Here is a 109,838-nt window from a genome sequence, read left to right as displayed (position 1 = left end):
GATTCTAAGTCTCAGTCAATCCAATGCAAAATCTTATAACACCCATGCATAGAGAATAGCCAAACTAATTGTTGTAGGAATTGCCAAAAGCATCACTCGGACCAACCAGCCTAGAACCTTCTCACATGGCTAGATCACCAACTCCTACAGTCTCCCTAAGTATTCAATAAAGATCACTTGACTCCACCAAGCCTCTTCCAACTCTGCTCGGTCCCTGTTAATTAAGTCCCCGAAGTTGGAGTCAATGTTCCCACTTGACTCTATCGAAATTTAGCAGCACGGCAAAACCACGTTATGGCTCCGGCGAAACGATATCCCACACGGTCAAGCAAACTTGAACTCTACAAAGAATCACACTGCATGATTCCACGGATACAAATTTAAAACTGGATGAGTAAATAGTTGTAACTCTGCAAACACAGTTGTCTCTAAGCACCTACTCTAAGTCATCAATGGCGTCCTCTTGATCTCTCAAGAGAATTGTATCCTCAACTCTCCTTCCCAGGTCTCTCAGCCATACCATCACTCTGACTGCCACCTCAGTCTCCCGCTTCTACAACACCAATGTCGTTAATCAATACGAAGACTTCGACGGTCGTGAACTCGCCTCTCCGATTTCTTCTCAGGTACTTGTATAATCCGTGTTTCAATATTTTTGTTCTACGTTTTCTCATTATCTTCTTGAAACATTCTCAACTTTCTCTCTTTGTCTTCATCTCTCTTTTTTATTTTATTTTTTGGTTCTCATGCTTTCTCATTACCTTCTCTGAAACCTGAAAAATTCCCACAAAACACTTTGCTCATAATCACAACAATCTCTCTCTCTTTGCAAATTCAATCTGAACACTTGTTTCTTCTTTAACAACACCAGACAACTTTCCTCTACTTCATTCTTTCTTTCTCTGATCGCCAAAATCGGCCATGAATCTTCAAAAAAGCCTGATCAATACTTTACATCGCTTTACCCAATATCACACTCCTACTACTACCCAAATCTCCTTGGATTCATTCGGCTTTGCTACACAGGCATAAAAGGATGAGCTGAGCGACGGTATTTTTTAACTCGGACTATTCTTGTGCAAACGGTTATCTCCTACTCCACTTAGAACACTGCCCAAGAACCCAAAATAAAAAAATAAAAAAAAAATGAAAGAAAACCACCTCCAAATCTCTTTCCCTATCCGTCAATAATGTCAAAATTCCCCCAAAAAACTTGCCAATAACAATTCTGAATCCTCCCCAGAAATCACCAAATTCCTCTCAAAAACCTCAGGAATTATTGGAAAACAAAACTTTGTGGAAAAAACAGAGGAAATTCGTAAAACCCATCTGGCCTCCTTAAAAAACAAATATCAAAACTCCCAAAGAGTCACTCAAAAAACTTCAACATCCTTTGGAACTAAAAAAGAATCAAAGAAAGAGCAAAAGAATACGAACTTTACCAAAGAAATCTCAGGGAAACACGTCTGGGAAATTTGCGGCTGTAGAAAGTTTTTCAAAAAAAAACTTTCTTTCAAAGCAAAAGGAAACAAAGGAAAGAAAAAGGATTTCAAATCTTCAAAGGCTAAAACACCTTTTTATGCCATTTAATGCACCTTGTTCCCAAAATGCCACATGTCAAAATTTTTGGAGAGGTAAGCTTTCTATTCCACCTCCTACACAATAAGATTTTGATATTCCTTAGAAGCTTTATTTGGAATTCTTTGATTTTCTTTTCACTTGCTGAATTGAGTCAATGTCCCCTACCAAGTGGGCATTAATTAAGCAACACAAGAATATTCATCTCAATTGGCTTTGAAAGTCTCACTCGACCTACCGAGTGGATTTAGGCAAAGACCTATTCCTCTAAGACATTTTCATGCTATTATTTCCATTCAATCTCATGCTTTCAATGCAAATAAGCCCCATTCGGCCAAACTTGTCCTGTTCGATACTTCGCAACTTCATTCGGCTGCTTGCATCTCCATCCAACCAAACACCTTCGTTCGGCCTCATGCATCTCTATCCAGCCAAACACCTTCATTCGGCTCTTTGTTTCTCCATTCAGCCTATTGTTCAACACATGCATCCCAGGCATAGTATATCTTTCTCTATTTGACTTATTATTTTTTTGGTTTATTATATACGCAGGCCATGAATCACTTCTCCATTTAGCCATGAGTTTGTTTGGCTTATTACTTCTCCATTTAACATATTCTTGATTTGGTCTACTCTTACATATGCATGCCATTACTTCTCTTATTCAATTTATGGTGGATAACTGTACACCATGCGAGATACCATATGAAGTTGTTTTGAATCGTCTACTGTGATCACCTTAAATTGGCCCTGCCCGATTTATCGATTTACGCCTTCGGGTCGGTCCTGCCTGATTTATCAATTTACACCTTCAGATCGGCCCTCCCCAATTCACGATTTACACCTTCGGATTGACCTTACTCGAGCCACGGATTTATACTTTCGGATCGACCCTACTCGATCCACGATCTACACCTTCGGTCGGCTCTGCCCGGTTCATGAAACTACACATTCAGTTGGCCATACCGAGTGAAGGGTTCTTACACTTCAAATCGACAAGTCATTGACCCAATCCACACAATGGTCCATCCGACCTAACGAGCTGCTATCACTAATCTACTCAGTCTGCACTCATTCGATTAAATCCACTCTCTAAGCTAAATACTCTTTAACTTAAAGAGTGGGGAGCTAACTGTTACAACCAAAAATCGTCTTGGGCTTGACAAGACCCAATAACGAAATAAACATGACACGGCCCAAGGCCTCTGCCCAATCCCGATTGGGCCTACGCTTAAAATCACCTTGTGAACTGCCCACTTTATGAGTTAGGCTATCCTACAAGTTAAGTTGAATTGGGTTTCAGCTCATTAGCCTACAACAGTCCATAAATAGGAAATCAGAGTCATATTCTATTTCCTCTTCTGCTAAGATTTTGAACCTTACTTAAACTAGTAAACTTAATCTGATAAGGTCAAGAAATCATATTTCTTTCTTGATAGGGATTATCTCCCAAAAAAGATGACTCAATGTCCTACTAGGATTCTAACCCCTTTGGTTCACTATAAAAATAAAGGTTTGCCCTCTCATTAGGGATGCAATCTCCCACAGTCAATCTACACTACTCAAAACCATCTATTTGCTCCTAAAGTTCTTGCTCCCAAGAACTCGACGCCTCCGCCGTAATCCTAGCTTTCGACAAGACGCCTGGTAATTCTTCTTCTCCTTAATTCTTATTAAATCTCTTTCAGCCTTGCTGACTTGAGCGTCGGAGTGCCTACAGCAAACACCACCCTAGTGTTTTCTAGAAGCTTCACGCTTGCCCTTTTATGTGTGCAGGTCTAGCGGATTGTCAGTGACCTCAACCTCACGAGATCAGACCCTATTTTCATGACGGTAGATTTTTTGCATCTACAAAAATCAAGTTAAATTTACAAAATATAAAGAAGATTTTTTTTTTTTTTTTAAATTTCAACACTTTATATAAATTCAAATAGAGTTTATGAAATAAGCTCAAATTTTGAACTTAAAATAAGAATGTTCAAAATTTCAAAACCTTTACCCGTAAAGTAGATCGAACCGGAATCCTTTAAAAAAACATACCATTTAAAAACCATGCGACTAACAATTTACTAAAAGAAACACATTTTTAACGTAACTAATTATAATTTTAGTTAATAGTTTTGACTTTTGACCAACGTCGTTAAAATTAGGGAAAATTTTTATAGTATTTGAAGCAACATATGGAGACTATAGAGGGCAGCCAGTTGAGGATTTGCCGGTGATGAGAATGGAGGACGAAGAGGGAAGGAAAGATTTGTAAACTTTTAGGGTGCGTTTGGTTTATTATTTTGGATAGGATTTTGGGAATAATATTGGGTAGTTGAATAGGGGAGTATTGCAAGGTAAAATTTAAAAATTTATAAAAAAAACCCCCTAGGTTTGCTAATTTAACTAAACACCCCAATATATAAAATTTTTGTAAAATGACAAAAACACCCCCACCACCCGCAGTGCCAGATTACGGCTACCACTGCCAGAATCTGGCCGAAAAATTATGTTACGACATAGACCGGTCGGATATGTGTCGTAACGTGTCAATATGGCCTTTTCCGTCCAGATCCACCACGGATCTGGCCGAAAAAGGCCAGATGTGGCCGTCAACGGAAGCAAAAGTCCATCTTTGGCTGTCAGCGACGACCAAAGATATGGCCGTCGTTGTCGATCAACGATGGCCATTTCTAGCCATTTCTGGTCAAATCCACCCGAAAAGGCCATATCGGTGACTTATCGGCCTTTTCTGGTTGTGGTGTAGGCCGTTGTAATAGATTCCAGCTACCACCGATGGTGGTTGCCAGAATCTGGCAAGTATGGGTTTAGGGGGTGTTTTTGTTACTTTTTAAACTTTTTTCTGGGAGTATTTAATGAAATTAATAAACTTAATGGGTCTAAAAGTAGTTAAAAAATACAATAATATTTCTCAAATAATGTGCTAAATAATATTTGGGGAATAAGATTGGGAATATAGAATATGGAACCAAACGCACCATTAGATATCTCTCATTGTATTTTATTTCCAATACTGTTCATCAACTTCTGACTTTATTTTTTAACAATTTTCATTTTAATGTTTAGGTAAAAAGTATTTAAGAATGGTAGTGTTTCTATGAATGAATTAATTAAAACAACAAAGAAACATAACTACTTTAAAAAATATGTTTTCTGAAAAATTATATAATTTATTAATTCTTGCAATTAATTTAATTTATTTAACTTCTTTCAAATTCTTGAAAATTTCATAATGCATTGCATATTACATAATGAAATTTCATGATGAAAAATCAGTGAATATTCTTTAAAAATACTTTCCGCTACAAAATTCATCAACAAAAATCTCCTCTTATTGCATGACTCTTAAAAATGCATTGAAAGCACTTAAAAATATCATGTCATTTTTATTTCTTTTCTTAATATATATAAATATAGTGTTAAAAATAATTCTCATATTGAATATGAATTGAGATATAGGAGAAAACCAAATTTCGACATTTTCTAGTTAATGAAAACGTTCATCATAACAGTGCAAACATATGTCTGGAGCCATGCAAAAATTTGTAGATTTTTCAAGTAAATAAATCCGAAACATAATGCTCAAGTTGTAAATCCGTCGAGTATGCATAATATGTATGGAAGGATAGAGGAATAAAAAATCAAATTCTTAGATTTCATTTGACAAAGATGATGAAAATGTTAAATCTAAAATAATATCATGTATCACTGATTAATTTGTTTAATAAATTTAAAAAAAAATATTAAATTTCACCTTTTTAACATTAAATTCCATTGATTTTGTTTTAGTTCTCATCTTATTTTTTGTCCATCAATTTTTTTTTTTTTTGTGGAATTATACCTAAATTGCCCTTATACAATTTACTTTAATACCTAAAACTTAACAACGGGATAAATTCTATTATTTTTTATACATCAAAGGGATTTTTGTTATTATATTATACTTTAGGAGAATTAACGTCATTAACTCTATAAACACACATAGATGAATATTATTTCAAATAATTTGAAATGCAAGTATAGATCATATTTATTATTTCATTAGAGACCCTATTTATTTTTATGTTTTCATTTTTGTAAAATAAATATAGCGTGGTTTTTTGCAAACAAATCATTTTTACAATATAATTTCGTGTTTAATGGATTCAAGAAATAGATAAATATAATTACTTTCAGAAAATTTGTCGTAAAAATAAGAAAAAAAATTGTTTTCTAACTTATATAATTGACATCTCCAAAGGTTTGGCCTAGTGGGAGGAAGCACATTCAGCTTTAGTAATGTCTTCTAAGTTCAGGTCTCCATTGTGATAGCCAATTTTGAGTTGATTTTTTTCAATATATTAAAAGGTTCATGTAAAGAAAACAAAATTCCTTCAGTTTTTTAATTAATTAATTCTTCAGAGTAATTTTAATTTATTTAACTTCTTAAAAACATTAATAAGCTTTTTTTTTTTTTTAGTGATCGGGGGTATATGGGTTAGCTTGCGCGTACCTTAACTAATTTCCTGAGGCTCTGAAGTAAACGATCGGGTAAACCCCCTCAATAGTCATTCCTATTAATACTTGGGGGCTCGAACTCAGGGACCCATATTAGACCCTTTTGCTCCTTTATCATTAGATTACTCAGTGATGATTTATATATATTTGTTACATATATATATATGTTACTTCTAGAAATAAAAAAATATATATAATAGTAATTACATCAAATGAATTTTTTCTCTCTATATTAATTAAATGGCTCATACTAAATAACATATGAGCCATTTAATTAAATAAAGGAAAATATGTTATTCAATAATATCATCACTTATTTAAATAACGTTACTCTCTCTAATTAAAAATATAAAAAAAAAGTTCACATAACTTTTATTTTTTGTTAAAAAAAAATCCTATAATTTATCATGAAAAAGAAAATCAAAACAAATCTCCAAATATCATAAAATTATCTCCTCTCTCTTATTACATAAATATTGCATGCCACATACTAATGGTGTGTAAAGGAATTTATTATGACAAAATTATTGGGTGCGTTTGGCTTATTGTTTTTATCCATATTCTAGATCTTATTCTTCAAATGTTGTTTGGCACGTTATTCCCAAAATATTAGTCTATTTTTTTAATTACTTTTAAACCCTATAAGTTTATTAATTTTATTAAATAACCCCTAGAAAAAAGTTTAAAAACTAACAAAAACACCCCCATCCGCCAATACTTGCCAGATTCCGGCAACCACTACCGGTGGTAGCCGGAATCTATCAAAACAGTCACAACACCACCGGAAATTGCCTGTAATGGCTAGATCTGGCCTTTTCCGGCTAGATCCGTGGTGGATAAGGCCGGAAAAGACCATATCGATCGAATACAGTCCAGATCTGACAGGTATGTGTGGCCATTTCCATTTTCCGATCAGATTCCGGCGGTGGTGGCCGGAATCTGGCACTGCAGGTGGTAAGGGTGTTTTTGTCATTTTACAATATTTTAATATATTAGGGTATTTATTAAATTAGCAAACCTTGGGGGTTTTTTCATAAATTTTTAAATTTTATCTCGTAATACTCCCCTATCCAATACTATCCCCAAAATCCTACCCAAAATAATAAATCAAACGCACCCATTGTTATTTCTTTCTTATATATTCATATTTTGGTGTATATTTTACAAACTATACAACTTTCATGCCGAAACCTATACCCAAAGTAATTGTTGGTAATATTACATTGATTTGTGTATACACATAAAACATCTAAAAAACAATTTTGATGTTAGGAAAAATATTAAATATGAATTTAAGATATCGGAGAAAATTAAAACTTGTTAGAAAAAAAATATGAAATGGCGGCTGAAAACTCCACAGCAAAGGTTGAATTAGAGCATAAACCGTGGTTACGGTGATCTTGAGATCGCACCCAGAATCTATTGTTTTTAATATATATTTTTCAGATATTACTGTTGATTTCCGGGTATGTTATTAACTAATCATTTTCATGTAATAATTTTATGTTTAATGAATTCAGCAAATTACGAATATAGTTTTGAGTTTATTTATTTATTTTTTGCAATATCTTAAGAGATTCATTTAAAGAAAAGAAAATATCTTTTAACTATTTTTAATTAATTCTTGCAAGTAATTTTAATATGTTTAACTAATTAAAAATATTAATAGATTTTATTTGGATCATACAAAAAATGTTTGATTATATTTAAGTTATGAAAATATTATAGAATAAACATCTAAAATGTTTAATCATATCTCTTTTGGATGTAAAAAATATTTTATTTTAATATTACAAGATTTGAATAAAAATACATTTTTAACATAACTAATTCTAGTTTTAGTTAATAGTTTTGACTTGCGTCCGTTAAAATTATTTCAAGCACATATTTTTTGTATTACTTTCAAGAAATTAAATGAAAATATAATATAGTAATAACAGTTAAATTTTTTTACTGTTTTCTTGAAAACAGTTAAAAGAATTTATTTTTGTAAACACCATTATATTATCAATAATGCTAGGGACAACAAAAATTTTACACCAAAAATGTGTATCGGCCTACGTGTAACACGCATCTGATTTGTTTAACAATTTTTTTCTAGTAAACGGCCGTCCATCAAATTTGGACGGCCATTCACTCACATGGACGAGTGTCCATATACAAGGAACGGGCGTCCCCATTTAAAGGACGCCCGTCCATAAATAAAATATAAAAAAAAAACTTTGGGGACAGTCGTCCATAAATTATGGACGCCTGTCTATACTTTAAAAAAAAAAAAAAAAAAAACGTTTGGACGCCCGTCCATTATTTTGGTTTCTATATATACTGCACATATTTTCTTGAAGGGACAAATACAAGCACAGGTTTTCCACTCTTGGCATGTTGGACAATTGCAGTATATATGGGTTTTGTCATGGCTTGCATCATTGCATCAAAATTTGATATATCCACTCCCTGAATATGTATTTCCAGAGGCACAAGACGAACCCCAGGAGGAAAATTGAAAAGGCCATGAGAGGGATATATCCAATTTTGCTCTAGAAAGCTTGGACACATCACTGCTGAGCACGTCAGAATCCATGGCAGCAGATTTCTTCACACTGGGGAGCTCTGAGCTTAAACCAGATACAACTTGCAAGCCTAGCTTCCTGCACTTGGCATCATCAGGATTTTGGCTAGTACCCGAAAGATGAGCACCTTCAGTTCTTATAATTTCTTGTACAACAAAACACACCCTAGTGTTTTCTAGAAGCTTCACGCTTGCCCTTTATGTGTGCAGGTCTAGCGGATTGTCAGTGACCTCAACTCACGGATCAGACCCTATTTTCATGACGGTAGATTTTTTGCATCTACAAAAACAAGTTAAATTTACAAAATATAAAGAAGTTTTTTTTTTTTTAAATTTCAACACTTTATATAAATCAAATAGAGTTTATGAAATAAGCTCAAATAGAACTAAAATGAATTAAAATTTCAAAACCTTTACCGTAAAGTAGATCGAACGGAATCCTTTAAAAAAAACCATTTAAAAACCTGCGACTAACAAATTTACAAAGAAACACATTTTTAACGTAAATTATAATTTTAGTTAATAGTTTTGACTTTTGACCAACGTGTTAAAATTAGGGAAATTTTTATAGTATTTGAAGCAACATATGGGAATATAGAGGGCAGCCAGTTGAGGATTGCCGGTGATGAGAATGGAGGAAGAAGAGGAAGGAAAGTTTGTAAACTTTAGGTGCGTTTGGTTTATATTTGGATAGGATTTGGGAATAATATGGGTGTGAATAGGGGAGTATTGCAAGGTAAAATTTAAAAATTTATAAAAAAAACCCCCTAGGTTTGCTAATTTAACTAAACACCCCAATATATAAATTTTTGTAAAAGACAAAACACCCCCACCACCGAGTGCCAGATTACGGCACCACTGCCAGAATCTGGCCGAAAAAATATGTTACGACATAGACGGTCGGATATGTGTCGTAACGTGTAATATGGCCTTTTCCGTCCAGATCACAGGATCTGGCCGAAAAAGGCCAGATGTGGCCGTCAACGGAAGCAAAAGTCCATCTTTGGCTGTCAGCGAGACCAAAGATATGGCCGTCGTTTCGATCAACGATGGCCATTCTAGCTTTTGGTCAAATCCACCCGAAAAGGCACATCGGTGACTTACGGCCTTTTCTGGTTGTGGTGTAGGCGTGTTGATGTAAGTTCAGCTACCACGATGGTGGTTGCCGAATCTGGCAAGTATGGGTTTAGGGGGTGTTTTGTTACTTTTTAAATTTTTTCTGGGAGTAATTAATGAAATTAAAACTTAATGGGTCTAAAAGTAGGTAAAAAATACAATAATATTTCTCAAATAATGTGGCAAAAATATTGGGGAATAAGATTGGGAATATAGAATAGGAACCAAACGCACATTAGATATCTCTCATTGTATTTTATTTCCAATACTGTTCATCAACTTCTGACTTTATTTTTTAACAATTTTCATTTAAGTTTTAATGTTAGGTAAAAAGTATTTAAGAATGGTAGTGGTTCATGAATGATAATAAAACAACAAAGAAACATAACTACTTTAAAAAATATGTTTTCTGAAAAATTATTAATTTATTAATTCTTGCAATTAATTAATTTATTTAACTCTTTCAAATTCTTGAAAATTCATAATGCATTGCAATTACAAATGAAATTTCATGATGAAAAACAGTGAATATTCTTTAAAAATACTTTCCGCTACAAAATTCATCAACAAAAATCTCCTCTTATTGCATGACTCTTAAAAAGCATTGAAAGCACTTAAAAATATCATGTCATTTTTATTCTTTTCTTATATAATATAAATATAGTGTTAAAAATAATTTCATATGAATATGAATTGAGATATAGGAGAAAACCAAATTCGACATTTTCTAGTTAATGAAAACGTTCATCATAACAGTGCAAACAATGTCTGGAGCCATGCAAAAATTTGTAGATTTTTCAAGTAAAAATCCGAAACATAATGTCAAGTTGTAAATCCGTCGAGTATGCAATATATGTATGGAAGGATAAGGAAAAAAAAATCAAATTCTTAGATTTCATTGACAAAGATGATGAAAATGGTAAATCTAAAATAATATCATGTATCACTGATTAATTTGTTTAATAAATTTAAAAAAAAATATTAAATTTTACCTTTTTAACATTAAATTTCATGATTTTGTTAGTTCTCATTCATTTTTTGTCCATCAAATTTTTTGTGGATTATACCTAAATTGCCCTTATAAAATTTACTTTAATACCTAAAACTTAACAACGGGATAAATTCTATTATTTTTTATACATCAAAGGGATTTTTGTTATTATATTATATTTAGGAGAATAAGTCATTAACTCTATAACACACATAGATGATATTATTTCAAATAATTGAATGCAAGTATAGATCATATTTATTATTTATTAGAGACCATTTATTTTTATGTTTTATTTTGTAAAATAAATATAGCGTGGTTTTTTACAAACAAATCATTTTTACAATATAATTCTGTTTAATGGATTCAAGAAATAGATAAATTAATTACTTTCAGAAAATTGTCTAAAAATAAGAAAAAAAATTGTTTTCTAACTATAATTGACATCTCCAAAGGTTTGGCCTAGTGGGAGGAAGCACATTCAGCTTTAGTAATGTCTTCTAAGTTCAGGTCTCCATTGTTATAGCCAATTTTGAGTTGATTTTTTCATAATAAAAGGTTCATGTAAAGAAAACAAAATTCCTTCAGTTTTTTATTAATTAATTCTTCAAGTAATTTTAATTTATTAAATTCTTAAAAAATTAATAAGTTTTTTTTTTTAGTGATCGGGGGTATATGGGTTGAGATGGCAAGGGCCGATATTTCGAATACCCGGCCGGCCGAAATGATGGGCTTTACCGAGGTTGGTGGGCTTGGGCCTGGGCTTGATTTTAAGGCCGACCTGGGTATGGCGGGCATGGGTATATCTTTAGGCCGGCCCCAAAAATTTTAGTATAATTTTACTAATTTACCCTTATATATATTTAATACAATATTACCTATATATATTATATATCCATTTTTCTCAAACCCTAACCTCAATTTTCATCCCATATGAAGATTTAACATGTTTAAAATTACCTTAAATGAGTTATATGGGTTGGTTCAACTTATAAAAGTGGATTTCACCATAACATATTATGCACAGCTGAAAAGGTAGTATAATCAAATATATGGAATTTTAATTGCTCACTATTGCTAAATTATTACGGAATAGCTTCAATTATATTTAAAAACATTTCTAAAATAAAAATATAAAAAAAATTGAAATTTATTAATATTTAAAAATAAACATTATTAAAAAAGGCGGGCTGGGCCGGGCCTGCGGTTATAAAAAACACCGTCGGGCTGGGCTTGGGCTTTGCCTATCATAACGTAACGGGCTGGGCCGGGCTTGGGCCTGTGTATGAGGTCGGGCTTGGGCCTAGGCAAGGAGTACCAGTCCCGGCCCGCCCATTGCCATCACTATATATGGTTAGCTTACGCGTACTTTAACTAATTTTCTGAGGCTTTGCAGTAAACAATCGGGTAAATCCCCTCAATAGTCATCCTATAATACTCGGGGGTCGAACTCAAAGACCCATATTGGACCCTTTTGCTCCTTATCATTAGATAATCAATGATGATTAATATATATATAATTGTTACTTCTAGAAATAAAAAAATATAATAATAGTAATTAATCAAATGAATTTTTTCTCTCATATAAGACATTTTCATGCTATTATTTCCATTCAATCTCATGCTTTCAATGCAAATAAGCCCCATTCGGCCAAACTTGTCCTGTTCGATACTTCGCAACTTCATTCGGCTGCTTGCATCTCCATCCAACCAAACACCTTCGTTCGGCCTCATGCATCTCTATCCAGCCAAACACCTTCATTCGGCTCTTTGTTTCTCCATTCAGCCTATTGTTCAACACATGCATCCCAGGCATAGTATATCTTTCTCTATTTGACTTATTATTTTTTTGGTTTATTATATACGCAGGCCATGAATCACTTCTCCATTTAGCCATGAGTTTGTTTGGCTTATTACTTCTCCATTTAACATATTCTTGATTTGGTCTACTCTTACATATGCATACCATTACTTCTCTTATTCAATTTATGGTGGATAACTGTACACCATGCGAGATACCATATGAAGTTGTTTTGAATCGTCTACTGTGATCACCTTAAATTGGCCCTGCCCGATTTATCGATTTACGCCTTCGGGTCGGTCCTGCCTGATTTATCAATTTACACCTTCAGATCGGCCCTCCCCAATTCACGATTTACACCTTCGGATTGACCTTACTCGAGCCACGGATTTATACTTTCGGATCGACCCTACTCGATCCACGATCTACACCTTCGGTCGGCTCTGCCCGGTTCATGAAACTACACATTCAGTTGGCCATACCGAGTGAAGGGTTCTTACACTTCAAATCGACAAGTCATTGACCCAATCCACACAATGGTCCATCCGACCTAACGAGCTGCTATCACTAATCTACTCAGTCTGCACTCATTCGATTAAATCCACTCTCTAAGCTAAATACTCTTTAACTTAAAGAGTGGGGAGCTAACTGTTACAACCAAAAATCGTCTTGGGCTTGACAAGACCCAATAACGAAATAAACATGACACGGCCCAAGGCCTCTGCCCAATCCCGATTGGGCCTACGCTTAAAATCACCTTGTGAACTGCCCACTTTATGAGTTGGGCTATCCTACAAGTTAAGTTGAATTGGGTTTCAGCTCATTAGCCTACAACAGTCCATAAATAGGAAATCAGAGTCATATTCTATTTCCTCTTCTGCTAAGATTTTGAACCTTACTTAAACTAGTAAACTTAATCTGATAAGGTCAAGAAATCATATTTCTTTCTTGATAGGGATTATCTCCCAAAAAAGATGACTCAATGTCCTACTAGGATTCTAACCCCTTTGGTTCACTATAAAAATAAAGGTTTGCCCTCTCATTAGGGATGCAATCTCCCACAGTCAATCTACACTACTCAAAACCATCTATTTGCTCCTAAAGTTCTTGCTCCCAAGAACTCGACGCCTCCGCCGTAATCCTAGCTTTCGACAAGACGCCTGGTAATTCTTCTTCTCCTTAATTCTTATTAAATCTCTTTCAGCCTTGCTGACTTGAGCGTCGGAGTGGCATACAGCCAAACACACCCTAGGTGTTTTTAGAAGCTTCACGCTTGCCCCTTTATGTGGTGCAGGTCTAGGCGGATGTCAGTGACCTCACACTACACGAGATCAGACCTATTTTCCATGACGGCTAGATTTTTGCATCTACAAAATCAAGTTAAATTTACAAAATATAAAGAAGATTTTTTTTTTTTTTTAAATTTCAAACATTTATATAAATTCAAAGTAGAGTTATGAAATAAGCTCAAATTTGAACTTAAAATAAGAATGTTCAAATTTCAAAACCTTTACCCGTAAAGTAGATCGAACGGAATTTTAAAAAAACATCCCATTTAAAAACCATGCGACTAACAATTTACTAAAGAACACACATTTTTAACGTAACTAATTATAATTTTAGTAATGTTTTGGACTTTGACCAACGTCGTTAAAATTAGGGAAAATTTTATTAGTATTTGAAGCAAACATATGGAGATATAGAGGGCAGCCAGTTGAGATTTGCCGGTTTGTGATGAGAATGAGGACGAAGAGGGAAGGAAAAGATTGTAAACTTTTAGGGTGCGTTTGGTTTTATTTTGGATAGGATTTTGGGAATAATATTGGGTAGTTGAATAGGGGAGTATGCAAGGTAAAATTTAAAAATTTATAAAAAAAACCCCTAGGTTTTGCTAATTAACTAAACACCCCAATATATAAAATTTTTGTAAATGACAAAAAACACCCCACCACCCGCAGTGCCAGATTACGGCTACCATGCCAGAATCTGGCCGAAAAATTATGTTACGACATAGACCGGTCGGATATGTGTCGTAACGTGTCAATATGGCCTTTTCCGTCCAGATCCACCACGGATCTGGCCGAAAAAAAGGCCAGATGTGGCCGTCAACGGAAGCAAAAGTCATCTTTGGATGTCAGCGACGACCAAAGATATGGCCGTCGTTGTCGATCAACGATGGCCATTCTAGCCATTCTGGTCAAATCCACCGAAAAGGCCCATATCGGGACTTATCGCCTTTTCTGGTTGTGGTGTGTAGGGCCGTTGTAATAGATTCCAGACACCGATGGTGGTTGCCAGAATCTGGCAAGTATGGGTTTAGGGGGTGTTTTTGTACTTTTAAACTTTTTTTGGGAGTATTTAATGAAATTATAAACTAATGGGTCTAAAAGTAGTTAAAAAAATACAATATATTCTCAAATAATGTGCTAAACAATATTTGGGAATAAGATGGGGAATATAGAATATGGAACCAAACGCACCATTAGATATTCTCATTGTATTTTATTTCAATACTGTTCATAACTTCTGACTTATTTTTAACAATTTTCATTTTAATGTTTAATGTATAGGTAAAAAGTATTTAAGAATGGTAGTGTTTCCATGAATGAATTAATTAACAAACAAAGAAACATAACTACTTTAAAAAATATGTTTTCTGAAAAATTATATAATTTTAATTCTTGCAATTAATTAATTTATTTAACTTCTTTCAAATTTCTTGAAAATTTCATAATGCATTGCAGATACATAATGAAATTTCATGATGAAAAATCAGTGAATATTCTTAAAAATACTTTCCGCTACAAAATCATCAACAAATCTCCTCTTATTGCATGACTCTTAAAAAAGCATTGAAGCACTTAAAATATCATGTCATTTTTATTTCTTTCTATATATATAAATATAGTGTTAAAAATAATTCTCATATGAATATGAATTGAGATATAGGAGAAAACCAAATTCCGACATTTTCTAGTTAATGAAAACGTTCATCATAACAGTGCAAACATATGTCTGGAGCCATGCAAAAATTTGTAGATTTTCAAGTAAATAAATCCGAAAACATAATGCTCAAGTTGTAAATCCGTCGAGTATGCCTAATATGTATGGAAGGATAGAGGATAAAAAATCAAATTCTTAGATTTCATTTGACAAAGATGATGAAAATGGTAAATCTAAAATAATATCATGTATCACTGATAATTGTTTAATAAATTTAAAAAAAAATAGTAAATTTTACCTTTTAACATTAAATTTCAATTGATTTTGCTTTAGTTCTCATCTCATTTTTTGTCCATCAAATTTTTTTGTGGGATTATACCTAAATTGCCTTATAAATTTCTTTAATACCTAAAATTAACAACGGGATAAATTCTATTATTTTTTATACATAAAAGGGATTTTTGTTATAATTTACTTAGGAGAATTAAGTCTGTAAACTCTATGAAACACATAGATGAATATTATTTCAAATAATTTGAAATGCAAGTATAGATCATATTTATTATTCATTAGAGACACTATTTTTATGTTTTAATTTTTGTAAAAATAATATAGCGTGGTTTTTTTACAAAACAAATCATTTTACAATATAATTTCATGTTTAATGGATTCAAGAAATAGATAAATATAATACTTTCAGAAAATGTCATAAAAATGAAGAAAAAAAATTGTTTTCTAACTTATATAATTGACATCTAAAGGTTGCCTAGTGGGAGGAAGCTCATTCAGCTTAGTAATGTCTTCTAAGTTCAGGTCTCCATTGTATAGCCAATTTTGAGTGATTTTTTCAATATATGAAAAGGTTCATGTAAAGAAAACAAAATTCCTTCAGTTTTTTAATTAATTAATTCTTCAAGTAATTTTAATTTATTTAACTTCTTAAAAAAATTATAAGTTTTTTTTTTTAAGTGATCGGGGGTATATGGGTAGAGATGGCAATGGGCCCGTATTTTTCGAGACCCGGCCGCCGAAAGAGTGGGCTTTACCGAGGTTGGTGGGCTGGGCCTGGGCTTGATTTTAAGGCCGACCGGGTACTGTGGCCGGGCATGGGTATATCTTTAGGCCCGGCCCCAAAAATTTTAGTATAATTTTACTAATTTACCATTTCTACTAATATTTAATTACAAGTATTCCTACTATATATATATATCCATTTTCTCAAACCCTAACCTCAATTTTCATCCATATTGAAGATTTTAACATGTTAAAATTACCTTTAAATGAGTTATATGGGTTGGGTTCAACTTATAAAAGTGGATTTCACCATAAAAATTATGCACAGCTGAAAAGTAGTATAATCAAATATTATGAAATTTTAATTGCCATGTATTGCTAAATTATTTACGGAAATAGCTTCAATTAATATTTAAAAACTATTTCAAAATAAAATATAAAAAAAATTGAAATTATTAATATTTAAAAATAAAACATTATTAAAAAAGGGGGCTTGGGCGGGCCTGCGGTTATAAAAAACCGTCGGGCTGGGCTTGGGCTTGGCCTATCTACGTAACGGGCTCGGGCGGGCTTGGGCCTGTGTCATGAGGTCGGGCTTGGGCCTAGGCCAAGGAGTAACCAGTCCCGGCCCGGCCATTGCCATCACTATATAGGGGTAGCTTACGCGTACTTTAACTAATTTTTGAGGCTTTGAAGTAAACAATCGGGTAAATCCCTCAATAGTCATTCCTATTAATACTGGGGGCTCGAACTCAAAGACACCATATTGGACCCTTTTGCTCCTTTATCATTAGATTACTCAATGGATTAATATATATATATTGTTACTTCTAGAAATAAAAAAATATATAATAGTAATTACATCAAATGAATTTTTTCTCTCTAATTAATAAATGGCTCATACTAAATAACATATGAGCCATTTAATTAAATAAAGGAAAATATGTTATTCAATAATATCACTTATTAAATAACGTTACTCTCTCTAATTAAAAATATAAAAAAAAAGTTCACATAACTTTTATTTTTTGTTTAAAAAAATCCTATAATTTATCATGAAAAAGAAAATCAAAACAAATCTCCAAATATCATAAAATTACTCCTCTCTCTTATTACATAAATATTGCATGCCACATATAATGGTGTGTAAAGGAATTTATTATGACAAAATTATTGGGTGCGTTTGGCTTATTGTTTTTATCCATATTCTAGATCTTATTTTCAATGTTGTTGGCACTTATTCCCAAAATATTAGTCTATTTTTTTATACTTTTAAACCCTATAAGTTTATTAATTTATTAAATAACCCTAGAAAAAAGTTTAAAAAACTAACAAAAAACACCCCCATCCGCCAATACTTGCCAGATTCCGGCAACCACTCCGGTGGTAGCCGGAATCTATCAAAACAGTCACACACCACGGAAATGGCCTGTAATGGCTAGATTGGCCTTTTCGGCTAGATACGTGGTGGATAAGGCCGGAAAAGACCATATCGATCGAATACAGTCCAGATCTGACAGGTATGTGTGGCCATTTCCATTTCGATCAGATTCCGGCGGTGGTGGCCGGAATCTGGCACTGCAGGTGGTAAGGGTGTTTTTGTCATTTTACAATATTTTAATATATTAGGGTATTATTAAATTAGCAAACCTGGGGGTTTTTTCTAAATTTTTAAATTTTATCTCGTAATACTCCCTATCCAATACTATCCCCAAAATCCTACCCAAAATAATAATCAAACGCATCCCATGTTATTTTCTTCTATATTTCATATTTGGTGTATATTTTGCACAAACTATACAACTTTCATGCCAAAATTATACCCAAAGTAATTGTGGTAATATACATTGATTTGTGATACACATAAAAAATCTAAAAAAAATTTGATGTTAGGAAAAATATTAAATATGAATTTAAGATATCGGAGAAAATTAAAACTTGTTAGAAAAAAAATATGAAATGGCGGCTGAAAACTCCACAGCAAAGGTTGAATTAGAGATAAACCGTGGTACGGTGATCTTGAGATCGCACCCAAATCTTGTGTTTAAATATTATTTTCAGATATTACTGTTGATTTTCGGTATGTTATTAACTAATATTTTCATGTAATAATTTTATGTTTAATGAATTCAACAAATTACGAATATAGTTTGAGTTTATTATTTTTTTTGCAATATCTAAGAGATTCATTTAAAGAAAAAAATTTTTTACTATTTTTAATTAATTCTTGCAAGTAATTTTAATATGTTTAACTAATTAAAAATATTAATAGATTTTATTTGATCATACAAAAAATGTTTGATTATATTTAAGTTATGAAAAATTATAGAAACAAACATCTAAAATGTTTATCATATCTCTTTTGGATGTAAAAATATTTTATTTAATATTACAGATTTGAATAAAAAACATTTTTAACATAACTAATTCTAGTTTTAGTTAATAGTTTTGCTTGCGTCCGTAAATTATTCAAGCACATATTTTTTGTATTACTTTCACGAAATTAAATGAAAATATAATATGTAGTAATAACAGTTAAATTTTTTACTGTTTCTTGAAAACAGTTAAAGAATTTATTTGTAAACACCATTATATCAATAATGTAGGGACAACAAAAATTTTACACCAAAAATGTGTATCGGCCTACGTGTAACACGCATCTGATTTGTTAACAATAATTTTTTTAGTAAACGGCCGTCCACAATTTGGACGGCCATTCACTCACATGGACGAGTGTCCATATCAAGGAAAGGGCGTCCAATTAAAGGACGCCCGTCCATAAATAAAATATAAAAAAAAAAACTTGGGGACAGCGTCCATAAATTATGGACACCTGTCTATTATACTTTAAAAAAAAAAAAAAAAAACGTTGGACGCCCGTCCATTATTTTGGTTTCTAATATACTGCACATATTTTCTTGAAGGGCAAATACAAGCACAGGTTTTCCACTCTTGGCATGTTGGACAATTGCAGTTATATGGGTTTGTCATGGTGGCATCTTGCATCAAAATTTGATATATCACTCCTGAATATGTATTTCCAGAGGCACAAGACACACCCAAGAAGGAAAATTGAAAAGGCCATGAGAGGGATATATCCAATTTTGCTCTAGAAAGCTTGGACACATCACTGCTGAGCACGTCAGAATCTATGGCAGCAGATTTCTTCACACTGAGAGCTTGAGCTTAAACCAGATACAACTTGCAAGCCTAGCTTCCTGCACTTGGCATCATCAGGATTTTGGCTAGTACCGAAAGATGAGCACCTTCAGTTCTTATAATTTTGTACAACAAAATGCTCAGACGAAGAAAATAACATGAGAACCAGGAGTTGGGGAATGAAGAGAAGAAGACGATTTTTTTTTTTTTTTAAGTATGACGCGTCCATCTAAGGCGCGTCCAACCCTTTTTTTTTTTTAAGTATGGACATGTCCAAACATAAGGACGGTCGTCCAAAGTTTTTATTTTTTTTATTTTCATATTTATTATGGACAAGGTCCTTAAACGGGGACGCCCGTCCCTTGTATATGGACGCCCGCATATAATATGAACAGACACATGTGAGTGAACGGCCGTCCAAATTTGATGGACGGCGTTCACTAGAAAAAAATTGTTAAACAAATCATATGCATGTTACACGTAGGTCGGTACATTTTTGGTGTAAAATTTTCGGTGTCCCTAGCTTATTGTTATATTATTGGCATGTTGGGAGATAAAAAATGATCACAAGAGAGAATTTTAAATTCAAGGATTATATTAATTTAAAATGGATGATTTAATATTTTCAATAATTGTTTCTATAATATGAAAAATAAAAATTTGGTATTGGGTAGGTTAAGTCTTGGCCAATTCTTTTCGTAGAAGAATTACGGGAATGATCAGTATTGCCCATTTTAAATTAATTAATTTGATATATAAGTAAAAGATGTCTGTATGATGCACATATATATTTTTAGTTAATTTGTGAATGGTTTTAAATAATAAAGAACGGGTAGAGCATAGAGTTGTAATGAAGTTTAATTAAATTTAAGAACTTCATTACTCCTCCGAAAAAATGAAGATTTTATTCATTATATATTTTATTACCTGGATCTTTATAACATCCATATCTGACTATATAGTTTAAATTTATCAAAATAATTAGATATGCTGAATCATATTAGATATATAGTCTTGATAAATAATTTTTCTTTCTCTTCCACTTCTATTCTTAAGAAGGTATGGGCTGTAACTGTCATCTTACAGTTTATGGGCCTATGGTTATAACTTGGGCTTGGACCGTTCAATTTTGAGCCCAATACCCAACACCACCCACACACACACACACAATATATATATATATATTGCACCGACATATAGTCTCACAATCTTTTATTTATTCTTACAACCCCAAATCGTAACGTGAGAGTTGAGTTGACATGTACCGTCAGCTTTCACCACATTCAAGACACTAAATGATTTGACTAAATACAAACAGTCGTTATTTAGGGACGCGATTGTTCTTTCATAAGGAGTAATTTTTCTTATGAAAGAATAACATTTTTATGGATGAAATGATGTTTTTATAAAGGAACAATCGTTTATTTATAAGGAATGACAATTTATGAAGGAATGATTGATCTTATAAATGAACGATCATTTCTTGCGAATAGAATAACCAATCTTTATGAATGAATAATCGTTTGTCTTTAAGGAACGATCGATCTCTCTAAAGAATGACCATCATGTTTAGTTAAAGTGTCAGGTGATGTGGTAGTGTCAACTTTATGTCACGTAAGGTTGTAAGAGAGGTTATGAGATTGGTGTAAATATAGTATTTTTGATTTGGTATTTATGGGAGGTGGATGTGTGAGGAGGTGTATAAAATCAATCCATTTTTTTTTTTTTTATTTTATAACCAACCCAAACCGAGAAGAGCTAAAGGATTCTATCATCCTAGCCCTCTTATTTTGCTTTTCGTTTGCAGTCCTACTAGTTATTTTATTGTAAACACCAATAAAATTATATCCTAAAATAACGTAGCGTAATACGTCTTCCCATTTTAAAATATTTTGCTAAAAGAAAAAAAAATGATTTATTGATAACCTTTACAGTAAGTAAATTATTTTAATAAAATTTTAAATTAAGTCTACACCGATATATCAAATACATATTGTAGTTAAGAGATCACAGGGGTAGCATTGATATTAAAGACAAATTTAAGGAGAAAAGGAGAGTTAAAAACCTAAAGGGTAATATAAAATATAAGATCGGGGGTCTTTATATTTCCAAGCAAAAACACTTGCAAAAAATCCACTGTTTCACAGTAAGCGCTTCTCGATCTTTCTTCTTCCTCATTTGATCTACGATTCGTCTGTTTCCACCGTTTTCGTTGAAAATTCTACTAGAACAACTAGAGATTTTCATCTGCAAGCGACAATCGGGCTGATATTTATCTCCCGAAAGAACTGAAAAAGAATTTCTGTAGAAGCCGCAGCGGAGGCAATGGAGAAACCTCGAACAAAGAAGATGCTCCTGTGGTTTTTCTCGACCGCACCTCTCGAGCAAGGGAAAAAAGGTAAGTTTCATATAATTTCTTCTTCCTTGCTTATTTATGGTAATGCGAAACTACGACGCTGTAACGGTAGTGTTCCGGGATCCGAGGCTGGATATTTTTTTTTAAAAGATAAGTTACTGTACCGGAAGAGAGAGTTTGGGACGGTTGATTCCCTACATTGCTAGGTGGTAAAGTTACCGGGAAACATAATGCAGGACTATATTTTTCATAAATTTTTTTTTTTTCAAAAAGAGATAAATTGGTGCTGTAGCATTCTTATGTGCAAATTTAGGATACAGTGGTAGCGTTACCGGATGAATTGTTATTTTTGGTAGTTGTTGCACTTGTAATGAAAAGTTACTATGTGATAAGAAATAAAATCTGATAATCTAAATGGAGGTACATTTTCATTTCTTGAACAAATAGTCTTATATCACTTTTAATTTGTAACATTTACGTGTAGTTTAAACATTTAACAATGGCAATCATGTTCCCAGTGTGTAATTTATGTGAGTTACATGTGATGAAAGCTGTGCCAGTGTGCCTGCGTTGTAGTGGTAAAAAACAAGTTATTGTATTGATGTAATACTTGAGTGGGAATTGGAAGAGCTAAAATGTATGGTTTTGCAGGATGACAAGTTGCTCGATGAGGAAAATGAAGAGGATGAGCTGTTTTGGAATCAGGATGCTCTTAAGGAGGTGTAGATTATGCATTATTCAAAGCATTCTCATTCGAATTTGAAATCTGTTCTTTTATTTCGTGGATAAGAAAGTCTGCCACTAATCTTTCTTATGAATAGTTTAATTGAGTGTCACCATTTGTATTTTCTTTGCATTCATTTTCTGTAGTGCTTTTGCAACTTTTTTCATTGGTAGATCATGATGATCTGGTTCAGAAAATTAAGCAACAAAATGATATTGCTGTTAACAAGTTGATTGCTATAATGAACATGGTTGGAGTGTGTTTGGAGTGCTTCTCTAGAAGAAGCTTTCAAGTAAAATTGTTTATAATAAAGCAGTTAAAAGGAGATTTTGGCAAAGCACTTACTGAGTGATTTTGATAAAATTCTTTAATTGCATTCTAGCAAAATAAGTGCTTTCTACCAAAGTAATTACCAAGAGCACTCAAGTGCTTTTTAAATCCCAAAAAAGGGTTTTGCTTGTTTAAGTCAATATCATAAATAGACATAAAAGCTTGGACTATTTGATTTTGAAATTGTTTCGCACTTTGTCAAAAAAGCACTCACCTTAATTTCGTTTACTTGATTCTTATGATCTATGTATGAAGGAACAAAAAAAAGCTTTACTATGACGCACTAATTTATAATTAGTGTTATTGTATTTATTTATTTATTTTTTGCAGGAAGAGAATGATGATAATTATGGGAGGAGGACAGAGGTTGCTGATGAGTTTGATAGTGACTTTGATGAAGACGTGAGTGTGTTCTGTTATACGAGACATTCATCTGTTTTGGGTGTGTGCTTTTTACAGATAATGTATTTTTTGTCCTACACTATTAGAGTACCTTTATTATCTGATTTGACTCACACTTGCGGTGTTAGGAACCTGAGCCAGATGAAGAAGGAGAAAATGATGCAGGAAAGGTATAGCTCTCTTTGCAGCAGTAAAGATCTTAAATTCAATTTTTTTATTTTTTATTTTTTTAACCATTTGCAAATGTTGAGTTTTCTTCTAGGGTGCGGCCAAAGAAACGGTAATATTTCCTGGAAAAACTCTGGCTAAGAAGAAAAGAAAAAAGAAGAGAAAGTCCTTTCAAAATTAGATAGTTCTCCTGAGGAATCAAAAAAACTCAACAGTCCACCCCCTGAAAATCAAATTCCCTGATGATACCGAAGGTGAGAGAACTATCAGAAAATCTACAAGAACTGCTGTGATTGTTAGGCAAGCTGGAGAGATGCCATACGTGCAGCTTTGCAAGCAACAATGAAGGTCAGTTTGGGGTGTTGGAGGCTTATTTCTTTTAGAAGGGATAAATTCCTTGCTTTACACACATTGCTGGAATGTTAAGGGAAAATCAAGTTGGCTTATTGTAGGATCAATTTTGGTTATTAATTAATTTCAGTTAGGTATGGGCTGTAAACCAGGGCATGCTACCTGAAGGCCCAAATCCTGGAATATTCTAGGTGTCTAGATGATTCTTTTTGTTTTGGTTGATACCAAAAATTATTTAATTTTCTATTGTTCACTAAGTTACACTAGGGGTTATCCCTTAACAAAACCTTGATAGCAGTACTGTTATTATCCCAAAAGGTTGCAGAACTTGACCTCTTGTTGAAACAAGGTTATACCACTCAGTTCATCTTGGGGTTAGGTTCTGTTGCTTACATTAAGGTCTCTTGTAAGTTACATTATAAGGCCCTGATTTCTTTAGTGTTCTACAATTAGGTTCTAGTGCTGCGTTTGTCTATCTAAAACACTAGGAAGAGACTCTCTGTACACAATGTTGTCAGGGTTTGTAATTTGTGATCCTGAAGTTGAGTATAATATTTATCCAGTCTTTTTATCTTTTCTATTTTAGCAATAAAAAGGAAAAAGGAAGGAGAGGAGAAGAGGATGACCCAAGAAGAGATGCTTCTGGAAGCAGCTCAAACAGGTTAGGCTATAGCAGTACATGGTGTATAATATCATCCCAGAATTTCTGGAAAGTCATTAATATATATAAGTTGGACAATTTCCTTATATGAGCTCAACTTTAGTGGTGTGAACTGTAATTTTGTAGAGATCATGAATGAGGAACTTGAACGTGTTTAGCGGGAGGAAGAAGTTAAGAAAAGAGCAATAGTGCACAAAGCTGTCTATAGTGGCCCACAGATACGGTATTTTTCAAAAATGGTAAGCATTCTCTGATTTGTTTTGATCTGAGTTCCACTAGAAAGTCATCTCCAGTTATAGATTGTACACCGTTGTTAATATGAAAGCGTTTTATGCTTATATAAATTTCTCGCACAGGTTATTCATATCTGGATTTCAGTAAAGGCGGTCCTTTCAGTCAGAGATTCAACCACATCTATTCTGTAAGTTCACCATATCTAAGGTGGTTGCAAGCTAATATTTTTTTGGTAAAAATGCTGGTGTGGCATCCACTGAAAATGTGCAACTGTCAACATTCCTGCAGAGCTTGTAACTGCAAATGACTCCATTTTCTTTATTATGCTTTTTTATCTCAATTATTCAATTATGTGGCTTCTGAAGTTGCTGTAATATACAGACCCCGCATGAATTTATGATTCCCCTCCACAGGGTTGCAGCTTCTATGACGGCCTGTAGTGAATAATCATTGTAGATTTTTAAGTGGATAGAAACTGCAATAGCTGTAAAGTGCCCATTTTATTTACAAATCTGGCTTTAATATTCAATTTAATTTTCCAGGCTCTCTTTGTGCGCATTGAATGCTTACCAAAATAAAATGTAAAAAATCACATTCTCGCTAACCTTGTTTTACTCATGGAAACCAAATGCATAGATTTCTGAAGTTCTACTGTTAACGTTCCCTGATCAACACTTTAGTTTGCAAAAGGAGAGCTTGGAATGGCTCACTGGAATTTTTTATTTTTTGTTTTCCAAATGGTTTTGTGAAATGTAGTTGCCTATAATTTGAATTTCATAGCTGATGTTCTTGGTGCAGTGATGATTTACTTGATCATTTAGTAAGTGCATGCTCTTGATTTTGTTCTTTGATATCTCTTTCAGATCCAGAGAAGGCTGTCTGTGCAGTGACCGGATGCCTGCCAAGTAAGAGTATATGGCATTTGTCTTAAAACCTTGCAGGCAACTATGAAATGCATGTTTTGGAATTGAAATCAAGATTTTAGCAGTTGGTTTGTGGTGTACGTTCTGTTTGATTCTCAGCCTATGGAACTTCTTTTGTAGTTACCTTTAATTTAGTAGAAATAAGTTTTGAAATAGAATTCTTGTGGGGCATAACAATTAATCTCGTTGAGAATAATGATTATAAACTAACTTCTTTGAATTGTGTTAGGATAAATGGAAGAGGATTTATAATGTTGGAGTTACTAGTTTCTCTGGAATAATTTCCTTTGGCTTTGTTTGTTTCACAAAAAGTAACTTCCTAGAACTTATTTAATGCGATGTTTGCAATGGGACAAGAACAATTACTATTTTACTGGTTAATAGAAAACTAAGCAACATTCAATACTTGTGTTACTAGGAACCATTTAGTCATTTTCTTGCCAATTAAACAAGCTGGTTAAGCCCTTAAAAGAATTTGAATTTTGTCTCTTTGAATGATTTTAGCTGATAAAGTTTCCTAGTTCCCTATTTCTCATATGTTTGTGTGGTGTTTTAGAGGTTCTTGGTCTATCTACTTAGAATGGACTTTGCTAATGATATTGTTGCCTAATTGGCATTCATAATCACAGGTATCGTGATCCAAAGACAGGGCTAACTTATGCGACCAAGAAGCTTTTAAAATCATACGAGAACGGTATGTGTGGCCCCTCAATTTTTAGAAGTTGGTTTGACGAATATAATAAATGTAATCTCTTGGGATAATATAAATTTTCAAAGGACCTGAATCAAAATTTTGACGTTTAATAAAGTTGGGAAGCTTTGTGCCAGGGGAGTGGGATGGGTGGGTTGTGTTGAAATATTGTAGGAACTTTTTATTTTAACAAAATAGGGGATATACATTTTTTCTTTTTAAATAAATTTCTTGGGCTATTATAAAATTAATTTTGATTATTTTATACTACAGTTATTGGGGCTAGGATATATATCCCCTTCCTTTTATGAGAATAGAAATAATGAATTAAAATATTTTTGGTTTGTGTTAGTCCTTATGTTTAAAGGTGGACATATCTTACATCCATTGAGATTTGTTCCTGAAAGCACAAAGATCTGTTGTGCAAATTTTCAGCTGCTAATTGCACTTTGTCCAACCTTTTTTTTGGCCTAAATCTTGTTCTGGTTTCTTATCTAATGCCATCATGCGTTTACAAGGGGAAATGGAACCAAAATTGATGTTGATTTGTAAAACAATTCAAAGATCTAGAGTGATGCGCTTCGCTATTATAACCTTTTTTCCCCTCATTTAGTTTTTAATTGATCCTTTTTTTCTTAACTTGTTTGTTGGGTAATTTTGCAGTTCTGTGGATGAAAATAGTGGTGTTCCAAAGGAAATGGATATGGGAACCTTGTTTGATTCACTTTCTGAGAAAGATTCTGTGCCTAGGCAAAGAAGATCACAAATTCCAAATAAAAGGGAAATATTGTATTCCCGGCACTTGGCGCGTTTTCGCAGATTTCCAGCTCTTGAAATTGAAATTTCAGATTAATTGACATGGTAACTTGAAATTATCCTCCGTAGCATAATCTTCTTTTATTTATTATAGAAATGCTGACTTTTTTATGGGCTTGAAGTCCTCCCAACCTTCCCAGTGGTTGGACATCTTTGAAGTACCCGTCTTCGAAAGACTTTAGAAGTAAAGAAGGATTACTTGTTGATGCTTTTGTTATAAGCAACTTCTTAGGTGTTGAAAATGAATTTGGTCCTTTATCACTATCATGTGATCTCAAAATTCTTTTGATGATGCAAGCAATATGCATCAGCTGTGATCGGTGAAATGTATAGATATTGTCGATGCAGTAAATATATAGCATTTAAACGCCTGTATTTCCTACTATAGTAAAGATCTTGTTGAGAAACACAAAAGAAAGGAAGGGCACAACATTGTTGAAATGGATATGAAATCTAGTTATTTCTGTTAATCCCTGGGGCAACATGATAGAAATGTGGAGTTTCCTCGAATCAGCTTCTGGGTTTTAAGTTCTTATTCACCTGTGAGGAATTTCCTCTATAAGGTTCTTGTTTAGTAGCATTGACATTATGTGATTCCGACTCTCCAACTCTGGTTCTAGCTTTTCTTAATTTTAATTTGTTTATATCATGATCTTGTTAGTTGCTAAAATTGAAGTGTTCATTTTCTTATGATGTTACTTTTTCTGTGAGCAGGGGCCTAAAAAGATTCTAAACACCATCTGCCGAGGGTAACATAATACAAATCTATGATGAATACCTCTACACAAGCGTTTTGAGTTTGTGAAGGTACGACTTCTGAAGTATACATATAAAAGCCAGTGATATTACTCATTAAGTGATGATATACTGATATTACAATAACAAATCGCGATGCAGGGAATACGGCATCAGTGTTCTAACACAAGTTGATGAATGACGATCATAAGTTTGCAAGATCAATTCAAATAGGCTATAGTACACATATAGCCTTTTCTGGCAGGACGCAGCGCACGAGTGTCTATTGTTTATTGGTAATGTAAATGTAGTTCCAACATATAATTCTGGCCTCGACTAAATTTTGGTTTTGTTTGTACTCAATGCATGGCATGTTCATAAAATTTGATGATCCTAATATCAGCTCATTGTTCATATAGATAAGATTATTTTGAAAGTGTCCTTTAGAAAGAATCCATTTATTTCCTTAAGCTTTCTGGTGATTTTGGATTAAGAGCCTGTATGGTTGTTTATCTTGGCTGAAAGACCTTATTTTAAGCTATAAGTACTTTTGAAATTAAAAATGCTTATAGGATTTTAAATAAGCGATTTTTTAGCTAATGGGAGAAGCTCAAATTTTGAGGTTTCCTTATAAGTTCTTTCTGAGTTTATTTGAAGTGTTGAAATTTCAAAATTATCTTTATTATATTTTATAAATTTATTTGGTTCATTCTTATCCGTTAAAGGCATTGTTTTAAAACCTAGATCGAGGGGCAACCTGTTTTGCTGCCAGGTTATGGGTCAATTGGTCTAACCGATTGGATTGATGACGTCAGCGACAATTTTATTTTTAAATAATTATATATTAATCTTTAAAATTTTAAGACATTACAAAAATTTCCCTAAAGTTCAAATTAGTCCATAAAATTTTTATTTATTTCAAAATGCCCTGAAAATTACAATTAATTCCTAAACTTTTGACAGATATTCAAAACACTCTTATAAAATTACAAAGTAACCCTTATCATTTTGAAGTATTACAAAAACCCTCCTAAGACCTAAACCGGACCAGAGAAACTATTGGGTCTTGGCCCGGCCGGTTAACCTCTGTTTTAAAAATCGGACTGGCCCGGCCGGCCGGTCCAGTCCGATTTTTAAAACAGAGGTTAAAGATCGTTTTAGCAAATTAATACTAAAAAGCTTCTTTATATTTTATAACTAAATCTTATAAAAGCTCTATATTTATAAATTTTAATAAGTTTTTCAGTAAATTAATAATGAATTTAACATTATTGGTAATGTTTAAAATAAGTTTGATGAGAGTAGATGTATAGGATTTTAATGCAACCTACAAATAACTGAACAAACTTCAATACTAATTACTTGATGGCAAAGGCCTAAAGCCACTGGCAGTGGCGTCCATAGAGCAAATAATCAGTTCTTCTATATATCATTTTAATTTTAGATTCTGAAATTATTCAATATTTATATTATTTTTAAATAGGTTAATCTAGTTCGCGTTCAAAAGAGAGAGTAGTTTCTAACCCCAAGTTTAGAGAGTTTTTGTTTTTCATGAGGGTTTTAATACTTTTCAAAAATCGTTAGATATTTATATAACATATAAAATTAATATTTTCTTAAAAGAAAACTTATATTAAATGATTTTTTATTATATATGGGTTGAGAAATAATCCATTTGCAATAATATCTCAACAAATAACTATATTTAAAATAGAGTAAACAATTTTTTTCCCACCCAAGGTTTGCCCACCTAATGTTTATATTTCATTAATACGTAAAATATACTTCATTTTCTCAGTTGGTGTTTGCCAAGTTACCAAGAGCTAGTGTAAGAGAAATTTTATAGATTGGAGGTTAATGGATCGAATGATGGTGACCGATTAATTATTTGTCATCGGAATCAGTCAAAAATAAGTTAAGAATAAGAACCCTTAGCTTTGCGATGGCTAACGATTGACGAAAAATCAAGTGTCGAAGTGAGAAAAGTTTATTAGAGAGGAGAATAGAGGTTCAAATGGTAGTGGAGAGAATTTTCATTGTCGTAATCGGTCGAAATCGACTTTGGATAGTAACAAAATATTAACTTTAGATAATAAAATTGTATTTTGAAACTTTTTGGGTGAAAAATAGTCATTAAGTCTGGGAAAAAGTCGTTTACTCTTTAAAAATAGGCTGAACATCTTACGTATATCCAAGGTTTGCCGAAATGACAAGTTGGTACCTAAAAGGTTTTGAAATGACAAATAGGTACCTTCCGTCATGTTATGTTAGTGATTTTCGTTTGATAATAGTGAAAAGACCAGAATGCCCTTGAAAGTTTGATATTTTAGTTTTTTATAAATTTAAAAATTTCTAAAAAACCACATAGGTTTGCTAATTTGACTAAATACCCCAATATATAAAAATTTTAAAAAATAACAAAAACACCCCTGCCACCCGCAGTGCTAGATTCCGGCCACCACCACCGGAATCTGGCCGGAATATTGCGTTATGACATAGACCCGTCGGATCTGTGTCGTAACGCGTAGATCTGGCATTTTTCGGCAAGATGCGTGGCTTATCTGGCCGAAAAAGGCCAGATCTACGGCCAGATTTGGCCGGAAGAGGCCAGACGTAGATCTGGCCTTTTCAGGCCAGATCGACGCGTTATGACACAGATCTAACGGGTCTGTATCGTAACGTAATATTCAGGCCAGATTCCGACGGTGGTGGCCAGAATCTGGCACTGAGGTGGCGGGGGTGTTTTTGTTATTTTTCAAAATTTTTATATATTGGGGTATTAAGTCAAATTAGCAAACCTAGGGGGGTTTTTTAGAAATTTTTAAATTTATAAAAAACTAAAATATCAAACTTTCAAGGACATTCTAGTCTTTTCACTATTATCAAACGAAAATCACTAACAAAACATGACGGAAGGTACCTATTTATTATTTTAAAACCTTTTAGGTACCAACTTGTTATTTCAAAAAACCTTAGATAAGTGTAAGTCGTTCGGCCTTAAAAATATTATTATCCGTCAAATCAAAATATGTTTTCTAATTAAAATTCCAAAGTGACAGTTTGGTCCAAAGGATGCTGAAACGGATTTTTAAGTTAAAAAAATACTATTTTTATCTGATAGTTGTTGAAATCTTGAAAAATAACTATTTACCCTAATTCTTGGACTATTTATTATAATTTTCCTTTTTTTTTTTTTTTTTTTGTGTCCGAGCAGCTTTCTTGCATCTCAATTAAACTTTCAGAGTTCTAAAATTAACAGTTAGGTAAATACCTTTGATGACTATCCTTATTAGCAGCATAAGTGGATGAAATTTATGTATTTGTGTTTTTTTAATACTATTTAAAAAATAAATAATACACCTTATAGTGTACTCAATTTTTTAAAAAATATAAAAAAATATTTTTCGTTCTTTTAAAAATTAAAAACAGTCAAAAAGCAAGAAATGAGCACCCAACTGAAATATGAAAACTGGTGTACAACATTCCGTTCCATTACGATCATAATAAATCCAAATCGTGACAACACCCGAAAAATCGGCCTACCACTCTCCGAATAATCGCTACTTTCTTCACGGTAATCAGCCGTCACCAAAGCCGCCATCAGCCATGGCCTGTGCAAGCTTCTCCAAGCTGAACGCGCCGTGGTCTCCGCCAATCGACCAACACTCCTCCGCTAAACGCCTCGTTTCGTCCTCGTCAACTCGCCTTGTCTCCGTCCCGACCCGCGCCGTCAGTTCTCTTCGTCATATTACTTGATTTTTGGATTCTTTAGCTCGTATCGTTTAAATTGTACTTCGCTTGTTTGCTGTGTTGTTTAAAAAAAAAAAAATTGAGTTTTTATTATTATTTAATTGTTTATTATAATTTTAACTGCTTAAATTAGTGTTGAATTGGTGAAATTAAATGTTAGATTTGGTTAGATTTTGACTTTAAATCATGGCAATGCAGTTGATATAGATGAAGAATTAAGAGTTTTTGGCCACTTTAATTTAATTTTTTCAATTACAAACAGTTTATTTATCTTAATTCAATGATATATATAAAATTGAGTCAATTAAAGTTTAGCGTGTACATTGGTAGCTCTAAATTTTCGTAAATAGTTGGTTTCAGATTATGTGTTGTTAAAATTTGAAGTTTTAATAGTTTGATTGTACGTCTTGCTATTATTGAAAGTGGGTGTTCTTTGTTTATTGGATTTGTTGTGCAAGTGATTTGCTTTTTATCGTTGTAAGTGATGGATTGGATCTATCATCTACGTCGAGAAGAAACATTTCGAGAAATGGAATGTTTGAAACTGATTTTGGAAGATGGGGTTGTGCTTATTGAAGTGTGTAAATGCAAGTTCAAGCTCATATTACTTGTATGTGTTGTCAGTATTGTGCTAAACTGCTGCTGGGTTTCTTTCTTGCTGGGTGTAGAAAATCGTTGGATCACCTGGTCGTGGTATTCTTGCTAGTGATGAATCACATGCAACCTGTGGGAAGAATTTGTCATCAATCGGATTGGACAACAGTGAGACCAATAGACAGGCTTACAGGCAATTTTTGCTTCTTGTATAGTGAAAGTTTCTTAAGTCAACCATCTATAAACCTACCAAGTCGGTGTTCTGTAGCAATATATTCTATTATATCTGTGCTTTGAATTTTTCTCTTTTTGGATTTCGTGTAAGCAATGTCTGGATGATTCCACAAGTTTTTTGCATTGTGAGATTCTTGCTTAATGTTATTTGGTGATTTTTAGAACCTAATTTTACTGTAGACCATACAATGTTTAGGCCAAATGAATGTTGATAAGTTTTCTATTTTTTTTTTTTTTAGGTATACTATGATAGATTCTATTTATGATTTATACTCACAGACAATGATTAAGTGAAATTCTGTTATTAGCAGGTCACTTACTTGCATGATCTCAGCAAACCTTCTTCTCAAGCACTTGCGTATCTAAGTTCTTATTCAACTTGTAAAAGAATTGGCATTGCTGGGGCATCGTATCTATGCAGTCCTGCTCAAAAGAGAAATCTGGTGGGGAAAACGTTTTGCACGGTTGGAGTAAGCAAATATGGTGAAAATGTTGCAGAATATCAATCTCATTCACATGCCACAGAAGATAAGGTTGGAGTGTTACTTCTGAATCTTGGAGGACCAGAGACACTTCACGATGTTCAACCATTTTTGTTTAATTTATTTGCAGATCCGGTATGCCTGCTCTATCTTTCTCAGATTGTCCCTCCTTTCCTTTATTCTTATAATTATTATCTCTTTTCATAATTGTATCTTTAAAATATTAGTTTTATTCCAATTGTTTTTATTCTTGATACAGGACATCATACGTCTTCCCAGGTTGTTTCGATTTCTTCAGTGGCCCTTGGCAAAATTAATTTCTGTGCTACGAGCTCCCAAAAGTAAAGAAGGATATGCTTCCATAGGAGGTGGCTCACCTTTGCGGAAAATAACAAACGAGCAGGTTGAATATGTCCTGTTTTTTGTGATACTGTTTATGTTTTGGGTATATGTGTTCATTGCTTTGGTCTACTTTCTTCTTCTTCTTTTTCTAAATTTTTTATTAGAAAATTTGTGCTCTGTTTTTCTTTTTTAGTCCCTCAATTTTGTCTGTAATATTGTGTACTTGTATTTTGAATAACTTGTTGCAGGCACATGCGCTTAAAATGGCTTTGGAAGCAAAAAATTTACCTGTCAATGTCTATGTTGGAATGAGGTATTGGTACCCTTTCACAGAAGAGGCAGTGCAGCAGGTAGGTTTTTAATGTTTTCACTTTAGTAACATGGGATACTTTTAGCCTCACATTGAACTGCCATGGGCCTATGAGCTCTTTTCCTTTTGTTTTGTTAAATGTGATCTTATGAACGAGTTTTTAAAATCTCCTGAAAATAATTAATAAATAAAAAAAAGAAAAGAAAAGAGAAAGAGCAAGAGATAGATTGCTATTTTTTCATTTTTTTGCTTCTTTGTGGTGTTTATTTGATTAAATTACTTTAATTCCAGTGTCCAAACGCATTATTCTGGCACATTATGTTTTAATGGCAAATTATTGTAAGAATGACTCCTATCTTAAAACTCCAGTGTCCAAACGCATTATTCTGGCACATTATGTTTTAATGGCTAATTATTGTAAGAATGACTCCTATCTTAAAACTCCAGTGTCCAAACGCATTATTCTGGCACATTATGTTTTAATGGCTAATTTATGAGAAGAATGACTCGTATCTTAAAACTTGTTGGAGTCCATATAGTTAAAAAATTTAGCTACATTTGACAGATTAAGAGAGACAGAATTACAAGGCTCGTTGTGTTGCCGCTTTATCCACAGTTCTCTATCTCTACAACTGGGTCAAGCATTCGTGTTCTCGAGAGAATATTTAGGTGCTTTTTTTTTCAGTATATTCTTTAATTTCTTGTCTGTAGTAAATCAATTTTGTATATCATAAACCATTTCTGAGTGAGAATAACTTGTCAGGGAAGATGCATATCTATCAAGGATGCCTGTTTCCATCATACGGTCCTGGTATCAACGAGAAGGTTACATTAAGTCTATGGCTGACTTGATTCAGAAAGAGTTGGAGAAATTCTCAAACCCTGAGGAGGTGCATTTAATTACTGGAGTCTCTTCTTCTATATGGTTCTTTTGAAGAACAAAATCAGTATATATATTCAAATTTGACTTGCCTGGGTTATGGTCATTTTACAAGATGAGCTCTCTACAACTTGTCTTTGACTTCTATATGCGGAACTACAGGTAATGATATTCTTCAGTGCCCACGGGGTACCAGTCAGTTATGTTGAGAATGCTGGTGATCCATACAAAGATCAGATGGAGGAGTGCATCTACCTAATCATGCAGAACTTGAAAGACAGAGGAGTTGGCAATGATCATACTCTGGCATACCAGGTTCGACTGTGAAACCCAATTTCATAAGTTTTAGCTTCCATCTTTCTTGTCTTCCCTCAATTATGAGTACTGTCTGCAGCTGCTGTCTACCAACGTTGTCCATCAGCGATTTTTGTTTTCCCCTTATCATTAGGTTGCGCACTATAATGTTTGGTTGGTTAAATTTTAGGAATTTTCATTTCTTTCCCCTTCTTTTCTTTTGTAGAGTCGAGTTGGACCGGTACAATGGCTGAAGCCCTACACTGATGAAGTTCTTGTTGAGCTAGGCCAGAAAGGTGTTAAGAGTCTCCTGGCGGTTCCAGTCAGGTGCATGACCAGTTACCAAAATAGCAAATTTTTTTTAATATATTTAAAAAAAATAATACACCTTATAGTGTACTCAATTTTTAAAAAATAAAAAAAAATATTTTTCGTTCTTTTAAAAATTAAAAACAGTCAAAAAGCAAGAAATGAGCACCCAACTGAATATGAAAACTGGTGTACAACATTCCTTCCATTCCGATCATAATAAATCCAAATCGTGACAACACCCGAAAAATCGGCCTACCACTCTCCGAATAATCGCTACTTTCTTCACGTAATCAGCCGTCACCAAAGCCGCCATCAGCCATGGCCTGTGCAAGCTCCTCCAAGCTGAACGCGCCGTGGTCTCCGCCAATCGACCACACTCCTCCGCTAAACGCCTCGTTTCGTCCTCGTCAACTCGCCTTGTCTCCGTCCCGACCCGCGCCGTCAGTCTCCTCATCATTACTTGATTTTTGGATTCTTTAGCTCGTATCGTTTAAATTTACTTCGCTTGTTTGCTGTGTTGTTTAAAAAAAAAAAAATTGAGTTTTTATTATTATTTAATTGTTTATATATTTAACTGCTTAAATTAGTGTTGAATTGGTGAAATTAAATGTTAGATTTGGTTAGATTTTGACTTTAAATCATGGCAATGCAGTTGTATAGATGAAAATTAAGAGTTTTTGGCCACTTTAATTTAATTTTTTCAATTACAAACAGTTTATTTATCTTATTTCAATGATATATATAAATTGAGTCAATTAAAGTTTAGCGTGTACATTGGTAGCTCTAAATTTTCGTAAATAGTTGGTTTCAGATTATGTGCTGTTAAAATTTGAAGTTTTAATGTTTGATTGTACGTCTTGCTATTATTGAGTGGGTGTTCTTTGTTTATTGGATTTGTTGTGCAAGTGATTTGCTTTTTCGTTGTAAGTGATGATGGATCTATCATCTACGTCGAGAAGAAACATTTCGAGAAATGGAATGTTTGAAACTGATTTTGGAAGATGGGGTTGTGCTTATTGAAGTGTAAATGCAAGTTCAACTCATATTACTTGTATGTGTTGTCAGTATTGTGCTAAACTGCTGCTGGTTTCTTTCTTGCTGGGTGTAGAAAATCGTTGGATCACCTGGTCGTGGTATTCTTGCTAGTGATGAATCACATGCAACCTGTGGGAAGATTTGTCATCAATCGGATTGGACAACAGTAAGACCAATAGACAGCTTACAGGCAATTTTTGCTTCTTGTATAGTGAAAGTTTCTTAAGTCAACCATCTAAAACCTACCAAGTCGGTGTTCTGTAGCAATATATTCTATTATATCTGTGCTTTGAATTTTTCTCTTTTGGATTTCTGTAGCATGTTCTGGATATTCCACAAGTTTTTTGCATTGTGAGATTCTTGCTTAATGTTATTTGGTGATTTTTAGAACCTTTGTCATCGGAATCAGTCAAAAATAAGTTAAGAATAAGAACCCTTAGCTTTGCGATGGCTAACGATTGACGAAAAATCAAGTGTCGAAGTGAGAAAAGTTTATTAGAGAGGAGAATAGAGGTTCAAATGGTAGTGGAGAGAATTTTCATTGTCGTAATCGGCCAAAATCGACTTTGGATAGTAACAAAATATTAACTTTGGATAATAAAATTGTATTTTGAAACTTTTTGGGTGAAAAAGAGTCATTAAGGCTGGGAAAAAGTCGTTTACTCTTTAAAAATAGGCCGAACGACTTACGCATACCCAAGGTTTGCCGAAACGAGAAGTTGGTACCTAAAAGGTTTTAAAATGACAAATAGGTACCTTCCGTCATGTTATGTTAGTGATTTTCGTTTGATAATAGTGAAAAGACTAGAATACCCTTGAAAGTTTGATATTTTAGTTTTTTATAAATTTAAAAATTTATAAAAACCACCTAGGTTTGCTAATTTGACTAAATACCCCAATATATAAAAATTTTAAAAAATAACAAAAACACTCTTGCCACCCGCAGTGCCAGATTCCGGTCACTACCACCCGAATCTGGCCGGAATATTGTGTTATGACACAGACCCGTCGGATCTGTGTCGTAACGCGTAGATCTGGCATTTTCCGGCAAGATGCGTGGCTTATCTGGCCGGAAAAGGCTCGACTCGTCGAATTTGTGTCGTAATGTGTCGATCTGGCATTTTTCAGCCAGATCTACGGCCAGATCTGGCCGGAAGAGGCCAGACATAGATCTGGCCAGATCGATGCGTTACGACATAGATCCGACGGGTCTGTGTCGTAACATAATATTCCGACCAGATTCCGGCGGTGGTGGCCAGAATCTGGCACTGTGGTGGCAGGGGTATTTTTGTTATTTTTCAAAATTTTTATATATTAGGGTATTTAGTCAAATTAGCAAACCTAGGGGGTTTTTAGAAATTTTTAAATTTATGAAAAACTAAAATATCAAACTTTCAAGGACATTCTAGTCTTTTCACTATTATCAAACGAAAATCACTAACAAAATATGACGGAAGGTACCTATTTATCGTTTCAAAACTTTTTAAGTACCAACTTATCATTTTAGAAAACCTTAGATATGTGTAAGTCGTTCGGCCTTAAAAATATTATTATCCATCAAATCAAAATACGTTTTCTAATTAAAATTCCAAAGTGACATTTTGGTCCAAAGGATGCTGAAACGGATTTTTAAGTTAAAAAATACTATTTTTATCTAATAGTTGTTGAAATCTTGAAAAATAACTATTTACTCTAATTCTTGGACTATTTATTATAATTTTCCTTATTTTTTTTTTTTTTTGTGTCCGAGCGGCTTTCTTACATCTCAATTAAACTTTCAGAATTCTAAAGTTAACAGTTAGGTAAATTCTTTCGATGACTATCCTTATTAGCAGCCTAAATAGATCAAATTTATGTATCCGTGTTTTGGAATAGTATTAAAAAAATAAAAATACACCTTATAGTGTACTCAATTTTTTAAAAAATATAAAAAAATATTTTTCGTTCTTTTAAAAATTAAAAACAGTCAAAAAGCAAGAAATGACACCAACTGAATATGAAAACTGGTGTACAACATTCCTTCCATTACGATCATAATAAATCCAAATCGGGACAACACCCGAAAACGGCCTACCACTCTCCGAATAATCGCTACTTTCACCGTAATCAGCCGTCACCAAGCCGCATCACATGGCCTGTGCAAGCTTCTCCAAGCTGAACGCGCCGTGGTCTCCGCCAATCGACCAACACTCCTCCGCAAACGCCTCGTTTCGTCCTCGTCAACTCGCCTTGTCTCCGTCCCGACCCGCGCCGTCAGTTCTCCTCTCATATTACTTGATTTTTGGATTCTTTAGCTCGTATCGTTAAATTGTACTTCGCTTGTGCTGTGTTGTTTAAAAAAAAAAAAATTGAGTTTTTATTATTATTTAATTGTTATTATAATTTTAACTGCTTAAATTAGTGTTGAATTGGTGAAATTAAATGTTAGATTTGGTTAGATTTTGACTTTAAATCATGGCAATGCAGTGATATAGATGAAGAATTAAGAGTTTTTGGCCACTTTAATTTAATTTTTCAATTACAAACAGTTATTTATCTTAATTCAATGATATATATAAAATTGAGTCAATTAAAGTTTAGCGTGTACATTGGTAGCTCTAAATTTTCGTAAATAGTTGGTTTCAGATTATGTGTGTTAAAATTTGAAGTTAATAGTTTGATTGTACGTCTTGCTATTATTGAAAGTGGGTGTTCTTTGTTATTGGATTTGTGTGCAAGTGATTTGCTTTTTCGTTGTAAGTGATGAATGGATCTATCATCTACGTCGAGAAGAAACATTTCGAGAAATGGAAGTTTTGAAACTGATTTTGGAAGATGGGGTTGTGCTTATTGAAGTGTGTAAATGCAAGTTCAGCTCATATTATTGTATGTGTTGTCAGTATGTGTGAAACTGCTGCGGGTTTCTTTCTTGCTGGGTGTAGAAAATCGTTGGATCACCTGGTCGTGGTATTCTGTAGTGATGAATCACATGCAACCTGTGGGAAGAATATGTCATCAATCGGATTGGACAACAGTAGACCAAAGACAGGCTTACAGGCAATTTTTGCTTTTGTATGTGAAAGTTTCTTAAGTCAACCACTATAAAACCTACCAGTCGGTGTTTGTAGCAATATATTCTATTATATCTGTGCTTTGAATTTTTCTTTTTTGGATTTCGTGTAAGCAATGTCTGGATGATTCCACAAGTTTTTTTGCATTGTGAGATTCTTGCTTAATGTTATTTGGTGTTTTAGAACCTAATTTTACTGTAGACCTACAATGTTAGGCAAATGAATGTGTATAGTTTTCTATTTTTTTTTTTTTTAGGTATACTATGATAGATTCTATTTAGATTTATACTCACAGACAATGATTAAGTGAAATTCTGTTATTAGCAGGTCACTTACTTGCAGATCTCAGCAAACCTTCTTCTCAAGCACTTGGCGATCTAAGTTCTTATTCAACTTGTAAAAGAATTGGCATTGCTGGGGCATCGTATCTATGCAGTCCTGCTCAAAAGAGAAATCTGGTGGGGGAAAACGTTTTGCACGGTTGAGTAAGCAAATATGGTGAAAATGTTGCAGAATCAATCTCATTCACATGCCACAGAAGATAAGGTTGGAGTGTTACTTCGAATCTTGGAGGACCAGAGACACTTCACGAGTTCAACCATTTTTGTTTAATTTATTTGCAGATCCGGTATGCCTGTTCTCTATCTTCTAGATTGTCCCTCCTTTCTTATTTCTTATAATTATTATCTCTTTCATAATTGTATCTTTAAATTTTTTATTCAATTGTTTTTATTCTTGATACGGACATCATACGTCTTCCCAGGTTGTTTCGATTTCTCAGTGGCCCTTGGCAAAATTAATTTCTGTGCTACGAGCTCCCAAAAGTAAAGAAGGATATGCTTCCATAGGAGGTGGCTCACCTTTGCGGAAATAACAAACGAGCAGGTTGAATATGTCCTGTTTTTTGTGATACTGTTTATGTTTGGGTATATATGTTCATTGCTTTGGTCTACTTTCTTCTTCTTTTTCTAAATTTTTTATTAGAAAATTTGTGTCTGTTTTTCTTTTTTAGTCCCTCAATTTTGTCTGTAATATTGTGTATTGTATTTTGAATAACTTGTTGCAGGCACATGCGCTTAAAATGGTTTGGAAGCAAAAAATTACCTGTCAATGTCTATGTTGGATGAGGTATTGGTACCTTTCACAGAAGAGGCAGTGCAGCAGGTAGGTTTTAATGTTTTCACTTTAGTAACATGGGATACTTTTTGCCTCACATTGAACTGCCATGGCCTATGAGCTCTTCTTTTGTTTTGTTAAATGTGATTTTGAAGAGTTTTTAAAATCTCCTGAAAATAATTAATAAAAAAAAAAGAAAAGAAAAGAGAAAAGCAGAGATAGTTGCTATTTTTTCATTTTTTGCTTCTTTGTGGTGTTATTTGATTAAATTACTTTAATTCCAGTGTCCAAACGCATTATTCTGGCACATATGTTTTAATGGCAATTATTGTAAGAATGACTCCTATCTTAAAACTCCAGTGTCCAAACGCATTATTCGGCACATTGTTTTAATGGCTAATTATGAGAAGAATGACCGTATCTTAAACTTGTTGGAGTCCATATAGTTAAAAAATTTAGCTACATTTGACAGATTAAGAGAGACAGAATTACAAGGCTCGTTGTGTTGCGCTTTATCCACAGTTCTCTATCTCTACAACTGGGTCAAGCATTCGTGTTCTCGAGAGAATATTAGGTGCTTTTTTTTCAGTATATTCTTTAATTTCTTGTCTGTAGTAAATCAATTTTGTATATCATAAAACCATTTCTGAGTGAGATAACTTGTCAGGGAAGATGCATATCTATCAAGGATGCCTGTTTCCATCATACGTCCTGGTATCAACGAGAAGGTTACATTAAGTCTATGGCTGACTTGATTCAGAAAGAGTTGGAGAAATTCTCAAACCCTGAGGAGGTGCATTTAATTACTGGAGTCTCTTCTTCTATATGGTTCTTTGAAGAACAAAATAGTATATATATTCAAATTTGACTTGCCTGGGTTATGGTCATTTTACAAGATGAGCTCTCTACAACTTGTCTTTGACTTCTATATGCGGAACTACAGGTAATGATATTCTTCAGTGCCCAGGGGTACCAGTCAGTTATGTTGAGAATGCTGGTGATCCATACAAAGATCAGATGGAGGAGTGCATCTACCTAATCATGCAGAACTTGAAAGACAGAGGAGTTGGCATGATCATACTCTGGCATACCAGGTTCGAGTGTGAAACCCAATTTCATAAGTTTTAGTTCCATCTTTCTTGTCTTCCCTCAATTATGAGTACGTCTGCAGCTGCTGTCTACCAACGTTGTCCATCACCGATTTTTGTTTTCCCCTTATCATTAGGTTGCGCAATAATGTTTGGTTGGTTAAATTTTAGGAATTTCATCTTTCCCCTTCTTTTCTTTGTAGAGTCGAGTTGGACCGGTACAATGGCTGAAGCCCTACACTGATGAAGTTCTTGTTGAGCTAGCCAGAAAGGTGTTAGAGCCTCCTGGCGGTTCCAGTCAGGTGCATGACCAGTTACCAAAATAGCAAATTTATGTGTTGACAGAGCACTAAATTTGTAATATACAGACTTAAATTAATTGAGTCTCCGCTGCAGCTTTGTGAGTGAACACATAGAAACGCTTGAAGAGATGACATGGGTATAGGGAGTTGGCTCTTGAATCTGGCATTCAAAACTGGGGACGTGTACCGCCCTGAACTGCACCTCTTCCTTCATCACGGATCTGGCAGATGCAGTACTAGAACTACCTGCAGCAACCGCTATATCTCCTCAAGGAAGATTCCGATGAAGATGACAATGACTTCGTGAGATATGCTATCAAAATGTTCTTCGGTTCTGTCTTAGCATTCGTTTTGCTGTTGTCACCAAAAATGATTCTTGTATTCAGAATAATCTCTTTAAAGGCGATTAAGGTAGTATGACACCGGATTTCTAAGGGTACAATAATAGCTGAGTCTCAAAAAAAAGTTCAAACACGATAACGTAGTTTGATGAAATATCGAGACATACCAGGATTTTTATTATACATGAGATGGGGAGTACTTTTATTTTATTTTTTTTGCCTCTTGTTGTAATTAGGAATAGGTCTGACAACCCAGTTCTAATTTAGTCTGATGTGTTGGTGATGGATACATGGAAGTAATCAATACAGGCACATTTGTGCTTCTTGGTCTTTTTTTTGTTTTTGTTTTTTAAACGGGAGAACGACTTATAACTACCAAGATTTATCGTAACGACAAAGTTGGTACCAAAAGGTTTTGAATGACAAATAGATACTTTCCGTCATGTTCTGTTAGTGATTTCTGTTATTACTGTTTATTAATAGTGAAAAGAAAATACCCTTAAAAGTTTGCATTTTAGTTTTTTATAAATTAAAAATTTTGAAAAACCCCCTAAGTTTACAAATTTCACTAAAAACCCCAATATATAAAATAACAAAACACCCCCCACCGGCAAGTGCAGATTCGGCCACCACCGCCGGAATTGGCCGGAAAGTTGCGTTACGACACAGACCGTCGGATCGTGTAGTAACGCGTCGATTGGCCTTTTCCGGCCAGATCCGTGGTGATCTGGCGGAAAAGGCTAGATCTACGGCTAGATCTGGCGTCGACGCCGCAAAACCCATTGCGGCGTCGATGGCCAGATCTGGCAGTAGATCTGGCCTTTTCCGGCCAGATCAGCCCGGATCTGGCGGGAAAGGCCAGATCTGGCTGCTGCTTCGACGCCCGATCTAGCCTTTTCCGGCCAGATTCGTGGCGGATCTGGCCTGAAAAGGCCACATCGGCACTTTACGACAAAGATCCGATGGGGATTTGTGTCGTAATGCAGTTTTCCGGCCAGATTCCCGCGATGGTGGCGGAATCTGGCATTGGGGTGGTGGGGGGTGTTTTGTCATTTAAAAACTTTTATATATGGGGGTGTTAATTAAATTGCAAACCTAGGGGGTTTTTTAGAAATTTTTAAATTTATAAAAAACAAAAATTGAAACTTTGAAGGGCATTTTAGTCTTTTCACTATTATAACAAAACTCACTAACAGAATATGACGGAAGGTACTTATTGTCGTTTCAAAACCTTTTGGGTATCAACTTATCATTACAGTAAACTTTGGGTATGTACAAGTCGTTCGCCCTTTTTAACATATCTTAGAGTCTTTTTAAGATTATTTATGGAGTACGTTACTGAATCGTATGATGTAAACCTTAAATAATTAAGAGGAAGGTTAACGATAATTTTCAAACTATAGAGGGGTTTAGTGAGATTTACAATGAAAGGGGATATTTGCAATATTCTAAATTATATAGCCGACAATTTACCTTTTGTTTATTACCAAAACACCCCACAATGTCTTTTCTCTTCCAAACTACATAAAACCCGCGTCTCCAGCAACTCTCCCTTTCTCTCTCTCTCCCTTTTATAACTTAAAACCCTAACCGATATCCTTTACAGTGACTCAGTGACTCGGTGACATAGTTTCGTGTCGCTTTTGATGCTATTACATCATGGGAATCCCGCAATTCTACAAGGGCTGTCGAGTAGGTATCGCAGTGCGTGCGGAATGCCAAGGAAGATCGTCCCCTTATAATCAACGGCGTAGGTGCCCCGTGAATATTACGCCCCTAACCCTAACGGCTTCGAGTTCGACAATCTCTATGTCGACGTGAACGGCATTATTCATCCCTGTTTCGATCCTGAAGATATGGTACTTTACTAAAAATGCAAATATTTTGATGATATATAATAAATTTATACTTTGTGCAGCAGTGTTTCCGTCCTGATGAATTTTTTGATGAATGTGAATTATTAGGAGAACTAATTGTTTTTACTCAATAATGTTAGATTGTATAACTTTTGAAGAAGAGGAGTATTGGGATAATTTGTTTATTAAGGGCTTGCGTCGTGGTAAGGTTACATAAATACAAAAATTTGATGATGTTATGCAAAATTTCAGTTCTGAAGCAGGGTTGGTAATACATGAGGAAGTTTGGATATTGGCCGAAGATGAGATTATGGGGGAAACTACATTATGTTAGGCTTCAGATAGTGTATGAATAAGACTTGAAGATTTGGGATAATTTATTTTATTAGGGGTTTGGGGTTATAGATTTTAGGGTATACTGCTTTTATAGATTTTGGATGTGGAAGCTAGTATACTTTCTGTTTCTTATAAAATAAATGGATTTCTACTGTCCTTCTGATCCTCTCAGTCTCCATTTAACACATGTAGAAGAGATGAAGGATGCATATCTTTTCTCTGTGTGGAAGCTAGTATACTTTCTGTTTCTTATAAAATAAATGGATTTCTACTGTCCTCCTGATCCTCTCAGTCTCCATTTAACACATGTAGAAGAGATGAAGGATGCATATCTTTTCTCTGTTGTTCTGTAAGGGGAGAGAGCATGAGAAATAGAGTGGAAAAGAGAATGTTTTTAGCACTTCTCTGTGTGAAAATTGTTGTAAAGTTTTACCGGCATTATGACCCTTACGAAAATTTTCATGAAGCTGCAACTGCATTGACCCTTGTGAAAGTTGTTGTCAGTAAGCTCTGAGAAGTTCTGAGTTATCGAACCTTATGAAAATTGTCTTTGAGCTTCCATATATTGTCATAAAGCTTGGAGCTTCTGAATGAGACGGGCTTGTTTGTATTTACATGAACTTTCATGGTCGTATTTTTCTTTTTAATTTAATGGAAATTTGTTATTTTTTGTTGTAGTGTGATGCGAAGATTGTGTTGTTAATTCTTTGTATAATTTTAGTACTAGGGAAACTATGTAGAGGTGATTAATTTTGCTGTTGAATTTAAAGAAAAAAATGTATAGGCTGTGTTGAAATTTTACATTTTGCTTATCCTATTTCACATGATTTTCTTATCCTTTTTTATTTATTTATTTTTTTCTCTCTATCTCTTGCAGCCAGCTCCGACAACATATGAGGAGGTATTTGAGGCAGTTTTCAAGTACATTGATAAGATATTCTCCATAATTAGGCCTCGGAAGCTTCTTTTCTTGGCAGTTGGTAAGGGCACTCTTTTGATTACTATAAAGTTATTTTAAAGGAAAACTTTAGATGTCTCTCAGTGTGTTTATGTTTTTTTATACATGGTAGCATAAGCGAAGTGTTGTGTTTTTTTATTTTTTATTTTATTATTTTTTTAAAGGTATGAAAGGGTTTTGGTTCTTGTTCTTGGGTAGCATATAATTGGATAGGAGGTTCAGGGGGAATATTCTAGCTCATTCATTAGTCTTGGGGTGATAGTTCTTTGGCTTAGGTTCTTCTAGTGCACTGAAATACCAACTCTTCAAGAAACTGATCTTTTGCTTACCTTATTTCATAATGATGGTACCTGATACGGCACAAAAGTTTCATTTATACGAGTGATTATTGAATAGAATATAACTCAGTGCTGTCTTGTTATTATTCTTTTTACATCAACTAGATTCATCTTTATGGTTTCTTCATCCTTTTTTTGTTTGGTGATCACTCTGACAAACAAGGATGTTACATCCACTTAGTCTCTGTATCTTTTATATTATTGGAAAGGAAAAAGGATTTCATCTAAAAGATGAAACAAGAGGTAAAGAGCAAAAACGGAAGAGGAGGGGAAAAAAAAATTATGCGGAAAATTGATAGGAAATACCTCTAAAGATGTTTCTCACTTTCTGTTCCCTCTCTTTCGAATGGAATTAAAAACAAGATATGTGTTCTGGGTATTGATTCTAAAACTATAACTATTCTAACCGAATTCACATTAATAATAGTAGGGGCTCAATAATATTAGCATGACATCATTCTTGTTGTGGAAGGCCGTTTCGAAACATGGAGGTAGTTGTATTTCTTGGGTTTTTCCCGTTTGTTATACATGTCTTTGGGTTTAAGTTTACTCTGTTCTCAAAGCCAGGCTTTGACGGGATGCTGTGTTTTGGCTTTTTATTTTTATTTTTTTTTTTCCTTGGGGGTGAGGGGGTATGGCTAGGAGAATACAAAATTTTTAAAAAGTTAATGAGAGATGAGGATGATTTTCTATTGGATAGATATTAATTTAGGCTTCTTTTTGGTCTTCATTTTCAGAAAAGTTTTTGGATACTTCTTTTTCTTCACTTTAAGAGATTGGAATTCTGTATTGGTTTAAGTTTATGCTTATTTGTGTGTTTTTACTTTTTTTTTTTTTTTTATTATATTATATTCATTGTGGAGTACTAGTTTTCCCTATTTTGTATATTTGCTTACTATTATATTTTAGTTTTTATGCTTACAAAAAAAAAAAAAAAAAAAAAAAAAAACAAATTCCATTTGCATTGTTAATATTTTAGAGAAAGTGCTTTTGTTTTTCTGCTGAAACCAAAATATTATGAAGGATTTCCTTCAGAGAATTTGAAATTTAATTTTCCTAGAAGTCAAACAGAGTCTTAGGAGTAGTGAGCCTTGGAAGTTCCATACTATTTGGGAAATTTTGTATGTGATTTTATTCTTAAAATGTTTTTCTTTTATGCAGTGGCGTTATGATGTTGTATCTTTTTTCTTCCTCTTTTATTTTTTTTTATTTTTTTTCAGAATTACCATTGTTTTAAACTTCATTTTCATGTCATCTATTATCCACTTCTAGTCACAATACATTTTTAAGCCTCCTCCTAAAAGTAAAATAATGATAATAGCAATAAGGGTGAAGAATTTAGGTTACTGGGAGATCTTGGTTGCTTGAGAAGATGCTTTGAAATGTTTATCGCTGAAGATACTGCATGATTCTTACATCTCTACCTTCAATTCAAGTTTTGGTATCAATCCTATGCAGATGGTGTGGCACCACGAGCTAAGATGAATCAACAACGGTCAAGGCGTTTCAGAACTGCTAAAGAGGCAGCTGATGAGGTACTCATAACTTCTGTGAATGTTCTTGGTCCTGTTGAGGTTTCAAATCTATTTTTCTTATAGAATAATGGTTTGATTATTCTTAGGCCTTAAGGGCAGAGGGGAATGCAGGAGAAATATCATCTCTACCGGAGCAATCTAAGAAATTGGACCCAAATGTAATAACACCTGGTACTGAATTCATGGATTTATTATCATCAGCTCTTCATTATTACATACACTTGAGGATGAATGAAGATTTGGGGTGGAAGGGAATAAAGGTAAGGATGATAGTTCTAGGCATGAATTTCATCTATCTCTCCCTCCCTGTTTCAGAATTAACTTGTATTGTGTGAATATGGATCTCTTAGGTTATTCTGTCTGATGCTTGTGTACCTGGTGAGGGGGAGCACAAAATCATGTCTTACATTCGCCTGCAGAGGAACTTGCCAGGTTATGATCCAAACACTCGGCATTGTCTATATGGATTGGTAAATGCCTCTGCGTATCTAGGTTTTAAAAGCAAGTTCCAATGCTAACTGTGACTGGTCTTTTAATCTTGAATGAATGTTATCTGTTGTTTTAGGATTCTGATCTGATCATGCTTGCATTGACTACCCATGAAGTCCATTTCACTATTTTGAGAGAGGTTTGTCTAATCACGCCTAATGGTTTAAAAAAGTTGACCTGCTTTCACGCAGTCGTAATATTTTAATAAGAAAAAACGTGTTCCATTTGATGTTTTCATTTGAAACTTGTCCCATGAAGTTCAGAGTAGGCTCTAACAATGGTTCAAAGCAAAAGAAAGCATTTAGGAGGAAGCAGGAACAGTTGAGAAAGAAAGTTAAAGCATCTGGCAATTTAGAAGCGTATATCCTGGGACAGAAATTTCAGGTAACTGTCTAATTATTGTTCTTTTATATTGATTACTCAAATGGTTTCTCTCGCACATAAATCCTGACTTTCTTCATTGCGATAAACTCAACGAAATGAAATACCCAAGCAAAATAGTTATACTAAGTTCCTCTCTATTTGTTTGGGTTCTAAAGACTATTGTATCAGAGTGTAAAATCATCTATTGGATGTAATACTATGTTCTTCTAATAATACATTTGATGTCAAGTATATATCTATTAGAATCTTACTTTTCGTGTTTGTGTATTTAAGGAAATGATATATACAACGTTTTTGGAGTAGGTTCTCCTTGAATTTTCTTCCTTGTGCTTGCAGTGGTGTGTTCTGAGCAAAAATGATAGGGAGAGAATTAACCATCTTTCTCTTTACTGTCCTTAGGCTATCTTTTTCTTTACTGTCCTTAGGCTCTAAAGTTGTGTTGCCTATTTTTTAAGCAAAGCGGAAGTGGTTTGATCCAGATCTTGTGTTTCCCTATTCCTGGAGGATTTTTGTGCCTTTGGTGTAGGCAAAAACACTAAGGATATGGAGATATTCAGTATTGGAAGTTATTTTGGGTGATTTGGATGTAAAAAAACATCTTTGAGAACGTCATAGATGAAAACTTCACAGAAGACGAGATACTTATTTGGTGGGCTAGAATTCGTGTGCTTGCAATTTTATTGGTTTTTGTAGCTAAAGAATTTCTGGATTATTCTTTTTTTTGTCATTCTGGTAATTAGTAGGTGGCTTTGGGGGCCGAATCATGTATAGATAATATTCTGTAGAGAAACTTTTTCCACTAATTTGTAAATCTTCTGATGGACCACTAGTTTATTGTGCTATTTACTAGCCTCTTCTTGATAGAAATATAATTTTTTTCTTTCAAAAAAATAAAAATAAAAATAAAGAAACACGTTGAGTGAGGTTATGCTTCACGAGAACAAAACTGAAGTCTCTGTCTTTCATCCTATTTTGAAAGCAGGAGTTGCTTTACTAATCTAAAATTTAGACATACCTGAATAAAGAATATTTTGACATTTTTATTGGATTTTGTTTATCAGTGTTTAAGCCTAACATATTTTTCACCATAAACAAACTACTTTAAAAATTAGTCGTGCAAAATATGATCTGGATTGGGGAAAAGAAGATTGGGACTAAGTTGCGTTGATTATATTTTTCACCATTGCATGTTCTAGTTTAAGTATCCAGGAATGTATAAGATAAGTTGATATTTATTTCAATAGTTTGTGATGAGACTTAATTGAGTTGAGTATATTTATCATCTTTACAAGTTCTAGTTTCTGATAGTGAGGAATGTATAGAAGTCTTTTTTGACTGAAGTAAAGATGCATCTGTATATTATCTTTATTTCAGTTAATAAATTGAAATCCATGACAATTGATATTTAATCCATACTTAAGAAACACTAATTTATTGGCATAGATTCATGTCATAGGCTGCCAAGGCGTATTATTCCATCCATATCAGGATTGATTTGTCAAGATTAATGCTTTAGAGTAAAGCACCTCTAATGTTGTGGTTTCGGAAATTTGCGTTTTCTGTTTAAACTAATGCAGTCTATACTTGTGCTGCAAAGCCTTGATAATATCTTCTTTATTTTTGTAATGATTGTACTATATGCTTATAGTCAATATTCTTCTCTGCTGTTTTGTGCGACAGTTTTTCAACATATGGACTCTGAGGGAGTATTTAGCACTTGACTTGAGAATACTGAATCAGAAATTAACTATGGAAGCAGACCTGGAGCGTCTGATTGATGATTTTGTCTTCATGTGTTTGTTTGTTGGAAATGACTTCCTACCTGGAATACCTTCCCTGGACATATCTAAGGTTTTAACTATGAGATTCCTATTTTAATTGCCTTATTTTCAGTCTAGCTCAAGATGTTGAATTTTATTTTGTTCCATACTGTCAACATGAGGAATGATTATGGTTACCAGCCACAGTTTTATTTCTAGTTGTCGATACCTATAATTAATATACACGGAACACTGCCTACCAGTCACACTTCTATTTTTACTTACCTGATTCCTATGCGAAGGTATGCAGAGCACTGCAGTTTTCTGATATTTAATGATTCATTCTGAAAAACAAATTGAAGCTTGTAAGCATGTTAAAATATAACTAATTCATTTTATCTGGTGGCTCTCTAATATTCCTTCGCAAAGTGAAATCTGAGACGGATCTGTGTAATTGGTGGAGTACATTAGTTTACAAAGCAACATGTTGTTTTGTGTTTCTCTTCTGTGATTATTTCTGGGGACATTGTATGTATGGTACTTGATTCCATGTGTGATTTATTTATTTATTAATTTTTGACAGGGAGCTATTAGTGAACTCCTAAGCATTTACATAAAGGGATTTGTTGAAAGGGGAGGCTACCTAACCGATTCATTTAAGGTAAATAACTTGTGATTTTTTGTTTTATCATATGGTGTAGCTCTAGTGTCTGGGAACTCAGTCAACATTCTCTTATTGGCAGAGTGCATGTATTTCTCATTGAATTAAAACATGCCACTTAACTAATTTTTTATTCATTTTTCTTTACTGTAACATGCTGAAACAATTTTTCATCTTTTAGTTTTTGTTTCTTTTTCGCTAAGCAACAAAGAATTCTATTGAATGAGATTATAAAATGTTCAAATAGGTGGCTAGCTGTCCACCTGCGGATAAAAATATATCCTGTAACCGACCTATGTATCTAGGTATAAAAACTGAAATATGTACATTTGGACCTCTTTGGTCAATCAATATGTTTATCTCTACTTACAATAGTGTATACCAACTATGCAAGTTTTCTGTTAATTTATTTATTTATTTTTTGTTTCAATCTGTTTTGAGTTTAGCTATGCTTTATTGCTTGTTGACTTCTGGTGCAGTCTTTTCTTTCTTCCTTTGAACTTCTTCATCTTCCATTATTTAAAAAAAATAAAAAAATTCTTGCACCACCTTCAACCTAAACCATGTAGTTTATTTTCTTGGCTTTGTTTATAATATTTAACTTCTCTTATGTTGTCCTTGATTGGTGCTACCTTTATCTTTCTAGAGCTATTTCTAGTTCAGTTCTGTTCTTTATTCTCCTGCCTCTTTCGCATCTAAGCTTTTGGTTTAACCTTCTGATCTGATTTCAGATCTCTTGAAATTCAACACTATACTAAATACTCAGATTTTTGTTGCTAATTGTTTAAAGGTTTACTATAGTTCAGATGTTTCTTATTAAGAAAAGGAAAAAACAAAGCAGCTGGGAATTGTTGAACTTGGTTGCAGAATTTACGGATGGTGGCTGAAAAGGAATAATTAGCTTATGGTTATGAATTATTGATGGCCTAAAGTATAGTAGAAATTGGATTTGATGAGCAAAAGGTTTTGCATAGAATTTGTTGGATTGGCCTAATAGAACCCGAAGCACTGCTTCAAGGCTTTGAAAACTAGTCTCATATGTTAAAACTCAACATAGCTTCAATGGTTGGTGCTGAGGAACCTAAGACTCAATTTATGGTTCATTGTCTTTGTATGTTATACCTAGGAAGTCTTGAAGTATTTAACCAGGAAATTATGGTGGATGGAGGTAGTAAGAGAACTAGGTACATGACTTTCTGAACTTCTTCCATTGATTTTCTGGTTGATGTGTTTTGTTGGACATGAGGGAGAGAACGGTGGAGGATGAGATGGGGAGGAAGATTTTACACGTCAGTTAGAGGTCATTGTTGCTGTTATGAGGATGATCATATCATTCACGAGTGAAAGTGAGAATCAAAGGAGATGAGATATTTATAAGAAAAGTCTGAGTTGTTTTATAACTTGGGGGTACTTTCCTGAGATAGCCACATCTTGTGGATAAATTATAAGAATTTGAAAAAAACAATGTAATTATTTTTCTATAACCGGCTGTAAAAGGGAGTGTTTTGTTTTATCCTATAGAACTCTTTATTTAAGGAGAGATATTTTGTTTGGATAGAAAGAGTAGATCCTTGATGAGTTTCTGAAGGAGGGGAACAGCTTCCCAGGTTATTGAAGATCCCTTAATTTTACTAAAATAATTGTTCATATGTGGAAGAATTATGTTATTCTATCATCCTCATGTCGTTGTGTGTTTGCCTGTTTAATGGTCTAAGAGGCTCAAATTTTCTTTACTTGAATCTTTTGTAATGTTAAGCAAATATGTATTTTTTTTGCGTATTTTATTTATTACATGCTATTTTTGTTTAATGTATAGGTAGATTTGAAACGTGTGAAGCACTTTCTTGAGGCTGTTAATCATGAAATCATCTTCATTAAATGTGGCAAAACTTTTGGTGGCAAAACACGTGCCAGAAAAAAACGTCACATGGTATCCCTTTCTGACTAAATGTTGTCTTGGATATTCTACTATATGTAATGTTTCAAGATTTGGTTTTCATTTGGATACCGTAAACCGTTCTGTATAGTTAGGGGGTTTGTTTTTTGTCTTATGTAATTATGGTGAGAAGTCTGAGGCTAAAACTGAAGATTGCCTTGAGGGACTATGTTGTAATTATTGTTCTGTTAGCTTTATAGTGTTCTCTAATTTCTTACTTTGCAAAGCCTTGATAATATCTCCTTTATTTTTGTAATGATTGTACATATGCTTATAGTCAATATTCTTCTCTGCTGTTTTGTGCGACAGTTTTTCAACATATGGACTCTGAGGGAGTATTTGCACTTGACTTGAGAATACTGAATCAGGAATTAACTATGGAAGCAGACCTGGAGCGTCTGATTGATGATTTTGTCTTCATGTGTTTGTTTGTTGGAAATGACTTCCTACCTGGAACCTTCCCTCATATCTAAGGTTTTAACTATGAGATTCCTATTTAATTGCCTTATTTTCAGTCTAGCTCAAGATGTTGAACTTTATTTATTCCATACTGTCAACATGAGAATGATTATCGTTACCAGCCACAGTTTTATTTCTATGTTGTCGATACCTATAATTATATATACGGAACACTGCCTACCAGTCACACTTCTATTTTTACTTACCTGATTCCTATGCGAAGGTATGCAGAGCACTGCAGTTTTCTGCTATAACCCATCCATAAAGTTGAAGAGTGATTTTTTGTCGGACATCCCAGGAATCTCTAGTATCAAGTCGGTGAAGTCCTTGATGTAATCACAGATTGTCCCTGTTTGCTTGATCCTTCGCAAGCGAGCTCTTGCCTCATCCTCGGCATTTTCCGGGTAAAACTGCCGCCTAAGCTCTTTCTTAAAATCATTAAAGGTAGAGATAGTACAGATACCTTTTTCAATGTCTCCTTCTCTTCTCCTCCACCATAGCCTTGCGGTATCTGTAAGGTAGAGGACTGCAGTTTCAATCCTTGAGCTTTCCTCCGTGACGCCTACGGCCCCAAAGTACTTGTCAAGTCCCCAGAAGAAGTTATCAACCTTTTGTGCCTTGCGTGAGCCACCAAAGCTTTTAGGCCTTGGTATGTCAATTCGTTGGCTTTCAACGACGTTGTTGCTGGTCCTTGCAACCATGGCGTGCTTGCATCGCGCTAAATCAGCTTGCACCTTGTCTAGGCGAACAAGGGTACTGTTGACTTCGGTTTGGAACACATGACGGGTTTTGGCAAGTTCCCCTTCGAACTCCTCACGGATTTTCCCCATTTCTGCCCTTAACGACTCCTCCATTTGAAGCAACATGGCTTTCGCAACAGTGTGAGTTTCAGACACCTCCGTCTCTAGCTCATCCACCAGATGATCTAGCTCATCCGACTGCGCGCTCACCCTTTCTTCTATACGAGATAGGCGTGAGTCAAAACTGGAAATAAAGTTTTTGGACTTACCTCTCTGCCTTGAGGGGTTGGGTTTGGGGTCGACTTTCTCTGAGTGACCACGTTCTTCGGAAGCCTCCATCTCAACCGTCTTGGATCCCTTTGTTGAAGCGACAATGTCTTTCACCATTGAATAAAAACCGAGGTTATGCTAACCGAGGCTCTGATACCACTTGTCACACACTTAATTTCTTGCTAAGTTCGTGCGGCCTTAACTCGTTAGAAATGAGTTAAGCAGCCTAACGCTCACACAAACTCACAGGCTCAAAGTATACAAATGAGAGAGAAGTTTAGAGAAAATATAAACTCTGTATTGAGGGAATTCAAGTTATGAAATTTACAAAGGAGGGGTGGCCTATTTATAGACTAAACCCCCTCAAAGAAATGACTACATACATTGAATACTTAGTCCTTAAGTAAACTTATCCCTAAGTAAACATTAGGTGGCAACCTTAGGTGGATGGATAAACATTATCCTTTAAGTTTCTTTGCTACTAAGTTTACTTAACTATGAAATATACTCAGCCACTAAGCAACGTGCAGCCCACTTGAGTCACCAAGCAAGTTGGTCGTGACATTAGGCTCTAAAGTTGTGTTGCCTATTTTTTAAGCAAAGCGGAAGTGGTTTGATCCAGATCTTGTGTTTCCCTATTCCTAGAGGATTTTTGTGCCTTTGGTGTAGGCAAAAACACTAAGGATATGGAGATATTCAGTATTGGAAGTTATTTTGGGTGATTTGGATGTAAAAAAACATCTTTGAGAACGTCATAGATGAAAACTTCACAGAAGACGAGATACTTATTTGGTGGGCTAGAATTCGTGTGCTTGCAATTTTATTGGTTTTTGTAGCTAAAGAATTTCTGGATTATTCTTTTTTTTGTCATTCTGGTAATTAGTAGGTGGCTTTGGGGGCCGAATCATGTATAGATAATATTTTGTAGAGAAACATTTTCCACTAATTTGTAAATCTTCTGATGGACCACTAGTTTATCGTGCTATTTACTAGCCTCTTCTTGATAGAAATATAATTTTTTTCTTTCAAAAAAATAAAAATAAAAATAAAGAAACACGTTGAGTGAGGTTATGCTTCACGAGAACAAAACTGAAGTCTCTGTCTTTCATCCTATTTTGAAAGCAGGAGTTGCTTTACTAATCTAAAATTTAGACATACCTGAATAAAGAATATTTTGACATTTTTATTGGATTTTGTTTATCAGTGTTTAAGCCTAACATATTTTTCACCATAAACAAACTACTTTAAAAATTAGTCGTGCAAAATATGATCTGGATTGGGGAAAAGAAGATTGGGACTAAGTTGCGTTGATTATATTTTTCACCATTGCATGTTCTAGTTTAAGTATCCAGGAATGTATAAGATAAGTTGATATTTATTTCAATAGTTTGTGATGAGACTTAATTGAGTTGAGTATATTTATCATCTTTACAAGTTCTAGTTTCTGATAGTGAGGAATGTATAGAAGTCTTTTTTGACTGAAGTAAAGATGCATCTGTATATTATCTTTATTTCAGTTAATAAATTGAAATCCATGACAATTGATATTTAATCCATACTTAAGAAACACTAATTTATTGGCATAGATTCATGTCATAGGCTGCCAAGGCGTATTATTCCATCCATATCAGGATTGATTTGTCAAGATTAATGCTTTAGAGTAAAGCACCTCTAATGTTGTGGTTTCGGAAATTTGCGTTTTCTGTTTAAACTAATGCAGTCTATACTTGTGCTGCAAAGCCTTGATAATATCTTCTTTATTTTTGTAATGATTGTACTATATGCTTATAGTCAATATTCTTCTCTGCTGTTTTGTGCGACAGTTTTTCAACATATGGACTCTGAGGGAGTATTTAGCACTTGACTTGAGAATACTGAATCAGAAATTAACTATGGAAGCAGACCTGGAGCGTCTGATTGATGATTTTGTCTTCATGTGTTTGTTTGTTGGAAATGACTTCCTACCTGGAATACCTTCCCTGGACATATCTAAGGTTTTAACTATGAGATTCCTATTTTAATTGCCTTATTTTCAGTCTAGCTCAAGATGTTGAATTTTATTTTGTTCCATACTGTCAACATGAGGAATGATTATGGTTACCAGCCACAGTTTTATTTCTAGTTGTCGATACCTATAATTAATATACACGGAACACTGCCTACCAGTCACACTTCTATTTTTACTTACCTGATTCCTATGCGAAGGTATGCAGAGCACTGCAGTTTTCTGATATTTAATGATTCATTCTGAAAAACAAATTGAAGCTTGTAAGCATGTTAAAATATAACTAATTCATTTTATCTGGTGGCTCTCTAATATTCCTTCGCAAAGTGAAATCTGAGACGGATCTGTGTAATTGGTGGAGTACATTAGTTTACAAAGCAACATGTTGTTTTGTGTTTCTCTTCTGTGATTATTTCTGGGGACATTGTATGTATGGTACTTGATTCCATGTGTGATTTATTTATTTATTAATTTTTGACAGGGAGCTATTAGTGAACTCCTAAGCATTTACATAAAGGGATTTGTTGAAAGGGGAGGCTACCTAACCGATTCATTTAAGGTAAATAACTTGTGATTTTTTGTTTTATCATATGGTGTAGCTCTAGTGTCTGGGAACTCAGTCAACATTCTCTTATTGGCAGAGTGCATGTATTTCTCATTGAATTAAAACATGCCACTTAACTAATTTTTTATTCATTTTTCTTTACTGTAACATGCTGAAACAATTTTTCATCTTTTAGTTTTTGTTTCTTTTTCGCTAAGCAACAAAGAATTCTATTGAATGAGATTATAAAATGTTCAAATAGGTGGCTAGCTGTCCACCTGCGGATAAAAATATATCCTGTAACCGACCTATGTATCTAGGTATAAAAACTGAAATATGTACATTTGGACCTCTTTGGTCAATCAATATGTTTATCTCTACTTACAATAGTGTATACCAACTATGCAAGTTTTCTGTTAATTTATTTATTTATTTTTTGTTTCAATCTGTTTTGAGTTTAGCTATGCTTTATTGCTTGTTGACTTCTGGTGCAGTCTTTTCTTTCTTCCTTTGAACTTCTTCATCTTCCATTATTTAAAAAAAATAAAAAAATTCTTGCACCACCTTCAACCTAAACCATGTAGTTTATTTTCTTGGCTTTGTTTATAATATTTAACTTCTCTTATGTTGTCCTTGATTGGTGCTACCTTTATCTTTCTAGAGCTATTTCTAGTTCAGTTCTGTTCTTTATTCTCCTGCCTCTTTCGCATCTAAGCTTTTGGTTTAACCTTCTGATCTGATTTCAGATCTCTTGAAATTCAACACTATACTAAATACTCAGATTTTTGTTGCTAATTGTTTAAAGGTTTACTATAGTTCAGATGTTTCTTATTAAGAAAAGGAAAAAACAAAGCAGCTGGGAATTGTTGAACTTGGTTGCAGAATTTACGGATGGTGGCTGAAAAGGAATAATTAGCTTATGGTTATGAATTATTGATGGCCTAAAGTATAGTAGAAATTGGATTTGATGAGCAAAAGGTTTTGCATAGAATTTGTTGGATTGGCCTAATAGAACCCGAAGCACTGCTTCAAGGCTTTGAAAACTAGTCTCATATGTTAAAACTCAACATAGCTTCAATGGTTGGTGCTGAGGAACCTAAGACTCAATTTATGGTTCATTGTCTTTGTATGTTATACCTAGGAAGTCTTGAAGTATTTAACCAGGAAATTATGGTGGATGGAGGTAGTAAGAGAACTAGGTACATGACTTTCTGAACTTCTTCCATTGATTTTCTGGTTGATGTGTTTTGTTGGACATGAGGGAGAGAACGGTGGAGGATGAGATGGGGAGGAAGATTTTACACGTCAGTTAGAGGTCATTGTTGCTGTTATGAGGATGATCATATCATTCACGAGTGAAAGTGAGAATCAAAGGAGATGAGATATTTATAAGAAAAGTCTGAGTTGTTTTATAACTTGGGGGTACTTTCCTGAGATAGCCACATCTTGTGGATAAATTATAAGAATTTGAAAAAAACAATGTAATTATTTTTCTATAACCGGCTGTAAAAGGGAGTGTTTTGTTTTATCCTATAGAACTCTTTATTTAAGGAGAGATATTTTGTTTGGATAGAAAGAGTAGATCCTTGATGAGTTTCTGAAGGAGGGGAACAGCTTCCCAGGTTATTGAAGATCCCTTAATTTTACTAAAATAATTGTTCATATGTGGAAGAATTATGTTATTCTATCATCCTCATGTCGTTGTGTGTTTGCCTGTTTAATGGTCTAAGAGGCTCAAATTTTCTTTACTTGAATCTTTTGTAATGTTAAGCAAATATGTATTTTTTTTGCGTATTTTATTTATTACATGCTATTTTTGTTTAATGTATAGGTAGATTTGAAACGTGTGAAGCACTTTCTTGAGGCTGTTAATCATGAAATCATCTTCATTAAATGTGGCAAAACTTGTGGTGGCAAAACACGTGCCAGAAAAAAACTTCACATGGTATCCCTTTCTGACTAAATGTTGTCTTGGATATTCTACTATATGTAATGTTTCAAGATTTGGTTTTCATTTGGATACCGTAAACCGTTCTGTATAGTTAGGGGGTTTGTTTTTTGTCTTATGTAATTATGGTGAGAAGTCTGAGGCTAAAACTGAATATTGCCTTGAGGGACTATGTTGTAATTATTGTTCTGTTAGCTTTATAGTGTTCTCTAATTTCTTACTTTACTTTCTTGTTACTGAAGGGAAAAGCAGAAATTGATTTGAAGAGAAACTATTATAATCAGAAGTTTGGGGCTAAAAGTAAAGATGACCGGGAGAGAATTCGGACAGATGCGGTGAGAGACTATGTTGTAATTGTTGTTCTTTTAGCTTTATAGTGTGCATAAATGCTTCTTTGCTGATTCCAAGTGAGTGGCTTAGTGGTAAAAGCCCTGGGTTAATTTAGATGTTAAAGGTTCAAATCCCCTTTGGGCCCACCTACTCGAGATATTATCCCATTGTTAGGCGTGGAAGTAGCCCCCTGTTTAGAATTCAGTGTGCATACATGGAAGGTTGAGGGAATTCTGTATGTCAACAAAAGGGGGAAACATTTTGCTGTTTTTCTCTTCTATGCTCTTTCTACATTTTGATTTCATTAGTTCGAAATATTGAGATCAATGTTGCTCATGTTCGAATCTGATTGGGGAAATAAGCATTAGCTTTGTCTATGTTCTTACCATGATCATCTTAAACTTATGTAGTTTCTAAGAGTGCTTTTATTTTCTTGTTTTTCCTTCTGTTACCTGGATAATATCATTTTTACTACTTACTCTTCTGCTGTGAATCCATCCTCGGGTTGGTTCCCTCTTAAAATTTCATTAATTTAATCTATATTTTCGTTTGTGATTTCAAATATTCACTCCTATAATTTTTTTAGGTCTTTAAATATACAGAAGGGGTTTGTTGGATCATGCGTTATTACTACGAAGGAGTGTGCTCATGGCAGTGGTATGTGCTACATTTTCCTCTTTTATCATAAATTTAGTTACTCTTTTTTCTATACTTTGCTCATTTTCTACAATGTGGTGGCTTTAGTTAGGTTGAGCTGTCTGTTCAATTAGAAATGAACTTTGATTTATTTATTTAAAAAAGGACAAAATCTGAAGTGTAATTAATTGATTTGATTGGAGTTTTTTATTTTGTTACAAAAAAAAGTAAAAGTGAAAAAATAGGACAAAAACAGTAAAATCAATTTTCAGATTATTTGCCTATATGTTCAGCATCTTGGTGCTTCACTGGCATAGCTCCTCGTTAGGCAGGGCTTGAGATATGTCCTTATCATGCTAGCATAATACCACCAATGTCACATGTCCTTATTATGCTGGCTTACTGTGTTCAAATTTGAAACAGCTCCATTAGATGTTTCTCTGTGCATCGTAGATGTTAAGGTGGGGATACACCAGTACTTTGGTCAATCATCGAGTTCAAGCAAAGAACTCATAGACTAATTATATACCTAGAATAATAGTTCACTGGGAAGGTATTTTGAATATCAATTTGATACTCAAAGTTTGAAAACCATGTACCGTATTATGCTCTAACCACCTGGATTGAAAAAAAAAAAAAAAATGGATTGCTCCCAAGTCCTTTTGATCCTCGTGAGTGAGATTCAGATATGTGGGTACTGAAATATACTTGATGGTTGTGTGTTTGCGCTGTTAGTTTCTTATTATTTTTTTAACACTAGTCATCAGTCTTCATGAGTGCCAAACTGTCAATAGCAATTTACAACCCCCTAACCTGCTTGCACAGCAGAATTTGCAAATTAGAGAACTGAAAAACTAATAATATGGTTGTACGTTTATGGTAAATTATTAAGACAATAGAAGGTGTGGAGTTGTATTTATATATGTTGATGCATGATGTATTTACCAATATAATGCCTATGGTGGCAGTATTGAATCATTGCTTTACAACAAGAGAACCACGAGGAATAAGAGAGAAGAGTCGTTATTGTGTGTTATATCTATTTTTTAGTGGTCTTGTGCTCTTTGACAAATTCACAACATTGAATATTAGAAAATTTGTGGCATATGATATTCCAAGCAGATGGTTTAAGAGGATTTGATTCCCTGACTTGGTTGAAACCAAGGTCTTAACCAGTTAGTCCACATAAACCAGGATTAGTGTGGCATGAAAAAGATTTGGATCTTTACAAAAAAAATGGCCAACTCCATATCTAGAATCTAACAAAAACAAAGTTTCCAATATAACAAGAGAGAACCAAATCATGCAATTAAACTAATAACCTTCTAGTTTATATTTATGAAGAATATAGAAGTATCTTGAAACTCTCTTTTCATTGATGCTTGATTTGGTAGTTTGAAGAATGACATGGAGAAGGTTTCTGTGCCTCATGCGTATGTGCTACGAAAATTTTGCTTTCCAGAATGGAGAAAACTAGTTCTTGATAATATAAGGAAATTTATACTTGATTAGAGCAATGTACATACCGTATTTTCAAAATTGGTCATTATGGATATATCATATTTGTTTTAAGTTTCATAACAATGGCCTTACGTCATACTGTTTCACAGGATGCTGACTTGATCTTTAATTATCTCAATGTATTAATGTGCAGGTTTTATCCTTATCATTATGCACCGCGTGCTTCAGATTTTTATGATATTGATAAATTTGAATTTCACTTCTCAATTGGGAAACCCTTCAAGCCGTTTGATCAACTAATGGGTGTATTGCCTGCTGCAAGGTTTCCAATATAACTTATCCATCTCTTTTGGTTATTTATTTATATACTAGGACTGCACAATCAGGTTGCATACAGTTCACATGTGATGTGCATCTGGTGCCTTAAGCCCAATTCCTAAGCTCATCTGGCCGGTTCAAATCATTGTTTTAAGACCCGGACCGGAGGGCAAACCGTTTTACTGTCCGGTCACGGTTCAATCGGTCCAACCGGTTGGACCGGTGACATCAGCAATATTTTTTTTTAAAAAATTCAATATTAACCCCTTAAATTTTAATATACAAAAATTTCCCTAAAAAAGTTCAAATTGGTCCCTAAAATTTTATTTATTCCAAACAATACCCCAATAAATTACCAATTAATCCCTAAACTTTGATATATCTTCAAAATACCCCTATAAAATTACAAAGTAACCCTCATACTTTTAAAATATTTTAAAAACCCCCCTGAGACCTAAACCGGACCGAGAAGCTACCGGTTCACGGTCCAACCGTCCGACCGGCCGGTCCGGTCCGGTTTTTAAAACAGAGTTCCAAATTCACCCAAACCAGTCGGATTTCAACTCAAGCTGAAACAACTTTGGGTTGGGTTTGTGTTAGGTAAGCCCAAATAGCAGTTTTATTCTTTTGGAAGATTGGTTTTATGTATATTTGGGCTTGGCAAAGATTAAAATTTTGTTTTTATCAAGCCCAAGGGTGGATTGAATTTTATGACCCTTGGAAAGTTAAGGCGCGTTTGGCTAAGTATTTTTATTCATATTTTGCCGGATTTTACAGATAGTGTTTGTTTTATTATTTACAATCTTGTCCTGATAATTCAATCCTGACAAATTTTTTTTTTTTTGATCGTTACAGTTTGTTTTTTCACTCATCTTCACTGCTTCACCATTTCACTTTCTCAGTATCCTCACTACATCTTCACTACTTCACCATTTCACTTTCTCATTATCCATCCCAGCTTTGAGCTTCAGCTCAGTTGGCATTACCGTTTTCAGTGCTTGACTTTTCTCAGTATCCATCACCACCATTTTAGTTTTTGATAATCCATTACCAAGTTCAGTGCTCACTTCCCAGTTTGCATTACCACCATTTCACTTTCTAGTATCTAGTACTAGCTTCAGTGCTTCACTCTCACTGTGAACCCGCAATGCCCTCTGTCACAAACCACATCCTAACCCAACGTGAACCCACCGTCAACCCCAAATCCCTCACACACAAACCCACCGTGAACCCCCCTCAGATCCCCAACCGTGAACCCACCGTGACCCGATGTGTCACACCAAACCCACCATGACTCGATCTGTCCACACACAACCCCCTGTGACCCGATTTGTCACACACAACCCACTGTGCCTCGATCTGATCCTACAACCGCATGATGACCCGATCTATCTCAAACGCACCCACGTGACCCGATCAATCGCAAACGCACCCACTGTGACCCGATCTATCGCAAACCCACCCACCATGACCCAATCGGTCCAACACAACCCACCGTGACCCGATCTGATCCTTAGAACCCCACCGTGACTCGATCTCACACACCCCCCCGGCGACCCCGATCTAGCGCAAATGCACCCATGGTGACCCATCTACGCAAACGCACCCACCGTGACCCGATCTGTTGTAAACCCCACACCCCGAGCACACACGCACCCACCGTGACGCATCTACCGCAAACCAACCCACCCCGATCACACACAAACCCATTGTCCACGTGACCCGATCTGCGCAAACTCACACCCTGATCTGGATCAAACCCACCTCAGATCTGTGTAAAAGGGAGCTATTTTGCGTTTTTTCTTTGTTTGGCATGAATGGATTGTGAATGGCAATGGATGGGTTTTTGTTTTATTTCTCGTGGGGCACACACATGGATGGTTTTGTTTTATTTGGTTGTTTTAATTGGGTTTTTGTTTTAATTGAGTTTTTATTTTATTCAGCAATTGACACAGAATTGTTTTAATTGGGTTTTTATTTTATTCGGCAATTGGTACAGAATTGTTTTAATTGGTTTTTTGTTTTGTTTATAGCTTTTTAATCTCGTGACACACATGGATCCCTTTAATTGTATTTGATGTTTTTCTGACTCAGAGAAGGGAAAGAGACCACGAAGTATCCAAATCAAGTTTTTAAGTTCTGTTACCTATTTGTTTCAAGACACTGAGACGCTATTTTTTTTCATTTTTTTATTGGAAATAATTGTATTAATACTGTTTTTTTCTTTTCATTAATCCTTTTAATTTGGACTTTAATGCGTTTTGTAATTGGTTGACTCAAATATTTTATTCCGATTTCACTAATTGATTTATTTGTTCTGTAGATTCGATATCGCTCTTTAATCTAACCAGAAATTACGCACATATGCACAATGTCAGCATAATTTTTCTTGACGTCACGGATGATTATTATTGCAACAGAGGAGAAAGTTTCGACCTTTTTCTAGACTTGGAGTTCGTCATACACTTGTTGGTCTACATTGTCTGTATCTTCCCCTACATTGACATCTTCAGCGTGTTAGATCGACAGTTATAATTTTATATGTGTTTAGTTATTACGTTAACATGTGAGTATTATATTCTGTAATGTGTGGGTGATTCGTATGGTGCCCCAATGTTAGTTGTCCCTTATCGTACTGTCCTTAGATGAGTGATTCTTGGCCTGGTCCGCTGAGATGACCCACAAATTTCTAGTCTTGTTACTGAGCGAGCCAAAACTTTGCACTACTACAATGAAAACACTGATTATCAGAAATGTTGGACGACATATCATCACTGGTTGGTAGAGACTCAACGTGACACAATTATCCTCTAAGTTCTTTTGCCTGCGAAAGGTTATCAAGCATGGCGAAATTGCTGCAACACACGAGGTTCGGGTGGGATTAGGAGTCACAAATCCAACGTGTCCCGTTGAGGTTTGGCGAATATGTCAAGGTAAATTTTCATATTTTTTAACTATTATTATTCAACGACACCGTAATATACGCATTTTTTTTGGACTGCTAATATTAATATATATCTTTGAACTTACCTAGCAAAACCCACTGGCGCAACACTTTTACCACAAGGACTTCCTCACAAGGAACTTTATGAAATAATTTTGAGAAGCAAACTGCCACTGGAAGATATGCATACACATCTACATCCCAACCGGTGGAGACCTCCAGTTATTCCAATCCCAGCGCGTTCCCCTGGATGATAAGACTTTGAACCTGATCCTGATCGGACGACAGGGAAAAACGGTCAAACACATCTGGCCATGGAAGAGTGAGAAATAGGAGGCACAGAAGGGGTCGGACATTCAATTGCAGATGCCATTTTTAGCTTGACAGACGAGCTTGCGGAGAAGCGAACTATGGGATCGAGGGCTAGCAATCGTAGTGCAATGAGAGGGAAGAAGAGAACACCAGTGCTCCATGTGATCCTTTTTCCATGAGCAATTGTTTGACATCATGACGGCCATGCAAGTACCGACACATTTACCTACCGGTTGTCATGTACTTAGAAAATCCAGGTGGCGGGAGATATTTGTGAAACTCCCACTGAGGAAAATGCTAACTGGATTTATAAAAACTTCCCAATAATAAGTAGATGACACTATATTTCATAAGTGTTTGGCAACAATTTTGTTGCGTCAGTGGGCAGTTGTCATTACATTACAATTTATAACGCTACGTTGAACTTATTTATGTATATTACATGTGTAAACACCGTTTTCGATTGTCATTACAATTAAATATTGATTGTTATTTTTGCTAAGTAGTACAACAATTGTTAATTGTTGATAATTGTTGATAAATGTTTTGCAAATATGCTTTAAATGCGTCGGCTGGCCGACAGGAAAAGACTACGTGCTACAATGGAAGGGACGAAAAAGAAATACTGACAGATATAGCCGTTGCACTCTACGGTGTTCCGCGTTAGAAGCAAGTGTGGCGTTCACTACACATACATCCGTATTAACTGGTCATCAGTACATGTTGGAAGTACTCATGGTCATCATGACAGGATCTATGACAAGTGTTACATGGACAAAGACTGTTTTCATTGTTATGTGAAATTTTATCCGATCAAGGCAAATTGCAACCAACTAGGAGGACAGTTTGGAAGAACAAGTTATGATATTCTACAATCGTTGGAAAAAAACGAGACAATAAGAACGATGATGGAGGATTTCCACATTCGGGTGAGATGATTTCTAGACATGTTACCGTAGTTTGCGATGCTATATGTGAGTTGAAGACAGAGTTTATCAACCACCTGACTCAATGATGTTCCATGGGAAATATCAGCCAACAGAAATATTACCCTTTCTTTAAGGTACTGGTTCATTATGTTTGCTATTAGTAAATAGTTAAGTTAATTGTGTCATAATGTTTTTAGTAGGTTAATATTAGTAAAATTCAATTTTCAGAAGACTGTATTGGAGCCATGGATGCACACATGTATACACTTCGGTTCCACGTGAATTTGCCGATAGGTACCGGAATCGCAAAGGATCGATGTCACAAAATGTAATAGCTGTATGCGACTTTAACATGATGTTCACTTATGTCGTTCTGGATGGGAAGGATCTGCGCATGATTCAAGAGTTTTAAATTCAATTATTGAAAGACGGTTCCGTATTCTAAATGAATGACAATTACCCGTTGGACAAACAAGGGGATTGTTATGGCATGTTGTGTACTTCATATTTATAAGAATGTCAATATGGACGACCGTATCTTCGAACAAACCAATAGTAGTACGGGTAATGAGCAAGTATATTGTGATCGTCAAAACGGGGCAGAAAATGGCCGAAATGAAGGACCGAGTCACCGCAACAAGGTATTATAGACAACATGACAACTGTACGGGGATAACATAACGAATGCACTGTGGGCAGCACAGTGGACCATGTCATAGTTGTTAATGGAGTATACGTGTAATAATGATTGTAAGGGTTGATAATTAGTATTTTTGTCAAATATGTATTAATGTGATGTTTTTAAACAGTTGGATTAGTACTTGAAATTAATATGAGTTTTTGTTTTTTAATATATACGGGTAACAAAATTACAAATAAAATATTTAGTATTATTAAAATGTAACTTGATAAATTATATATATAATAATACATTATATTAACAAAATGTAATAAAATATTATATTAATAAATCATTTATAAACAAATATATTAATCAAATATTCAATACAAATATCAAGGTCAAAATACTCTACCAAACATATATTCTGAAAATCTTATTCTCGTAATCATAACCCTATCCAACTATCCAATACTATCCCCAAAATCTTATCCAAAATAATAAACCAAACGCACCCTAAAATTCCACTAAGGTAATCTATCCACGATAATATTATATCCCATAGATTTTCTTACTACCAATGGTTGTAGGGTTTGAAGTAGTTTCCAAGTTTTAAAATTTGATGCACAGGTAAGCGAGGTTTAGGGATTTTCCTTATATCAAGAAAGAAAATTCTTGTAATTTTTAATGAACATGAGCAAACCTGGCGGGTTCAGGTTGGCCAGTTCAGCAAGATGCCTCACCGTTACTCTTGTGAGGTAATCATTCGTAGAAAAGAAGAAAAGAAAAAGAAAATATTTTTTGTAAGTAGGCAAAATTTTGGATGCTTTTTGGTGCATGTAAAAAATATTTATCTATTCTACCAATTATATAACTGGTAGATGTGCACTCAGCCTGGGATATGAGAGGTGGCCTTTCATGCAAGTAAGAGACATGAATAACTGTTAATATTAACCTATCCACAGCTGCATATTTCTTTTGCTATAATTAACAAAATTTTTGTGTCTCCATGAATGAACAGATTCATCTGCCTTTCTGATAAATCTGTGTGGCCTGTGGAGATACACTCACCAATTGAGGGTATGAAGATGATCGCAAAAAATGGAGTCCTGTAAGTTCTCTTCTATAATTATTATGCGTTACATAACACAGCGTGCATTAGTTGACAGTAGCTCTTACATTTTTGCTTCTCCAGATCTGTCTTCTACAATAATCTTCCGTTTCACTCTCATATTCCACGGCCACTGCCAGGAGCAATTTTGTTTGAGGAGGTAAATAATGTCATTTGTCCCCTCTGATTTTTACTTTGGAGACATGAAAAGAACACTTCTGCTAATTTATTTGATTGTGGACTACTGTTAGATATTCTTCCATCTCTTCTCATTGTTTTGTGATTTTCTTGGTAGAAAATACTGAAGTGAACATGAATGGTTTGCAAACGTGTTTGAGGGAACGTAGAAGCAAGGTGGGGTAGACAATTTTTTTATGAGTTACTATCTTTGTAAGAAAAAAAAAGCCAAAGAAAGAAAAAATGAAAAAAAAAAAAATTTGTAGAAAAATGGGAAGTAGCTGGGGAGAAGAATTTGAAACGAGGTACGTACATTACATGAGGGTTTGTGCTAATGTTGGAAGGAAGAGTTCAATTAATGTGAAAGGGTAGAGGGTGAATGAAAAGGGAAGCAAGGAGGAGATTGTTCATGGTCATTTGCTGTCATTACAAGAAAAATGCCTTGCGGCATCTAGCAAAATTAGACGCAGAAAGTAAAATTTAGACGCTAAAGCATATTTCGCGTCTAAATTCTGTATTCGCCACGTAGTTGTGGAATCGCGGTCGTAGAAAGTATGCGCGTCTAAATTTTCGGTTAGATGTGGAAAGTTTGATTTTAGCGACTAGCAAATTAGTCGCTAATTGCTGGTTAAAATAGTCCCTCCGCTTAGACGTTAATTGTTCAAGGGTAATTTGGTAAAATAGTATCGCAACTAATCAATTAGTTGCAAAATATACCTTTTAGTGTTAATAATTTGTCGCAAATGCCACAAAAATTAGACGCTAAACGTGTAAGGGTAATTTTGTAAAAGGTTTTCGCAACTATTTTATTAGTTGACGAATGTATCTTTTGGTGACCAAAATTTGCTGGTTAATTGTAATACTTTTAGACGCTGAATGTAGAATCTAAAAGGTTTTCGCGACTATTTTATTAGTGGCCGAATGTATCTTTTGGTAACCAAAATTTAGTGGTTAATTATAGTCATTTTAGACGTTGAATGTGGAATCCAAAAGGTTTTCGTGACTATTTTATTAGTGGACGAATATATCTTTTGGTGACCAAAATTTAGTGGTTAATTCTAATTATTTTAGACGCTGAATGTGAAATCCAAAAGGTTTTCATGACTATTTTATTAGTGGACGAATGTATCTTTTGGTAACCAAAATTTAGTGGTTAATTCTAATAATTTTAGGAGCTGAATATGAAATCCAAAAGGTTTTTGCGACTATTTTATTAGTAGACGAATGTATCTTTTGGTGATCGAAATTTGGTTGTTAATTTTAATCACTTCAGATTCTGAATGTGGAATGCAATTATGCTAAATTACTTTTTGCTACTAAATTGGAAAATCTTTTTTTTTTTTTTTTTTTTTAGAAAATAATTAGTGAAAAAAGCATTTCGTATTGACCTCTAGTTTATGCATTCAACATCAACAAAATAATTGACAGAATATAAAAATCTTATCACTAACATCAAATATCATATTTTCATACATATATATATTTATATATATAGTCCGTACATGGATTTTTATGCATGATGAGCAATAAAAATCCAAAATGCACCATCACGTGTGTATAACAACAAAAAAAAAAGCATGCACCCACATTTTCCCCACTAGCTATCTATCTGTGCATAACTAACAAAAAAATGCCCACCCCATGTACACCATCTAACAGATCTATGCAAACAATCCTAAAAAGATGGTCCTACCCCCATGTCAAAATATCTACTGCCCATGCAACAAAAAACTAACCATCAATATTGTTAGCATCTCAAGTGTCACCAGTTGAGGTTTTTGAAATAGTTGTAGCTGATGAGGACGAGTCTTCATCAGTTGGAGATGGCAATGGCTGTTGAGTTGGAGATTTATCAGATTGTTGTAGTTCAAGGGCTATAGTTAGCTGCTTCATCATCTTCAACATGACCACCATCTAGAAACTTCTCCATGAAACTCTCAACATTTGAAACCACTTCCTGATGGGTTAGATACTAATATAAGTCATCAGATGAGAAGATCAAAAATTGATATCTTGGGCAGAGTCTAAATTGATGAAGAGAAGGCGTGCAGGATATGTATGGAGCAGTTCCAATATACTCATTTCGAAACATTTCCAATAATGAATCGTTCAACTTGGGCTACGCCAAGATGCCATGATATCATTGGGCAAGTTTTTAAAACACACCATTGGATAAAACAATCACTGGGAACTTCATCAATTGAAAAAATGAAACATAAGTGTAATGCTCAAGTGTGGTTTTGTAAGAGCAAGAATGCATAAATGAGTGAAGCATTAGTGGTGTGTTGTCGTAGGCAACCAAGATTAAAACCTAAAAACACATGTAGTAGTGTGAGTCAGGGTCATTCCCATAGAGAGTGTCTAGCCGAATTTTATGTTATGTGAACAAGGCTAAGCGGGGTTTTAGTAAAACAAAAACAATTTCAGAAAACGCAATTCAAACTAAATTATTGAAATCAATCAAAATGACAAAACTTGGTCTAAGTCAACATCCACCATCGGAATCGTACAACTGATCATTGATGCAAATATAAATCAATTCGTACCTTGAGTATTCACCGTTGGAACTATTTTCCTATCTCTCTTTAGTTGTAATTAATTAGGAAACAAGCGATCTAATTAATCTTACCACTAAACAACCCTAGACAGGCACTAAAGATTTAATCTAGTGGCAGCCTTAAGAACTAGAGAGATCGATAAAGCTAAATAACACAAACTCAAGCGGTTGTATTTAATTTAGTCGAGTGTTCTTCGTAAGATTACTAATTTCTGACGTAGCAAATTATTAACCCTAATTGCTTCACAAGTTGGAGGAATCAAACAATTACAGATTTGATATCTAACTTAGCAATAGATTGCAACAACTAATAAACTAGTAGGTCTCCTAGTAATTAAATGCAACAATCATGACAATAAGCATAGAAGAACATCCAATACTCAAACACGAAAATTGAATACTAAAAAAATAGATTAGATCTCACAGTTTATTGATTCCGAGGCCTCCGTTTCCTTCGACCAAGTTATAAAAGTTTTAGCCCCTTATGGCCATAATCAAAACTCAAAAGAGAAAATTCTAGAGAAGAGAAAAAGAGGCGTGGTCTGTGTCAAACCCTAATCTGATCTCCCCCTCTCAATATCCAATTTGAATTTTAATTCTCCTCAATCTCCTAAAAATATAAAATCCTAAAATAACCTTTATCCTAATCTGAGTAATTGAAAATAAAATAAAGTCTTAATACAAAATAGGAAAGTGGTGTTTCCAGCTGTAATTTGCGTGCAACAGGTCTTCAAAACTTCTTGTAATAATCTGCCTATTTGAATTGCATGACAAGGCGGAATGTTCCAGAACGTCGGCAGTACAGGTGCGTCAAATTCAAGCCCGATTACAACCTTGATGCAGTGAGTATCTCTCCAAACTCAAAACATGAAAGTTGCATATATCTTTCTTAGCGTTCCACAACATTTTGAATCATCTCAATCGGAGCTTGGATGAGAGAGTTATGCCCAGATTACGAAACAATGTCGAAACTGTCCAAATTCACTTAATTAATTCCATTTTGCAATTAACACCTCCATTTGCATCCTAAATCAAAATAGAATAAAATGAGTACATTTAGGCAGCAAATAGGTATAAAAGACTAGACATTAAGGAGGGGTAAATATGACATTTTGCATTCTCATCAATTAGCAAAATCAGTAATGATATTCTTGTGGTTTGTTAGAGCAAGGACACATATATTGAAACATTAAAAAAATAAGTTCAATAATGATATTCGGTTGGCTCACATGACACAGCATACAACATAAATGATATTTTTATGCACTTATAAAGGTGACCTGCAACTTGAATCATTTCCAATGCTATATACATCATTTCCTCTATCACAACACTTTTTAAAGATATCCAAAATTAACAACATTTTAATTTATACACTGCATTATATATAACAATATAATAATTTATCATTAGTCAATCATGCAACTAGCACTAAACTTGCTATAACTTTAACTATTCTAATTAAACAAAAACATTTCAGTTAATGCTGATAAGATTAGCTAATTACAATAGTAATAATAAAAAGCAAAAATCTATGCTAATTAGTAGTTACATAATGTCTCACCCTTGTCTTTCAATATCTTTTTGAGCTGGTTATTGCAAGATTCACAGCATAGTCTCACCTTCAGATCAATTATACACTGAACAACAGATTATAAAATCATAGTAAGTCATAAAAATGTCATCTAATCAAGGAAGGCTCAGTAAACATGCATGACTAAGACTCACAACTCTGAAACACATGTAAAATATTAAGTCTCTTACATTTTGTTAAACATTCCTTTCCATTCTTTTGCAAACCATTACCTTAGCATAATGTTACAACCATGATAAAGACCTAATGATCAGAGGTAGTGACTGGATTCTACATTAGTGGAGAGTGGTTTGAAAAATGAGCCTATGGAGTTTGATTGTATATTTGTTTTTTTTCTTACTTTGCCTATGAAAGCTATGCATAAAATCATCCGAGTTTATGGATGAATGGTTTGTGAATGATTATGAGAGAGTCAATAAAAAAAGTGCAGTTGAAATTTGCTTATTCTTTATATTTACATGTTGTTAATTATTTGATTTGTTCACATTGACATAATTTTTGAGACGATTATATGCATGGATCCTAAAGTGTTTGTTTGAGTCTTTAGTTTTGAGTCTAGGTGAGGTTAGGTTTGGATGTTTGTGGGTATCATCGTTGGAAACCCTCACGAGACTACAACTCGTCCAACTAGGACCACCTAGGGGTTTAAAGGCTTTTTGCATATGCTAAATGCAACCATGACAATCTACGGAAGTGATTTAGGATAGTTTAGATATAGATTTTATTTTTGCTTTTGTTTTAAAGCTAAAAGACTATTCTATCACTTAGCTTGCTAGGGACTAGTAAGAAGTTGGTTGGGGGTTGTGATAAGAGCTTAAAAATACACATTTACTTATGGTTTATGGGGATTATTTGTGAGAAATTAGACTGAATTTGGTAAAGTTGCTTGATATTTTCATAATTGTCTTTTATGGGATCACGAGTGTGTTTGAGTGTTTTTCAAGTTATTAGTGCTGAATGTTACACTTGAATGAAGATTCATATCAACAACAGAATGAGTGACAAGTAGAAACAAACGGATCGAGAATCGGAGTTGAATTGAAGAAGTTATGGAGCTTTGAAGTAAAGAGGAGATTCTAGATTACGCTCCACTTTAAGCATTCTTTGTTTCGATAATATCTCAAGTTATAGACCTTGGATCAAGATGATTATTTGACTGTTAGAAAGTTAATTTAAAGGGCTACATTTCATATGTTTACCACTTCTCCAAATTCCATCGTTATCATGCTAAAAAATCATCATCTCTAGAGTACTAAGGAATGATGTGAGATTTGGACTAAAGAAGAAGAGTTATCATTGTGCCGCAACACTATGCCACATCACACTTTGTTCAGAATCGACCGTGCCGTAGCACAGTGTTGGGGCATAGTCACAATAGTTAGGAATTTTTCTTCCGTTTTTTATTAGGAAAATAGTGATAAGAGTCCTAAACTAAATAGAATTAAGGAAAATAAAACCCTAACCCTTGTGGGATATAAATAGAAGTCTTTTAGCATTATTTTAAAGATTTCTTTGGGGGAAGAATTAGAGGAGGCTAACGCAAGAGAAGATCAAGGTGACATAATTTCTGAAGCTTGTGATTGGCAATATAGAGAAGTCTTCTTAGTTCTTTCTTGAACTCATGTTTCTTATTTCAATAAAGATGATTGTTTCTTTCATGTTGATTATGAATTAAATTTATTCTCCAGGGCTAAGATGTAGCCCAATCTCTTGATTATGTGTTGATTTATGCTTGTTAATTTTTATTAATATTTTTTCCTAAGTTTTACTATTATACGTAAAGCTTTTGATTTTTAAGGGCCCAATAATTGAATAAACTAACGGACTAAGTTGAAATCGAGAGATGATACTTAGTTGGTCTACAGTAGTAAAACTATAGGTTGAGCGAAAGCTAGAGACAGGTTACCGCAACTTGTGAGGTTTTGATAAACTCTATAGAGCATAATGATCTTCAATTGCTTAAGTTTGATTAGAGATAATTCGGGCTAGTAATTAGGAGTTAATTCGATAATTGTTCGAGAGAAATTTATTGGAAATTTAACGAGTTTGACCTTTAAGAAGAGCTTAATGAAATTAGAATAAGTGATCAATACATATGAATAGGAGTTCATGTAAAATCTATGCCCTAGGTCTATTCATCTTCTTTTAACCCAAAGATTTATTTTAATTATTGATAATCCTAGGATTATATTGTTTTATCTAGGTTTTTTTTGGCCGGATTTTGGATACTTCTTATGTTGTTTTTGCCTGAATTGCAACTTAATTTCATATGTTTTATGTTTCAGGCCAAAACATGCACTTAAAGCAAATAAAGAGCGGAATTGAGTTCTTGGACCTAAAAGCAAGCGAATCTCAGGTTTCGGAGAAATTCTGACGCGGATTTGAAGCATTATGAAGCTTGTTCCTATTGGAGAGCACCAAAGATTGAAGATTCAAGCAAAGAAGCAAGCGAAGGACAATTCTGTAATTTCAAGAATGGTTCAGAACAGTTCACCGCAGCGATAAACTCTCGGGAATTTGTTGTCGTGGCGAAGTTTATTCTTCGCTGTGGCGAAGTCTACAAGTTCCAGTTTTTATTAAAATGCACAGTTTTAATTTAGGAAAGTTTTAGGTTTTTTGGAACGACTATATAAGAAAAGCTTAGCCATTTTAGATGGGAGTTCGACATTTTGGGAGAAATGAGAGAAGATTTGAGGTTGATTTGAGATTGAACTCTTTGGGATTCATCAAATAGGGAAGATTTTTGTTCTCTTTCTTTATTCCAACATGTTGAATGCTATGTTGACTATTTTTATTTCGATTTGTGTTAATTTCATTATGAACTAACTCACTTTGGGTTAGGGTTTTGATGTAATTGGGATTCCTATGTTTAATCAATGAATTAGTGTTGTTCTACATTCTATTGCATGGATTGTATGATTACTCTTGTTTATATTGAAATTATCTGTTGAACATGATGAGATTGAGAAATGAATCATGTATGAGCTTCTTAGGGTAATCACCATTGTTGTATTGAACGCTAGAAATAGGTTTGAGAATCAATAAAATCAATTTAGGATTCCATTAGCTTAACGAACTTGAATCTATTAATCTTCAAATTGTTGGGTGTGGAAGCTTAATAGGGAAAAGTAGGAAAACATAGCCTGAGAAGGTATGTTTTACACATTAGGGAGTTCGATTTATAATCCGTGCATCTGAGTGTAGAGGTAGCATAATTCGTAGATTAATTCATAAAATCCTAGTAAAGTCAAAACCTTAACCATTTGCTTTAATTGATATTTTCTCTCGAATTAGTTTTACTGTCATTAATTAGCCTTTTAAGTATGTAGTAAATTTTGTTTTCATTTTAGCTTAAATTCTCCCGCCAATCCAAACATTTTTCGGTTTCTCCAACTTGATAAACAACTAGGAAAATCAGTGCTTAACAACAATCCTTATGGGAACGATACTTTATTTATCACTTTATTACTTTTTGCAACTAGTGCCCTTGCTATACATTGCATGTTGTAGTTACAACGCAACAAGTTTTTGATTTATAGAAAACAGACTTTGCCACGGTGAAGTTCTTCGTTCAATTTGCAAAACCCAGTTGATGCCGCGGCGAAGAAAATTTCTTGCTACGGCAAAAAATTCCAGGGAATACAACGCCTTGGCGAAGAATGAACTTCGCCACGGCAAAGTTTGGAACTTTTCAAATCCAATTTTGTGCAAAGTGTACATCGCTGCAGCAAAAACTGGAAATTTTCGCTTTTTCGCCATAATTCGATCATTCACCTGAAACACCCAAAAACAAACGAAATTAAATTGATTCTAAATTATAAAACAACTAACAAATTCAAAACAACAGACAAACAAACAAACAACTAAGAACACTTGGGTTGCCTCCCAAGAAGCGCTTGTTTATAGTTGGAAGCTCTACTTTCTCAAGTCATCACTCCGGGATATCAAGTTGGACGGGTAACAACTTGCAACTCATCGCCCCATCAATGTATGGCTTCAACCGCTGTCCATTGACCTTAAATGTGCCCTTTTCTTCATGAGAAACCTCCCCTGCCCCGTATGGGTAGACTTTTGTAACTATGAAGGGTCCGGACCATCTAGACTTAAGTTTTCCAAGGAAAAGCCCGAGTCTAGAGTTATACAATAAAACCTTCTAACCCACTTCAAAGTTCTTCTTCGTGATATGCTTATCATGCCATATCTTGGTCTTTTCTTTGTAAATCCAGGCATTCTCATATGCTTTATGACGAAACTCGTCAAGTTCATTCAATTTCAGCATCTTTTCCTCCCCAGCAGCTCATAAATCCATGTTTAGCTGCTTTACTGACCAATATACCTTATGCTCGAGTTCCACTGGCAAGTGACATGCTTTCCCATATACCAACCTAAATGGAGACATACCAATTGGAGTCTTGAATGCAGTGCGGTATGCCCATAATGCATTATCTAACTTCCGTGGCCAATCCTTCCTGGACGCATTATTTGTCTTCTCTAAAATTCTTTTCAACTCTCTATTCGACAGTTCCACTTGCCTGTTGGTCTGAGGATGGTATGGTGTGGCCACTCTTGTTTCACTCCATATTTTCCCAACTGAGCATCAAATTGCCTATTGCAAAAATGCGATCCTCCATCATTGATGATTGCCCGTGGTACCCCAAATCTTGAGAAAATGTTCTTTCTCACAAAGTTAACCGCCCCCTGGCATCATTGGATGGCAGTGCAATTATTCTCTTTTTAGTTCTCTTTTTAATTCCAATTCTTAATTTTATTTTATTTAGGTTTTCCTTGATACAATTTGGATTGATCAAATAGTAATAGGATAGTTTAAATTGGTAGTTGATAATAGTAATTCCCTTGGGTTTATATCCGTATTTATACACTTTATTACTTGAATGATTTCGTACACTTGCGAAAATCTACAACATGGGTCACATTATAATGGTGTACCTTTCATCTTCATGAGTCATTTTCTTTGGCTTTTCACTTTCGTCTTCTATTGTAGTTAATGAATGCATCTTTTCTTTTTCCTGTAAAGATGAAACTGATTGAATTGGTGTAAAAGAACTTGTATACATTCTGTGAAATCCTGAAACTCTTACTCCGCCAATGGTATTGTTACAAATATTTTAGTTAAAACACATTGTAACTTGTTGGATGTAGTTTCTGATTTTTAATGAGTGAAAGTACAAGAAATACAGAACATGACTGAAACTCTGTGAAAGAACAGAGAGGACAGCAGAGGATCAGAGGATATATGGGTCTATAACTTAATTTTTTATTTAGTTCCAAATCCAGAAATAATTTCCTATACATGTAATTTCCTTTAGTTTGAATTAATCTTAAAATATTTCTTTCTTCTTTTTGTTCTGTGTTTTTGCTTGGTGTTTTTATTCCGACAATTGATGTTATCCCCTTTGACAAGTTCATGGATATCATGATTATAATATCGGTAATGTTGTCCAATCAAAATAATAAAACTGAACCAGCCAATACTTTTCCTAGTCTACGTGATGCGTTGGGGACTCAAGATGGCTTCACCTCCAGAGTTTAAGTCAATGAAAATTGAGTAAAATACAACGCCCACAATAAGAATTATGAAGAAGTCATTTTCAAGAGTAATCTCACACTTTGGTGAATAGCTTTCAACATACGCAATTGAAATTGAATGCTCTACCTTTTTTTTTTTTTATAATACATTTGAAGTTGAAAGTGAATCATGGTAGTGACATTCCAGTTGAATAATATCCAGAGATCTGCTAACAGACATGAACATGCTTGAGGAAATTGGACACAGATTCTATAATTAATAGTGTTCATTGTTTTACCTCTTCATTACAAATTGATTATACAATGATGTATAATTGCTTCTGGCAAGAAACCAAACTGGGAATCATGGAGATGATAAAGCAATATTTGGTCTCTGCATTTCTTGGCATAGTAGCTTTTACAGCTCTGGTTTATGCCCAGAATCAATCAGGTTTTTATACCTCCAATTTTAAATATTCTTAACTCCATACATGCAATAAGCTTATCTGTTAATTTATCTTTTTGTTTATCTTCTGTCAGGTTTTATTAGCATAGATTGTGGAATACCTGAAAATAATATTGGCTATATTGATGAGATAACAGGTATAAATTACTCTTCAGATGCAGGCTTCACAGAGAGTGGTATAAGCTATAATATATCATCTGAATACAAAACTTCCACCCTCGAGAAACAATTTTTAAGTGTTAGAAGCTTCCCTGAGGAAACAAGAAATTGTTACACCCTAAAACCTGAAGGTGGCTACGATAAGTTTCTGATCAGAGCAAGATTCATGTATGGAAATTATGATGGGCAAGGCATTGTGCCAAGTTTTTAAGCATTTCTTATTCTGATGGGTGGGATTCAGTGGTATTCGAAAATGCATCTTCGATTATTACCAAGGAGATCATCCACATGTCTCAGAGAATTATATACATGTCTGTCTTCTAAAACATTGGCTCTGGAACACCTTTCATTTCAGCATTAGAATTAAGGCCATTGATAAATTCTAGTTATGTACGAAATCAGAATCATTACTACTCGTGGGGCGGTGGGATATCGGTTCAACATCCATCAGTAGTCAGGTAATAATTTAGAATCACCTAAATTTAATCTCTATGTTGATCTAATCTGTGTTACTAACTGAAAGTGTGTATTACATTTACAGTATAAAAAAGATGCTTATGATCGCATATGGTTACCCCTCAACTACATCAACTACGAACCAGTAAGTAACTCGGTCACTTTCAACCAGACTAATTATCAACTCCCATCTGAAATCATGAGGCCTGCTGTTATTCCCACAAATGATGCCAATTCTCTGCAAATTTATGCGCTACTTAATGGTCCGAAAGTTCAATATCAGGTGTATTGCCATTTTTTAGATGTTGAAGTCAAAGAAGGTAACCAAAGCAGAGAGATGAACATCTTTGCGAATGAAAGCTCTGGTATGGACCTTTTATTCCCAATTCCTCCTACACAACAACAGTAGTTATTGATGATCCCTCGATTGAAAAGAAAATTGTTGCTCAATCAACAAAACCGAGAATTCAACTCAACCGCCCATTCTCAACGCTTTTGAGATATATACTACAAAAGAATTCCACAATTGTTAGCTGATCACAAATGGTACGTTTCAAACTTCTTATTTTTTAGATTATTCACGTTACTTGATCAGTGTTTACTGCAATGTAACAAATTATTAGTTGATGCAATCCTGAAGATACAATATATTGGAGTGAAAAGAAATTGGCAAGGATCCATGTGCCCCTAAAGCTTATTGTGGCAAGGTCTTAATTGCAGCAACAATGAATATAAACCACCAAGGATCATATCCCTGTAAGTTTACACAGAAGCTAGAAGCCTACTCTTCAATGTTGATGATCGCTGCTGTTAATGAATGGCTTACTTATAGGGACTTATCACTAAGTGGAATAGCCGGAGATAGATCCATGGATATCGAATCTCACATCATGAAAATTTTGTGAGCTTCTCTCTTATAACATTATCCTGAGCTATTAGTGATAGGAGCTAATAAGCTAAATTAATTCAATCCATGGCAGGGACTTATCAGACAACAGTTTGACGGGACCTGCCTGATTTTCTATCATTTACCATTCTTGACAGTGCTGTAAGTTACTCATAAATAATCATGTCAGAAAGTAGAGTTTCATGGTTAAAGGCGCCAAAGATTGTCTTTACTGTCCATTCGCAGAAACCTGAGTAGAAACAAACTCAAAGGTTCAGTTCCAGCCAGACCATGGAGAAATGGACAAGTTTTCTGTCACTAAGGTTAGCTTTGTGGTCCAAGTTAATATCTATTCTACAAGGTTTTATCATTTCAAGTCTATGCTGTTTAATCTTCTGTTGATTCTAGTGTCGACGGGAATCCAGATCTTTACATTCCAAGTTCACATAAAAAGAGAACAAGTTTATTTTTCCAGTAGCAGCAGCAGTTGTTTCAATTTCCGTCCTCTCAACTGCAATAGCTATTTTGTGGAGCTTTAAAGAAGAAAACGAGGTACTAACACCATTTTTCTTTTTCAAGAAAAAACTATGACAATATCATTTCGTTGATAAAATATAACAAAAAGTCATCCCCTGAACAGTTTTCTCATCCCTATCTTGATTTTCCTTTCTTTTTTTCTCAATCAAATCAGAATCCTTAACAGTACTCTTTACTATTAGCAATCAAATTAAATTTTGAAAATTTTCCGATACAGAAGACAAATGGTGGTTATCATTGATTATAGTAGGAGCAGCTCTACTGGTTCCCCTGTTCTGCTACTTATGCTGTTATGATGGAGAGTACGCAAGGCAAAAGGTAATAGCTTGGAACAAATAAATATATTGCAAATTATCAATCATGATTATTAGAATCTTTTTTCATGTACTAATTTAGTGAGAACATAAAGACCAAGAGGACTATTGCGTGAATTTGGAGACAATTTGTCACCTTCATCACAGACGGCAAACGAATAACAGAAGACAAAATCGCAATATCAAGCATGACCTCAATATTTTAAGTTTCAAACCATCGCTGCTGCTACAAACAATTTCTCTACTACAAATGTGCTTGGGAAGGGCGGTTTTGGTGCAGTTTACAAGGTACGACTTTGCAACTATTTAATTGAAAGGAGTTGTATAATGATCAATTGTCATAGAGTTGTGATTTCAGGGGATATTACTTGACGGGCAAGAAATAGCAATAAAGAGACTCTCAAAAAGTTCTAACCAAGGAGTAGAAGAGTTCCAGAATGAAGCAAAGCTTATTGCAAAACTCCAGCATACTAATCTTGTTAGACTTTTAGGATGTTCTCTGCAGGCAGAGGAAAGGATTTTAATCTATGAGTACATGCCAAATAAAAGCTTGGATTTCTTCATTTTCGGTAAGCCATTTCAGCATATGATGAATTTGCAACACGAGTTTCTCACTTATCAACTACTCAATTTTGATTTGTTGCTTTGTGGCAGATTCTCATAGAAAGAAACTGTTAAACTGGAAGACACGATTCAACATAATTGAAGGAATAGCTCAAGGACTTATTTATCTACACAAATACTCAAGATTAAGAGTAATTCACAGAGACTTGAAAGCTAGCAACATTTTATTAGATGATCAAATGAATCCAAAAATATCTGATTTTGGTATGGCCAGAATCTTTGGGGTGAATGAATCTATAGCAAATACAAATAGAATTGTTGGGACATAGTAAGTATATGCTAAATTTTCTATCAATAGAAAAGGATTATATATCTTTTTAAATGGTTTATTAACCGGAGTTTGATTTTTACAGTGGCTATATGTCTCCGGAGTATGCCATGAATGGCATTGTGTCAATTAAAACTGATGTATATAGTTTTGGAGTTTTAGTACTGGAAATTGTGAGTGGCAAGAAGAACAGTGGCTGCTATCACACAGAACATCCACTCAATCTTGTAGGATATGTAAGTTCTCAATCAAATTGTGTACTTTTCACAAATGTATGGAATCTAACCTTGAATATCTTGTGCTTCAGGCATGGCAGCTGTGGAATGAAGGTAAAGGCTTGGAGCTGATGGATCCAACAATGGATGAATCTTGCTCTCCTGATGAAGCACTTAGATGCCTACATGTGGGTCTCCTGTGCGTACAAGACCAAGCAATTGAAAGACCCACAATGCCCAAAGTTATTTCCATGCTCACAAATGAAGCAATCCCTCTACCTGCACCAAAGCAACCAGCATTTTATATCAATGACACTACTGAAGAGTCATAAAATCCTGGAAAAAAGGTAGAAGATTGTTCCATAAACACTGTAACAGTCTCAGTAATGGAAGCTAGATAAACATACTAGTAATCTACTTGGTTATTGAGACCACTACAGTGGGAAAGAGGTAAAAAGAAAATTGCTTTAAACAATTTAATACTCCATTAAATTGTGAAATGGGCAATCTAATGTATATAATCTATTGAGTGAACTATGTAAAACTCTACTTTTACAGGCTATAAACCTGAGATGTTAAAACAATAAAAAGTCTTTTATCTTTTTATAATTTGACAAGTTCATGGCAATTATTAGATCTGTTTCGTTTTCATAAGAAAATGTTTCTACTCCAAAATTTAAAGAAGAAAAAAAAAAGATAATGGGCCTGCAGACATACTTGGGCAGCCAGGAAATTGCACTACTTCATAAGCGATCGAAGAGCTTAAAATGATGTTTGTCTGAGCTTATAAGCTGACAAAACTTTAAAATTAAACTGATCTGTTTATTTATAACTTTTGAGGGTTTATAAGCTGAGATTATAAGCCAAAAAAAAAAAGTTGGGGGCAAATTTTTTTTTTTTTTTTAAGCTTATAAGTATTCTGCTTATAAGCTACTTTAACTATCACCACATTATCCCTTTTTTATTTTAAAATTCTATCCTATACCGTTATTTTTAGATTTGTTCATTATATTTGTTCATTAGTTTATTTTGTATAAAAAATCTAAAAACTATTGATATAAATTTTTAATAAAATATTTGTATATAAAGCATTTGTTTATTTAATGTTAAAATTAAATTATATTGTAATATGATCGAAATATATTTTGATAATATTATAGTAAAAAATTAAGTGAATATAATTTATTATTTATTAAAATAATCTTGTAGTCTTTTTACTCATTTTAATAATAAAATGTATTTATAAGACACATTTTACCAGACGTGTCAACTACTTATCAGTTACTTATAAGTATTTTAACCAAACACACGTAACTGCTTAAATTTCAAATACTTATAAACTAAAATTAGCTTATAAGTACTAACTGCTTATAATCTAATTTTCATAAGCTTAGCCAAACAGACTTTTAGTTTGTTTCACTGAAGTGGTTGAGGCACTTCAAACTTTGAATTCATTAATTTAAATAAAAGTTCAATAATTGTGGTAGTCCTTAGTTAATTAATAAAAAATGCGAAGCTTAGTCAAACCAAAGTGGATAAATTATCTTAAGAAGTGCTTTAATCTTGCATTAAACAATCACTAACCCTTTTAGACGTTAGCATATTTTTTTTTATTTTTCTATTATATATTGAGCTTAACTATTGTATAGATCGGAGGCCAAAAAAGACATATATATGTCAACTCCCTCTAACTCTTTATACTTGATACGAAAATTCACACCAACCAAAAAGATCTGATTGACCTTGGCAGAATCAGAACAAATGTGTGCGTGGCTTAATGAAAATCAGCAATGCAATGTAAAAGTGCAGTAAAATAAGAACACAAACAAATTTTTTAAGTGGTTCAGCAAGTTGAGACTTAAGCCTACGCCCACTATTCTCTTATTACTTTGAGAGCTTACAAAAAAATATGTAAGTGCCTACACAAATATACTATCCCCTCTCTCATAGTTTGAAGGGGTATTTATAGAAGTTTTTGGTAAAGGAAAGAGAGACAAATTTGGGATTGCAATCAAACTTGGTATGCAATCCTGTGATTTTAGTGATAGAGCGCTAAGATCATGCTGCCAGTGATGTTGAACTTATCTCTTCTGAAGTATCAAAGATTAAAGGTTATCCTTGATTTGTCGAACAACTATTAAGATTGTTCACTACGACGAGCTTTAGTTGAGTTGAGCTTACTTTGGATCGCGCTAATTCTAGGTCAAGCCTGATTCTGAGTCGAACTATAACTCTGCGAGCTTCTAGGATCTCCAAGCTTTTTGACAAAGTCAAACACAACATTTGTCCCCCAAGTGTTCAGAGGTTGTGTCGAGCTTCGAAAACTGAAGTTACTTGATTTGCTGCTTAGACTGAGTTCCTTTGTCGATTTAGCTTGCACATAGGTCGTTGAGTTTTGTTTGAGCTTCATCATGCAACCTTAACTTCACTCGACGTGAGTAAGACTTAGCTTCTTATGTAATGTTGTCAAATTCAAAATTTGAAATGAAAGGCACAAGGGTAATTTTCGAGCTGGCATGTAGCATTAAATGCTGCTGACTTTTGTAATTACTTTTTGTCATATTTGCGCCATTATAGTTGGCCACGTGTGGAACTAAAGCGATGTACTTTGCTACTCGTAGAGTTGAGGCGACATGCACTAGCGATTATGATTGCTCAATCTGACGGTTGATCGCCCTTCACTGATTGTCGCCATATGTAACCATTGGACGGCCAAGATAGCTCGGCAAATGGAGGGTTGAGATTCATCGCTAATCGATTCCCGCCGTTTTGGCTTCCCGCTTGACACTATAAAACAAGTTGTTTGCCCTCCTTTCATCCTCACTTGCAACAATTGAGAGCACTCAGCAGTTATTTTCTTCTTTGTTTTCTCCAGCACTTGGGCCTTCCTTTCATGGCGACTTTTTGACGAACCTCTCTGTCACGAACATACCAGTAAGTGTTTTTACACTTGTTCTTTTTAGTTTTGTTTGAATCTTTTACTATTGGGGCAGGCATTGCCATGGCCAAGTTAGTATTTACGGTTCAAACCCTCTAACTAGTGTTTTAGGAGCATTTAGACCAGCGGCCGCCGAAATCCTTCACTAGAAAATAACTAGAATGTTTGATTTTTATGTGAGTTTAGCTAGCAATGTAACATTTTAATTTGTTGTTTGAAAAGTAAGAAATGTGAGGTTTACTTGGAAATAAAGTTAATGTTTTTGTTGTAAATGCTAGGAAAATTACCATCTCTGTTAGTGTTTATTTGAATGTAGTGAATTGGTGTGGCTCGTTTTTATTAATGGATGAAAAGTTAGAACAAAGAATTGAAACCTTGACTATATGTTGTAAATTATCTAGGAAAAAGGAAATTCAATTGTATTTTTTTATTTGGATAATTCTCTGAATATTTTCTTAATTAATGTGTAGTGATTATGGAAGCATATGCTTCAGGAATGAAAACACTCTTATTCTCAAGCATAAATAAACACCTATTGCTTAAATTATCTTGAAATGGGTACACCTCAAAGAGATAAGTTCAAGATTCCAAAACTAGGCCTTGGTTTGGAGAGGCTCTCACTATCTATAGCCTGAAACCTTCCATAAAAGTGGGCCAAATAGTCAAGCAATAACAACTATGTTTGGGCCTTGGTATTCTTTGAATTGGGCAGGACTTTATATGAAAAGCACAAGGGTAATGGTGGTGATGGAAATATATTTGGTTTCATGAGCACCAACGCATTGTCTATAGTAGATAGCAGTAATGTCATGGGAACAAGAACCCAAAGGGCACAATTGCTTACCAATCGGTTGTCAAATGTTAAGAACGAGAATTTATAGTTTCATATAACCCAAGGTTAGTAATTCATTGATTTCCTTACATTGGGCTCTTGCAGGGTGAATATTCTATTGCCTCTTTATGGCCGTTGTGTTGGGTACTTATCAGGTTTCTTAATAGGTTTCATTGGGTTCTTGTTGGTATTGACATGAAGATGTTAAATGTGTACTATCTTGATCCCTTGATGGGAGACCCCTGCATGAATTAATGTTTTCCCTCCAAAGGGTTGCAGCCTTCCTAGGATGCGCTGTAGTGATATAATCATTGCAGATTTTTAAGTGGATAGAAAATGCAATAGCATGTAAAGTGCCAATTTATTATTTAAAAAGAAATTATCGTGTAAAATCTGATTTTATAATATTCACCTAATTTTCCAGGATCTCTTTGTGTACACTGAATTACTTTACCAAAAATAAAATGTAAAGATTCCCATTCTTCGCCAACATTATTTTTATTCATGGAAACCAAATGCATAGATTTCTGAAGTTTTACCGTTAACGTTCCATGATCAACATATTAGTTTGCAAAAGAAGAGCTTGGAATGGCTGACCTGAAGTTTCTATTTCTTTTTATTTTCGAATTTGGTTTTGTGAAATGTATTTGCCTATAATTAGTATTTCGTAGGCCTGATGTTCTTTAGTACAGTGATGATTTGCTTGATCGCTTAGTAAGTGCATGCTCTTGATTTTGTTCTTTGATATCTCTTTCCAGATCCAGAGAAGGCTGTCTGTGCAGTGACCAGATTGCCTGCCAAGTAAGAGTTATTATGGCATTTGTCTTAAAACCTTGCTGGCAACGTAGAAATGCATGTTTTGGAATTGAACTCATGATTTTAAGCAGTTCCGGTTTGTTGTGTACAGTTTCTTGTTTGATTCTCGGCTTATGGAATTTCTTATTTGTAATTTATCTATGTGATGTTACATGTAATGAAAGCTGTGCCAGTATGCCTGCTGTGTAGTGGTAAAATTCACAAGTTATGATTGTATTGATGTAATACTTGAGTGGTAATTGGAGAGACTAAAATTAATGATTTTGCAGGATGACTAAGTTGCTCGATGATGAAATTGAAGAGGATGAGCTGTTCTGGAATCAGGATGCTCTTAAGGAGGTAGTAGCTTAAGCATTATTCAAAGCATTCTCATTCGAATTTGAAATCTGTTCTTTCACTTTATGGATAAGAATCTTTCTTACGAGTAGTTTAATTGAGTATCACCATTTGTATTTTCTTTGCATTCAGTTTTCTTTTGTTCTTTTGCAACTTTTTTCATTGGTAGGTCATGATGATCTGGTTCTGAAAATTAAGCAACAAAATTGACTTTGTTGTCAACAAAATTGACTTATAATGAAATGGTTGGAGTGTGTTTGGGAATGCTTATCTAGAAGAAGCTTTCAAGTTAATTTTTTTTTTTTTTTTTTTCTTGGATAAAAGGAGCTAAGAAGAGATTTTTGGCAAAACACTTACCTAGGGATTTTTGATAAAATTCTTTAATTGCATTTCTAACAAAATAAGTGCAACAATTGTTCATAGAATCGCTGTGTGAATTTTGATTAATTGTGCAGAACATTATGTTTTCTTTTATCAGTGGATGATTGACAGAAAATTTGTTTTTAGACTATGTAAATCTGAACTGCCATTCAAAACTTGAAATTGTGTTTTAATCCTTGAAAATGATTTGGTATCATAATACATACTGTCTTCTTAAATTATCTTTAGTTGCATAAATACTTAATAATTTAAATCATCATTAATTGCTCAGATACTTAAATTATCTAAAAATCTGATTTGTTTTGCAGGCAAGAAGACGACGATTTCTCCAATGCATAAAATACTTTTCTACGTTTAGCCAACAATGTAAATGGCATAAATCATGTTTGACTAAACTGATTTTTCAAGTGGAATATAAATGATTGATTAATACTTATAGGACATTGATTAATCTGATTAATTTTGCAGGTTGAAGCGTGAATCATCTCTAAAAATCTGATTAGTTTTGCAGGCAAAATGGCAAGAGTTAATGAAGAGGTTTAAGGGTATGAATCATGCTTTAGTAATTCAATCTCACCCAGATTTAACTAAAACATTCTTCTTAAATTTTGTGTGCTTACTATTTTTCTAGAATGGTGATGTTAATTTGTTGGCAACATATTAAATAATATTATATATTATATGGTACAAAATATCGTTGTATATATGTTATCAAAATCTGTATTGTATCAAGCATTATTTTAAACACAATTCTCCTTTCCATTGTGGAATCTTTGGAGAGTCATCTTTATCGTTTTATCAGTATTTTTATATACGTACCGAATAGAGGGTAAAAGAGTCAAAAAGTGGGTAAAAAAAAGTATTTTTAGCGTTTCTCTATTGCTACGAGCTCCCAAAAGTGAAGAAGGATATGCTTCCATAGGATGTGGCTCACCTTTGTGGAAAATAAAAAACGAGCAGGTTGAACATGTCCTGTTATTTGTGATATTGTTTATGTTTTGGTTATATTTGTTCATTGCTTTGGTCTACTTTCTTCTTCTTTTTCTAAATGTTTTTATTAGAAAATCTGTGCTCTTTTTTTTTTTTTCTCAATTTTGAAAAACTTAAAATGCTTTGGTCTGTAATATTGTGTACTTGTATTTTGAGAAATTTGTCGCAGGCACATGCACTTAAAATGGCTTTAGAAGCAAAGAACTTACCTGTCAATATATATGTTGGAATGAGTTATTGGTACCCCTTCACAGAAGAGGCAGTGCAGCAGGTAGGTTTCAATCTTTTCACTTTAGTAACATGGGATACTTTTTGTCTCACGTTGAACTGCCATGGGATCTATGAGCTGTTTTCCTTTTCTTTTGTTAAATGTGGACTTATTGACAGAATAAGAGAGACAGAATTACAAGGCTCGTTGTATTGCCGCTTTATCCACTGTTCTCTATCTCTACAACAAGGTCAAGCATCCGTGTTCTCGAGAGAATATTTAGGTGCTGCTTTTTTTTCTTTTTTCAGTACATTCTCTAATTTCTTGTCTGTAGTAAATCAATTTTGTATATCTTAAACCATTTTTGAGTGAGAATAATATTTCAGGGAAGATGCATATCTATCAAGGATGCCTATTTCCATCATACGGTCCTGGTATCAACGAGAAGGTTACATCAAAGTCTATGGCTGACTTGATTCAGAAAGAGTTGGAGAAATTCTCAAACCCTGAGGAGGTGCATTTAATTAGAGTCTCTTCTTCTATATGGTTCTTTTGAAGCACAAAATCAGTATATATATTAAAATTTAACTTGCCTGGGTTATGGTCATTTGACGAGATTAACTCTCTACAACTTGTCTTTGACTTCTATATGTGGAACCACAGGTAATGATATTCTTCAGTGCCCACGCATACAGTCAGTTATGTTGAGAATGCTGGTGATCCATACAAAGATCAGATGGAGGATACCTAATCATGCAGAACTTCAAAGACAGAGGAGTTGGCAATGATCATACTCTGGAATACCAGGTTCGACTGTGAAACCCAATTTCACAAGTTTCAGCTGCCATCTTTCTTGTCTTCCCTTAATTATGAGGACTGTCTGGAGCTGCTGTCTACCAACTTTCTCCATCAGCGATTTTTGTTTTCCCCTTATCATTAGGTTGGGCACTATAACGTTTGGTTGGTTAAATTGTTGGAATTTTCATTTCTTTCCCCTTCTTTTCTCTTGTAGAGTCGAGTTGGGCCGGTACAATGGCTGAAGCCCAACACTGATGAAGTTCTTGTTGAGCTAGGCCAGAGAGGTTTTAAGAGTCTCCTGGCGATTCCAGTCAGGTACATGACCAGTTACTAAAATAGCAAATTTGTGTGTTGATATGAGCACTAAATTTGTAATCTACAGAGTTAAATTAATTGTAGTCTTTACGCTGCAGCTTTTTGAGTGAACACATAGAAACTTTTGAAGAGATTGACATGGAGTACAGGGAGTTGGCTCTTGAATCCGGCATTCAGAACTGGGGACGTGTACCGGCCCCTGAACTGAACCTCTTCCTATATCACGGATCTGGCAGATGCAGTACTAGAAGCCTTACCTGCAGAAACCACCATATCTTCTTCAAGGAAGATCTCCGATGAAGACGACAATGGTTTCATGAGATATACTATCAAAATGTTCTTCGATTCTATCTTAGCATTCGTTTTGCTGTTGTCACCACAAAATGATTATTGCATTCAAGAGTAAGAAACATGTAATGGAGCTGTTTCAAATATTGACCACATGTATGCCAGCATAATAAGGACATGTGACACTGGTGGTTATAATGTTGGTGGATTAGTCCAAAGTGTATATTGAGAAGATGGAAGTTCAGTATTGAAGCTTGAAGATCTGAAGAGAGTTATTTGGTTTATTGTCTATTGAACTTCTGCTGCTGCTGAATTGCTGGTGCCGAAACTGTAAGCACCGTGTAGCTTGAGGGAGGTTGTTAAGGAATGTTTCATTCAGCATCTGTTTTATGTTTGCAACTCAAAACGCTGCCCATTTCAATCTTGAAGATGCTGCTTGAATCAAGTGAAAAGGACATCATTTTGACTTCTTTGAGTTTGTTAAAAAAGCAGTTATTGTTCATTGACTGTGATTAAAAAAACATTTTGATTAAGCACCGCATGCTTCAGATATTTATGATATTGATAAATTTGAAATTCACTTCTCACTTGGGAAACCCTTCAAGCCGTTTGATCAACTAATGGGTGTATTGCCTGCTGCAAGGTTCCCAATATAACTTATCCATTTCTGTTGGTTATTTATTTATATACTTCCGCATGCGCTTCCATTGTTTTATAGGAAATTGATGACATATTGGACTTTTATCCCGCTGGTATTATTTGAACTGACATATTATTAGAAAATCAACTTCCTTTTTATGTCTAATCATTAAATTTTTTCTCAGATTTTTAGGTTGGTATTAATGGAAAAGGCTTTGCTTGGCAGGTAGTGTTTGATTTTGTTTTCATGATTATGTGATATATGTACCCAAAAAAAAAAAAAAAAAAAAAGGCCTTGTACTTATTCCGTGATTTTGCAAGATTTTAAAATATGTTTTTGTTGGCTTCAAGTAATGTAAAATAAAGTCCAAAGTCAGAGAATGCATATATGTATAGATTAGTCTACTTAGGCTTGGCCCATGGCCCTGGTTGGAGTTGCTTCAGGTCGTTGCCTTTAGGCCCTGACCACCTCATCTCTAAAGCTCATCTGGCTTGTTCCAAATTCACCCAACCGGGCCAAACCAGCCGGATATTCAGCTCCAAGCTGAAACAACTTTGGGTTGGGTTATTGTGTTAGGTTAAGCCCAAATAGCAGTTTTATTCTTTTGGGAAGATTGGGTTTATTGTATAGTTTCGGCTTGGTACAAATTAAAATTTTGTTTTTATTAAAGCCCAAGGAGTGGATTGAATTTTATGACCGTTGGTTTCCAAGAGTTCAGGGTTTATGAATTTCCCCTGTTCATTCAGGGTATTTGCAAACTACCATTTATCGAGGAGTCTCGTCTTCTTGCAGATTATACCAAAATTTTCTTAATTTGATGATATGACTAGAGCCAAAAGAATCAAAATTTCTACATTGCTAATGTTAGTTTGTGATGGTGCAAATTTAATGATTTTGGGTAAAGTGACGCTGTATATCCCACAATTAATGCATTGATCACTTTTGGAATCCCGTGGTTACAACTATAGTTCTATCTACCAGAGTTCATCAAATAAATATTTGCTTCGCAATTAGAGGTGTCAAAATATTGCGCTCACATAAAAGTATTTTCATAAACGCACAGTGAAGGAATGAACGGATTCATCTTCCTTTCTGATAAATCTGTATGGCCTGTGATACACTCACCAATTGAGGGTATGAAGATGATCGCAAAAAATGGAGTCCTGTAAGTTCTCTTTTATAATTAATTTGCGTTACATGTAACACAGCGTGCATTAGTTGTCTGTAGCTCTTACATTTTTGCTTCTCCAGATCTGTCTTCTACAATTATCCTCCGTTTCACTCTCACATTCCAAGGCCACTGCCAGGTGTAATTTTGTTTGAGGAGGTAAATAATGTCATTTTTTCCCTCTGATTTTAACTGTGGAGATATGAAAGAACATTTCTGCTATTTATTTGATTGTGGACTACTGTTAGTTGATTGATATTCTTCCATCTCTTCTCATTGTTTTGTGATTTTCTTGTTAGAAAATACTGAAGTGAACATGAATGTTTTGCAGGGCTTAAGAAATATGAGATGTGGATCTGAGAAAAGGGAACTAATTGGAAGTGGTTTTGTAGCCAATAAGATTGGCACTCTAAGGGAACAGAATAAAAGGGATGGTAACCAAATACGTGGCCATGGGTTGCAGGAAACTAAAATTGAGTTGAATGTAGATCGGTTGCAGGAAATAAGAGGCAAAGTAAAACCAAATTGGTTGCACTCAAGAATAATAGCTGATGTGAGCACAAATGGATTGCAGGGAACAAAAACTGAAGTGAATGTAGATGGGGGTGAGGGAATAAGAACTGAAGTGAATTCTAATGTAGTGCAGGACTTAAAAACTTGAGTAATATCTAGAAAAAAGAATCGGAAAGGTAAGAAACAGAATCTAGGTGAAGCTGGTGCTGACCCGCGCAAGGCTGTTGAGAAATTTGATGGTAGTGGTCCTAGTGAACAAAATAAAGGGGATGGTAACAAAGCAGGTGCAAGGAACAACAACTGAAGTGAATGCAAACGTGTTTGAGGGAACAAAAGCTGAAGTGAATGCAGATGGGTTAAAGGGAATAAGAACTGAAATGAATGCAAATGGAGTTCAGGGTGTTGAAGATGGTGATATCTTGCTAGAAATGATGAAGTCAACACATGGTGGGAGTTGCAAAGATTTTGGCGCTATGGTTTGAAATGCTGATGTGCATGCAGAAGTTGTTTTTGGTCTGTTTAAGAAATATTCCAGTGATGTGTTTAGGTGAATTAGGTTGATAAAATGATGTATTTTGATATGTTTGTACGTGCATTAGTTGGTGTGTTTAGTTTAAATTTTAAATTTTCAACTTCAGGTGGAACAAGGCAAGTTCTTGTATAAAAACTATCCCTGTTTTTGAATGAAAAAACATAGCAAAACTTCAGTTCAGATTTTCTCTCTCTCTAGCTCTCTCTCACGCCTGTTTTGTTCCTCTTTCTTTTGTATTCTCTAGCTCTAAAAACCAATAATTGGTATAATAGCTGTTGTGATCTTTTAGGACCTGGAAAAAAATACATTTATGGAATTTGTGAAGAGTTATAAGAGAAAAAAAAAAAAAAAAATAAAACCTCTTAACAAAACTCAACACCATACGTAATCATCTTCATGGTAGCAACTCCAGCTTCACTTTCTCCACCCATCTTCAATAGAGATTAGTTCCATGTATGGGTTGTCAAGATGAAGACTTATTTAAGAGGCCATGGGTTGTGGCAATACGTGGAGGAGGAGAAACAAGTTCCTCAGTTGGGAGCAAACCCCACACTGAACCAATTCAGGATTCATGAAGAAGAGATGTCTAAAGCACCAAGGGCCCTATCTTGCATACACTTGGCAATGATAGACCAAGTCTTCACTAGGATTATGGCATGTGGAACTCCTAAAGAGGCTTGAGATAAGCTTAAAGAGGAGTTTGGGGGCAGCGATACAACACGCAACATGCAAGTTCTAAACCTGAGAAGAGAATTTGAGATGCTTAAGATGCAAGAGGTTGAGTCTGTCAAGGAGTATGTGGATAGGCTGATGAATGTAGTGAACAAGATTAAGCTACTTGGTGAAGAGCTGATTGACAAGAAGATAGTAGAGAAGGTTTTGGTCAGTTTACCTGAGAGATTTGAGGCAAAAATCTCCTCACTTGAAGACTCTAAAGACCTGTCCCAAATCAGCTTAGTAGAACTTGTACATGCTCTTCAAGCACAAGAGTAGAGGAGGTTGCTGAGGAAGGAGCCATGATAGCAAGCCAAAACAAGAGGTCTGCTGGAGAGAAGAAGGGAAAGGAGGAAGTTAACAACGAAGGAGGAAAGAATGTGGGAATAAGAACCTTTCCTCCTTGTCCTCACTGCAAGAAAAAGAACCACTCTGAAAACAGACATTGGTTCAGGCCTAGCATACAATGCAAGTCTTGTAAGTAGTTTGGACATGTAGAAAGGGTGTGCAAGAATAAAGGAGGGTAGCAGGAGCATCAATCCCAGGCAGTGGAGAATCAACAGCAGACTCAAGAACCTGAGTAGCCGTTTATGGCTTCAAGATGTGTAGTTGATTGTGATCAAGAGGTGTGGTTAATTGACAGTGGTTGCACCAACCATATGTCACCAAACATGTCCAATTTCGTGAGCTTAGATCAAAGCTACAAGTCTAAAGTTAAAGGGGGAAATGGAGAGTTGCTGGAGGTCAGAGGCAAGGGGAATGTTGCTATCCAAACCAAGTAAGGTACCAAATTCGTATTTGATGTTTTATTTGTTCCTGAAATCAATCAAAGCCTACTTAGTGTAGGACAAATGCTTGAGAGGAATTACTTTCTGCATTTTAAAAACTCAGCATGTGTCATTATAGAGTGTGATGGGAATGAGTTAATGAGAGTTCGAATGCAAGGAAAAAGCTTCCCGGTAGAGTGGCCAAAGGCTGTTTTTCAAGACCATTCAGCTAACATAGTTAGTAGAGATGCCAAGGTGGACAAATGTGCTATTTGGAATTGGGAAAAAAATCATAAGCTTTTAGCAAGATAGAATGCCCAAAAGTCAGATTGAAGAAGTGAATTCAGATGAAGTTGATGAAGTTCTGGTAAGAGGTACAAAGCCAATATCTGAAATTTATGAGAGGTGCAATGTGATTGAGTTAGAACCAACAAGCTACAATGAGGCAGTCAAATCCGATGCTTGGAGAAGCTACAATGAAGGAGGAGTTCTCTTCAATAGTGAAGAACAAGTTGCAGATATAATGACCAAAGCTTTGTCCAAAACCAAGTTTGAAGATTTAAAGCTCAAACTTAGTGTTTCCAGCAAAGATATCAAGGAGGAGTGTTGAATGGTGATACCATGCTGGAAATGATGAAGTCAACACACGGTGGGAGTTGCAAGATTTTGGCGCCACGGTTTGAAATGCTGCTGTGCATGCAGAAGTTGTTTTGTCACTGTTTAAGAAATATTCTAGTGATGTGTTTAGGTGAATTAGATTGATAAAATTATGTATTTTGATATGTTTGTACGAGCATTAGTTGGTGTGTTTAGTTTAAATTTTAAATTTTCAACTTTAGGTGGAACAAGGCAAGTTCTTGTATAAAAACTATCCCTGTTTTTGAATGAAAAAACAGAGCAAAATTTCAGTTCAGATTTTCTCTCTCTACAGCTCTCTCTCATGTCTGTTTTGTTCCTCTTTCCTTAGTATTCTCCAGCTCTGAAAACCAACACAGGGAACAAAAGCTGAAGTGAATGCGGATGGGTTGCAGGGATTAAGAACTGAAGTGACTGCAAGTGGAGTGCAGGATGTACAAACTGAAGTAATATCTAGAAAAAGGAAACGGAAGACGAAGAAAAAGAAATTAGGTGAAGGTGGTGATGGCCCAACACTACATTTTCTTCAGAGCAATATTTCTCCAGTTTTTCCTCTTTAATTTTTTCCACTTCAAGAGTAGAAAAATTCTGATGGGCTCCAGGACATGTATTCTTGCACTTGTTAATGTACTCATCATAGTACACCTTGCTTGCTGAAGAAGTGTCTGAAGCAAAGAACTTGAACTTGGATTCTCTTATAAGGATAACAACGATGAGGTTGCCCACTATGAACAAAAGTTTGGGCCTGATTATCATGAAACCAACTTTTGGGAGAGAAACAAACAGGAGCACCTTCATAGAAGAACATAGGGAGGGAAACCAAAAGGGGCTGGAACAGAATAGACTACAAGTTAATACTGTTGAAGAGTAAATAAAAAAACTCTCAAGTTGATTCTTCTTGTATATTTTCATGGCTTGAATCTTTTGCATCTTGGCAAGGTACAAGTTACAAGAGAGGTTAACTAGAAGAGTTTAAAAGAAAATTGTGAAGAAGAGACTAGAAGGGTTGAGAGGCAAACTTTGAAACAAAAGAAGATGAATTGCCATCTGACGGACGGAACGTAAAGCAATGCAAAAACAAGATTATATAGTGGGGAAAAGCGGGGTGTTTTTGGTAAAATGTGTGCTATTACTTTGTTTTCACTTTTATATAGCCGGGTGAGTACTTTTTGAAAAGCCATGGGAGATTGATTATGCTCATTAGCGAACCTACTTTTCTATTTAGGATACCTTTTGCTTTATCCACAGTTCTCTATCTCTACAACTGGGTCAAGCATCCGTGTTCTCGAGAGAATATTTAGGTGCTGCTTTTTTTTCTTTTTTCATTATATTCTCTAATTTCTTGTCTGTAGTAAATCAATTTTGTATATCATAAACCATTTTTGAGTGAGAATAATATGTCAGGGAAGATGCATATCTATCAAGGATGCCTCTTTCCATCATACGGTCCTGGTATCAACGAGAAGGTTACATTAAGTCTATGGCTGACTTGATTCAGAAAGAGCTGGAGAAATTCGCAAACCCTGAGGAGGTGCATTTAATTAGAGTCTCTTCTTCTATATAGTTCTTTTGAAGCACAAAATCAGTATATATATTAAAATTTAACTTGCCTGGGTTATGGTCATTTGACGAGATTAACTCTCTACAACTTGTCTTTGACTTCTATATGTAGAACTACAGGTAATGATATTCTTCAGTGCCCCCGCATACAGTCAGTTATGTTGAGAATGGTGGTGATCCATACAAAGATCAGATGGAGGATACCTAATCATGCAGAACCTGAAAGACAGAGGAGTTGGCAATGATCATGCTCTGGAATACCAGGTTCGACTGTGAAACCCAATTTCACAAGTTTCAGCTTCCATCTTTCTTGTCTTCCCTTAATTATGAGGACTGTCTGGAGCTGCTGTCTACTAACTTTCTCCATCAGCGATTTTTGTTTTCCCCTTATCATTAGGTTGGGCACTATAATGTTTGGTTGGTTAAATTGTTGGAATTTTCATTTCTTTCCCCTTCTTTTCTTTTGTAGGGTCGAGTTGGGCCGGTACAATGGCTGAAGCCCTACACTGATGAAGTTCTTGTTGAGCTAGGCCAGAGAGGTGTTAAGAGTCTCCTGGCGATTCCAGTCTGGTACATGACCAGTCATTAAAATAGCAAATTTGTGTGTTGATATGAGCACTAAATTTGTAATCTACTGAGTTAAATTGATTGTAGTCTTTACGCTGCAGCTTTGTGAGTGAACACATAGAAACTCTTGAAGAGATTGACATGGAGTACAGGGAGTTGGCTCTTCAATCCGGCCTTCAGAACTGGGGATGTGTACCTGCCCCTGAACTGAACCTCTTCCTTCATCACGGATCTGGCAGATGCAGTACTAGAAGCCTTACCTGCAGAAACCGCCATGTCTTCCTCAAGGAAGATCTCCAATGAAGACGACAATGACTTCATGAGATATGCTACCAAAATGTTCTTTGGTTCTATCTTAGCATTTGTTTTGCTGTTGTCGCCAAAAAATGATTATTGCATTCAAGAGTAATCTCCTTTAAAGGCGATTAAGAGAAGAAACATGTAATGGAGCACATGTATGCTAGCATAATAAGGGCATGTGACACTGGTGGTTATAATGTTGGTGGATTAGTCCAAAGTGTATATTGAGAAGAAGCTCTACGCATTTTAAAAGATAACTTAAGGGAGTCTCAAGAGAGGATGAAGAAATTTGCTGATCTGAAATGACGAGAGAAATCTTTGTCTGTAGATGAATGTGTCTATCTTCACCTAAAGCCTTACCGTCAACTACCAGCAGTGGCAAGGAAGAATCAAAAGCTCTCGCCAAAATTTTATGGGCCTTTTCAGATCATTGATAAGACGACAATGACTTCATGAGATATGCTACCAAAATGTTCTTCGGTTCTATCTTAGCATCGTTTTGCTGTTGTCGCCAAAAAATGATTATTGCATTCAAGAGTAATCTCCTTTAAAGGTGATTAAGAGTAAGAAACATGTAATGGAGCTGTTTCAAAATTGAACACATGTATGCCAGCATAATAAGGACATGTGACACTGGTGGTTATAATGTTGGTGGATTAGTCCAAAGTGTATATTGAGAAGATGGAAGTTCAGTATCGAAGCTTGAAGATCTGAAAAGAGTTATTTGGTTTATTGTCTATTGAACTTCTGCTGCTGCTGAATTGCTGGTGCTGAAACTGTAAGCACAGTTTAGCTTGAGGGGGGCTGTTATGCGTTGTTTCATTCAGCATCTGTTTAATGTTTGCAACTCAAAACGTTGCCGTTTTGATTTTGAAGATGCTGCTTGAATTAAGTGAAAACGATGTCATTTTTATTTCTGAGTTTGTTAAAGTAACAGCCGGGTGTTCAACTCCAAGCTGAAACAACTTTGGGTTGGGTTATTGTGTTAGGTTAAGCCGAAATACCAGTTTCATTCTTTTGGAAAGATTGGGTTTATCGTATAATTTGGGCTTGGTACAAGATTAAAATTTTGTTTTTATTCAAGCCCAAGGGGTGGATTGAATTTACTACCCTTGGAAAGTTAAAATTCCACTAAGGTAATCTATCCACGATAATATTATATCCCAAAGATTTTCTTACTACCAATGGTTGTAGGGTTTGAAGTAGTTTCCAAGTTTTAAAATTTGATGCACAGGTAAGCGAGGTTTAGGGATCTTCCTTATATCAAGAAAGAAAATTGTTTTCAATGAAAACGGAAGATATTTATGAGTCATGTTCTCTTAATTGCCCTGTAATTTTTAAGGAACATGAGCAAACCTGGCGGGTTCAGGTTGGGCAGTTCAGCAAGATGCCTCACCGTTACTCTTGGGAGTTAATCATTTTTAGAAAAGAAGAAAAGAAAAAGAAAATATTTTTTGTAAGTAGGCAAAATTTTGGCTTCTTTTTGTTGCATGTAAAAAATATTTATCTATTCTGGCAATTATATAACTGGTAGATGTACACTCAGCCTGGGATATGTGACTTGAACAACCTCTCAATGATTTAGACATGAGAGGTGGCCTTTCATGCAAGTAAGAGACATGAATAACTGTTAATATTAACCTATCCACAGCTGCATATTTCTTTTGCTATAATTAACAAAATTTTTGTGTCTCCATGAATGAACGGATTCATCTGCCTTTCTGATAAATCTGTGCGGCCTGTGGAGATACACTCACCAATTGAGGGCATGAAGATGATCGCAAAAAATGGAGTCCTGTAAGCTCTCTTCTATAATTATTTTGCGTTACATGTAACACAGCATGCGTTAGTTGTCTGTAGCTCTTACATTTTTTCTTCTCCAGATCTGTCTTCTACAATAATCCTCCGTTTCACTCTCACATTCCAAGGCCACTGCCAGCAGTAATTTTGTTTGAGGAGGTAAATAATGTCATTTCTCCCCTCCGATTTTAACTGTGGAGATATGAAAAGAACACAAATGGATTGCAGGGAACAAAAACTGAAGTGAATGCAGATGGGGGTGAGGGAATAAGAACTGAGTGAAATCTAATGTAGTGCAGGACGTAAAAACTAAAGTAATATCTAGAAAAAGGAATCGGAAAGGTAAGAAACAGAATCTAGGTGAAGCTGGTGCTGACCCGCATTGATTGTAGTGGTCCTAGTGAACAGAATAAAGGGGATGGTAACAAAGCAGGTGCAAGGAACAATAACTGAAGTGAAAGCAAACGTGTTTGAGGGAACAAAACCTGAAGTGAATGCAAGTGGGTTGCAGGGAACACAAACTGAAGTGAATGCAGATGGGTTGCTGGGATTAAGAACTGAAGTAAATGTAAATGGAATTCAGGACTTAAAAACTGAAGTAGTATCTAGTAAAATGAAACCGAAACCTAAGCAAAAGAAACTAGGTGAGGGTGGTGATGACTCCGATCAAGTTGTTGAGAAATTTGAGAGTAATGCTCCTAATGCATAGAATAAAGGGCATGGTAACCAAGCAGGTTCAACTAGGTTGCAAGGAACAATAACTGAAGGATGTACAAATGTGTTTCAGGGAACTAAACCTTTGAGTTAACATCGATATGATTCAATTGCATGGGAAAAAAACTGAAGTGATTTAGGATGGGTTGCAGGGAATTTGAACTGAAGTGAATACAAGTGAATTGCAGGATGTAAAAACTGAAGTATTATCTAGAAGGAAACGTAAATCTATGAAGAAGAAGCTAGGTGAAGGTGGTGATACCCCGCAAAAGACGCACATAAGGGTTTTTAGAAATTTGATAGTAACGCTCCTAGTGACCAGAATAAAGTAGAGGGTAACCACGATGGTGCAGATAGGTTGCAGGAAACAATTACTGAAGTGAATGCAAATGTGCTTCAGGGAATCAAACCTGAAGTGAACGCAGACCGGTTGCTAGCAATAAGAGTTGAAGTGAATGCAAATGGATTGCAGGATGTAAAATCTGAAGTAGTATCTAGGAAAAGGAAATGGAAATCTAAGAAAATGAAACTAGTTGAGGGTGGTGATGCCCAACATAAAGGTGTTGCAAAATTTGAGATTAGCGCTCCTAGTGAACATAACAAAGGGGATGGTAACCGAGGACGGGGTGCAGATGGGTTGCAGGGAACAATAACTGAAGGGAATGCAAATGGGTCTCGGGGAACTAAACCTGAAGTGAATGCAAATGGTCTGCAGGGGGTACAGATTGAAGTTAAAGGGTTGCAAGGAACAGAAGCTCAAGTGAATGCCAATGGGTTGCAGGGTGTAATAGCTTAAGTGAAATATGGAAAAAGGAAACGAATACATAAGAAAAAGAAAACAAGTGAAGGTGGTGATTTCCCTCACAAGTGTATTGATAAACTGGGGAGTAGATTGTCTGGGGAACCAAATGAGAGAGCTAGTAGACAAGCAAGTGCAGACGTGTTGTGGGGAACAAAAACTGAAGTGAATGCAAATGGGTTGCAGGGATCAATAACTGAAGTGAGCGCAAATGGGTTGCAGGAAACCATAACTGAAGTGAATGCAAACCGGTTGCCAGGAATACAAACTGAAGTAAAATCTAGGAAAAGGAGATCTAAGAATCGGAAACTGAGTGAAGGTAGTGATGCGTCGCTCAAGAGTGCTGAGAAATCAGAGAGCATCTTTTCTAGTGAACAGAGCAGATGACTCAAAAGTGGTTGAACTTCTTCGCAAAGTGGCATAAGAAATATGAATATGTATTCCGAGTTTTGGAAGCCAAGATGGGATATTGGTTTGATATTCAAGCTTTGCTTGCTAGTGCTTCCGCTGATAAAATAGGAACTGTAATTAAAGGAACATGAATTTATGAGGCATCTCAGGTAACTTACCATTTATTAAACTAAAATTATTCCATTGAATTTTCCTTAGAGCTGATAATTTTATTTTCATTTAATGTTTATTTATTTTATTTTTTTTGGTAATTAAGGTGAAGGACATTCGTTCTGGGACTTCAAGGGAATGCATCGACATATCACTAGGGAGCCTGGATTTTCTGTGATCAAGTCATGGATGACAAGTTTCTGCTTGTACTGCTGAAGTTTTAAGTTTAACGGTAAACTAATTCAAAAATTTCTTGATAAAAAAAGAAATAAAGTTAATTCTTTAGTTACCTGTATCTCACCATATAATTGTCCTTTATTTTATCTTTAGGTGTTCCCTGCTTTTCTCAATGATGCCACAAGAAATTGTTCTCGAAAAGAACCTGAAGGTTATTGATTCTGTCAATCTCTTGCTATCATTACAGGTATCAGAATCATTAATTTTGTGAAAAAATCCTCCTAATTTTTTCTAAACTAATTACTTTCTTGTATATAAAATATCATTAAAAGCTCAAATATTTGACTCACTACAGAGCAAAAATGGAGGAGTATCAGCCTGGAGCCCCCAGAGCCCAACAATGGTTTAAGTAAGTTGTTGACTGACATTTTGTATATATACATAGTCATCTGTTTAGAACCTGGATTTTTTCCTATAATATTTAAGTTGTTTTTTAAAGTATTCAACTTGAACATTTGAATTCTAATGAGTGGCAGTGGCGTTTTGTGATGTATTTTTGTTCAGCGGCTGAATCCCTGAGAGTTTTTCAAGGACATAGTGATTGACATGAGTATGTAGAGTGCACGTCATCCGCTATCAACGTAGTTCCAATGCAGTAAGGCTTATGATCAGGAGAAACTTCCTAATGGCTATGGGGCAAAAATGATGGAAGGAGTTTAGGCATTTGTTATATTTTTCATTCTTCACTATTGAAGTTGTGCTTGCACCTGCCACAAATTTCTTATGCTGTAGCAAACCATGCATAAGTGTATTAAATATGATTGCATCTGACACCCTTTTGCTTTATAATTGATTTTGAAGTGATATTCAGTACTGCGTCGAAAACAGAAATGATATTATAACTATGAAATATATAATGCTTTGACAACAAGGTATTACGGATCAACTTCAAGGTGTACTATGATTAAGTTAACTGTGAGGGATAGAGCTATAGATCAGGAAGATGCAGAGAACTATTAGTAGAGGAGTCTTGCTCAGGATTGGGGGTTACCGATGTGTATTTTTAAAGGGTGAATTTTTGTTGGTTGGCTTTGTTTTGGTGATGTTGTCTTGTTGTTTTGGAGATGGTCTTGTATAGGCTTTTGTTTTCATCTTAACCCAGGTTTTCTCTTGTGGTAGGATATGCATTGGAAGATAGTGTTTGGAATAGTTCTTTTACCTTGGTTAACTTTCGTTTTGGTTTTGTCTATTAGTAGGCTGGTGGCCTTTATAGGCCTCTTTGTACATTCTTTTTCTTTTTCTATTAAAGCTTAGTTACTAAAAAACAAGATATACTTGGTTTTTAAATCTTGTTTCATTTTGTCAGTTTTTTCTCTGAATCTCATCACGAATTTACTTTTAGATGTGGTTTGATTCACAGGAATGAGAATGGAATGGAAATATGAATGTCTAGTCCTATTTTCAGTTAAAAATTGACATGAGATAAAAGTATTCTTTAGATCGTACTTTTATTAGGTAGATTTAAAAAACATATTATAGATATAAACAATTAATTATATATTTAAAATTTATTGCTAATTTAAAAACCTTGATTATTACTATTGTCGACGTTGAGGATTATTTTTTATTTCTATTAGTCTCTTAATAATTTTCTCTCTCCCAATTTACAAATTGGCAATCCCTTTGTAATTTGGAATATCTTACCAACATTTCACTTGAGTAAAAATTTTATGTTATTGTAAGTTGCAGAGAATTTTTCAAACTGCAAGTCTCTCTTTAATAATTTCCTCATTTTTCGGAAGTATTTCTTGCTTCTAATCTGAAACATGATAGAACTAAACCTCTTTCTCTTGTATAGGGAAACCACAGGGAAAAAAAAAAAAAAAAAAAAAGGTTTCGGTCTTGAAGGGGTCGATCCTTGAGCTAGCAAGGACATCGGGTCCGCTTGATCTTCAGAATAAATTTATGCCAAAGTTTTATTCTCTTTTTGCGTTTACATTTTTTCATACTTAAAATACGTGTTACATTCTTGGCCGGGATCTGAACAAAAAGCTAATCGTTATACTTCAGCTAGATCTAGCCGATAGTGGCTATTACGCTTGATTTGACCATCTTCCAACGGTTGTCGGAATCTGACAAATGTGGGTGGGTGAGAGTGTTTTTGTATTTATAAACTTTTTGTTAGGTGTTATTTAAATTAACAAACTTATAGGGTTTAAAATAGTTGAATATTATAGATGTGATTTTGAGAATACTGAAACAAACAGACATTTTTTTCATATAGGAATATATATTTTTAGAATAGGGAACACAACGCAGCCAAAGACGTATTTTTGAATATTTATATTTATGCCAAATTTTTATTCTCTTTTGCATTTACATTTTTTCATACTCAAAATACACATGTTAAAGCTCTTTTCTTTGACAAGACATATTCTAAATTCTCATTAAATATAATATCTCTAAAGTAGATTGCCCTGGTTTTTTTTAATTTTTCCAATATATTATTACATCCTATCAAAAATGAAAATTATTTTGTTTAATTTTTCTAATTATATTTTATCTACTATCCTATTATAAATGAAAACGTATGTGTTTTAATATTGTTCAAAATTCGATTATATTATATTCATCTCAAACATTAATAATTGTCTTTCTCAATAAAGTTTATAAATTAACAAAAACACTCATACCCACCCAAGCAACGTTGCCCGACAACAACCATTGTCGGCTTTTGATGCCGGAACGATGCATATCGACCGGATTTGTCAGTTTCCGGCTAGATCCTGGCAAAATCTGTCCATTAGCGTTAGATCTGGCCGTTGATGATGGCCAGATTTCTGGCTGGCGTTTCGCTATCAACGATGGCCAGAATCGTTGTCGTCAACGTTAACGGTTATATCTTTAGCCGTAGATCTGGCGTTTCTGGTCAATTGACACACGATCAGCCAAATCCAACCGATCGTGCACCATTCGACGACTTCCAACCACCGTCCGACGTTGTGTCAAATTTATGCCAAATTTTTTATTCTCTTTTTGCGTTTACATTTTTTCATACTCAAAATACGTGTTAAACTTCTTTTTCCTTTGACAAGACGTATTTATAAATTCTCATTATGTTATTCTCTAATAGATTATGCCCTCTGTTTTGTTTAATTTTTCCAATTATATTATATTCTACTATCCTATCATAAAAATGAAAAACGTATTTGTTTGATATTGTTCAAAATTTAATTCTATTATATTCAACTCAAACATTTAATAATTACATTCTCAATAAAGTTTATAAATTAATAAAACCACCCCCACCCACCCAAGCAACAGTCGCCCGACAATAACCACTGTTGGCCACTGATGTTGGAACGCCGCACGATCTGTTGGATTTGTCAGTTTTTCAGCCAGATCATGACACAAAATATGTCCATTAATGCTAGATTTGGCCGTTGATGATGGCCATACGATGGCCAGATTTCTGGCTTATGTTTGACCGTTAACGTGGCCAAGATATGGTTGTCGCAACATTGATGGTTATATCTTTGGTCTTAGATCTAGTCTTTTCTGGCCAAATCGACACATAATCAGCCAAATCCAATCGATCGTGCCCTATTTTGACGACTTTCGACCATCGTTCGACATGGTGGCCAGTTGCCGCATCCATTTGGATGGGTGGGCTGTTTTTTTTAATTTATAAAATTTTTATTGTGGGGGGTGTTTAGCTAATTAACAATATAGGGGGTTAAAAATCTAAACATTTTTATAAATGTTTTCAAAAAATGTGCACATTCTATAATCATATCCTATTTGATTAAATCTTATCTTATCTTATTCAAAATACAAATTATTAAAAAAAAGTGTACACAAAGAGCCTTTTTTGCTGCTTTTCTCAAAATTTTAAAATTCTATAAATTTATAATTCAATAATTATAACTGAAATGATTTGACAAACAAAGAAAGTATAAGAATTAAGAAAAGAAAATGGAAAGAGTGGGTTTTGACAACTCCATAACAAAGAGCGTTGATTTTGAAATTGAATGGAGAGATTACCTCATACTGGCTGGTGTTGGGAGATTGAGGAGAGACTGTTGATGCAAGAGAGACGGGGTTAATGGTTTCTTCAGCCACAAGTGAGTAGGTTTGAGTGAGCAGTGAGACGAGAAGAATGTGAACGGGATAAGAATAGAGATGGAGTTGTTTGAAAGAGAGCAATTGGGGTTTTAGTAGTGGGGTTTGGGAAATAAGCTCTGGTAAAAGCAAAGCAGTAGCCATTCTTGAAGATAGGATAAACAGGCCACCTTTTCATTTCTCAATATGCTACGGACATCGGAACCTACACCGAATTACGTGTCTCATGACTCACACCAGCCATTTCACGTTCACAAATATTTTGCTAGTGAATAGCCGTTCACTTACGATGGACTCCTGTCCATATTATATGGACGGGAGTCCACATTTAAAGGACGTCCGTTAATCAGTAAATGGAAAAATATAAACAAAATAATGGACGACCGTTCATAGGTTATGAACGGCTGTCCCTAAATAAAGGACGGGCGCACATAAAATGGACGCCCTGTCAATCTTTAATAATAATAATTTTTATAAACAAATTAATGGACGGGCATTCATATGTTAATGGACGACCATCCATTATTATGGTTTTAAAAAAAAAAATAAAAAATGTAGGGATGCCCATTCATCATTGATGGACGGTCGTCCATGATTTTGGACGGGCATCCGCAAATAAGGGACGCCCGTCCATAATATTAAAAAAAAAATAAAACAAAATTTTGGACGGGCGCCCAAAATATATTCACTTCTCTTTTCAACTTGAATTGCTTTTTACTTAACTCTTCTCTTTTATAGTAAGCTCCTAGTGACCGAAAATAAAGTAGAGGGTAACCAAATGGTGCAGATAGGTTAAACAATTACTGAAGAGAATGCAAATGTGCTTCAGGGAATCAAACCTGACTGAATGCATATCGGTTGGATGTAAATCTGTAGTAGTATCTAGAAAGGGAAACGAAAATCTAAGAAAATGAAACTAGGTAAGGGTGTGATGCCCAACATAAAGGTGTTACGAATTTGAGAGTAGCGCTTCCTAGTGAACAGAACAAAGGGGATGGTAACCAAGGAGGTAAATCTGTAAGATCCAGGTCTTGTTTAGTTCTAGAGTAGCAAGTTCGGCTTCCATTGCTTGCCCAATCAAGGTCCTTGGCAGCTTGTTTAAAAGTTTGTGGGTCTTTTTGGAAAAAATGGTAGAAGAAAATAAAGCAAATGAAGGTGATAAACGTGTATAGGAATCAAATAGGACAGAGGAAAAGGAATACCTGAAGGAGCTGATGTCGTGTCCACGGATTGTTGCAGGATGTGAGCTGACTTGTTGACAAGAAATCGTGCAAGTAGTGAGGAGTTGTTCGTGCATGGGTTGATCTGCGAAGGAGGTTGAATTGGTATGGCAGAGAAGATAAGGAAGAGGAATCTGGTGAGATTGTATGTGCAGGATGGTGCTGTAGCAGTAAGTTTGGGATGGGGAGAAGAGAGAGGAGAGGATTAGTGAAGGGGGGATGGGGAAAAAAGAGGATGAAGTTCGTGAAGACAGATTGCATGGGATAAGGAGATGGTAAGTTAGGGAAGGGAAGGAGCGTAGTGGTGTTTGTTAATGAAATGGAAAAATGTGTTCATGGAATGTTACATCCTGAGAGGAAACAGTCTTGGTATTGAATCAAGCAGTTTTAACCTTTTATACCAAAGATAGCCAAGAAAAACACAATGACACCTCTTGGATCAATTTTTGCGCTTGCGGGAGATGGTGGAACAAAACAAAGACACCCCAATATTCTCATGTAGAGTATGTGGGAGGCCTTTAAACAAGACTCAAAGGTGTTTTTCTTTGAAAGTATGGACTAGGAATGCGATTAATAATGTAAGCAGTTTTAAGTATCAATCTATCCAATACAGTAGAGGAATGTTAGACTGAATTGTAAGGCTCGGGCGATATTTAATAAAGTTGGTGTTTACGCTCAACTTTTCCATTTTGCTGTGAGTTTCCACACACGTTCTTTGATGATATGCCTCTTTGTGAAGAATTCAGTCATTTGAAATTCAAGAACCATATCACTACGAAGGATTTGAACGTTGGTATGAAATTGAGTGTGGACCAGATTACAAAGCCTCGATACACTTTTCTGGTATCTGATTTCCTTAAGTAATATATCCAAGTACTTTGAGAATAGTCCAATGATTGTTAAAAAATTTTTGTGCCATCATATGCTGTGCGGAATGGGTCCCCATATATCACAGTGTATGAGTTCAAAATGGCTTTACTTTGATGAGTACTATCAGGAAAAGGTAGATGATGATGCTTTGCAGAGGACAACAAGACAGAATTTTTATCAAAACAGTAGAAACATGATTTTGAATACAAGGATCTTTGATACATGAATTTTGGAAGTGAGTGTGACCCAACCTACAATGCCAGAGATCGAAATCAGATTCACATCCTTGAAAATGGCTGAAACAAAGTATTTTTGTGTAATGAAATGGAAAAGTGGTCAAAAGTGCTGTATGAGGAACTTGAGCAGAATCAGATTGTAAAGTCCGCTTTCATCTCACCCATGCCAATCGTGGTCCACGTCAAAAGGTCTTGAATAAAACAAAATTGTGAAGAAAAGAACACAACAAGAGAAGAGTTGATTGTTGTTTGACAGAAATCAAATTAAAGTGAAAAGAAGGCACACATAAAAACTTGTGCAAAGTTAATTTGGTTGATATGGACTGTGCCGATATAGGAAACAGGCGTTGTTTGGCCATTAACAACAAAGGAAACAAAAGAGGTTATGGAAGAAAAGAATGGTAGCTACAGATCATATGATATGTAGCGCCTGTGTCAATTAACCGGAGTAATGTGTGTGAGGAGGAAATACCATTCATGGTGGGTGAGAAGGAACAATCTGCCTGGACATTATTGACTGCATCGTAGCAGTGGAGGCCTCCGTTGGTTGCACTAGAGTCAACAATTTCTGGTATGATCCTTAGTAAAGGTCATCTTGATATCAAAAATTTCTGCTCCAGGTTGAGAGAGGACAGGTTAACATATGGGTTGTCTGCTGGTTTTGCCATGAAGCTTGTGTCCTGGTGGATACCCGTATTTTAACACTTTGCAACTATATGTCCTTTCATATGATAGTGGATGCAGTTGGTGGTTGAGCATTGCCAGCTTTGAAACAAGCATCAAGAGTGTGGCCTTGAATCTTGCAATGGTGCAAAATGGTCTGTCTCATTTAGATGATTGGGAAGATTAGGTGAGGATCTGTATGGTAAGTAAGGTCGGTTAGCAGCAGCGCCATAGACCAGTAGAAGGGAGATTAGGAACCATGAGATGTTGTAGTTCTTGCTGTACCATGAAAAATATTTTGTTTATGGGTGGTAAGGCCAAGATCATAATCTGATCACGGTGATGGCATTGAATGAATCATTAAGGCCCATAAGAATTGGATTACACAATCCCTTTGATATCGGCAAGGAGAACAGCTAGTTTGCCACAGAGCAGTCAGGTAACGGATCACACATAAGGAGCTCATCCCATAGATCTTAATTTTACCAAAATAAACAGAAACATAATCATTGTCTTGAGTCAAACATGTTATGCCTTTATAAGTTGAAAATATGGTGACCATTTGATTGAGTGAATCGTTCTTTAGTTCCTTCCAACTTGAGCAGCATCATCAACCAAACAATGCTAGATTTGAGAGAGGTCTTGGAGTTATTTAACCAGGAAACTACCAGATCGTTACAGCACTCCCAGGCATCAAAAGAGGATCAAAGGTCGATTTCGGTTTAGACAAGTTGCCATTATAAAACCGAGTTTGTTTTTGGCACGAAGGGCCCTGCACATGTCTCTTGACCAAGTTATAGTTTTCGGAAGTGAGTAGGTCAGGGACTAAGGGAACGATGGATTATCTCCTGATCGAGTCTGTAAGGAATGATGGGATTGGAAAAGTCCAGGAACAGGTTTTTGGAAGCATCATCGTTTTTGGAAAAGCATCAGCCATTGAAAAGAAGGTTTTACTCTGAACCTTGCTCTGATACTATGTCGAGTAACAAGAAAATAAAAAAAGGACAAAGCAGTGTTGTTGAAAATGCTATTGCATTGATTGTATTGAATTGAATTAAACTGTACATGATGCCACTGCTTTATACACGATACAAATGAAACAAACCAAAGATTCTTGTACAGCTAGCATAAAATGTAAATTTCATAATGGTACAAGGACACCCAGCTTGAAAGACCAGTTAGTAATTTTCTCCACAATAATCATGTGAGTGTGGTCCATCTGATATAAAATGTGGCTGCATATCAACGTCTTTGAAATGCCACGAGCTGCTGCATTTGCATGAGACGAGCTGCTCGTGGCAAACCAGTTCGCCACGAGCTGCTGCGTTGCTGAGACGAGCGATTTTGACTGCTCTAATACTTCCCCACGAGCTGCTCATGGCAACCAGTTCGCCACGAGCTACTTCGTTTGCATGAGATGAGCTGATGTTGGACTGCTCTAATAGGAGGTGTAGATGGGTCGCAGGGAACAATAACTAAAGGGAATGCAAATGGTTTTCTGTCCTCCATTTTCAAACAAAATGTACTTAATTTCCGAGTTTACAATTACAAACCATATTGTTTCAGCAGGCTTAATTTTATCAAACAGTTGATTAGTTTCTATAAGCGTAAGAAGAGAACCAGAGCGCTTTACTCTAACAGTCAAAGAAGAGCCATCCGCATCAACAAACACATCTTTGGAGCTTAGATTATCTTGGCCACCCATTTGTAATCTTAACTCAACCTCGGAGGACCCATCTGAAAACTGCATTATTTTTCACAAAACAAGAAGTGGGTTTTGACGAACTCCATAACAAAGAGCGTTGATTTTGAAATTGAATGGAGAGATTACCTCGTACTGGCTGGTGTTGGGAGAGATTGAGGAGAGACTGTTGGTGCAAGAGAGACGAGGGGTGAATGGTTTCTTCAGCCACAAATGAGTAGGTTTAGAGCGAGCGGTGAGACGAGAAGAATGTGAAACGGGATTAAGAATAGAGATGGAGTTGTTTGAAAGAGAGCAATTGTGGGTTTTAGTAATTGGGTTTAGGGAAATGAAGCTCTGGTAAGAAGCAGAGGCAGTAGCCATTCTTGAAGATAGATAGGATAAAACAGGCGACCTTTTCATTTAGTTCTATAAATAAACAGAAAAATCTAAAAAATAATTTTATAACAATTATATACATTAATTATTGGCTGAATTTAAAACTACCCTTCACTTTTTTATTATTACAAACTTCAGCATATTAAGTGAATGTATTTCATATAAATATAAAAACTAAAATTTATATTCAAATCAAATAAATTCTTTAAATTAAATTTAATAAATAGACAAAATATTTAATAAAAAAGATAATTAATAATAAAATATATAAAAATTTGTAATTTATTAAATAAAGTTGAGATAGAGAATAAAATTTGATTCACTAGATACAAAGTAAAACTTATCCATTAATTTATATTTAAAAAATAAAAAAATTATTTAATGTTATTTTTATGGACAAATTATTTATAAAATGTTTGGGTATATGAAGGGTATATTCTCTGG

The 109,838-nt window shown here is 34.8% G+C and overlaps 3 protein-coding genes and 4 pseudogenes across 3 annotated transcripts; 6 read left to right on the top strand and 1 right to left on the bottom strand.

The window, feature by feature from the left end:
* Window positions 1–22,529: 22,529 nt before the first annotated feature.
* LOC116135121 lies at window positions 22,530–28,567 on the top strand (annotated as a pseudogene).
* Window positions 28,568–31,503: 2,936 nt separating this feature from the next.
* On the top strand, window positions 31,504–42,357 carry LOC116135100 (annotated as a pseudogene).
* Window positions 42,358–43,770: 1,413 nt separating this feature from the next.
* LOC116135120 (5'-3' exoribonuclease 4-like) lies at window positions 43,771–61,176 on the top strand. Its single transcript, XM_031420827.1, has 16 exons — window positions 43,771–44,054; window positions 45,265–45,367; window positions 47,142–47,218; window positions 47,305–47,478; window positions 47,569–47,688; window positions 47,784–47,846; window positions 47,966–48,091; window positions 49,772–49,942; window positions 50,435–50,512; window positions 52,329–52,442; window positions 55,741–55,911; window positions 56,404–56,481; window positions 58,298–58,411; window positions 58,657–58,749; window positions 59,331–59,401; window positions 61,035–61,176. The coding sequence occupies exons 1-16, from the start codon at window positions 44,052–44,054 to the stop codon at window positions 61,174–61,176; spliced, it is 1,698 nt and encodes a 565-aa protein (XP_031276687.1). The 5' UTR covers window positions 43,771–44,051.
* A 17,032-nt stretch (window positions 61,177–78,208) lies between these two features.
* Window positions 78,209–81,419, top strand: LOC116135119 (cysteine-rich receptor-like protein kinase 10). Its single transcript, XM_031420826.1, has 7 exons — window positions 78,209–78,374; window positions 79,650–79,750; window positions 79,954–80,034; window positions 80,105–80,315; window positions 80,401–80,638; window positions 80,724–80,874; window positions 80,946–81,419. Exons 1-7 carry the CDS (start codon window positions 78,209–78,211, stop codon window positions 81,183–81,185), a joined length of 1,188 nt encoding a protein of 395 aa, XP_031276686.1. The 3' UTR covers window positions 81,186–81,419.
* Window positions 81,420–85,289: 3,870 nt separating this feature from the next.
* Window positions 85,290–89,342, top strand: LOC116135101 (annotated as a pseudogene).
* A 4,060-nt stretch (window positions 89,343–93,402) lies between these two features.
* Window positions 93,403–97,107, top strand: LOC116135118 (annotated as a pseudogene).
* An 11,645-nt stretch (window positions 97,108–108,752) lies between these two features.
* LOC116135117 (probable inactive shikimate kinase like 2, chloroplastic) lies at window positions 108,753–109,404 on the bottom strand. The gene is made up of 2 exons (XM_031420824.1): window positions 109,146–109,404; window positions 108,753–109,058 (listed from the first exon to the last, which is right to left on the bottom strand). Exons 1-2 carry the CDS (start codon window positions 109,377–109,379, stop codon window positions 108,753–108,755), a joined length of 540 nt encoding a protein of 179 aa, XP_031276684.1. The 5' UTR covers window positions 109,380–109,404.
* Between the last annotated feature and the right edge of the window lie 434 nt (window positions 109,405–109,838).

This window comes from Pistacia vera, unplaced genomic scaffold (genome assembly GCF_008641045.1).
Source record: "Pistacia vera cultivar Batoury unplaced genomic scaffold, PisVer_v2 Contig294, whole genome shotgun sequence".
Classification (NCBI taxonomy): domain Eukaryota; kingdom Viridiplantae; phylum Streptophyta; class Magnoliopsida; order Sapindales; family Anacardiaceae; genus Pistacia; species Pistacia vera.
Note: the sequence above shows the minus strand (reverse complement) of the source record. Positions and strands in the feature narration are given on the sequence as shown.

Bases quoted from the DNA above. Each gene is read 5' to 3' on its own strand.
- LOC116135120 (XM_031420827.1), top strand. The intron at 47,847-47,965 runs GTTTGTCTAATC...TGTCCCATGAAG, and splicing joins ATTTCACTATTTTGAGAGAG to TTCAGAGTAGGCTCTAACAA. The intron at 56,482-58,297 runs GTAAATAACTTG...TTTAATGTATAG, and splicing joins ACCTAACCGATTCATTTAAG to GTAGATTTGAAACGTGTGAA.
- LOC116135117 (XM_031420824.1), bottom strand. From the start codon at position 109,379: ATGGCTACTGCCTCTGCTTCTTACCAGAGCTTCATTTCCCTAAACCCA. The intron at 109,059-109,145 runs GTAATCTCTCCA...AAAATAATGCAG, and splicing joins CCAACACCAGCCAGTACGAG to TTTTCAGATGGGTCCTCCGA.
- LOC116135119 (XM_031420826.1), top strand. From the start codon at position 78,209: ATGAGGCCTGCTGTTATTCCCACAAATGATGCCAATTCTCTGCAAATT. The intron at 80,316-80,400 runs GTAAGCCATTTC...GCTTTGTGGCAG, and splicing joins CTTGGATTTCTTCATTTTCG to ATTCTCATAGAAAGAAACTG. The intron at 80,875-80,945 runs GTAAGTTCTCAA...CTTGTGCTTCAG, and splicing joins CACTCAATCTTGTAGGATAT to GCATGGCAGCTGTGGAATGA.